The sequence below is a fragment of the Pleurodeles waltl genome, chromosome 2_1 (assembly GCF_031143425.1).
Source record: "Pleurodeles waltl isolate 20211129_DDA chromosome 2_1, aPleWal1.hap1.20221129, whole genome shotgun sequence".
NCBI lineage: Eukaryota > Metazoa > Chordata > Amphibia > Caudata > Salamandridae > Pleurodeles > Pleurodeles waltl.
Genome location: NC_090438.1, coordinates 515,691,324 through 515,835,502, shown reverse-complemented (window position 1 = coordinate 515,835,502; position 144,179 = coordinate 515,691,324). Strand labels below are relative to the sequence as shown.

Here is a 144,179-nt window from a genome sequence, read left to right as displayed (position 1 = left end):
AGATGGCGGTGCCCTGTTCAGCGGTGCTTGAGATGGCGGTGCCCTGTTCAGCTGTGCTTGAGATGGCAGTGCCCTGTTCAGCGGTGCTTCAGATGGCGGTGCCCTGTCCAGCGGTGCTTGAGATGGCGGTGCACTGTTCAGCGGTGCTTGAGATGGTGATGCCCTGTTCAGCGGTGCTTCAGATGGCGGTCTCCATTGCAGGGTCTCAGCTGCTGGCGGTCCTTCATGGCCCAACGGGCCTTTTGCTGGCGGTCCTTCATGGCCCAGCGGGCCTTTTGCTGGCGGTCCTTCATGGCCCAGCTGGGCTGGTGCTGGTGGTCGCCTCCTGGGCAGCTGGGCTGGTGCTGGCGGTGGCCTCCTGTGCAGCTGGGCTGGTTCTGGCGGTGGACTCCTGGGCAGCAGGGATGATGGCGGTCTTCTCCGCTGTGCAGCTCTTCCCAGACTTGCCAGGTTTCTTGTGGCCTATTCCCACCTTGGAAGGTGTCACTTCTTATGCTTCACGGGTGGGGGACTGTCTGTGCTGTGGCTCCGTGCCACACTGGCTGCCCTAGTGGCCGGTGCACTCCAGATTCCGGTGACTACAGGCACCACTGGTCCTGGAGATGTTGTGGCTGAGGTGCTAGTTCGGGACCTATGAGACGGATGGGGTGGGGGAGGTGTGGGAAAGAGGTCAAAGTTGGACAGGAAAAGTTTTTGGGACACACTGGGACGGGTAGCTGGAGGGGGTTTGGGCGTGGAGGAAGAGGTGGTGGTTCTAGGAGGTGTACGTTTGGTGACTTTGGGTGAAGGTGCATGCGCTGGAGGCTGTCGTGAGGTGGATGACTGTTGGGTGGGTGTGTGCCTGCGTTTGTGTATCTTGGGAGGGGACGTCACAGACACACTGGGAGAGGACACAGGGGACGTGTGAATGGTAGTGGGGGTGGTGACTGCACGTGAGCGGGGTGTGGTGGTGGGTGTGCTGGAGAGGGACGTAGTGGCTGTAGAGGTAGTGCATGCAGGTGTGAGTGAAGACGAGACTGGAAGGGAGGAAGGAGACGAGACTGGGAGGGAGGAGGGAGACGAGGAGGAGGGGGACACAGTGGAGGCAGTGGATGTTGGTGTGTCTGCATGTGTGTGATGCTTGCGTGAGTGCCTGTGGGATGTGTGGTGCTTATGTTTGCCTGACCTTCCCCTGGGTGTTGGCGTGTGTGCATGTTGGTCTGTAGGTGTGCTTGGGATAGGCTGAGGTACAGGGGATTGGTTCAGGGTTGAGGAAGTTGGGAGGGGGAGGCTAGAGACGGGGACAATGGCTGCCATCAGTGCTGAGGCCAGAGTCTGAAAAGCTCGGTGAAGGGCCGCCTGACCAGAATGAATGCCCTCCAGGAATGCATTGGTTTGTTGCAACTGCCTCTCCACACCCTGGATGGCATTCAAAATGGTAGACTGCCCAACAGTGAGGGACCTGAGGAGGTCAATGGCCTCCTCACTGAGGGCAGCAGGGGTGACTGGGGCAGGGGCTGAGGTGCCTGGAGCGAAGGTGATGCCCACCCTCCTGGGTGAGCGGGCACGGGGCAAAGGCTGAGGGGCTGCTGGGAGGGCGGTGCTGGTAGGGGGGGTGGCGGCTGTACCTGTAGATGCGGGGTGCACAGATGTTGCCGCCACCACAAGGGAGCTCCCATCAGAGGACGAGTCTGTGTCGCTGGTGTCAGCTCCTGTCCCCGCCGTGGAGCTCCCCTCGCCCTCCGTCCCACTGGTGAATTCAGACTCCGTAGTGTCGCCCTCAAGGGCCATGTGGGATGCAGCTCCCTCGTGCTCCGTTGCCACAGCTCCTCCGCCTGATGATGCTAATGCACACAAGAACAGGGAGACCACAAAAAGGGAGGGGAACGACAGAAGAAAGACATGTTGAGTGCATGCATTACCGCTACAGTTGGCGGACACGACAGACACAGAAGCCCCCTGCACTACGCCGCGCTCTTGGGCTCCACTGTTCAATTTATGGGAAATGGCCTACAAGGCTATGGTTGACATCTGCACACATAGATGACACAGGGGCATGACTAGCTGTACTTGGCACTCTACAGAGGTGGGCTGGGGTGCCACATGGCCTGACATACGAGGGGCCTTGCCTACGGAACTCGCCCTGGCCTAGGGAAACCCACAGCCCTCCTCCCCCATCAAGACACCTCCACTGCGCGCAAAGTCAGCAGAATGAGAGTGTACTCACCCCGTTGTGGCTGCTGTGATGCCCTCACGTGCCCATCCAACTCCGGGTAGGCCACCGCCAGGATCCTGAACATCAGGGGGGGTCATGGTGCGACGGGCACCCCTCCCACGTTGGGAGGCCATCCCCAGCTGAGCCTCCGCCGTCTTCTTACTCAAGCTGCGAATGTCCTCCCATCTTTTCTGGCAGTGGGTGCTCCGTCTGTGGTAGACCCCCAGGGTCCGGACGGCCTTGGCGATGGCACGCCAAATATCTTTCTTCTGGTGGGCGCTGACCTACATGAAATGTACAGAGGAAAAAGAGAAGTTATTACCAACTGCACCGTCGAAGTGATTGGCCCCCATCCCTACCCTTGCCATGTGGCACATGCATTCACATAAGGGATGCCGCTATTCTGCAGGATGTAGGCGTCATGCACTGAGCCAGGGAACATAGCATTTACCTGCGGGATGTACTGGTCTGCCAAACATACCATCTGTACATTCATCGAAAGATAACTCTTCCGGTTCCTGTACACCTGTTCACTCCTGTGGGGGGGGACCAGAGCTACATGGGTCCCATCAATGGCACCTATGATGTTAGGGATATGTCCCAGGGCATAGAAGTCACCTTTAACTGTAGCCAAATCCTCCACCTGAGGGAAAACGATGTAGCTCCTCATGTGTTTCAGCAGGGCAGGCAACACTCTGGATAACAAGTTGGAAAACATAGGCTGGGACATCCCTGATGCTATGGCCACTGTTGTTTGAAATGACCCACTTGCTAGGAAATAGAGCACTGATAGCACCTGCACTTGAGGGGGGATTCCTGTGGGATGGCGGATTGGTGACATAAGGTCTGGCTCCAACTGGGTACACAGTTCCTGGATTGTGGCACGGTCAAACCTGTAGGTGATGATTAAATGTCGCTCCTCCATTGTCAACAGGTCCACCAGCGGTCAGTACACCGGAGGATTCCGCCATCTCCTCACATGTCCCAGCTGACGGTGCCTAGGAAGGACAACAGCGACCACAGAGTCAAGCAATTCAGAGGTATGTACCCACAGCTACACAGAACACAAAACAAAATCCAAAAAGTTGTCTTTATGTGTGTTGAGTCCAGGCCTAGGTATGTGTGACGCGGTTGAAAATGAAGCCATGTGGGCCCCTGAAATGGCATATGCCTGACCTCTAAAGTGGGACAATGGGATGTGAGGTAACTGCGCTGGCGTTGTACACCGTCGCGGTAGGCGGTCGTAGACCGCGGCACAATGCTGCATTGGTTAACATTGGACCCTATGGGTCCCAGGAGCCAATGACGAAGTGCGCCGGTGGTGATGATACGCACCTCTGCGGACGTGACCGCCAATTTCTATCTGTTCAATCACTCGATACCTGATCTTCGACAGGAGAGGACCTACACTGCAAGTGCTGCTGTGACCTCGGTCTGGAAGAGACAATGGCACTTGCATCTGGGGAAAGGGCCCCTGCCTTCACTGCACAGGAGTTGGAGAAGCTCGTGGACGGGGTCCTCCCCCAGTACACGCTACTCTACGGTCCTCCAGACCAACAGCTGAGTACATAGGGTGCAAGTTGTATGGGCTATGCCTGGGTGGAGAGGGCTGGATGTAAGAAGGAAGGGGGCAGAGTTCTGCAAGCATGAAGGAGTGTGTATGCATGAGCCACATGGCAAGGGCAGGGATGTGGGCCACTCACTTCGACGGTGCAGTTGGTAATGACTTCTCTTCTTCCCCTGTACATGTGATGTAGGTCAGCGCCCACCAGAAGAAGGATATTTGGCGTGCCATCGCCAAGGACGTCCGGACCCTGGGGGTCCACCAGAGACGGAGCACCCACTGCCGTAAAAGATGGGAGGACATTCGCTGCTGGAGCAAGAAGACGGCGGAGGCTCAGCTGGGGATGGCCTCTCAACGTGGGAGGGGTGCCCGTCGCACCATGACCCCCCTGATGTTCAGGATCCTGGCGGTGGCCTACCCTGAGTTGGATGGGCGCATGAGGGCATCACAGCAGACACAAGGGGGTGAGTACACTCTCATTCTGCTGACTTTGCGTGCAGTGGAGGGGTCTGGGTGGGGGAGGAGGGCTGTGGGTTTCCCTAGGCCAGGGCAAGTTCCGTAGGCTAGGCCCCTCCGTAATGCAGGCCATGTGCCACTCCACCCCACCTCTGTAGAGTGCCAAGTACAGGTATACACGCCCCTGTGTCATCTTATGTGTGCAGATGTCCACCATAGCCATGTAGGCCATATCCCAGGAACTGCATCTGTAGAGCCCAAGAGCGCGGCGTAGTGCAGGGGGCTGCTGTCTGTATTGTCCGCCAACGGTAGCGGTAAGCCATGCACTCAACCTGTCTTTCTTCTGTTTCCCCACCCCTTTTTGTGCTCTCCCTGTTCTTTTGTGCATCAGCATCATCAGGCGGAGATACAGTGGCACCGGAGCACGAGGGGGCTGCATCCCACATGGCCATGGAGGGCCACACCACGGACTCAGAATACACCAGTGGGACGGAGGGCGAGGGGAGCTTCACGGCGGTCACCGGATCAGCAACCAGCGACACAGACTCGTCCTCCGATGGGAGCTCCCTTGTGGTGGCGGCACCATCTGTGCCCCCCACAGGTACAGCCGCCACCCCCCCTACCAGCACCACCCTCCCAGCAGCCACTCAGCCTTCGCCCCGTGCCAGCTCACCCAGGAGGGTGGGCATCACCTTCGCCCCAGGCACCTCAGCCCCTGCCCCTTTCACCCCTGCTGCCCTCAGTGAGGAGGCCATTGACCTCCTCAGGTCACTCACTGTTGGGCAGTCTACCATTGTGATGCCATCCAGGGTGTAGAAAGGGAGTTGCAACACACTAATGCATTCCTGGAGGGCATTCATTCTGGTCAGGCTGCCCATCATCGAACCCTGCAATCTCTGGCCTTAGCACTGATAGCAGCCATTGTCCCTGTGTCTAGCCTCCCCCCTCCAACTTCCTCCACCCAGACCCAATCCCCTGTACCTCAGCCTATCCCAAGCACACCATCAGACCAGCCTGCACACACCTCAACACACAAGGGCAGCTCAGGCAAACATAGGCACCACACATCCCACAGGCACTCACACAAGCATCACCCACATACAGACACAGCAACAGCCACTGCCTCCACTGTGTCCCCCTCCTCGTCGTCTCCCTCCTCCCTCCCAGTCTCGTCTACACTCTCACCTGCATGCACTACCACTACAGCCACTAGGACTTGCACCAGAACACCCAGCACCACACCCCGCTCACCTGCACTCACCACCCCCACTACCAATTACACGTCCCCTGTGTCCTCTCCCAGTGTGTCTGTGACGCCCCCTCCCAAAGTACACAAACGCGGGCACACACACACCCAACATCCATCCACTTCACGACAGCCTCCAGAACATGCACCTGCACCCAAATCATCAAAAGTTACACCTCCTACAACCACCTCCTCTTCCTCCACTCCCAGACCCCCTCCAGCTACCCGCCCCAGTGTTCATCAGAAACGTTTCCTGAGCAACGTTGACCTCGTTCCCACCACCCCACCTCCAATTCATAGGTCCCGTAGTAGCACATCAGCCAAAAAATGTCCGATACCAGTGGTGCCTGTTAGAGGTATGTGGAGTGCACCGGGCACCGGGGCAGCCAGTGTGACACGGAGCCAAAGCACAGCCAGTCCCCCCCCTGTGAAGCACCAGAAGTTGGACAGTGCCCGACGGGAGAGGGTGAAGACTCCTGCCGGCAAAGCTGCTCACAAGGATCCCGGGGGGAGTGTCGATTCAGCTGTGACTCCTCCCAAGGTGGGGAAGGGGCAGAAGAAAGCGCCAAAGTCTGGGAAGAGCAGCACGGCGGAGAAGGACGCCATCATCCCCGCTGCCCAGGACGCCACCACCAGCCCCATCGTCACTGGTCAGGAGACCACCGCCAGAGTCAGTGCCCAGGAGGGCAGCACAATCGTCACTGGTCAGGAGACCACCGCCAGAGTCAGTGCCCAGGAGGGCAGCACAATTGTCACTGGTCAGGAGACCACCACCAGAGTCAGTGCCCAGGAGGGCAGCCCAATTGTCACTGGTCAGGAGACCACCGCCAGAGTCAGTGCCCAGGAGGGCAGCCCAATCATCACTTGCCAGGAGACCACCGCCAGAGTCAGTGCCCAGGAGGGCCCCGGCAGCCACAGCCCCGCTGGGCAATGAGGGACCGCCATGGCACACACCGCTGCACAGGGCAAGCACCGCTGAACAGGGCAAAGACCGCCATGGCAAGCACCGCTGAACAGGGCAAGAACCGCCATGGCAAGCACCGCTGAACATGGCAAGCACCGCTGAACAGCGCAAGCACCACTGAACAGGTCAGAAACTGCGAAGTCAAGCATCGCTGTACAGGGCAAAGACCGCCATGGCAATCACCGCTGAACAGGGCAAGCACCGCTGAACAGGTCAGAAACTGCAAAGTCAAGCACCGCTGAACAGGGCAAAGACCGCCATGGCAAGTATCGCTGAACAGGGCAAGCACAGCTGAACAGGGCAAAGACCGCCATGGCAAGCACCGCTGAACAGGGCAAGCACCGCCAACTCAAGCATCGCTAGCCCATGTGCGGCAGGGGCAGTGATGGAACTGGGACCGTCACGGGGAGAGTGATGCACTCTGGGCACCAGTCCCCCTCCAGAACCAGTGGAGAACAGCATCCACTACCTCAGTCCTTAACAGGATGAAGCAATCTGGGCACCAGTCCCCCTCCAGAACCAGTGAAGAACAGCATCCACTACCTGAGTCCTTAACAGGATGAAGCACTCTGGGCACCAGTCCCCCTCCAGAACCAGTGGAGACTGTTATCCACTTGAGAGTCTGTGGCTTTGCACTCCCCAGGATGGTACAGTGGGCAAACCACCCACTGCAAAGACATGTGAGACTGTGGCTTTGCACTCCCCAGGATACATCAATGGGCATGGAGCCCTGTCGTGCATCTGGCGTGGTGCTGTCATCCGGCTGAGGTGCCCCCCCTTCCCTTCCCCCTGAGGTGCCTGTTGTATTTCTATCTGATGTCCCTGCAGTGTTCTCTCCGTTTCTGGACAGGTATCGTGTGTGGGCCTCGCCCATGCATTTTGGGCCCAGTGGTCCACGGACATTGAATGGTGCATACCTGCACTATTAATCGTGATGTATATTTTTGGAATGTGTATATATTTCTGTATATATTAGCTTACTGTATTTTGAAACATTACAATGGTTGTACTCATTTCCTTTTGTCTTTGCATTCTTCCGGGGGGGTTGGTGGTTGTTACTGTGATGTTTGGAAATGCATTGGTGTGTGTGTTGTAGTGTGCGAGGGTCGGGGTGTGGGTGGGGGTGTTTCGTGTGTGTGTCCCTGACTTTTGCCTCCCCCTCCCCTATGTCGTAGGTGCAGTACTCACCGTTGTTTTCGGCGCTGGCGTTGCTGATGTTTGTAGAGGAGCAGGAACACTATCGCAGGGAGTATTTGGAGTTCCTGCTCCATGGTGTCCTCCTTCCTCGTGGAGTGTGTTAAGGTGAGCGTTTTCCCATTGAAATGGCTGTATCTGCAGTGTTTTTATCCACGGTAAATCCGCCCCGGAAAAGGTGACGGATTGGCCTGTTGTAATACTGTAGGCGGTACTTTGTCTTCCGCCTGTCTGTTGGCGGTGACCGCCACGCTGCTTTTCTGTACCACCGTGGCAGTCGGAGTGTTAAAGTGGCTGTCTATGGTGGCGGTTTCCGCCACGGTCATAATTCCCTTTTTTTTTCGCCGGCCTGTTTGCGGTATTACCGCCGCTTTAACACCGTCCGCCAGGGTTGTAATGACCCCCTAAGTGTGTTTATTTAAGTGCTCAATATTGGAGGGGGTAGTGAAATGGTGAGGGGTGTTGGCGGAGGAATGTCCATGGCAGAGTCCAGTCTATTAGTCTCACAGGTGCATTGCCCATATGGGCATAGGAAGTGGACCTGGGGCAGTTTCAGTATGGACAGGGTAACAAAGTGGGACAGTAGGATGACAATCAGGGTGGTCTCATTTCTTGGCGGGGGTCTTGGCATCGTGCTCTGTCTTTGTCCTGGATCTCAGGGACCGTTTGCGGGGTGGTTCTCCATCTGCAGGGGGTGGGGTGCTGGTGTGGGGGTCCCGTGACGGGGCATCCTGTCCACTTGCGCCGGCGGAGGTGGTGGGCAGTTCATCGTCCATGCTAGTGTCAGGGGCCCCTTGAAGTGCCACAGTGTCCCTCCTGGTGTTCACAAGTTCCTTCAGCACCCCTACGATGGTGCCCAGGGTGGAACTGATGGTTCTGAGTTCCTTCCTGAAGCCCATATACTGTTCCTCCTGCAGGCGCTGGGTCTCCTGAAACTTGGCCAGTACCGTTGCCATCGTCTCCTGGGAGTGGTGGTGGGTTCCCATGATGGAGGACAGGGCCTCGTGGAGAGTGGGTTCCCTTGGCCTGTCCGCCTCCTGTCGCACAGCAGCCCTCCCAGTTCCCCAGTGTTCCTGGGCCTCCGTCCCCTGGACTGTGTGCCCACTACTACTGCCCCCAGGTCCCTGTTGTTGTTGGGGTGGTGGGTTATCCTGGGTTCCCTGTAGTGGTGGACACACAGCTGATTGACGTGTCCTGGGGACGGAGGTATGGGCCGCTGGGTGGGTGCTGTGCTGGTATTTCCAGAGGGTGGAAGGTCTGTAGTGGCCTGTGACTGGGTGATGGGAACAGACTTTCCCGAGGTCCCCGATGGGCCGGGCTGGTCATCTAGATCCAGATGGACAGAGGTGCTGTCATCACTGTGGGCCTCTTCTGTTGGTGGTGTGGACATGTGTGGACCCTCCTGTCCGGTGACGTTGGGTAGGGGTCCTGCAGGGGTATAAAAGGATGGTTATTACATCTCTGTGTGTCATGGTGTGCAATGGGTGGGTGACCGTGTACCCCAGTGCTTGCATTCCTGTGTGAGACCTTGTGTGAGGATGGTTTAGGGGGTTGTATGGGTATGTGCAGTGGCCATGCTTTAGTGATGGGTGTCCATGCTTTGTTGTTGCATGCAGGGCTTGGTGTTGGGATGGGTGGTTTGTGATATTGGGACATATGTGAGGAGTTGGGGTGCTAGGGGTGAGGGTGAGGGTGGGGGTATGTGATAGCATGCAGGTAGGGTGGGCGTTGTAATAGTTAAGATTTGACTTACCAGAGTCCATTCCTCCACCTACTCCTGCGAGGCCCTCAGGATGCAGAATCTCCAAGACCTGCTCCTCCCATGTTGTTAGTTGTGGGGGAGGAGGCGGGGTCCACCGCCAGTCCGCTGAACCGCCAGGTGGTGTCTTGAGACAACGGAATGCACCTTCCCCCGTAAGTCGTTCCACCTCTTCCTGATGTCCTTCCGATTTCTTGGGTCCTGTCCCACTGCGTTGACCCTGTCCACTATTCTTCGCCATAGCTCTATCTTCCTTGCAATGGAGGTGTGCTGCACCTGTGATCCGAATAGCTGTGGCTCTACCAGGACGATTTCCTCCACCATCACCCTGAGCTCCTCCTCCGAGAACCTGGGGTGTCTTTTCCGTGCCATGGGGTGGTGTAGGTGATGTGTGGGGTGGAGTGTGTGGTGATATGTGTGGTGATATGTAGTGGTGTGTTGTGTGAGGTGCGTGGACGTTCTGTGGGTGATGGTGTTGTGTGCCTGTGGTTGCTGTTGTTCTTGCTGGTGCTCTCTCTCTGGCCTTCTTTCGGAATTTTTTGTTGTGGGGGTTTGTGGGTGTTGTGGGTGTGTGTTTTATATTGTATTGGGTGTGTAGGAGTGGTGTGTGTATGTGTATCAGGTGTGTGTATTTGGAATTGTCCAATGTGGTAGTGTTTTCTAGGAGTGTGTGTATTTTGAGCGCGGCGGTGTGTACCGCTGCATGGAATACCGCGGTTGAAAGACCGCTGCATGGATTCATGTGTCGTGATAGTGTGGGCATATTTCTGTTGGCGTGACGGTGGAGGTTTTGTTTTCGCCAGTTTATCACTGACCTTTGGTGTGGCGGACTTGTGTGGGTGTCTGAATTTTGGCTGATTCCGAACTGTGGGTTACAATAGCTGTGGCGGAATTCCGCAGCCATGTGTTGGCGGTTTTCTGCACGGCGGTAAGCGGCTTTTACCGCCAACGTTGTAATGACCGCCATAGTCATGTTCTGACTACTTACGGTTCCCTTGGGACCCGGATACTGGGAGAGACAAGTAAGATAGGGGAGTAGCATTTTACCTTCAGTCTTGAGAATATGACCACACCTAACCACAGCACATCCAGGTCCACTAAGAGAATTACAGTACATCATAACCCTCACCTGGGGCGAGGGGTAGCAGGGGCGGGCAGCGGGAGGGATGTTAGGGGATTGGCGGCGATTTCAGGATTCCTTAGAATAGGGCACTAAAGGTCAGATTTTGGGTAGACATAGGATAATTAGATTGTTACATGTAATACTGTATGATGTTTTAACTACCTGCCAATTGACTGATTGAAAAATTGCAATAAAATATGTTTAAAAAAAAACAAAAGGGCTGTGGGATTAAGGGACCTGTCACGGTTCTGAGACACACATTGACAATGATGCCAAGTGCACATTTGTCATAGATCATTAACCCTCCCCTAAAAACATTTACATTCTTACCAGAAAAGAGCCTCACTAAGTTGCATATTGGCACAGAGCCAAGATATGGCATCATAACAGGATATGCTGGGATACAGGGAGTAGGCACAGTACCACAGTTGCATAGCAAAAATAATTCAACACCAGCCTAGGCTTGGACCCATACTGTGAGATACAACTGACAGGCCCTGGTCTCTGTAGACTGAGCAGACAGAACCTACATTAAGCTCCATTCCCATCACTTCCATGTATGACAGTCAAGTGAGGGATTTTGCAGAACATATCGGTCACATTCGCAACATATGCGGCCATCACCGCCGGCAGACACAGCCATTGGCATGTGCAACAACGTTTGCCTATGGCTGTGTCCACCGCGGTTGCAACCACCTACCGCCATCATGACTTCTGCCGGCAGTCGCAGGCAGTTCCTATTGTCCAGTGGAGTAGGTCTGGCAGCTGCCATTTAAGAGGCCAGAAATGCATTACATGGCTCTGAATGATATTTCACCCCCCCGAAAATGTCTGTATTTGCAGTAATAAGTGCTTGTCTTATTATACGGGGCGACCAAATACTGTTCAGGCACACAAAAAGTGGGCCTACAAAATTCCTTGAATACACTGGCTGATTATGTAAATTTCAACGAGCTGGCGATAAATCTTGCTAAATCCAAAACAATGCTGATTGGGTTTGGTCATCCATCTTTAACTAGAATGGTTCTAAGTAATACAACATTGAACACAGTCTCAAATTATAAATACCTAGGCACATACTTGGATATTCGGGGTCCGCTTCTGCAACAAAAGCAATATATAGAGAAAAAGGCCACAGCATTAAAAAAAGCCTTCACTGTTCTGGCTCATCAGGTGCAGGGTCCTTCATAAATCCTGCTCCAGAAAGTCATTGCGGCTAATCTGTTACCCTCTATTACATATGCCAGTGTGTGCATGGTTTAGATGTATCACTCCTGGATAAAATCCAGCTTAGCGTGTTCAGGCATGTTTTGTCTCTCCCTCAATTTATATCTCCAGCGCAGCTATGTCTGGAATTTGGCTCAATGCGGCAAGACTACAACAGGAAGGCTGCTGCAACAGAGACCTGGTATAAAATCTGCTGGGCTGAAGATGTCTTAAATAAAGCTCTTTGGTCAGCCCTTGAGGAAGATCATCAGTCTGTTTATAACAAATACAGGGCCATATTTATACTTTTTGATGCACAACTGCGCCGACGCAGTTTTGCATCAAAAATATTACCCCTGGCTAACGCCATTTCTGTGCGCCGTGTGAGCGTCAAATTTATACTTTGACGCACAGCGGCGCAAACCACAGGTGTAAGTCTTTTTTTTTAGCACACTGCATCGTCACGTCGTGAAGGAAAACGACGTTAACGCGACGGAAATGACTGTGAGCAATTTACGACATCGCAAACCGGATATGCAGCGTTTTTTGATGCAATAGCGTCAAAATTCCCCGCAAACACAGTCATTTCAGCAGAGTAGAGCCAAAATGGGTTCCAGATGCCTGTACAGACCCCAGGAAGATGAAAACAGACCAGGAACCAGCCAGGAGGACCCACACAAGAACCAGGACAGGGAGAAGAAGAAAATAAAGTGTCGCTTCAGTGCAGAGGAGCAGGAAATTCTGGTGAAAGAGGGGACGGAACACCAGCACCAACTGTTTGTCACCTAAAAGTTGCCAATCAGTAGGAGAGAGGCAATATGGCAACAAATTGTTGACAAGATTAACAGTGTGGCAGAAGTACGCAGAACAGTCATCGAGTGCAAGAAACGCTGGCATGACTGCAAGCGCAGGACAAAGGAAAAGATGGCCAGGAACAGGAAGGCAGCACTGAAGACTGGAGGTGGGAGTCCAGCACACCAGGAGCCCCTGGACCACATAGAGGAGATGGTCGCAGCCGTCATCCCTGAGGAGATCGTCACAGGGATTCAAGGACAGGACAGCGCAGACTACCAGGAGACAACGCACATGCAGGGTAAGTCACATGGGAAACTAAAACACCAGGAGGGAAGGGCACAACATCAAACTGACATCCAGTCACACGTCAGCCACTATACCCCCTACATTAACTAGGGCCCAATTAACAACCTCTAGCCATACCGACAACTGGAATGTAACACTGACAACAGTTGTCACTACCACCTCCGCTGTATTTGCTGGTCAAGTAGCCAATGGCAGTAACGTCCCCATGGATCATACACACCTAAATTAGAGGGTATAGCAAGACAACGTTGACAATCCCCTGAAACAAGACAAATGTTCCAGTCCTGTCAAATGTGCATGCCCATAGTTGCCGCAAACATCAGCCAATGTCATCAACATTAGGAGCTACACAGCACTAAGGTCACACTCATGCTGCATATGTCAAGGTCCATCCTGTGCCTAGGTCACAATGCAACATCCCAAATGTCATACTGCTCAGACAACATCATTGAGGGGGAGGACACATGTAACTGGTCACTGAAATACACCTGCACAGTCAGAAGGAGAAAATAGGACACTGCTACGACAATCAGGGCAATCCAATGTACCACACATTCCCCAACATCAGCTGCACACATTACCAATGCTGACATCCATATCGTGCCACAACAATGCAATGCATAGTATACGCTACATTTCAACTACATATAAGTGGATGTGAACGATCAGAGACTGGGGCAGGTCCAGATTGTTAAGTGTGCTGCTAGTGCCATCAGAGCACCCACAGCCAGTTAAAGGTCTCATCATGAGAATGGAAGTAGACGGAGGGTTGAGTAGGACAAGAAGGTGGCAATTCACTACTTGGCCAAAACCAAAACCTAGAGGTTGTGATGCTGACAAGTCTACTTAACTGACCACAATACATGTGACATGCAGGTGGGGCATAGGCCTGAGAGAATGCCCATCTGAAAGTCTGGATCAATGAACAGGAACCAATATCACAATGTGAAATCATCACAAGGCAGGCATGTCACATCACAAATGCCACAACACAGACACACTAATTGTACCCTATTTCATTTTTGCAGAGGACGATGAATCTCCTGCGGATATGCCTGTCTAGGACTACCCTGATGACATTGATGCCAAGCTGACAAACATCAGCCACCAGACCCTCCAAGATGTCCTTGTAACCCTCCAGACCCCACCTTCAGTCACAAGGAGGAGCACAGAACAAGCAGCCATCACAGAGGACCCACCCACAACCCCAATTGTACAACCTGCCAGCTCCAATACAGCTGAGGACTCAGACGACACAGGCACCAGCTTTGAGAGAACTGTAGTGGGAGTACAGCGGGAGCTGGCCAAGGAGGTGCGGGTGGGGATGCAAAATATGGCAGCCAGCCTTGAGGGGATGCGTTCGTGTATGATGTCATCTGCAGATCAGGCAGCAGCCATGCACGTGCTAACATCCATCCTGCAAGTACTACAACAAACTGTAAAGGAATTCACCACTGCAGTAAGGGAGTGCCACAACACCTCGCACCGCAAACCTTCCACTGCATGCATGAATGCAATCATGACCCCCTCAGGGCCGACCTGGCTGCCTACCATCGTAATGTGGCTTCTATTCTTAAGAACCAGCAGATCCTCCTTGCAGCAGTACTGCCCTTAAGACCCCCACAGGTAGCAGGTACCGGGATGTCTGACTCCACGTCTACACACACTGAGGTGTGTGTTGCTCCTTCACAACCACTACCACCAAGGGCAGAGGAGGCAACACACACATCAGAAGATGAAGACATGGGACAGATCACCTTCACACGTAAAAGTACCCGGAAGCACTAGTCCCTGCCACATGGCCACCTATTACCAACGTCCTGCGCTTTTGTAACATGCCAGTCTTGCAACAACTGTACTCAAGCACTGTTCTGCAAACCACTGTCTATCTTGTCAGCCTGCCTTGTGATTGTCTCTCACTAACGCATTGGCAAATCCTGTCCCTCTGCACTGTCTGACACTTCACCCCAGCATGTCCAATGAAATTTCCTTTTGCACTTGTGTAGGATCACAATGGAAGATGTCTCTATAATGGACTCACAATCATGGACAATGTGCATATAGCACTACAGCACTTTTCAATAAATAGCACTTACACAATCACTTTGTCTCTGTGTAATGTGACACATCAACCGTGCAGTAGATCACTGAATTTTGCCTCCTGTCAAATTACATAGCTTGTCAATTCAACTGTCCTGAAATAATATAGTCTGATAACTATGCACAGTGGCCTGGATTCTACCATACTCTGCCCTTCTTGAGGGTAATATCTGAGGAAAAGAGAAACTATACACCATAATGCTGTGTTGGACAGAATAATGCTTCCTCAAGGGGCATCTAAACCATACAATAGTGCCTTCAAAATGTTGCTTCAATGCAAAACTACCACATGTAACATTGCCCACAAATATAAGCGAACAGTCACCAAACTGCATGAATGGAGGTGTATGAGTTTACATCCAAATAAGTAATCTTGCTGAACAGTGTAACAAATGATCTATGTGAGTTATGTACACTATACAACCAGAGAGCTTACTACCACTCACCTTATAAGGGTTCCTTGGACATCAGACTGCAGTCAGACATAACACAGTGTCCCCAATCATAAATCTAGAAGCACTGTATGTGACATTGAAAACATACTTAATGAAAAAAACACGCTGGGATCCGTAGTAACTGTGATTGGTGGTTGCAATGAATGGTCTAATCTTTGCAAGGTAGCTTTGGGGTAGCTGCCAATGTAACAGCTCAGTTGGGATTTATTTGCAGCATAGGACACAAAATGTAATACTAAAGAAAAACTGTACACTCATGCCAAGGCACTGATCTACAAGCATGTCACAGATACTGTAAAGGGTTTACTACATATTTATTAAACAGTAAAAACGGAAGTGAAAGCCTTACCTACCCTAATCTACTCTAACTACTCATTACCCACAACTGTCCCTAACTAAACTAAGCTAAACTTACTTATCACATTTAACGAAACGTTCTAAACATAAACCAACCACCCCCCTTATGAGACGGGACACATGGAGGACAACAGACACTAACCTAAACACATGCTATCCTATACTAAAAAAAAATATATATATATACACATATATATATATATTAAACACACAAGAACCCCAACACCCCCCACCCACTAACACTAACTAAACTAACATCCTATACTAACCTAACACTAAGCCCCCTAAACCCACAAAGTATAAGAATCAGGAAAGAGAAGGAAGGGGAGAGAATCATGTCCGTCAACACTGCTACAGGTTGGCCCTCCGGAGGGTCCTCTAGATTGACCGCACCTGCCAGTTTACATGTCGCACCTCCTGCCGCAGTCGCTTCATCTTACACAGGACACGGTCCAATTTATGCTGCATCTGTACAAAAGCAGCAGGGTCAATGGTTGCAGCTGGGGTGGTCTGGGTGCCAGCCGAGGAAGTGTGGGCCATGTAGTGTCCATGGCTGTGGGCTGCCCTGCAGGTGGTGCTGTGCTTGGACCTGGAGCACTTGCTGAGGTGGTTGCCGCAATGGTCCCAGCTGCTGGTGGTACCACCTGGGTGGTAGTGGTGGTGGTGGCTGTGGTGAGCAAAGAAGGGCCGCCTTGTGGAAATGCCCTCCAGGCTCCGGAGGCCCGTTCGTGCTGGTATCTGCGGGCCATTTTTAGGTACCCAGACTCGACTTGAAGTATGTGCTGATACCTCATTGCCCGCCGTTGAAACTCCCTGACCTGGATGGGTGTTATATTTGCAGCTGTGAAGAGAAATAGAAAATCTAACATTAGGAACTGCATTGTGTGAAATGACACAAGAAATAAATCAGACAATACCTCAATTGTACTTGTAACAGCTCATATCATCATACAGATCATTGATTGTCCCTGAGGAAGTACATGGCAAGCCAGCCTACAAAGGTTCTACCACACATAGCACATCCAAACCCTACAAGATGGGTAACAACTGGCATGATTTTGACATCTATGTTCTGCCAGTTGTCAGCTAACAATCATGCAGCACATCCTCCACCAATGCCAGGGCTACAAATGTCATTGTACGGGATGGAAATCTAGGGCCACATGATCTGCAAGTTGTAAATGGACTTGCTAGTATAGTACTCATGTGGGAAACATGAGTGTGTATACTAGGTTCAGACAAAAGATTCACTGATTTACATGTCTGTGTACCAAACTTGTATCATCAATCCTAGGTACATTATTCACAAACCCATGCATGTGTTTGAGGGTGGGGGGGTGGACTAACAACTAACAATTTCAAACAACCAGTACACCCAGGAAGATTAGGAAAGCTGGACATGTGTTTGGCTCAACACACACACCACAGGTAAGGAGTATCGCCAAACAGGAGGCAGCAAACCCTTGACTAATCCCAGTGCTGCGCATGTCTGGAAATGCAGACCTTTGTCCACATAATTTACTACCAGTAAGCCATGACTTACAACAAACACAGAGATGCAAGAACACCCCTGGCCATGAGTTGCATGCACACCTAGGCCATTGCACTCAAGTGCCACATACTTGTAGCACTACATGTGGAGCTACATGCTGCTAGGAAGTTCAACCTACAGTTTAATCAGTACATTAGTGAATTGGGAAGCAGAAGTCTAAAGGTAAGCTTTTTGCAGCCCCATTCTGGGAGAATTTGGGTCTGACTGGCTGACTAAATCACAAATTAGGTCCAGTGTGATTCTTTCTGATACAAGTGTTATCCACATGACTCATCCCTGTTCACATTGCGGGGCCTACAGGACTAACCTAGAATCCCTAAATAAGACAATAGGATAAGGATTGGCCAACTCAAAGATGGTGATAAAATGAAATTCCACTCATGGAACAAAACAAAAGATTGCCCAGCGCATCACACCATGCTATGTGTTCAGCACACAGGAGTCCATCACATATCACCAGCAAACACAACACATAACAGACATTTCAACACTTACTGGAGTTGTCTGGGTCCTCGAATCTAGCCACCTCGCCAACAGTGTAGGGTGCCGGTCCACCTGTAAGGCATGGAAGGGAGAAATGTGCTCAATTTCTGTGCACTGTACAACAATTTCAAAGACAAATACTATGTCTAAGATTACATAAGTAAGTAAAGCCACTCAGACATGATGATACTGCATCCGATATAGCACGCATAACATGTACATACCATGGGTCTCCAGTGAATGTTACATACATATCTGCACACATGCAGTGGCCCTAACTATCATGTGGTGGCAAACATGCTCCTTCATTAGTGAGCAGACATAATAATGGAGAGTATTCGTCTCATCATGTGTATCCAAGAGAGACATCCAAAGCCACTTTCGGTGAGGACTGCATTACCAGTCAACCAGCCATTGTGACCATGACAAATATATGACACACAGGTACAATGTACAGAGGGACAGGGACAGTTGTTAGCCCTCATGTTGTTACAGTTTCTTCATTTGATGTGGCCCAGCTAGGATGAGTTGCACCAACCACAGAGATATGAACCCATGTGCATACCTTTGGCCAGCCATCCCAAACTCCAAATACCAGTCTAAGATGTTAGCCTGAGCGCAGCTAGAACTTGTTCCCTATGTGTCCAAATCTAGATCTGACATGTATCCGAAATGAAGGAGGGCCACAATAATCCCTAAGATTTTTGGAATTTCCGTGATCGGTTTCCTTACACACTCACCAGACACACATGAGACATAGTTTGGGCCACATTGCTATCATCAATTGACGTGAAGCCTGCACTCATTTTCAGCCTCATGTAGTGTTTCAAAAGTCAGTCTAGCTGTTGCGTAAGCAAATGTTGGTAATGAATTGGAAATTTCTATACCTCACAGGCAAACGTGACCTTTACCTATACATAATTGGCTCCTGATTTGTGTTGCTGTTTGACACAAAGGCAGCACTAACTTACAAAATGCAAAAGTATTCAGTAAGTTAGCAGAGCTCTTGCTTCCTAACAGCTGGCAATTGTGGTCCTTAACAAAGTAGATATATGACCCTGTATGTTTCAGAAGCATTCCACACACTCAACAACATTCCCAGGAGATAATGTACAACTCATCTGATGTCACTACAGAGCATTTAATCGTGCACATTTACATGCTTTGTACTCACCAACAGGGCCACCAATCACAATCCCCAGGTGGTCCAGCAGATCTTGCTCCCTGGAGATAAGGTCAGCCCAGCGGTACTTCAGCTGATGGTCATTCCTCGGTGTCCGATAAATGCGTTGCAGGTGATGCAAGACCTTTGCCCACCGGAGCCTCCATGCCTCAGTGTGATACCCCTGTATCACCCGCCCACCTGCCTCAATTATAAGGGGTAGGAAATGGCACACCGGCCATATAAAACCACCCAGCTCCTCCTCACCCATCTTGCCAAGACGAGGCCTATCCAACATCTTAGCAGCAAAAGATAAATAGGGGATAAAGGGGAACAAAGGAGAATAGGGGGAAAGTAGAATAGGAAAAACTTAAACTAAACAACTAACACAGCCCAACTAGCCCCAAACTAACACTACCCACAACAGACTCCCAACAAAACAAAGACAATACTATACAACACAATTGTACACACAAAAACACTCAGACAGGATACAACAACAATGTTTTATTCACAAAAAGACAACATATAGACCAAACGGGAGACAAAAGCAAACTTTGACCAGACAAAACTCTCAACACAGCCACACAGTCAGGAAGTATCACAGACTGCAAAGTGAAAGTGAAAGTACACCCACTGTACACAATCTGTAAACAGGATATTCTATTACATCACTTCCTGCCTAAAATGGCGGCCGTTTTTATCGTTATGCGTTAAAAAAAATTAACGCATACAGTCTGGGCGTCATTTTTTTCGATGCACAGGAGTAGAAATGAGCCCGCATCCATATATTTGGAAATAGTTTTACACTTAACCAATTTTCTGAGGTACAGTGTGGAAGAGGCAATGGTTTTTTCAGGGCATTATGCGTCGTTTTTCAGGCATAAGCGTCATTTTTTGACGCTTGTGGGTCATTTTCTGACGCGTATGCATCAAAATTTCAAGTCATTAACTGGGTTTGGGTCATTTTACCATTTTAATGTTATATTACATTTGTGACAAAACTGAGATAGGCTGATTGCTCTCACTTTGGTCATGATGGTGTATGGGCACGTGAGACATCATACTACTGCGGACCATGATCTGCTACTTAATTTACAGGATTTTCACTCTTGACTGACGCACTAGATGGCCAAACGTGTGGCCTACATATCTGTATTGCACAAATTGGGCATGTTTGGCGTCAGGAGAGGATAGCAAGGTGATGCACAAAAGTACAATACCTCAATGCCTATGGCTCAATGTGTGTGCATTGGCTACTAATGTAGTTGTTGACCCACTGTGTGTGACTCACAAGATGCATCATTGCAAATATGCTTGTATGAATGTGAAGTCAATGTGTCCAACCCTCAGATGCACGTCAGTGTGGAAATGAGAGAGGACATGTGTTAGTCATACATGAAGCAACATCTGTTGTGTGCACTTCCTAGTTTTTGGGTAACGTAAACACCACAAATGACAAAGCATGCACCGGATAGATGGCAGACGCTTGTTCATGTCAATGGTCCAAAACCTGCCTGGAAATTTGGATACTGCTTCCTAGGCATTTGTTGGTGAACCCACCATGAGTCAGGCACATGTACAGACTAAGTTGGTACCATGTTATTGACACGGAAAGCCAAAGGTGAACCACAAATGTAATATCAAGCCACAGTTGTGGTCATATGACTGAGCCACAACTCTCCTGTGGCAGTGGTGGATCAGCAGATGAAGCAGCACGTGGCTACATATTTCCAGTGATCAATTGCACAGAGGTGTCTGGTTCATGTGTGTGGTCCAATGTTGATCCTGTATATTTTTATGTATGTTGTCACAGTTACGTCCAGGTCTCATCATGAGTCAGTGGCAACTATTCCTGTATCTACTGAGTATCCTTCGGGGATCAATGGAAGTAAAGCTGATGAAGACATAAGAACCTACATGGGGATGGTCCCACCCTGTCACTGCAGACGTGCTATGAGACTGTCAACAGGGCAACCTTGGTGTGCTGAGTGAGATCATATCTCAGGAGTCATGTTCCGGCAGGTGTGGTTACAACATTTGTACACAGGTTGGCCTGTAAAGTTCCCACTGCATCTGGGGACATCATAGCCTCTGTGTTGATTAATCTTGCAGCTATTCAGCACACACAGCCCATCAATATGTTGTGAGCAATGTGATTCCACGTGTGAACTGTCAGGGTCCTAACATGTGTGGACCTTTCATGCACATTATCTGATGTTGCTGGTTCTGCTGGAGCCACCATACCCAATCTGCATACGGCCATGATACACTGTCACACTTTGTCGCTCATGGATACATGAGACCCAGACAAGGGATAGGTGATGATTTGGGTATTTGGAGACAAGTTCCCAATTATGGTACGATAAATAAGCAGAATTTGCTAAGTAACTTATTTGATTATGCATTGAAGAACCACCTGACAAAATACCCCCGGAGGAATGTGAGGGTTGGGAAAGCAAGTATGATACATATGTAGCCACAAGAAACTTTTAGGGTAACGCACAGACAGGTGCCAGTCAGGCTGACAGGATGCAGGGTCAATCAGGATCCAGCAATTTCACAAGGTACATACTCAGTGGTCTGACTAAGACCGGTTGGAGGAAGAACAAGACAGTTGACATGGAAAAATGTGTTTGTCCTGTGTTTTGGAAGGTGACACATAAACCCAAGGGCTGTGTTACACAGCTTATTTTTCTAGCAATTAATAACAGTGTAATCGACAAAATGGCAGCTTCTATGCTGTTCCAAGCATCTGCAAGGGCGGTGCATGTTCAAATGGCTGGTCTGCATGGAGGTGCTCACAGGTGTGTGCTGCATCAGTTTCTCACAAGTCCCTTAGGTGAGATTCTAGTTCAAATGGCCAACAGTACCTTTCACATGGGAAGCAAACTACAGGTGATAACAGGGCTTAGAGACTACAAGTCAGTGCATAATTTAACCTGACGTCCATGCAGACAGATGTACAATGACTATGGCATACCATACGAAAGGGTGAAGCACACTGGATTACTATTGTTAGTCTGTGTGTGTGTAGAGGAGGGAATTTCTGGGTACACATATTACCATTCCAGGTACCTTTTAAGACAGGTGGGGTGAGACCAGGAGCATGGGTGTGTCAGGACTTAGGACATGGGCTGACATGTACATGGAATGTCATGTGCGCAATGCTTGTCATAGGTGTGGCACTTGTGCTGTCTATGTTCTGCTTAGATGGAATTCTAGTCACAGATAGTCCTTGCAAAGATAGGTGCTGTACGACTTACTGCTGACAAGGGTCTGGTCATACATTCCTGTTACCAATGCAATAGCACATCCACTGCCTCATGTATGAGCCTTTTTTTTCCCTTATTGACTGATAGTGTCTTAGTTGTGTGCCATATGCTGCGATGAACCATGTTGCCAACATGTATGTGTGAAATAGGTGTGGTCCTCTGCTATTGCCCTTCAAAGATGAAATGTACAGGATATATGTCATTTACAGTGTGTGTGAATCTGACTGTTGTATAATACGCATCACAAATGCTTTGGACATTTCTGTATCCTGATCGGTATGTCAGCAATGCTCCATGAGGCTACACTCTTATTTTGATAGTTAGAGATAAAGGTGAGCAGAAATGATTACCCAGACCATGATATGGTGATTATTATCGGTGTTTATTTACATATGTTGATACCGTGGTGATGGTGAGTTGTTTCAAAAGAAATTGTTCACAATATGTTGACGCCTACACAATCCAGCAGCTGTGTTTTGTTGTTCCCCCTCATGTTGCAGGCCAGCATCCTCCTCGTCCTCCTCTTCAGGCATTTGTGGCTCTGGTTCTAATAGGGGAATGTTCCTTCGTACACAAATGTTTTGCAGGATGACACATGTTAAAATGATCTTGCAGACCATTTCTGGTGAGTATAGGAGGCTTCCACCAGTGATGTCAAGGCACCTGAATCTTGACTTGAGGATGCCAAAGGTCCTCTCGACTATAGTGCGTGTCCTCCTATGTGCCTCATTGTAGGCATGCTCTGCTGCAGTGCTTGGGTTGCCAAATGGTGTTATAATCCATGGCTGGATCCCATACCCCTGATCAGCTGAAAGAGAAAATGATTGGGATCATGTTGATGTAGCTTGCCCCATTAATATCACCTTGCATAGCAGTAGTTGTCTTGTGTTGTCTGTGACTCTTTTGTGTTATTGTGTTGATTCCTAGGTTTCTAGGATGTACCATCTGCATTGGGTCGTTTCCTTGGCTGAACAAGTGTTTGCCTTTGGGATTTGCAGTACAGTGTGCACTACCTAGCATTGTGACTTGTGATACAGGTGTTCCTATGTCTTCACTGGGGGTGAGATGATAGTTCCATACACAAAATCAATTTGACAGTGGTGGTAACACGTTGGCATCTATGTACCCTGGGCATCTCATACTTTTAGACATATGCAATAGATTAATTTAAACATCAGTGAGCAGCTTACATTTTGCAAGGTGACAATTAGCCAAACCTCTCCATACTTTGTGATCATTGATGTCTTGGCATTAGACTGTACACTAATTTCAGATGTGTGACAGGTTCACTGCAGACCTATCAAACATGCCTAGCGGTGTCACGACCTCAGTGTGTTCCTGTTCACATGTTGCTGTCGTGGTGTATGTGTTGTTTGTCCTAGAGGGCTGCTGTGCAGTGTGTATATAAGTAGGTTTCTGTACTTACCAACAAGAGGTCAATTTCCATATGGTCCATCCTGGAAGTGTTGATTGATGGTACAGTGACGGAAGATGAATGAGTCATGTACACTCTCAGGATATTTTGCCACGATATTGGTGATCAATCCTTGGTGATCCACAATGGCCTGCACATTGATGGAATGTGTGTGCTTCCTGTTGCGGTATAGGTGTTCAGTTGCTGCAGGTGGCACACGGCGTACATGTGTGCAGTCAATGGCACCAAGGACGTGTGGGAATCCATTAAATAGGTAAAACCCCTGTTTTGTCTCCTGCTGCTTCTGCTGTGTGTTTGGGAAGCAGATGTGGCTGGTGTGAGTCTGATGATGGCATCCAGTACCTTGGGCAGGAAGGCGGAGAATGATGGCTATGATATCCCAGCAACCAGGGCACCAGTGGTTTGAAAGGAGCCACTTGCCAACATGTGTAGTACAGCTAGCAGCTTGGTTTCTGTTGGGATGGTGTAGGGTCTCAGCAAGCTGGGTGCCAACTGTGGCTCAATGTTGCACAGCAGCTGCTGAATAGCTTGTCAGTTCAACCTGTACCTCTGGATAATGTCTTGTTCCCTGAGGCCATGAAGGGTTGTCCTGGTGCGGAATATCCTCTCCTGCCTTCTGCGTTGCCTTTGGGGTCCCTGCCGGTGTTGTGGTAGCTGCTATTGTTGTTGTTGCTGTGCTCTGCGTCTGCGTGCATGCTGGATGAGAAGCACCCCCATGTCTTCCTTTTGCTGCTCTGCTGTTGCTTCTGTAAGTTCTGATTAAATACAGGTGTGTTTGCCCCATTTTAACGCCTGCCCTGACCCAGGTGTTAATTTTTGACGCAAATCGGGCTGTGCGTCATTTTCTGACTCTGCCTCCCGGCCGTGCAGGATTTTTGCCCTAGTCATCCTTGCAAATGATTAATGCAAGGTGGTTTCCCGCACCCAGTAAATAACGCACACAGCGGGATTTTGACATCCGTGGGCTCGGGCATCAAAGTTTAAATATGGGGCAAGGTTTGCGCCAAATGTCCGTCAAAATTGTTGACGCATATTCGGCGCAGACAGTGTATAAATATGCCCCACAGTCTTCTATTCACCAACTATATCTCCATGATCTATGGAAGGCTGACCCCTCGTATGACTCATTTAAAAATGGTCCTAATAGAGCTGCTAAATTATTGTCCTTCATAGAAGACAAAACAAGGTTTAGCGCTCGCTCCCACTGTTGGATGACTATACAGTATTACTCTAAATTGGCCCCTTTTCAGCGCAAATAAAGCAAATGGTAATGTTGATATGCCTGGGCATTAACCATCATGGAGATCTAGTGCTACGGTCATATGCAGGCATTGTAACCAGCACAAGGATAATCTCATCCATATAGTCTGCATGTGCCCAGCTTTGCTTTGCCCAAGGTGCAAGTTCCTTAAAATATCTTTTAACAAGAGACTCATCCGATCCTGTACGGCAGCTATAATAGTGTGCTCAACCCGCATGATCCACAGCTAAACTGTAAATTTGTTGTATTCTTGCAGAAAGCATTTGTGTAACATTATTTTTCTCTGATAACAGCACTCATTTTTTCTAACTGACAATAATGTGTGGAACTCAGCGGTAAGAACATTTCTTTTAAGTGGCAACAATGTGTGGGTGAAATACAATCTGCGTGGGACTTTCTCAATTATGTTTGTTACTGAGCTTTCATCGGCCAGGTACAATCTGGATGGACCCTTTCTCAATTATGTCTATACCCTAGTCATCCTGACCCTATAGGCACTCCAGGTTACTGTATGTTGTTATAAGTATTTTAGGTTAGTTGTTGCATTATAATAACTTTTAGTAAATATGTGTTTATTTGCATATGTCTCACGCATTTTAGATAGCTTGCACTCAACTTTCCAGAGACTTAAGATTCTTGACCGTTAGGTATAATTTGCATGCGTCCATCTTAATTGAATCTATCCTCAGGCGTTCTTGAAGCAATGGGTATTGTATGCTTTAACAAGTGGTTTAGCGCAGATTTTATCTTATAGGTACTCTTAGTATATGTGTTTTTTAATTTGCAAATATCTCACGTATTTTAGATAGATTGCCCTCGATTTCACAAGAACTTTATTTAGATTATTGGATGTTGTAATAAGTACCCCAGGTCAGCCGTTACTCTACAGCAATTAATATATTTTGTTTAATTTGTAATTGTCTCATGCAATTTAGATGGGTAGGGTAAGTGTAATGTAATACTCTAATCATAATTATTGTATGAATTATTGGGGGGAAAGGATTTGTGAAAAGATGAGGGTTGTGTAATTGTTATGGCTTTAATTAACTGAGACAATAAACAATAAATGTGTCTACTGAATCACATATCATGGGTTCCTAGGAAACAGCACATAGTTTGCAGTTGTGAAATGTCAGAAATGCAATGAACCTGCACAGAAAATATGTGACCTGTATGAAGGTGACAACAGGGCTGTTGGATTAGGGACCTGTCACGGGTCTGAGACACACATTGACAATGATGCCAAGTGCACATTAGTCATAGATCAATAACTCTTCCCTAAAACCATTTACATTCTTACCAGGGAAAAGAGCCTCACTAAGGGCCAGATGTAGCAAAGGTTTTTACCCATTCTGTGTCTATGGGAAAAAGTGTTCGTACATATGGCCCTAAGTTGCATATTAGCACAGAGCCAAGATATGGCACCATAACAGGATATGCTGGGATACAGGGAGTAGGCACAGTACCACAGTTGCATAGCAAAAATAATTCAACACCAACCTAGACTTGGACCCATGCTGTGAGATACAATTGACAGGCCCTGGTCTCTGTAGGCTGAGCAGACAACCTACATGAAGCTCTATTCCCATCACTTCCATGTATGACAGTCAAGTGAGGGACTTTGCAGAACACGTCGGTCACGTTCGCCACATATGCAGCCGTCACCGCCGGCAGATACAGCCATTGGCATGCGCAACAACGTTTGCCTATGGCTGTGTCCACCACGGTTGCAACCACCTACGGCCATCATTACTTCTGCCGGCAGTCGCAGGCAGGTCCTATTGTCGAGTGAAGTAGGTCAGGCAGCTGCCATTTAAGAGGCCAGAAATGCGTTACATGGCTCTGAATGATATGTCACACCTCCGAAAATGTCGGTATTTGCATTAATAAGTGCTTGTCTTGTCCTACCATGTAGGTCCTACTACTCAAACACCATTGTTGTACATTGCTGGGCACATATGGCAATTTGCATTGGAGCACAGTACCCTCCCAGCCCCGCCATACAAAATGTTGAATACCAGATACATGATGTGTACACATGTTGCAAAGCAAGGGGGTAAAATGTGATTTCTGTGTGATTATCAGTTCTGATGTGTACTGAGTATCATGTTCACAACTTAATACATGCCTTTTCACCTATTATCATTGACATGCATCCTGTATGTTGCAAGGGACACATTGGATGCTGGCAATGCTAATTTCTTGTCATACATAGGATGGGGAGGATCAGACAATCTCCTGTCTTTCCTCTACTGCCAGACCTTCAGATCATGGAAGAACGCCACATCATCCAGATCTACTGTCTGAATAGGCAAACCATTGTGGACCTATGTTCGAGAGTTGGAGGCAGATCTGATGCCTGCCATTCATCATCCAACAAGCATACCATCCATGGCACAAGTCATGGCAGTTTTGCAGTTCCTGGCCACATGGAACTTCCAAAATACAGTGGCCCTATCTGCTGGGATGTCCCAGCCCATGTTCAGTCTGGTGTTGAAGGATGTACTCTCAGCAATGTTGAAACACCTGGACAGCTACATCCGGTTTCCTCAACGTGAGGATTTCGCCCATATGAAGGCTGACATCCATGGTTTGGCACACATCCCAAATGTGGTGAGAGCCATTGATGGTGCACATGTTGCCTTAGTCCCGCTGCATGGCAATGAACAAAATGGCACACATGTTTCCTTGGTCCCACTGCATGGCAATGAACAAGTGTACCACAACAGAAAGAGCTTGCATTCTATCAATATCCAAGTTATTTGGGGATCTCTACATTTCACAGATCTGTGCCAGTTTTCCGGGTTCAGTATGATGCCTTCATTATGCAACAACTCAGACCCCCCCAGCTGATGTCACAACTGTACCCAGAAAGGGCCTGACTGGTTGGTAAGTCACATCTGTCATGTTTGTGTGTGCAATGTCTGCTGCAACAAATCCGATGAGAGGGACTCATAGTTGCACATATGTCCCATTCCACCACAGGGATTCTGCATACCCAAACTGTCCATGGTTGTTGATGCCAGTGAGGAATCCAACTATGCCAGGGGAGGTCTGCTTCAAAGAGGCCCATGGAAGAACACAGCATGTCATGCAGCAGACATTTGGGCTCCTGAAGGCTAGATTTAGGTGCCTGGACAGGACAGGAGGAACCCTCCTCTAATCACCCAAAAAAGTTTGTAAGATCATTGTGACCTGCTTTGTGCTCCACAACATTGTCCTGCAGAAGAATATCTCATACATCACAGTTGGGGGGGGGAGCTAGCAGTGCCACTGGGTAGGAATCTTGAAATGGCAAGTGAGGATGACAGTGATGAGGTGAAAGGAGATAACGTGTGAGCAGATCTCATCAATCACTACTTTACCTGAGTGTAATATCTAATGTGTTGTGTTTTCTGTGACTGTATGAGGAAATGTAGTTGTCAGGGTGTATGGAATAGGGTGCTTTTCAATAGATAGGGGGTGTCATGCTTTGCAGTATACAGTCAAGGGTTACTTGCTAAATCAGACATGAACATTTCACTGCCTTGATGATCTGCTGGGTTTGTGCCAGTCCCATTGCAATGTAAGTGTATCAACTGCTATTTGATATGAGCTTTTGATCATAGGTATGAATTTCCATCCTGAACTCCTTGTATTTGTTTTATACAGGTACCTCCACCATGACATCCTCATGTGGGCATTTCCCAGTTGTGACATTAGCAGGTAACTGATGCTGTTCTGACATAGGAAGTGGACATGGATTGATCCAGGTAATGTTGGTCACAGATGTGAGGTGTATGAGTTCTGTGCCAAACCTGCTTGCACAGTGGGTGGATGGAAGTCTGAAGTATACAATAAACAGATTTGATGTGGTGTGTTTTGGGCCAAATGTCTTGTGTGTGTGATCATAAGGTGTTGATATGTTGTCATCAAGTGCAATCCATGCATTCTTCCTTCCCTTCACATTGTGTAGACAATGAACTTGTATGACCTGTGTGTAGCTGTAGATGTGTTTCATCACTGCAGGCCACAGTGCCTGTGCCACAACACTGACATAGGTTTGTGTCATTCCACCAGAAGCTTGGTAATTATAATGGGATGGACCTATGATCAGGAACTGTTGTACTGCCATTTTTCTGTACTATGGCTTATGTTATGTTGGCAGACCTGGTTATGGTATGTGATAAGGGTCAAGCTGGTGACAACATCCACAGTTCTGTTAGCCTATTCTATGGGACAGGATCTGACAAAGCCCTTTTTTCTATGGTCTGGGGGACTGTACCTTGGTATATCTAGCCTGACTCACTATGGTTCATCTATTCTTGGTTATGACAGTCCAAATATTTTGTCAGCCTATGTGCTGTACACTGCAAGAAAATGTTTGGTGTGACCAGACACTTGTATCAGTGTGTTGCTAGTAATCGTCAGCAATGTACTACCTGTGACATATTCCTCCTTCCATTACCATCTTGTGTCTTTCTTATGTGCATCACATGGACTTACATCTCAACATTTCAAAATGTGATACAGAAGGAAGCAGGTAATGATTTTCTGATAGGGGAGTTTATTGACATAGGTGTAGGAAAATCATAATGCAATGCAACACAAAAGGAATGTGAAGGGATCAGTCATGATGGATGTAATCATTTTATTTGATGCCACAAGATTTTAAGTCCAAAGCCCAGTGTCCTACTACCATGAAAATGGAAGGTAGTTGAAGAACAGTCAACAGAGTGAATATGTGGCACACAAAGGATTTCCTTAAGGAAGAGGACACTTGCTGGCAGTGGTTGGTGTCTTGCCATCTGATGCTCCTGGATTCTTTCTTGGCAGGACACCCCTGCTTATGGGGGGTTCTGCTGCTACAGAGGCAGCGGTGTCTGAGGCAGGTCTTTCCCCTGACAGCACCTCCCTTCCAGTGACTGCCACTGATGTTGAAGGAACTGGTGTTACTTGGCCAAAGGAAGGGGTGTGGTGTTGCTCACGGTCCCTGATCGAGGTACTGCTTATCTCCCTGAATGACCCTGATAGGGAGGCCAGGATGGAGTTGGTGACCTCCCACTTCTCCTGTGACTCACAATGGAAGTCCCTTCATCTCGCTTAGTTCGGTGAGTACCTTTTCCATCACGCCCTGGGATTCTTGATGGGCTCCCAAGACTTGGCTGATGGTATCCTGGCCAGGACCATCCCCAGTGGCCTCCTGCCACTGGCTCACAACATCCCTCCCATGCACTCTATCCTGACATGCCTGCACCCTTGCCACTGACTGCCCCCTACCACTAGTTCCAGGACCATCATTGTCAGAGGTATGTTGCTGTGACTCTGGATCCTGGACTGGGGGGTGCAAGATTGTTGTCACTGTCCTAGAGACATAGGTGGGTGGGTGGGGGAGGGGGGGCAAATGTCTGCCTGCGATGTTGTTGCAACCAGACTGGGAGGAGTTGATGTGGTCCCAGTGAGGCTCACTGTCATATGACCAGGTTGATCTGCTGGGCCAGAACCGTCCTCAACATCCAGACGTCAGGGAGTGTTGTCCTCACTGCGGGCTTCATCCACAGGGGTAGTGACAGTCTCTTTAGTGGTCTCAGTGTCCCCAGTGTCAGCTCAAGCTGTAGATGTGAGAGTTTATTGTTACAGGTTTTATTTTGACATCTACTTCTAATAGTTGACAATGACATTTAGCAAAGGCTGTGTGCACATTGGATTAGCAGGTTTCCCTTATGTGACAGGTACACATGGTATAAATTGTAGTGACCTAACATTTGTGAAACATACCACCCACTATATACAGATGTTATCTTCCCAGGTGAGTAGACTTCAAATGAGGGTTGTGACACATGGGTCTCTGTTGCAGGGGGCACTGGACTGGCTGAGTGGAGGAAAAATAACAGTGCCTGCTGAGAGTTGTAGTCATGTCAGTGCCTGTACTACACACACACTATTCAAATTTCATCCTCTCAGGTGAGTACACATCAATGGTGAGTTGACAAATTAATTTATAGAAAGATACACTGTTCTGGTTTTTGTAATTATAGAACAGGGTCTGTTGGGAATTGTAGTGCTGTCAATCCCTGTACTACACACACTATACACATATGTTGTTCCCCCCAGGTGAGTCTACTTCACATGTGAGATGCCAGACAGCGGGTCTATGGATAGGTAGACACTGGGCTGGTGAATGTGGTGACAGTGAAGGTGTCAAAAGGTGAGTAGGGAGCATGCATGGCAATACATTTTGGTGAGATATTTTTGTGTTGTGACTTACCAGACTCCACTCCCCCCGGTATTCCTGTCAAGCCCTCAGGATGCAGGATGGCCAAGACCTACTCCTCCCAGGATGTGAGCTGTAAGGGAAGGTGTAGGGGGGCGCACCACTAGTCTTCTGGACCTGCAGCTGGTGCCTGGATGCCATTGAATGGATCTTCCCCCTGAGGCCGTTCAACCTCTTTCTGATGTTATTTCTTGTGTGCAGGGAGGGGCCTAAAGAATTCACTCTGTAGACTATCCATTTTCCTGGTGATAGTCGTGTTTTGGACTTGGGCTCCAAATAAATATGCCTCTACTCTTATGATTTCATCTACCATGACTCAACTCATCTTCAGTAAAATGAGGATTTTTCTGATGTGACATGGTAGTGATAAAAAAATAAGGAGCAAGTTAACAGGTGACTGTGAGTTTATGAAGTTGGGAAGTGCAAATGGTTGTGATTGGGAATAGAGGTATGTTGAGGGTGTGGGATATGTGCTTACGGAACATTGGAGGGGTGCCTCTTCTGCTGTTTAGTATCTTTTGGATGTGCTCTGGCTTCTGTGTTTGGTGTGGGAAATACCAAGGATCGTTGCATGTGAAGGGGTGTGTTTTATATTGTGCTTTGCAGGTGTGTCGAGTGTGTCAGCTGTGTTACTTTCAAATCCATCCAAAGTGGTGTTGTGTATTACTCTGGTGGCTGTGAACCACCGTGGTTGGGACCACCATTGGTGGACAGGCATGGCTGATGGTCATTGCAACTTTTGACTCGTCAGTGGTTGGTACACGGGATGTAGGTGCTGGTGGTCAAACTGCCTATTTCCTGCCCTCAATGGTACTGGCAGCCTGGCATTTATGTCTGGATTCTGGTGGTCCTGCTGTTTAACTCATAATACAGCAAATATGACCTTCTTTAGGTGACCACCACTATGGCGGTCCAACCGCCAAACTCGTAATGAGTCTGAACACATAAATCACCACCATAGTTTCGACCCAAGGACATCTGACGATGACGTTCACACCACAGACAACACTTGTAGCCTTGTCACGCTGAACTTTACCTTTTCAGACACTCCTTCTCACAATTCCTTCCAAGTCTGAAGGTAACCGCTGGCTGGGCCCAATCCTTTCTTGTATTCAAGCCATGCTCTGTCACGGTCAGCCACTTTTTTCGACTTTGACCTGGTCTCGCATGACTAGATGTCTGCGGTTGGCGCTTTGATCTTTTAGGTGCTAGTTTTTACAAAAAACTTTGACAATTCTTAACTCCAGTTCCACTAATCGGATTTATGTCATTTGGGTGTCAAACATGTATTACAATTTACTCTATTTTTCTAAAATGGTTTAGGATTTTTCTTTTGTGGTATTTTCACTCTATTACAGTTTGTGTATTGCATAAATAATTAACACATTGCCTCTAAGTTAAGTCTGACTGTTTTTTGTGCAAAGCTATCCAGGGTTAAGCACTGGTTAATTTAGTGACTTTTTGCAGTTCACCCTGCATTGGCTTGTGGCTGTTGTTTGACCAGGGCTCAAACCTCAGTCAACCAACAACCCAATTTCTCATACCAGATGTATTTGTACCGCTCGGTGGCACATGCCTCTTCATCTAGGCTGGGGACATTATGGGCTGGGTGGAGACTGTGGAGTATCTCCCAATGACCACTTCTCCTATGACTTAACATCTCGAAACACACCTTCCCCTAACGATCATGGAAGCTGAGCCCGATGAATTGCTAGACTCTGCACCGAAATACACCAGGCTACCGGCACATATGTTGCTAAGAATAAGGACTCTGTGGTGACTTATGCCACCTTTTGGGAAGCATTTAAGGTTGTTATTCAAGAAGAATGTATTTCAAAAAGCCATGGCATCCCAACATCACTTAGTGGAGACTTTAATAAAATTGAAACTGAGATTGCTAGACTGGAGTGAGAGTACTCGCCAAATTGCAATCGGGCAGTGATGGGACAGCTCAACTTCAACAGCTTGAATTCTGTGAGGCAGTAGACCCAGAGATCAGGTTCCATGGAAAGTATACTTCAGCAAGGGGATATGGAGGGCGAGCATCTAAGGCATACATGGGTCGGAGAGATCCACCTGCCTTGGGCAGCTACGGATGTGATCCGAATTGAGACCCAAAAAGTTACCATGGTGCATGACCAATCACATATCGTCCATGCCTTTGTTGACTTTTATGCCAAACTGTACCTAACAAAATCCCCAATGACTAGTGCAGATGTAAATGGGTATCTAGATAGGCTACTCTGACGCAGCTAGAGTTAAACCAGCAGGAACAAATTTTTGTGCTCCCATTAGGGATCAAGTCCATGAGAAAAGGGGCAGCCCCTGTCTGGGACAGATTCCCAGCAGAGTCCTATAAAGAATATACAGAAGAACTGGCTCCCCTTTGCAGAAAGTATGTAATGAGTCTTTTAAGCAGGGAAACCTCCCTCCATCTATGGAAGAGACAAAAGTCATCACACTAGTTAGAACCCTTTAAGGCGCCATGGTACCGTGACTTCTAAAGACCCCTCTCTATATAAAATAACAATAATAATATATTAGCTGAAATCACAGCCAATATACTTTTCCCCATGCTGCCTGTGCTAGTCTGACTGGACCAATCAGACTTCATTCCTGGCAGATTAACGTTGGACAATCTTGGCACATTTTTTACCATTGCCCACCAAATAGGTCCTCAACTCGAAAGCCTTTAATTCTACTGAGTGGATGTTTCTGCTAACAGTGATTGACCATATGGTAATGGGTAGGGTGTTACTGAAATGGATAACCCATTTGTACACAGACCCTACTGCTAGAGTGAAAGTAAACAACCTACTCTTGGTCCTAATACCCATACCAAGTGGGACTAGGCAAGAATGCCCATTTTTCCCCATTCTCTTTCCCCCTCGCAGTCCAGCCACTGGCCTGTATACTATGGGAGTATCATCACCATAGAGATATTTGGTTTGGGATCCACAGAATAATTCTTTCATTGTATGCTGATGATGTCCTCTAGTTAGGAAAAAAAAATTCCTCATTTAACCTCTATCCAGTTATTGAGGAAATAATTACCTTTGGGAAATAGTCAGATCTCATTACCAACTGAACCAAATCTATCCTGCTGCCACTAACCAGAATTACTAAGTCAACAGTGGTGCAGCATCCTTTAGAGTGATAATTGGACCTGGTGCGTTACCTAGGTATTCATTACCACTGGGATATTGATATATGGGAAATGCATGTCCAACAATGCAGAGATGGATTAAACTACCCCTCACAGTTACGGGCAAGTGGAGCTGAGGAAGATGATCACCCTCCCCAGGATACTCTACCTCAATAAAACTGGACTCCATAATAGTATAACTTGCTTAGGCTGGTAGACAGCCTAGAACTGCCTGGTGTAAACTGCAGAAGGCTTATAATGTGGGGAGTTTTACAGCATCAAACTTTGAGATGTATGATTATTGGTATCACCCAGACAGATGTCCTACTCATTTAACTCTAGATATTGGTCTTGATTCCCAAACACCATTACACTCTGCACTGCTAGCCCAGATGTATCATCCTGCCATGGGAATTAATATGGTGAAGTGCACCAAATGGGCATCATCTAGACTGGCCACACTATCAAAAACCACAGCAATATACTCACCTCACATGCTGTTAGATTGTCATACGGGGCTTTCATGGACCTCGGAATGCTGGATGACCAAATATCTACATCTTAGAGACATGACAAACCTAGGCGACCTCTTCCTGGTGGGCCATTTTCTTTCGTACACTGAATTCCTGGGCAACAATCACAGCACACTAATGCCCAATCTCACATACTATTGTCTGAGAAATCCATGAGAGAATTATTTCCTATGATGCCAAAGGAGACACTCGATTGAGCACTATTAACCTTTATTATAACAAATACTAGTAAAGCCCATTTAGTCACAAGAACATATAACTGTGGTATGTCCATGACATGTCATGGTGCATAGAACATGAAGAGCAGATGGGAACAAGATTTGGGCCACACAATAATGTATGAACAGTGGACTTATTGCTGTACACACATTAGAGAAATTTGCCCTAGTGGCAAATTCCAACTGTTCCAAATAAAATTCATATGAAGAGCCTATTACACGCCCCTTGCCATGCTAAAATATACCCTAGAGAGTGATGCAAGTTGTTGGAGATGTCATACTCCAAATGCAGACCATCTACATATTGTGTGGCTCTGCCTCTTTCCCTCCACCCTCCCCCAATTCAAACTGATTGGCCGAAGATATGGAAAACTGTTTGGCCGAAGATATGGAAAACTGAAATACGAACATGGAACTACAGCTTTCCCACCTCCTCACCATCCTAGGGTATGTAAAGGATATCCTTAAACCATCCTGAAAAGTGACTGTCATCACAGTCCAATTGTGCAAGTGTAGAAAAACTATGAAATGGCAAAATAATTCCACACCCACCTGCACCAGCTGGTTTAAAATATGACTACTTGTAATGATCAGATGTGTACAACAAACTCTTACCACAAACATCATGTCCAACAGACATATCGTTGACTTCCTAAGAATACATTGTGGGCCTCACACTATAACTCACTGTTACCTTAAAATAATTATTGCATGTTGTTGCGTACCTGTATTAATTATCAAATAGGATGTATTATGAGAAATGCTAGGAAAATGCCAGCTATGAGTTATCTTTAGATTGCTCTCTCTGAATGGTTCACTGTTATATCATACTGAGATATTGTACTTTCACCCATGTCTACAGTTATCCCACTTTGTTAAAGGATGGAAATATGAAAATCCATTTAAAATAGTAGTGAATTGCTGCACGTTTTTTTCATTTGCTTTAGTGAATATGGCCTCTACTATAGTTACTATATCAATGATGCAGTAACACTTATGCCAACATGTGTAGACACTATACCCTGATGACCTGCCCTCATTAAACATAATTTATCTTGTTCATTAGAAATATATTTATCGCCGATTCCAGATATAAAAACTATGAGACCATTTTCTTAAGTGAAGGTGCAGGAGTTCTTGGAAGGAATGTTTCACCCTTTTAACAGTGATTTTATTGCCGCCAGAATGTTTAAGTTACAGCAGCTACCTTACAGGTGTGGACTGCTAATTGTGCAGCCAATTCTGCTGCACCATTCCCTGTAGCATAAATTTCTTCACTTCAGGAGGCTTATCCTGGAGGATAGCCAAATTTCGCTAAATTTGCTTATTTTGTATGGACTTCCCTTTTAAATCCCTAAATCTTTTTAAACAGCAATGCGGTAAATCTACATTGTATCCTTGCACACAAAATGGTGAATCCAACAAATGCTGAATCCAACACTGTTAGTGTGGGAATTAATGGATCAGTCATTTGTGGGCAAGTAAAAGGGCATGCCTTTCTGCTAGAGGTGAAGTGGTAGCATCTAAAACTTTAGGGGCATATTTACAAGACTGCATCTCTGTATTGCGGCACCAATGTGTCAAAATTAGTTATGAAGCACAGGAATCTGTTATGATACCATGGATGCGCCATATTTACAATACAGGGTACCATGGTGCAAAGACTCAAGGTGCGCCAGAAATTCTGACGCAGCTGTGTGAGCTTTGCCATACTGATTCAGCCCCAAAAGTGGCACATCGCTGAAGCTGGCCTCACAACTGACGCAACTTTCTGCAATGCGTCAAGATCTAGAGGTGCTGCATTAGTTTTAAATGACACAACTACCCTAAGGTTTTAGGACCAATGTAAAAGACTGTAAAATGGTGGAATATCTATTTCTACACTTTTACATTGGCTCTGGATGTAAGAGGGTATATATGCAGTATGTCTATGTGTCACATTACAGTCGGCGGAGTCTACTGATGTGTCTGTAGAGACCTGAGTCTGAGTGACATAGTGAGTGACAGTGTGATATAAGTGAATACAAGTATGTGTTGGAACGTGAAGTGGCAATACATGTATTACCTACTATATGTGTGTACTTAACTGTTGCCCTTTGCAGTATGCAGGCCTGGACATGGGGACCCCTTCCTCCATGGAGATGTGAGAATCCTGACCTGTCCCTTACAAAAAGTAAGCGCCATTTTGCCTTGCTGCAGTGGATGATGAAATCATAGGCATCATGGTTCTAGCTTGGTCAAGGAGTCCTACAACATGATTCTCACATGTGTAGACCCACTACTAGTACAGGGGAAGTGAAATACAGACATATTCCAGTTTGTAACGTGACTTCAGCTGGTCAGATTCCTATTGAAAAGCTAATGCATCATGTTTACGCCTGGGTTAAGGAGGCATAGAAATGTTGATATATTTTAGACTCGTCTTTTACCAATGAAGCGTCACTTTCCTAAAAACGTGTAAATATGGATTTGTCAGTTCTGAATAGGATTTTAAGAGGGAACGCTTACTTTGTATATGATTAATGTAATCTAACGCAGCCAGTTGTAACACAAATGAAATACGACACAGTAGAGAGAGAAAAGTGGCGCATTATGCCTAATGAGTCACTTTGTAAATATGGAGCACTGAATGCGTCGCCGTTGCCTCAAACATTAACGCAGCAGCGGAGCAAGCTCTTTCTAAATATGCCCCGAGTGTGTATACATAGCGGTTTGAAGTTGCCATCTTCAAAGATTCCCTGCAGCACAAGCCATGGAATATTGTTGTTAGGTGCCAGATACAGGCTGTGCAGAGCTGTCCTTGTAGAACATGCTCTTGTACTCATGTACGGGTAAAACATTAGGGGTTAGTGTAGTGGAACAGGTTGGGTATGTTGTAAAAGAAATCTTAAATCAGAGTGTAGGGGTACTATTCAAATTTGAGGTCAACAGTACCCAAAGCAGGTTTAAAGCACAAGCATTTGGAATACTTGCCTTTGTGGCTGCTCTAGTGTAGGTACATAAGAAACTATAATGATTTGTTTCCCCTGCACCAAAGGGCACTCTTTTCATATTGTCATCCGTACCACAATAAAAACAAATTCTGTCTGGGTAAATCTCCCCTCGGCAGAGTACAGATGTGAGCTATAGGCTGGAGGAGTTCTCTGTCTTCAATTATAAACTACATAAGTAGGCTGTCCTGTTTTAGATTTAAACCTATAATAACTGATGAAACCCCACCGAAATGTAAACACCCTGTATAACTGTACACATATAAACAGATAAAAACCTGCACAACTACAAATTGAAATGCCCTTTAAAGAAAAGAACATGAAAGTGAATGAGACATATTTATTTCTTCCTGAAAGGGCCAGCCCAATGTAAATTTGTTATGCAAGGTTGCAGCAAGAAAGGCTGGTCTAAGATTATTCAGCTTGAGCTTTGTGGTTTAGGTATATAAAACATTGTTAATTCTTCCTTTTGTTTTCACCAGTTTTGTGTGCCTGAATTAAAGGTGCAGAGCTTAGAAGCATGTTTTAGGTCTGATCAAATTATTTTATATAATGTAGTAAATCTGGGTATATTAAAATCATATTTGATCTTTTGGCAGTGTTTAATTCTTTCACTGATTGGTGAAATGGCTGGCCCATAAGAATCTTGGCCAGTGTGTACTACCAGATTTACCCACAGGCAGAATAGGTAGAAAACCTTTGATACATCAGTCCCCTTTTCTAACAAGACAATAGTGATAGCAGATCAACTGTCATGTACTCCAGGGCTTAAACATTCAATGCAAGATGCAATGACAGGTACAGGTGTTCTGTCACCATGCTCATGGGAACGTAATAAAAACATGACAAAAGACTTTCCACATACCAACAAAATTCATAGGTACAAGGTGTTCCATTGTTATATGTGATACCATCAGCTAACCCTGGCTTTTCACTTTACTGCTGGGGTCCATAGTTACAATGTTTACAACAAACTTTCAAGTCCTAGATCTCAATGTAATGTCTATTAAAAGTTCGGGCTGTCTTAAAGTGAGACATTTGCTAAGGGCACACTTGACAGATATGATTATCAAAAGAACAGTTGCCCCTCTTTACAGGGGCTTGATGGAGAACCCTGCAGCCTCAGGGGTGCTGGGGGAGGGGGTGGAGAGGAGGGTGCTGCTATGGATTGGTGGTCAACAGGGTTTATTGTTTTGGAGGGGGCTCCTAAGCCTTTAAGCCATACCATGGCATGCTCAGCAGAATGTGTGCAATAGTATGGTATAAAAAACAACTAAACACTCAGGAAAGTAACTCTGCTTCTACGAACAGAAAGAAACAGAATAGCAACACTGTTAATTAAATATCACTGGCACACAGAGGCCGAGCAGAAATGTCTCCGATTTCCATGGCAAGAGCGTAACACTTTAGGGGGCCCTCTAACATTTTAGGGTGTCCTTGTGCTAAAATGGGAGGCCAGCACATTAGAGGGACCTCCAATCTTTCAAGGGCCACCACTGAGACCAAGACTAATGAATATCTGTGCGATCTGCAATACTTCTGATTTCTCATCACATTTTCCAGAAGGCCCCATCATTTTGCATTCCACCACAGCCACCTTAATGTAGTCAGGCAAAAAGTGTGAAAGCATGCTTAAAGCATCAAGTTTCAGGTGTGTTAGAAAGCTTATAGGATGCAGTGCTACAAATGAATCTGGTGTCATTCAAAAATGTATGAAGTAAGTAGGGTTGAGTGTGAAAGGCAATGAGGTGTGAGAGATTAATGAGATGTGAGTGTGAGCAAGAGTGCAATACACAGATGTTCAATTCTTAAATAACAAGTTACTTACCTTGCGTAACACCTTATCTGGTAGAGACTCCATCCACAGATTCCTTATCTTAGAATATTCCCCAGGCGTCATACTGAATCAAGAAACTTTTGGTGACCTGTACCCTTGCGCGCTGGTAGGTAGTGTTGTTCGGTTCCATGCAGCATCACCAGCACCGTCTGAACTGAAAGTGACACATGCAGTGCCTATATAGGTACCACCCCAGAGCACTGGCGTCAGTTTCTTTCATGACTTTCCATGCCAGAACAGCAGAGCCACAAGAAACACTGACCACTGGTGTGTGAAGCTATGGCCCTTAAAGGAGTTAATCCTTAGCACTATAATCCGGTTGCAAAGCTGGGAAGATGAGAGGGTCAGTAAGGAATCTGTGGCTAGAATGATTTTCTACCAGATAAAGCGTTAGGGAAGATAAATAACTATTTAATCTGATATAGACTTCTAGCTGCAGATTTTTTTACCTTAAAACAGATACCCAAACAATACCTTCCCAGAGGTGGGGCTGCGATATAGATTATACTAGAAAACCCTATAGGACTGAACAGGCAAAATGACAATCATGCCAGACTTGACTGTCTAGGCAGTAGTTTTTGTAAATGCGTGCAAGGTAGCTCACTTTGCTGCCCGATGGATATCCAGGACAGGAAATCCACTGGCTAATGCAGTGGTCACAGTTTTGGCTCTGGTAGAGTGAGCGCGCAAGCCCTCGGGGGTTGCTTTTTGGCCACCGTGTTGCAGATCTTGAGGCAGAGAACTATCCTTTGTGAGATGGTCCACTTCTGCGCCGTCTTCCCTTTCTTGGCCGCGAGATAGCCCACAAAGAGTTGATCGTTCACCCGGAACCCACAAGTACATTCAAAGTAGAACACCAATGCTCTTTTTGGGTCCATCCTGTTGAATCTCTCCTCTTCTCTAGAAGAGTGAGGGGGAGCGTAAAAGGTAGACATAGTGATGGGCTGGCCTACATGATAAGGATTGTCCACCGTCGGTAAGAAGGATACTCTACTTAGAAGAACAAGCTTGTTTAGGTAGAAGATAATGTATGGAGGATATGCAGACAGCGCATGTAGCTCACAGACCCTCCGGGTAGATGCCATTGCCGCTTAGAAAGCCATTTTAATGGTCAAAAGTCGAAGTGGACAGTTGTGAAGCAACTCAAAGGAAGCGCACAAGAGAAAAGTGAGAACCAGGTATTATGCCCCACAGGGGCATAAATAAAAGGGTGCTGCTGGGGGCATGTGATGGAGACTTCTTAGAAACCTATGTACAGTAGGTACTTTGAAAAGAGATGGCTGATATGGCAGCTGCTGAAATGGCAGAAGGATAACCTTTCAACATGACCAAGCAAAGCCCTGCTGGGCTAAAGAAAGAATAAAGAAGAGAACTTGTGAAAGGGGTGCAAACAGAGGGTCAACAGGCTTATCTGTACACCAGGCCACAAGCTTTCTCCAACGCCAGGCATATTCAGTCTTGGTGGATGCCCATGCCCAATCTGGAGCCACAAAATGACTAAGGCCTGGTCATTCCTGATTTTCTTGAGAACTCTGGCCACGAGTGGTATTGGCAGAAAGGGGTACAGGAAGCAGGAGCTCCACTCAAGACAAAAAGTGTCACCAAGCAAGAGCTGTCTTGTAAACTCCAACGTACACAACTGCTGACATTGCACGTTCTTGGCTGAGACAAACAGACCTACTCCAATAATCTCATTACTCTTGGAAGAAAGCTTGTGCCACCTCTGCATGGAGATGCCATTAGTGACCCGCTAGGCATGAACAGCTGAGTTTGTATGCACTGTCATTCAGAGAGCTCGTCAGGTGTTGAACCACTAGGGATATGTCCGGGTGTTTCAGCCCTGTCCAGAGGCAGAAAGCCTCTTGATGAAGGGTTCACCACACCACTCCACCATGTTTGTTGCAATACCACAGGCATTTGTGTTGTCTGTGAACACCGGTTCCAGTCCTGATTGAAGGAAGAAAGGCTGTTAACATCAACTGGATTGCCTGAAGATGCAACAGATTGATGTGGGTCCCAGATTCCGCCAGAGACCAGAGTCCTTTGCTCTACACCTCCTCCAGATGGCCACCCCAGCCCAGCAGTGGCACATCTGTCACTACAGTTAGTTCTTGTTTTGGAAGGCTGAGGGGTCTGCCACTGACCTAATCACAGATCATCAGCTACCACAGAGATCAAGACTATGTCTGAGAGACTTTAGGTCCCACTGGAGACCTCTCCAATGTCACATGCAGGATGCAGGAGGCCATGAGACACAACAACCTTAGGGGCAACCTTACCAAAATCCAGGATAGAGGCTGAAACGTTGGTATCATAGCCTGAATATCCTGGGCACGCTACTCAGGAAGATAGGCCCAAAACTGCACTGTGTCTAGAACAGCTCAGATTAAAAGGAGTGTCTGAGACGTTGATACTGAATCCCAGCAGAAGACTCGCCGTAGTCTGGAGGTGAGAGACAACTTCCTGTAGCGAGCCCACTTCCACAGCAAATCGTCAAGGTGTGTGGGGGGGGGGGGACTAGAATCCCTTCTCTTTGGAGGTGTGATGTAACTACCGCAATCATCTTCATGAACACTCAAGGGCCACTGGTAAGGCAGAAGGGGAGCAGAGCAAACAAAGTTCTCTTGGCCTACCAGGAACCACAGTTAATGCCTTGGGCAAGCAGAACAGAGATGTGGAAATATGCATCCTGCAAGTCCAATGTTACCATCCAGTCTCCCAGGTCCAAGACAGACAGAACTTGCATGAACATCTTGAATTTCGCCTTTTGCAAGAAGAAGTTGAGAAAGTGGTACCAGAAAGTAGGAGGAATAGCAAAGACAACCTACCCTCTCTATAGCTCACTTGGCCAAGACAGCTAACACTTTCTGACAGAGTAGAGAAGTTGTCCTTTGTTATCTCCTCGTCTTAAGTGTCTGTGCATGAGTGGAGGGGTGGTCACAAAGGGGAGGGAGTAACCCATTTGGACAAACTTCAAAATCGGATGTTGTTTACCTTTAGTGGTGCAGGTGGTGGCGTATCCTGACCTCCTCCCCCCGCACGCCCATATTGATCAGAGGGGAAACTAAAGGGGATTGGAGGGTGCGGTTGCTAGGAGGTAGTGAACTGGCCTGATTTCTAGCTACCGGCCCCTCATTTTCTATGGGAACCATGTCCTTAGCTACAAAAAAATATTTTAAAACTTGCTGGTCGTGGTGGCTAGTTTGGAGCTGCGATTTAAACCCCCTACTGTAGCCACGAAAGGGTTGGGAGGCAGACTGGGGTTGGCGAGGGCCCATAGCAAGGCCCACGGACCTGGCCATAGCCGTGCTGTCCTTAAAGTGGTCCAGCACTGAGACCACCTGTTGTACGAACAAACAGGAGCCATCGAAGGGCATGTCCATGAGTGAAGCCTGGACATCCCTGAAAACACAGGGGTTCTCAACCTGGTGTGGTGTCTAACGGCCACCAACGATGGAATCACTCTGCCCAGCAGGACTATTGTGTCCAGCCCACATCTTATGGTGAACTTAGCTGCATACCACCCATCAGCAATGGTGTGAGAGAGTAAGACTGGGGCCGCCACCAAGACCATGAGCAGCACTTTCACAATCAAGTCCCAGATTGTATTACAAGCCCAAGAGGCAAGCGGTGTTCACCGGCTGGAGTGTCAGATTGGCAGAAGAGAGCATCCTCTTCCCAGAGATATCCAGCCTTTTGGATTCCCTATCCAGTGGATTAATAGGGGATGCACCAGGGTTAATTTTGGAAGTGAATGCCTGGACCATCAAGCTCTCCAGGGTGGGTTGCTGGGTGGGGAAACTGAGGCCCCCTGGGGTGGGGTTATGATGGCAAGCAATTGTCTTACACACAGGAGCCTCTCTGCAGGGGTTGGACCAAGCCCCAAGTAGGAGGTTGGTAAGGGCTTCTTTAAATTAGAACAATGGTTTGGTGGGGGTAAATCCAGTTGAAGCATCTCTGGCAAGATATTTGTATTGATTGCCACTGAGGGTAGCATAACGTCCAGGACCTCAGCCACCCTCCGCACCACCACTATTAATGAGACACCCTCCTCCATTACAATGGTAGGGGGAGAGGCCAGACTAGTGTCTGGGGAGATGTCCAGTCCACTGGAATCCCCCAGATCTCCGTACTAGTTGTCCTTAGGAGCTTTTAATTTCTGATATCCATAAGGGTCAACGGACCCCTTGCAATCATCACCCAAACCAGGCCTGTAATGTGAATAAGGCACTGGCTATGATATGGGTAGTCTGCCCCGTCGGCACAAGCGCCTGACAATTCCTGTCCCAGTCTGAATCTGAGTCAGGAATGATTGGGAGGCACCACTGCTGGGCGTTGGTGACACCAAGGGCATCAGCACTGAAGTGGGCACCAAGGAAGGTTGAAGTCGCTCAACCAGCATGGCTCCTGATCCCTCTATGGATCCCTAGGCCCAACTAGTGCCAAGGGTTAACCTGGCGACAGAAGTCCAGTAGGGACCTGCTGAGCCGAAGGGGGCTCCATAGAGGTCAGGCCATCCAAAGATGACATGGATGGCCTTATAAAATTCTTTAAGTTTGGCAGAGGTTGCTCCGGTTCCCGGGAATTAAGAGAGGCACGGAAATAATCCGAGCACCAAGTTCCACCAAAGAGCTAGGCCTCTAGTGCTGATAGCCCAGCAACTCGTCTGAAGACTTGAGTGGCGAAGTAGAAGACCTCTTTGATTTATTTTTCTTTCTGTGGGACTTACACGACTTCCCGGATGACTTGGAATGGGATGACGATCACCAGGTACAACTTTGCAAAAGATTTTGGGACCTTCCTCGTGACCGAGATCTGGTGCGTCATGGAGTTGGTCGATGTTGGGCAGCAAGGAGTTTGAGGGACTGCTCCCTCAGTACCTTAGGGTGCTTGGCGCTGCAATCCTGGAATGTCTTGGCATCATGATCTCACTCAAAATGGCAAAGACAAACCAAGCAAGGGTCAGGCGGCGTATGATTTGAAATCTGCCTTTTTGGTGGACACCCTGCACACCAGAAGACAAAGACTCAAAAATATTTGACAAAAGGTCAGTCATAAAGTGACTGGGGGTACTCCAGATCTGCGCTGACTGGTGCAGAAAGAAAAGAACTGACATCAATGCACTGGGGTGGCACTTATATAGAAACTGCACCCCTCACTTCTGGTGAGGATGATGCCAACAACTCCACATGGATTTGCAGGGCACCACCAACAGATGCACAGGTGTACTGCTTACCAGAAGATTCCAGATCCAGTCTGACACCTGGAGAATATTCCAAGGTAAGGAATCTACAGCAAGAAGTCTAAATCAGATACATTGCAACATAAGTCCATTGGAAACAATGCCACTGGGAAACACTAAGTGACCTGCATTATGTAACCTTTAAATGTGCTTTATAACAATCAATACAAGAAGCAACATGTTTTGTAAACACACAAAATACACAGTTTTGTCTATTTCAGAGGTAAGGCAGCTGAATAAACCATAAGCACTAATTTGAAAAGTGTTGGAAAACACTGAGAAAATACCACTGAAATCCACAAAAAATAGAAACACTGAAAACAGGACAGCCTGTATTGTATATCCTGAGGAAATGGGAACAACTCTAATTATTAGACTTGTTGCATTTTCTCTATTCTATAAATGTTCAGGGCTAAATATATGGTGATTTGGTGTAGGGCAGGGCAGCAAGTCACCTTACTGCGCTGCCCTATGCCAAAGTGAAAGGGCATGAATGCACCATATTTATTGCATTCCTGTCCTTTCCCCTTGCGCTGGCACCGTTTCGGCAGCCTAGCACCAATGAAGGCACTCTTGCACCATGGTGCTAGGGTACCTGTGTTGTTGGCAGGACTGTTTTTTTTTTAAAACAATCCATAGAGGTGTTTTCCTCTTTCCATGTGTGCTGCATTTTGCAGCACACATGGAAAGAGGAAAAAATAGGAGAAATAAAATTATTTCTCCTCATTACGCCTGCCCTGGGGAGGCATAAGATTTTAGCACATCCCCAGGTTAACAGGCTCTCCTAAATCTGGGGATGTGTCAAAATCCATGGGTGTTGCATAGGGAAACCCCATAGTACTCTACGCCATGTAGTGCCTCCCTCGCGTAGAGTAAGGCAACACAATGACTTGCACTGCCTTTCCTTACACCATATCTATGAGGGCATTCAAAGCCACGCAAAGTGATGCTCCGGTGACGCACAGGGCTCATAAATATGCCCTCTAGTCTCTAACATGTCTGCTTGCAGTCTATGTAAGATAGCTGTGTGCTCTTTTGTCCAGTGTTTTCCAGAAAATGAGGGAGTAATTAAATCATACAAGGGTTTTACTCGCTCAACATAATGTGGCAAGTAAACTCTCCCAAAGTGTAGAAATCATCTCATCAGGACATTACATTTTCTTAACGTACTTGGAGGTTGTAAAGAGGCATACTTCTGTAAGAAGGCAGGTGCTAAAGCAATCTCGTCTATGAATATTGAAATCCACTGAATGAGAATGTGGTTAGATGCTGGCTTTCAGGTGCTATATTTTGGCTGGAGACCCCAATGGATAGGTCAAAGGTTATGTAATGTCCGTTTGGACTACCTTCATCATCAGTCCTGTACTGTGAGCATTTGGTACAGCAGGAGTACATGTGTGTTTAAATTTCTATAATCTAAAACTATTCCATATGATCCATCAGGTTCTAATATTGGAAAAAGAGAAGTGTTCATAGTGGAACTACAAAGCAACAGTTGTAACATGCAATTGTAGTAAATCCAAAATGGACCTTATGTTGCATTTAATTTCTTTCTTTAGGGGATAGTGGGCCTGCACTCCTTAATGGAACGATGGGGAACCAATCCTGTGCATTACCCTGCTTGATTTCTGTAGTACACGTGAGCCAGTTGTAAAACCCATTTGCTTGCATATTTTTCTCTGAGCTCTTCAGGTAGCAAAGAGGAGAATGCTTACATTATTACTTCATCTCCTCAGATTACTTCCCTTACAAAAACCAGAGGCCTATCAACTTCTGCAAGAATGATATAAACCTATGATAAACAAGGTCAGAATATTGTGTTTATGCTATGTGTTGTATCCCCCTCAATCTTTATTTCTACATTATATACCCCATATGGAGGGTTTAAATGTCCATCTGGTGTTTAGTCACAGTCACCACAAAATGCTCTTTGAGTTTCGAAGCCTATTGTCACATCTGCTGCGCTGCCCAGAAGCGATATCACCTAAGTCCCATTTGCAGGGCATGTTTCTTGCTGATAACCATACAGCAACAAAAGGATCACCTTTGTAAACCAAAGGAGGTAACAATATTACAATGGACGTCTCTGCTAACTGTAATAGTTGGTCTTTTGAGTAAGGCATTCAAAACTAGTCAAATGTTTAGAAAATCCAGGCCATGCAAAAGGGTGCCAAAGGTTGCATTCTCTAGAATTTTCTTAATTTTTCATGCACCCCTGGAACTAAAGACTCAGTCAATGTGCTAACCCGAATCAGGAAACCAGTTGGACTGCAACCTATATACTACCTACTGAACAATGTTTGCATAAGATGTGTTCCTGGTAATGTTCAGTACCATGAGACATGACAGTTAGTGAAACACCAAATCCACGTTGATAAATTAATAATGCACACAAGGATCAAAAGAAAATGGAATAAACATTTCAAAATATTTATGTTAAAACTAAAACCCTAGTCTAATCACACAAGATGTTTTGTAACCACAAAAAAAAAAACATTAAGGCAGCAAGGAAATGTATGAGTAATTTGAACAGAAAGTAATCCAGCATCATTGCTATATATTTAACAGCACTAACACCCCCACTTACTAATCCTAAGTACTTTAAGAGTTCTACGACATGGGTAGCACATTAGTAAATAAAAAGCCTATTCTGAGTTTCAAAGATAGTTCACACCCACATACCTGATTAAAGACCAATTTGTTCTATTTTCAGCTTCCAAAGGCAGCTGTGTCTGTACGTGATAAGCACAGCCAACGCAGCTGGCCAAACAGCTACTGAAGGCCTACTGCCTCCCAGCGTCAGTTAAAGCAGGTGTGCACCTGTGTTGTCCCTTTTTGTTCCGGCTTGATGGTCCTCTGACTTTTTGCTCTCTATGCTCAGTTTTTATAAGATTTGGAAGTATGTTAACTTTTAGAAAAAACATTCAACAGTGAGGGGCATAATACGTTTCAGCCATTTTAATTATGTCAACAGCATTCTAATGAAAAAACAACAACAAAATGCAACACACTAGTATCAACCTTTTGGAACGTCCCATAGTAGTGATAAAACATGAAGTGATAAATTGTAATTATTAAATACTACACATATATTCATGTAAGATTGATTATCATAGTTGCAAGAACAGAAAAACATGAAATTAAGGTGCATTTGATTTAGTCATGCATATTCACTTTTCAATTAGTTAGTTACCACGTCATCAGCAGAAGTGGAATTCAGACTCTAAAGGGGAAAAGAAAACATGACATTTAGGACAGCAGTGGGGATGTGGTAAAAGTAGTAAATTAAAAGTCTCTGGTGAAAGACTGAGTACTGCACCCAAATTTCCTATGGCAGAAGGGTCATGACGAAGAAAGGAGAGTAAGGCATGAAATTCCACTCTCCACCAAGGGTCACACTGTGTTTCACAGCTATCCTGCCACAGCTAGATTCCTGGAAAGAGACCGTGAAGCATTATCATTCCCCGACCCCAATAAGACCTAAATGGAGTGGATGGTTATGTCGGATGCCGACTTTTTACCACAAGGTGAAGGGACAGGTTTGGGCAGTGGTCACAGGCGATCAGAGAAGTTCTCTGCTGGCAAAAAGAGCAGACTCGAATCTGAAGAACTGCAGACCCACTGGAGACCAGACCAGAAAATAGAAGGCTTGGAGAACACAATGCACTCAGAAAACATGGACTGAGACCTGAAGAGACAAGGTCTTCCCTAGTATTTCGGTGCCCTGGTGTAGGAAACAGATACAGTACAGTAGCGTGGCTAGATTAGGGCTAGAAGAGGGGAGCTCAGGGCAGTATAATTGGGATGGGGGGGCACAAGGGCGAGGTGAGCATCTGAGGCTTGTGGTGCACACCCACTACAGTAGTCCCAGCCAGAGTGGGCAGGGAGGTCCCCGGGTGGGCAATGACTGAGAATCACTCACACTGCAAGGAGCAGGGTTGGAACTCCCTTGGAGCTGAAGTCAAAGCAGACTGGTTGATAAGAGGCACCTGTTTACTTGGTATGACAACACTAACAAGTGGATGGGGAAATTCCACAGAAAGGACAGGGTAGATGGTCACTGGCTAGAGTTCTTCTTGCCCAGTAAAGGGAACACTTGAGGATTTGGAGGACACACAAACAAGTGGTGAAAGTCTGCAGTATACTCTGACCATGCTGGTGGTAAAACAACAGCTAGCCTGAAGTGCTGTGTCCAGATGTCAATGGCACTTGACCAATATAGCATTGCTTCCCTCAAGTGCCACCTTATCTAACTACCACAACAAATTCCCAATCATGGCCTCTCCTAATTTCAAACGTTAACAATCGATAAACGATCTCCTGAATAGACTGGCATCAGCCAGGGCAAGGGACAACAAACATGACAACTGTGAAGATCAGTGTAACAATATGACAGGGATTCCACCCCCAGTGCAGACAATCAATCAGTCACAAGTCTATTTCTATAGGATCTCTTCCAGAGGCAAATTTGCAGCTTTTTGAGATGATCTCAAATGGGACTTGTAGGATCGTACACAGAGATGTTAATGATTTTGGCCAGAGATTTGTTGGCCTGGAGCAATCCAATGATGAGAGGGAGAAATAGAGGGGACTCATCAGTGGAGAGTTAACCACTTTCTGAGATCAGAACATTTAGCTGCAGGAAAAACTTGAACACATAAGAAAACAATATTCTGTAGTAACAACATATACCTTAGGGGCATTCTAAACAGGCTTTGCAGAAAGGCTCCTTCACTCTTATGGGTGAAATTGATGACAAACCAATCGAACTAGACTGTACACACCAGACAGAAAACCCTTCAGTTCAAGCAAATATACCCCTGGTATCATCAAAGGAATATATCACTTCTAAGTAAAAGAGAAAATTATAGATACAGTAAGACAGCAAGATATTGCACCTTTGAAGGCTACCTGGTTCTCATCTTTCAGGATGTAGCAGGGGTACTAAAACAAAGGAATCCAAGCCAGTGACACACTTCTTGAAGCATTACAAGATACCTTATACAAGTGGATATCCCTTCAAAATATGCTTTGACTGGAAAGAACAACGATTCAATACAAAGTCTATCATAGAAGTGGAGGAATATTTGGCATTGTAGACAATCCCTGGAAAATGCTCATCTGATTGAGCTGAGAGAAACCCACCAAAGCAAAAGATGGAGTGATGGAAAGCTGTGACACAGAAGCAAAATATCAAACTAAATACATAAACCACCAGGGAAGAGAGTGAAACAATAATAGAATACATTTGATCAATGAAAGCTGCAGAAGCTATGAGGACAGAGTCTGACTGATTTACGAGCTGGACCAGAGGAGTTTGTGAGCACATTATGGACCTATAAGGTGGCAGGTTTACTAGCAGCCATGGGAGAGGGAACAAGCACATGTTTAACGTTATAACCCAGGTATTCTTACTGTTGGAGAGTGAGCCGAGATGTAATCCAAGTTGTTCCGAAAGGGGTAGGGCAGTTCCACAGTTACTAATAGGGGTTAAATGTGGGTCACCTATAAAACTGCACACCATATTGCATGGGTTCTTTCACCAGCTGGGGAAGTTCCAGTGGTGTTGAACGTAAATACGGGAATTAAACAGATGAAAGACAGCCAAACATCAGTCCCCTCAACCACAAGTAAGCCTATGAGAGGGTATAAATGATGGTTGTTAACAGAGAGCACAACTTTACAATTAAAGGGTCTTGGCTATGCGTGGACATCTAACATTAAGTTCATTTAACACCAGTAGACTAAATGTACTGGCAAAGAGAACTAGGGTATTTCAAGCGCTAAGAAAGATGTGTTTCGGAAATGCATATACTTAAAAAAAAAAAAAAATGTGGCAAAGATCCAGGGCCATCTCCCCACCAATAGTATGTCTCCCTCAAAACTAAAACTGATCCTTTGCCTTCCCCACAGCAACATTACTCCAACAACGCTACACAAAATTCCAACCATCTAGTGTTATCCGACCTGTCCTAATAAAACACTGCCTGACTTGCGTGGCAGGCCTAGTGCCCGTGACAGAGATGGATCAAAATAAAGTCAATGGTAGTTCCACAGTGGGTCTTCCATTGACAAATGGGGCAATGCTGGGCAGTAGGAATGTTGTGGATCATTGTGTATTCTGAAGAATAAATCACAGAAATGAAAGGAAAATGCATGATTTTAGGCAGAGTTTCAGGTATGCAGAGCACTGTAGGCTAAAAAACTCCATGGGATACACGCAAGGCATTTCACCCTGGGCTCCTCTCGGTGTCTAGTTTTCAAAAGCATCTGGGTCTGGTAGTTTTCTCCAGATGATGGCCCACCCAAGGCCAAAAAATGCAGTCACTCACCGTGGCAAGTGGGACAATATTGGGATTTGGCCACACTCTCCTGGCCCATATGTAAAAACAACACCCAAAAGAATCAAATATTATCTCACTTGTCATTGGGATGGGACGTTTTAGTCCGCCGAGGAAGAGAAAGACTGTTGAGGCTTTAGGGGTAAGTGTGGATCAGGAAGGGCCTTACCCACCCCATTATTTTGTAAAACAAACAGACAAAAATAGTCTTGTCATCCAGTGGGCTTTCCGCTCCCAAGGGACAAATTGGGGCCAAACTCCTTTTCTGTCCTCCACACAGGACAAAACACTGGTCTGTCCCCTTTGTGGTGGAAGTGTGGCACAATGTCAGAGTGCGATGCCCACGCCCCAATCTTTTGTCATTTTTAAATCTCAGGTGTCTACAGGGCTTTCTGCTCCCCATGGGCAAATTGGCGGCAAATCCTCAGACTGTCCCGGGTAGGCCACCCTATCATTTTGTTTGTTTTGACACCATTCTGAAATCTCTGGTATCTAGTGGGATTTTTGCTCCTCGGGGAGCGGGGGCGTGTGGAGGGAACAAATGGGAGGTAATCATCCCCATCTACCCCCAGGGCGGCAGAAAGACAGAGTGCCTGATTCAAATATTGGCGGGACTACCGCCGTCCTGCCGGGCCGAAGTACTCCATCAAACTGACAGAGTTCTGACCACCATAATTGGATTAATGGCGTTTGAACCTTTCTCAATGGCGTGTACTCCACTGCGGTGTATAGCACTCTATCCCCATTGGGGCAGTGGGATTGCGCCGACCATATTTAGATAACACTGTCATGCTGGCATTGTACCAGCAGCAGTCCCCTGATATCAGGAGTTCGTAGTGGGACCCGTTTCACATTGTACTATGGCTGGGACTACTGGATGAATGCTAGAAGCACACACCTGATGTATATTGGTCAATTGTGAACTCCTGCAAACCACAGGATAAAACACACTCCATGATCCTTTGCCATTCCACTACAGAATACAATTTTGCTGACAAATTTGCCACACAGAAGTCAGTTTTTTCTCCCTCTGTTAATTTTCCTTTCACATTTAAAAAAAAAAGATTTCACCAACTTTTGAGGCACTAGATATTTTTTTTTTTTGTTGCTCACTATGGCAGAGAGAAGGAATCCACGTTTTACAGAGAGAAAAATGTCAGTAATGGTGAATGAAATTATTAGATTAGAGTCACAACTGTTTGGAGTACAACCATATCTCAGAAAAAAGGTAAATGTGGATCAGAATAGCTGAAAGAGTGAATGCTGTAGCAAACAATCTGCACACGCAGTAGGAAATTAGAAAGAGGTGGAATGACCTGCAGGGGAGAATGCGCTCACTGGCCTACAAGCTTCACCTGGAGGCCCAGAGGACTGGTGGTGGTGGCTCTCCAAGTACAACTCTTACACTGGGAGGAGGAGATCCTACATCCTGAAGGCTTGACAGGAATCCCAGGTGGAGTGGAGACTTCTAAGTTGAACTTAACAATGTCTCACTTATCACAAATGTAGTTTTAGCCCTTACGTTAGCTGTTCAGAATGTTTCAAGACCTTTACTAAAACATGTATCTAAACTTGATTCACCAAAATATCTTGTTTTATCCAAATTACTAGCATCATGGTTGTATCCCTCTTTTTAACAATGCTCCATGTTATATCAAAATGTGTTGTTTTCCAATGGAAATCCTTTGCATGTGTCTAGTTCCTTGCTTTATTTCATTATACTTTCCAACCTACACCTATTTGCAGATGAAGGAATAGTGCTTGTAGGTGTTTTTTTCACCTATTTACATCATTCACATACGTGTGTACATATTATAAATGTGTGTTCATTTCACTGTAGCTATTGAAATAGGTATGTTTAACTCCCATTTTAAGAAATATTTTCAATAGTGTTTACAAAGGCCTATAGCTACCAAGATGCTTTGTTTTTGTCTGTGGAAAACAATAGTGCAATGTGATGTTACTCAACCTCCTTTTTTCCCCCATATATGCACATAGGTCAAAGTGTTAATGCTCTGTCATTTACCATTTCAAGCTATGTATGAAACTTACATTTGTTGTGTCGATCTAGTATGCGGTCACCTTCTTTTTACTCCATTGAATTGATGTAACTGCTTCCATAATTTATAGTCTGTTAATTCAAAAATTTCCAATCGTGTTCTGTGGTATGCTGAACAGAAGTAGTTTTGATATGCAATTTACTTTGTAGTGTTCTTATGATGACCAGTGCCATTAAAAATAATGCTCTACTATAGTCTTGTTTTAGCCTGCTAGGCCTTGAAATGGGTTCGTTCTCAGTTCTCCTCTCGACTGTGTTGGGTTGAATGTCTAGTACATGTAATGTACACTTCCTAAATAAAAAATTTCATTTCAGGACAGCTCATCAACATTTTACTGAAGTTTTCATCTGTATTTATTAATTAATAAATTAATAAAAAAAACACACAAAAGCCTAGTCATTTTATTAAATATAATTTTCTCTTATCGTGTGGCTTCATTTGTAACTGAACACACATTTGAGGTACAACTGAGACTTTTAATTTCATATTGTTTGTACATCATTTTAGGTCCAACACCCGGGGCCGGTGGAACATCATCTGCAACTGAAGCCACCTCCACTCCAAGCCAAGATCAAGGCTTCAGTGAGGACACCACACCTACAAGTCCAGACAATGTGGAGCAGCCTGGTCCATCTGGTCTGTCTAGGCAGACCGCTCCAGTGAGTCTTACTCAGCCCACGCCTAAATCTCCCACCCCAGCTGCAACAACACCTCAGCAAATGTATACCACCACTTTCTATGTCCAAAGGAACATCACCCCAATCTTGTGTCATCCACCCTCACATTGGCACATTGGGGTGATCACTCCTATCTGTCTGCCTTTTTTTGGGTAGCGGCAGGGTCATGCCCTTTGTGGGCAGCCCCCATCTCCATTATTTAAAATAAAAAAATAATTCCCTGATGTCTAGTGGCCTTTCTGTCACAATAGGGCAGATTGGGGGTAATCACCCGATCTATCCCTCAGGGAGCAGAACTGAAAAGTTTTAGCGGCTCAGGGTAGCACAAGTCCTTGCCCAAGGGGCCGCTCCTTCATTTCCTTGGTGCCTAGTGGGTGAATACCTGCTTGGGAAAATCACACTCCTGTGGCAATCCCCAAGCAGGGATCCACTGGGCAGAGATGCCAAGCCTATCGGCTTGTTTTACTTTCACTGCACTGTAATGATGCCACAACACCCTGCATGTTGGTTTTCATTACAGAGAGGAAAAAAAAAAAAAAAAAAGACTCCGGCTGCTCTGGAAGCTTTTCCTGTACAGCCAGAGGTAAAAGTAAAATAAAGGCCTACCTCTGGTACAAAGCACCAGAGGGGCCTTTATAACCCCACTTCCGTCCCTAGTATCAGCCAACGGCCCACAGACGCACTGAGGAGGGGTGTCTTCCACCAGGTTAAAAACTGGCATGGGCTCAAAATATGTGTGAGAGTATAGAGAAGATCAATGTGTCAGAGTATGATGCATTTTACAACCAGTGTTTATAAGAATATTGAGGAGAAAGAAGCTTTCATCTCGTCAATCAAAGAAGCAAGAGTATATGTCCGCTTAAAGGGGAGAGAAGGATCCTGAAAATTGAGGTTCACACAGGCTGGTTCCTTCACTGATGTGGACTTTAAAACTAAACGAAAACAATAGCTAGTAGGTTACAACACCTATTGCATGATCTGATACGTGCTGTTCAAGCAAGGTTTATTCCTAGCAGAAATGAGGGAGACCATACAAATGTTTTGCAACCAATAGACACAGCCCATAAATGCAATAAGAAAATGCCAGTCATGACCCTCGACGCTGAAAGCCTTCGACGTAGTCGACTGGACAAGAAAGGTGTGAAGGACAGGGTAGAGTGAGAAATTTGTCAGAATGGCACTGGCTGATTATGTGAACACAACTATTGGAATCAATTTGAAAGTCCAAAACTCAAAGGCAGTGAAGACAGAAAATGGGACTGTTGTCGCCACATGCTATATATCCAGAACCATCAGCACAAAATATATGCAATAATTAGCTCATCTAGGAGTTGACAATGGGTAAATGTAAATGCCCTGCTTGGATGATGGTATTCTAGTGTCCTTTAAGAACCTGTATGATTTGCTTGGTCACTGGATGGATAAATGGCAGGCATTCTGCACTGTTTCAGGATTTAAAATCAAGATGTCAAAATCCAAAACAATTAAGATCAACCTGACCATAGGGGGCAGACAATGGCTCCAGGAAAAGTCCCTCTTTCTACATAATATCAGTACCATTCATCATTTGGACAGAAATCTGGACCCCACACTAAGAGCCATTCATGCTAAGTTTGCTTTATTATTGAAGGAAGTAGAGTGAGACTTGTAAAGTCGGCATAGGACATTCGTGTCATGGAATAGACTGCTTTTAGAGAGATTAATATCTTGCTGAAGGTGCTATTCATTTTCCAAGCTATTCAACTACAAATTAAAACTATTGTTCTAAAGAAACTACAAGTGTGGAAGTACTTTGTAAATCGGTAAGCAATCTAGAATAGTAGTGAAACAAGCTTATGAAAAAGGGGACTTTGGGATTCCTGTCTTTACTGCCCATCACCGGATAATACTTCTGAGCTTCCGAAGTGATCCAAACCAGCAGGCAACACTCGTGCTTCATTAATCCTTTGGCAGAAAACAAAGTAAAGAGTGGTCAACCTTACACATGCCCCTTCCACTAGAACAACTCTATACGTGTGCAACAACTACAGGGAACACTTAGGACTTATGCAATACCTGGATCAATTTACACCTTTATTTGGCAAACACAGATGTTACTCCAGGACTGGACAGAGAAAGAATAAGAAAGGGGAGGGAGGCACGGCGCATTAAAATTTCTGACTTTTTTTTTTTCTTTCTGCCGAAGATTACTTCCTTTGAACACATAAGGGTAGATTTTGGCCTGCGGAACTTGAAAGTTATAGCTGTACTCAAATTAGACAGTGAGGGCCATATGTATCAGTATTAGTAACTGCAATTTCCAAATTTTTACCGAACTACAATTTGGAAATCCCAACTTCTAATGTATTCAAATGTTAATTCAGTGATTCCTAAAGGCTTGTAAACAGACTGATGTCATAAATATTAATGAGGTAGGTTGCCATTTGTGATCCACTAGCAATCGGAGCTATCACAGGGATGGTGGCTTGCTTGGGTCAGCAGACCACCATGTCTATGATTACTTTTAAATAAAGCAATATTTTTTTAATACAGCCCATTTCCCTCATAGGAAACAGGTCTGGATTTTAAAAGAAGTTGTTTTTTTAGTTTTTTGTTGAAGATGATGCACAAAGGTAAGCGGTCCCTGAGGAACCTACTTCCATTTGTTAATGGGTTACCGCTACATGTTTATAATTTATTAATGTTTTGCTACCAGAATTCGACCGCAAATTATTAATACATGCCGTTCCAATACAGTATTTGATCGCAAACCTACATTGTGATTTGAGAAAGTATTAAGGATTGCCATTTGGGTTTCAAACATGCCACAATGCTTGTTTGATGTCACAAACGGGCCGATTCTGCGGATCAGCCTGTTTCGGAATGCAAAAAAGTCTTGTCTCAGGGTAGACTACTAATTCATTTACTATTAATTACAAAATCATCTATTCTCGCAAAATGGTTCAAGTAGTTCGTTTCTTAACTACAAGACTGGTATAATAAACTGTGACACATACTAGGCAAGAAGAATGTCCTATGCAATTATATGGATGAAAAATGATTTGTGATAATTTCAAACCCTATGCTGAACTTCTTTGCTAAAGACTACAGAGCATCTCTATTAGAACCCTCCAAATTGTATCAGTTTTTCAGAAGATGGAGGCTACCCCCACTGACAAAGAACTTTCATGGGCTGAGAATGTACTTTCGGAACAAAGGCTGGTAACTGTCTAAGGGGAGAAATCAATGGGCGTTATTATTCGGTAACTATATGAAAATGCACGAAAAAATATTGAATCTTGATCTTCTGGCATATTTCTGTAGAGGTTTCAACTACTTTTTCTGGTCAGCTTTGTTATATTTGCTGTAACTTAAGAGTATGCAGGAGTAGGTGTTGGCTTGAGAGACTGACCTCTACTACAAAAGATCATTTCTACTGCAAAGCAGGCAGTTATTTCCCAATGTCTGTCTTTTTTTCATTTGCACCAAGTCTTTATCAAGCTTTTTACTCTTTTCTCAAGGAGGGCCATCACCAAATCTCTGCACAAACGCGCTTTCAAGTTCAGCGCACCACTAGTGAATCAGGAGACACAGGGCCCCAGGTACAGGCAGGGTCTTATGGCTCATGTGTGAAATTGCTCTTCTCCCATGGAGTTATCAAACTAGTCTAGAAAGATGGTCTCTTGTGAAATGAATAAGGTCACTCTCTGAATGACTGCTTGGTACAACCAAGTTTCATCTGGAAATGTGGGAGATGCTTAACAGGGAAGGAGTCCAATCAAGTCTGCAGAATCAACACAATACCTATTCCATTCACCTGTTCTGTTGCAAGTGAGTCTTGATATGTGCACTCAGGCTCCTTATCCCACTCATTTTGGAACCACGTCACCAGTCCCTGGATCACCATGTATCAAAATGGTTACTTACGTGTTGGAATAGTTCTGTAGTTTGAAGAATTTTCTGGATTCACTTGCAGTGCATCCTTCCATCATCTGCTGGCTGGGTCCAGAATTCTCTCCTGTAGCCCTTTCTGAGCCTGTGCCTACCAAACAGAGCAAGCTGTCTAGTATAAAAGCCCTATTTTGAACATACAATAGGCTTCCAGCTTGCACATTGCTTACCATTGGTTGGCTTTATTGTCACTCTCATTTGCTTGCTTCTTATCCAATTACATGCCTTCCTTCTCTTAGGTTTGTCACTTTCAGTTCAGGGATCACCTTTTTTTTTTTTTTCATAAGCACGCCACAAGAGTTCATGTGTTTGGGTCCAAACTGAGGGTGCACGGTGTGCAAACTAAGATGGACTGAGATGCAGCCTGAGTAACTACTAGTGGCTGAGATTAATTAAAGTATTGTTTCCATCATATTGTGTTGTGCAATACTTCAGTTTGTCACTCTAAGTGGGACGGCTATGCCCAGAGGATTTCCCATGCACACTGTGTCACTGGAACTAATATTACCTAGCTGATGAGCCCAAACTAGGGCAAAACCAGTCCTGGATTACTTTTATTCCGGCTCAGGGAGGACCAGGTCTGGCAGTTCAGAATGGACTGTTCCCATTGGCGCAAAGTCAAGACTGATTTTGATTTGCATATTGCTGGGTCTAAACTGAGGTGGCATAGTGAGCAAAATAACAAAGGACTGGGATGTGGCCCCAAGTAATTACCAGTTGCTAAGATTAATTTAAGCATTTCATCCATCACTTTTTTTTATATTTTAGTGTTCCAGCTGTCTCTCTCATGTTTTTCTCCCTGTTTTGCTCTCTCATCCTCCTGCTTTTCTCCTCATAATGCTGCTCTTTAGTTTTTGCTTCACCACTCAACAAGTGCACATTTTCAAGCTCGTTTCTATTTTGCGTATCTTGTGCCTCCTGCTCAGTCCTACTCTTGCGTCCATGGACCCCTTGGCCACCAGTCCCCTCCAAAGACTGCTCTCACTCACCCATGTGCTTTTCACAGCCCCCACCCAGCATTACCCTCTCTCACCAGTGTGCTGCTGTGGTTTTCTTTTACTCTTGAGATGCTCGACCCTGCCCTCCATGTGCAGCTTTTGTCCTTCCCCCTCCACATTAATCTTCCCCCAACCTGTAGACTTTTACCATTATTAATTTGAGCTTTAGTGCTATTATTACATATATATTTTAATTTACCAATCCAAGTGGTGTTTTCCATTTTGGATTAAAACCTTAAAGCAAATGACACCCATGTCATTCCTCTGGCACATGCTTTCATGAGACCAAATGTGTTTACCAGTGCAACAACACAACCGCTATTGCACCTTTTGTTTTAGTTTTATTTTGATCTTGATGTATCACCCAAAGCAACTGGCAAAGCCAACAGGTCCAAAGAAGAGACCCACATGTTTTGCTATTGCTTTATTCCGCTGTTCGGTTACATGAACCATTTTGTGTACTGTTCATCCCTTTGTAACACCAGATGAGTGCTCCAGAAGCATATCTGCATGGTCACCATTGTCACTTCACCCTTGGTGACTCCTTTTCTTGGAGCTTCCTTCTATATCTTCTTTACACGTCTAGTCTTCAAAACCTTTCTCATTTCCAGGGAGGTTGGAGGGTTGTATGTGATTTGTTTTTTAAGCTGCAAAACTACTTTTACAGCCTTCTTGTGAGCTTGGATTTCCAGGTGTGTATAAAAGAACATGTGGCTGCCATACAGATGCCATTTATTAAATCACTTGCTATGAATGCAAGTGCTGCTCCCTTTTTCATTGGAAAGTGCGCTTTTGTTTTTGTCCCAGCACTATCCTCTGTGTGTTATTTTTGGACTATCCACCTTGCAACAGTCAACTTGGTGGCTGGGGAAAAGGAAGAACTGTTTTCCCTTCCTTATTTGACCCGTTTCCTCCAAGAAATGAGTGTATCCTCTTCTAACATATAACATGTGAAAGGCTTTCTACTTGTGGTTTTGTTTTCAGGAAACCGAAGTGGTAACTGTACTGCTTGATTGAGATGAAAATGACCAATGGCAGACATTGTAGGTTTGTCCACATTACCACTTTCTCCTTATGTAACTTCAAGTAAAGTTCTTGAGTTTTGAGTGCTTAGAGTATACTAACCCTTCACAAGCATGTGATGGCAAACAGAAAGGGCTGGATTGTGGGGTGAAGCATGCAAATGGGGTGATTGGCGTCCGAAAGAGGATCTCAGCCTTTTTTTCTTGATGCCGACCCTCAAAACATGCTCTAAAACTGCAAGGCAGACATCACCTTTGCTGGTTCAATGTCTTATCTTATCTTTTGCAGTGAATCCTCAATTGCTGGCCCAAGAAATTCTAACCTGTGGAGGGCATGTTCACTCCTGCCACCTTCACCTTACCTCAACTCTTTTAGGCAAGTCTTGATGACGGTCCTACCCTCCTGGATGTGCGTCTTGACACTCTTCCTGTAATGCTCGGGGAGCTGCTGCATTATCTCTTCGATTTCCTTCCATTTTGGTGTCCCCGACTGTTGAGCAGCGCACTAGAGTTGGCAAAGCACCATTTGGTGGCAGCTAACCTCTCCAATTTTCATCCCACCATCACCATCTTCTGACAACCGTAGTCTTGCAGAGGTCCTATGGAACAGATTACTTTGGCCCTTTTGCATACTGTGGATAATGGAATCTGCTGCTACAGTGAACTTGATGTAGGCCAGATCCTGGGAAGAAAGCCTATACTTCACCTTGGGCTTTACAGCTTTGGCTGAAGCTCTCTCCCTAAAGGCCTCTCACTTCTGGTCTAAGATGCTCGAAGAATTGGGAGGAACTAGTCTCCTCTGCAATGGCAACAGGGCTTTTAGGAGGGTATATGGTCCATCTATTCCTCTGCTAGGTGGACTCCATAGGTGTCTGCTGCCCTTTTAAGCAAGCCATTACACACCACTTAATTGGGGTGTTTCAGTATGTCAGGTATCCACCCACCCCTTATCAGGAGAGTCAGTCTCAAACTGACCTTTGGGATTCCCTTGTCCAGAGGGGATTGCCTTTTTCTCCTCTTCTTGGGGTTCCGGTGTAATTAGATGCTCCAGCTTCATGCATTCATGCTCCTGGTCCTTTGTACCTCTGAGGCTTCAGTACAGTGTGAAGTCCCTTGAGGGATCAAATTCCTTGCTCCTCCTGAGGGCCTCCATCTCGGCTTAAGCTTACTTTTCTTTTTCCCCTCTATACTTCTACAGCTCTTTGTTTGGAATTAAGGCTTCCTTCTCTGTGTTCTTTCTCACTCAAAATCTCCTTACAGACCTAAGGTTGGTTCAGTGGCTTTACCGCCAATTGTGTCTGAAGACCTTAACCCATGGGGTCATTTCATGCTTAATTTGCCCCTGATCACCAGTGGTTTCAAGTCAGCCTTGGACTCCAAATTTTTTAGCTTAGCACCACAGTACCAGTAGTGTTACCTGGAGCGTCTTCACATCACTGTCCTTTGAGATCTACTTTAATGCTTTTGTGCTTCTCCATTTTGGCAACCTCCTCAGCATCAGAGCCTGCTCCTTGTACCACCTACATTTCATCAGGGTCCTTGCTGCTCAAAAGTCCTCGAAGTAATGCTTTCTGCAGTAACTATTATATGGCAGGGCACAGTGAGCCCACTGGTTTAATCATGGTCTTCAGTCCTGGGCAGGAACTCTGCCCACACGTCTCAGCCCTCCATGGTGTGGTCCTTCAGCAAGAAAAGATTGCAAATTTTTTAGCTGTTCTTCACGGCAATCTTGAGGTGGCATTTTGGGCAGAATCTAAATGGGGTATGCTACATGAACGAAACTCATTCTCCAACCCACATGGTCTATGTCCTTACCAAGAAAAGCTATTAAAAAAAAAAACTAAGTTTGTTTCCTTGGTGCTTACTCAATATCACCAACATCAGTCTTAACCTTCAGTTCCCTTCATGTTTTTGTTTTTTTTCAGTTTTGACAGCGACTTGATGAAATTCATCTTTCCTCCAATGATTTCTGAGCCCTCGCATGTGCTCCAAAATCCAACAGCAAAAAAAAAAAGTACTGAACATGACGACCTAACAGAGGAGCTTCACAGGGAATGCGCATTATGTCACAAGGGGATAAATGGGAAATCAACTAGTTAACACTGAAACGGGGAGAGTGGCGTGGATAGGCATCAGTCAATTATTCTTTATTCCATTAATTAAAATCATAAAAGACAGAAATATAATGACCAAATACAAATTCCAAAAATATTGAAGTAGGTGCAATCAAACCAAAAGGCTAAAAATCACATTCAATGGGATATATATATACATACACACACAGAGTTAAAAACCAAGCTGTTGTTGAGTAAAAACAAGTTTTAAAAAAAAAGACAAGAAGTCATCCTGGCCCAGACATTATCAATATAACTACGAGCTCACTTTTTGCACTGATAATCTCTTTTTAGCTCTCACTTCACCAATAATAATAAAAAATAAATATTAAAACAGACTGTACCATTAGACAGACCTGGAGATATAAAACAGCAGGCCAAGCTTGTGAGAAACCCAACCCTTTCAGCAGAGGCAAAATAAAAGGTATTGATAAGTGATAATGTCACAAAACAAGATAAAATGCAAGGTGTCTTGAGTTAAGGTTACATAGGCCCAAGTTAGCAACTGTGTCCCATCCTGGTGGATCATCCAGTAGCCAGTGCAAAAGGTAAACCTAAATCTGTTAAAATACCTGTGTTAAGGGTTGGGGACCACTTGTAGGTAGGGCTCAGTTTTAGGGCAAGTTTTTAATAAAAAAATAAAAAACATATGCGAACGAGGGCTTACATAACTCGCATGATTCTCCCTCAGTCTGGACCATCAACAGAAAATGTTTCTTTAGCCAGACCAGCTAATTCTTTGTAATCTTTTCCAGGGAAGCATTCAGTTCAGGTTACCTCAGCTTGGGCAGACAATCTGACATACTTAAACCATTGAATGTTCCCTTTCTCCAAGGATAGGCTGTCTTTAATGACTAATTGATTAAATTTCAGTTCCAGAACCATCCAAATTCTGAGCCACCTTAATAGAGTGCCTAGGGCCAAGAGGCCTGAAATGTATGACACCTAGTTCCTCATGCACTATAAAGGGTGCCGTTGATTGCGGTACAGCTATCAGCCTTTTCAGAAACTTGTTCTCCACTATCCGCTTATCTGACTGGATCTTATGCCCTCACAGATCACAACCATAGATGTCAAGGCAAATGCATTTAGAATGATATGCTTTCAAAAGAGCCTGCACAGGGTTAGCACCTACACTCCAAGTAAAATCATAGATTACAGCTATAACCATGGTGTTCTTTTTTAACCCTCCGTACAGGGGTCCAAGACCCCTTTTCATCAAAGAGGACCACTAGGTAACAAAAAGAGTTGACCCTGGTAATTTGTACTCCATCCCTAAAACATCTCTTCACATTGTTGTTTTTACCTTTGCTGTATATTATGTTTATATGGGACTTAGTATAATTAGTACTTAAGTCTATGGTATTCATGAAACCTTAGAAATTATCAACCAGGTGCTGTAACCCCACCCATGTTCTGGCTAAGAGCACAGTGTCATCAATGTAAAGGAGTGCTGGAATAGATGTGAACCATTCTGGGGAATATCACTGGTAGCGGAGGATAATGACAATCCATGATTATTAATATAAAGGTGTAAAAAAATGTGAGTCTATGGTAGGCAGTGGTTTGCACCCTGTCCAATTAGGGATTCTTCTTCCTAGACAGGATTAGGGAGTCACACACTTAAGATATCCCCTGTTCACCCAATTGGTAGCTTGGCACAAGCAGTCAGGCTTATTTCAGAGGCAATGTGTAAAGCATTTGAACTTAATACATAGTAATACAGTGAAAACACTACAAAATGACACCACACACGTTTTAGAAAAATACCCATTTTTATTTGTGTAAAACAAGACCAAAACGAAAAAAATCCAACATACAGTAATAAAGATATAAATTTTGCAATAATTATTTAGAAATACAGTTCCTTGAAGTCGATAGTCCTGGATGGAGCTATTACGGTGTTGTGAACAACAAATCTAACAGTTCAGGCCAACTGCAAGGTCACAGGCTAGCTACGGTGTTGGGAAGACCGGCAACCAGTACAGGCATCGAGATCCTTGCAATGAGATCCAACATGCGGCGTCCGTAGACGTTGGTTCTGGAGATCGGTGCAGGGGTCACTGGGTCCTGGAAGTCACACATGTTGCAGCTCAAACTCAGTGCTGATGATGAAGTCAGGAGCGCTGGCGTCAATGGCATCAGGGCTGTGGTGCAAGGAGATGCGACATGTGGGGGCTCATAGGTCATGGTGCAAGCAGGGGCTTGGTAACTGAGTCAGGTGTGTGTGTGAGACCAGCGTTGCAGAGCAAAGCTAGGCACAGCGCCGTCAGGTCAAGGTGCAGGCAGTGGCGTCATTGACTGTGGTGTGGTGGTTTCTCTTCTGTTGCAGCACAAAACGCACCGTCCCCAGTGGTGTAGGCAGATGAATTTGAAGTCTTTGATATCCCTGCGACTTCCAAAGGGAGGCAAGCCCTTGGAGAAACTTTACAATATACAGCTAAGTCCAGTCTTTGTCCTCTCCACAGCAGAAACAGCAACTGCAGGCCAACCCAGCAAAGCACACACAGCAGATGAGCAGTTCTCCTCCTCACAGCTCTTCAGCTCTTCTCATTGGCAGAGGTTCCTCTTGACCCAGAAATGTTCTGACAGTTTGGGGTTTTGGGTCCACTACTTATACTCATTTCTGCCTTTGAAGTAAGCAAACTTTAAAGGAAAGTCTCTGTTGTTGCCTGGCTCCAGGCTCACTCGATGGTGCATTATGTGAGGACAGACACAGCCCTTTCAGGTGCAAGTGTCAGCTCCTCCGTCCCACCTGAGCCCAGGAAGGAACATCAGGATATGCAGGACACACCTCAGCTTTTTACCAGTGCACCTTGCTTTAGCACTGATCTGCAGTGGTAAAATGTGCAGAGGCAAACTAGCAAAAACAGAAGGAAGAAGGCAAAAAGTTTGGGTATAACCCAGCAAAAAGGGCCATTTCCAACAATATGGTTAATAGAAACGGGGCTAGTATACAGCCTTGTCTAACACCTATGTTCAGGACAATAGGTAAAGACAGACATCTGTTCGCATTATATCGCACCCTGGCCAAGAGACTGAGAAATAAATCATGCAAACAACTTACAATGTCTTGTTCTGTACCTATATTGAGGAGTAGAGGCCAGAGTTTCACCCTGTTAACTGTTTAATGCAGATGTCAGGACATAAAGGCAGGGTCTAACATGCCTCCCTTGACAACCGTATATATTTCAATGATTATGTTGGAAAATGGGTTATTGGTAAGGGCAGGTAAGTACCTACACTTAGCAATAGGCCACTAACCACCACTTAGGTCCAGTTAGGTCCAGTTAGGTCTCAGTAAATTAAACCCAGCTCAACCCTTGGTAGCTTGGCAACAAGCGACAAGGCTTAACTTAGGAGACAGAGTGTAAAGCATTCAAATATCACAAAACAGTAATTAAATAAAACACAAGAAACAGTTAAAAAATCCACAACCAATTTATAGAAAATAGATTATATTTTTATCTTTAAAATGACACAAAACGAATAAAATCAGATAAGGGGAACCGGAGTTATGAATTTTTAAAGAATTATTGTTTTTTAAGCACCTAGAAACAAAAAGCGCCCATCGGGTCATCTGGTTGCACCTCGACCGGGGCAAAGTCAAAGTTTAAGGCAGACCGCGATGGAGCCCTGCTCGGCTACAGGCCACGGGAGGCCTCGGTTAAAAGTTTACCTTCACACTTAGTCTCTTTTCTGAAGATTTTCTTCAGAGGGACGAACCTGCCAGTCCAATCCGACCTCCTGAAGCCCTTCTCCGGATACGCGTCGCGGGAATCCTCGTGGAGATTTTTACCTTCGGACTTAGTCGTTTTTTTCGAGGTGAAAATCCTTCGACCAGGGTAAACCTGGATCTTGATCCGACGTCCATGGAGCCCTCCTCGGATAAGCTGGCTGAGAGGTCCCAGTCAACTTTTTACCTTCAGACTTAGTCTCTTTTTTGGAGATTTTCTTTACCGGGACGAACCTGCAAATCTGGCCAGGTCGCGGTTGAGGCAAGCAGGCTAGAGTTGCCGCGGCGGGTCGGTCCCTCTATGGAGCTTTCAAAAGTTCTCCAAACTTCTGGGGCTTCTCCCTGATGTTCTTTTAGGGTCCACAGCTCACCCCAAGGGTCCAGAAGCTCTTAGATGATCCTTGGGGGTGTGGACTACAACTCCCATAATGCACCTGGCACAAACTCCTTTTTGGACACTGGGCAGTGGCCAGCTGGTTGATTTCTTCAGGAGTTGGTGCAGGGGACTCTGGTTAGCAGTTTTTCACCGGTAGCAAACAGGGAGTCCCTCCTTGAACCATTTGAAACCAGGCAAAGTCCTTCTTGTGGTGAAGCCAAAGTGTGCAGTTGGTGCAGTCCTTCTGAGTGCAGGTTCCAGGTGCAGGCCAGGGGTCCAGCAGGGCAGTTCTTCTTCTCCTTTGGTTCTTCCTTGTTGGAATCTGATGGGGAACTGAGGTATGGGTGCAGGTCTGCCAGTTTTATCCTTGCTCCTGGGTGAAAAACAGGGGGGGCCTGATTCTCCAATCAGGTGCAGGGTCCTTCCCCCTGGGATGACCACTTCCTGGTAGGTGTGGCAAAAATCAATCCCAGGAGGCAACATTCTTCAAAAATCCATCATGGCTGAATCTGATTTTTGGGGGTTACATCTGGCTGAGCCCAACCACTGGTGTGGCTAAAAATCATAAACACACCTCTCTCCTAATCTAATCAAGGGGGCACCTAGTTGTCTGGGGTTGCAGGATGTGGGGGTGTTGCTGGGTTGTTCCAAATGTCCTTCTCTGTCTTTGAAGACCAGTTTGGCAGCCCTCCCCCTTCCTGCCTCACCATCTGTGCCTGTGGGAATTACCTCCCACAGGCACATCTCTGTGTGAAGCCAGGCCACTTCACACCTCATCAAGGCAGCCTGGCCAGGCTGCCCAATCAGAGCACAGCAGCAAAAACAATGCAGGGCTGAAGTTGGCAACTTTTCAGGTAAAGATTAAAACTCTTTACCTGAACAAGTTATATTAAATCCAACAACTGGAAGTTGTGGGATTTATTTTAACAATTAATTTGATACCAAACTCTTGGTATCCATCATTTAAGGGGACTTTAAAAATTAAAATAAAGTCTCCCCATTGTAGCCTATGAAGGCCATTTACTACAATGAGGGGAAAACGAGTTTGGCTTTTTTTTACCTCACCAGGGCTTATAAAACTATTTTATAAGGTCCCTGCTTATAGTTACATGGCACCCAGCCCTAGGGGCACATAGGACACACCTTAGGGGTGACTTATATGTAGAAATAAGGTAGTTTAAGACTTTGGAATTACTTTTAATTCCAAAGTCGATTTGCATATAACTTTAATTTAAAGGCAGGCCTGCAGTTAAGATGACACTGGACACCTCAGCAGTGCACCACCTATGCTGTGGTCCCTAAACCTACATGCCCTACCATATACTAGGGACTTATAGGTAGGTTAACTTTGCCAATTATAATTAGCCTAATTTGCATATCCACTTTACACACAGCACTGGCCCTGGGACTGGTAAGCAGTACCCAGGGCACAGCCAAGAGTCAGTAACCACTAGTACCTGTCCAAAAAGTGTGGGGGTGACCAGGGCAAAAAGGAGGACTTCCTACAGATCAAATGTAAATTTAGACACGGATCAAGGGTACCCTTACCGGCCCTAAAGCCATACTGTAGCTTTGAGATGACATTACTCTGATAACCTTCATCAATCCTTTGGCCACAGAACCTATTAGGGAAACGGGCCTACAACATTTTAGGTCTGCTCTTCTTCCCTTCTTAAAAGGCAGGAATAATTACAGATGTAGATCATGAACCTGGCAAGCCAGATGTTTGAAACAAGCGTTCGAATTTTAGCCCATTTAGTAGGGTTTGTCTTAAAAATGTCAGCTGGAACCCCATCAGGACCTGGAGCTTTGTTCTTTGACATGGTTAGTATTGCTTCAATAAATTCCGCCTCCAAAAACACCAGATCGTACACTCCGTTGGGGCTTGGTCTGCCCAATGACCAAGGGCACATCAGTCTCGCTCTCAAAAATTCCACTAAAATGGGTCACCCAAGACTCTGGGGATATGACTAAGTCCACCACATTGTTGACAATATCATTTAAAAAAAAAAAAAAAATGGGTGATTATGTCCCAAAAAACTGGAGCATTTCTTTATTACCTCTATCTGGAACACTTGGGACCATTCTCCCAACCTATTATTTCTTTCTAACTAGAATAGCACATTTAGAACTTTCTGCATGAGACGCCTTCATCCCTATCCCTTGGAATGTTTTTTTTGTGGTTTCGGGGCTAGGAGTGTGTTACGGTTAGCCCTTGAGTAATTTTGGTCAAACAATCTCTCCCCCGCCCAATTAATGTTAGTTTGTTAGGAAGGAGTTAATAGGGACCTTATACCATTCAATTCTGAGTGCTAGATCCTGGTGACCAATATTACTGTTTCTCGGTCCTAAATCAGGGAACTCATAAATTCCATCTCCATTGCAAACACAAGGAATTGTGGTCACTTATCTGATTACACAAGACCTCATACTGCACCACATATTGATCAAGGGAGGCTAAAAGAAAACATAGTAAAATGTTGTGTCGAATTCATGTCTGGTAAAAGTAGGAATACACAAGTCAAGTTAAAATCTGCTAGGATGTCACCCAGCATACCTCCCTGAATCGTATTCCTAAACGGACCTTGATTAAAATCTCTAGGGAATAATTATGAGATGTATGATGGGCCGCACAGAAATAATGGATGTTAAAATCACCAGCCAACAAGACCCCATACAGCCTATTAAGTTTATCAGCATAATAATCTAAAAAAGCTATAAGGCCTGCAAGTGTTCAAAAGGACTGGATGAATAAAAATTCATAACTAGCACGGTCAGTAGTTTTTTTTTTGTGTTTTTTATTTTTAATTCTAACTGAACTGTCAACAACAAACAACAAAAAAAAGAAGATCTAGTTTCCACCTACATGGCCTAACACTCAATTTTTTATGAGACCAGTCTCACTAAGTCCCCCCTTAACCCTGCCCGCTTGCAATGGTAAAGCAGAGAGAAAACAAATTAGGCAAATCCATCTACAAAAAAGGACCACAATAAGCTGTACTGATAATAGACTGATCCAGCTTTTATTGTCCCTTTTGTTGGATAGCCCCGCTATGTTCCGTGACAAACTTTAAGTGGATGCCTTGCTTATCAACTACGTCTTCTGGGCAGTTGGCTCAATCAGATCTACTTCGGACACCCCCGGGTAAGAAGCCTAAAAGAGGCGGCACAAGACCCCTCATTGCCCGTACATAGTTTTGCCAAGACATTAATGGAATTGGGCTTCGTTGTGGGAAGACCGGCACATTCTTCTTCTCCCCCAGCACTTGCTTCTGTGAAGGTATAGGAAGCAGTATTGGGGCAAATGGGAGAGAGTTGCTGGTTTCCCATATTGCTAGCTACAGTCTCAGAGAACGCCTCATGGAGGACCAGGGCCCTAACCCTGTTCCCATCCCTTGGCAATAAGAGGGTCAACTTGGCTATAACAGATTCTAGTGCTCTCAATGTCATGTGAAAACCATCGGCCAAACTTCAACAGCTTCACAATATTGTCCCAAAGCTTGTTCATCAGAGGCTCCAAATCTAATTTATTCTTGAACAATAGACACTGAGCATATGGGCTCCTCACAGACCAAATCAACTAAAGAATTACCAGGAGCTGGAGCTTCATTTACACCTTTAACACAGATGGACTTCTTTTTACCAGCCTTGGATTTAAAGACTTGGTCTATTGTTAGCTTAAGTAAAGAGGTACGGTCAAGGGGACGAGTATGCCACAATGCCGGAGTCTTAGCTGAAGTAAAACCTTTTGGTGTCGACTTAGGACCTTCCTCCTCAGGAGGGAGGGATGTATTGAAAGAGACCTTAGGACTTTCCCTAGATAAAGAGCTAGGCACACGTATCCGTTCTGATGCCCAACTGTTACTCAGCACTTAAGATTATCAATCAGGGCTCACACTGTTGAGGTGAGAAACGCAATAATGGACTCACATTTACATGGGACCTTTGGATGGAGATGGCCATGGTCGTTGTTGGATTTCCATTTGCCCATTTGGTGCCAAAAATGCAGACTTTGGTGTGGGGGGGTGGGGGTAAAGGGGTGAAAGACCAACCTCCTCTGGGCTCTGACTGGCGCAGAGCGGCCCAGGCTTTGCCCGCGGTAGGACCATGCGCATCCCGCACAGCAAAACTGCTGAGGGTACTATATTGCACATTGAGAGGCCCCCGCCCCTTCCTTGCAGTCTCTGCAGCTGAGTTTCTTGGTACTGTGGCTGGTGGACTGTGGAGTCCTCTGTGGTCGCTGGAGTCTGGGGGGGGGCCACAAATCCCCTTCAGGGCAAGAATAGTGGAGGGGAGTCGAGTGAGAGAGTTGAGTAAAGGGCCGTAGAGTGAGTTGACAGGAGTTGCAGACAGTGGCAATGTGTGGAGTGATTCATGGTATAGGTGCCAGCTCGAAGCTGGTGTCTGTGTGAATCAAAAAACCCAAAATCTTTGTGTTCGCACACGTGTGTCCGTCCAAAACTGTCTAGAGTGAGACCCACCAACAAAAAGAAACCGGCCCAGCAGTCATCGACCAATGAAGCCAAAAAAAAAGTGAGTGATGAAGAAGCCAACTGAAGGTAAGTGACTGCCAGCTCGAAGTCTCTTTTTGTGTTTAAAATACAACAGATCTCAAAGAGACAGGGCATGTTTGCTGCCTCAGACGAGACATAAAAACAAAGATGGCATGGTTAGCTCTTTCTTTTTAAAGAAAGTGAAAACACTTCTTCCAGAAAGAATTCAGAATTGCTGTTCAAGCCCTCGTGCTCTTGCATCTAGATGGTGTTAACACCCTGCTCCATGGCCTACCAGACTCCACAGTGGCACCTCTTAAGGGAATCCTATGCACTACAACATGTCTCAATGTCCGGAAGAATTTTTATCACATCACCTTCGTCCTGATGAAACCCCACTGGCTCCCCTTGCAGACTATCACCATCTTTGAAACCAGCTGCATCACAATCAAGACAAGCATACCCCACTTATTTTGCAGGCAAGCTCGCAAACTCTGGTTATTATCAGCACAACTGCAGCTGGTGCACCATCAGACTGCAGACTAAGAAGAAAACACAAGGATGCACGCCAACCTATGCATTCAGTATAGGGAACAGCATTCCTGTATCCATCAGAACCAACCCAAAGCTGCTCCAAATTTAGGAGAGTTGAAGACTCACCTCCTCAAAGAACACTACATCACAATGCTTTAACCGTTCACAACCCTGCTACCACTCATTGGCTTTATGCTCGTCTTTGGCCCTGTACGGCATTCTGCTGCCTTAAGGCTAGGTTCACACTATAGAAATGCTATATACATATAAATAGACAGGAAAATCATTAGGTTTTGGGAGAGTGCAGCACGTTCTGCTCTCTCCAGGTGGGAAGACCAACATTTTTCTCAATATTTACTATGCATTTGTGTAAATCAGGTGGGCGAGTGGGTGAGTGAAGCGAGTTGCCATCACTACATGTGAACTACAACAAAAAGGGACAAAATGGTAATGGGCTTGGGGCCGACTCACGGTAGTCAGACCATCTCTTCAGAAGTCCTGGAGTGATTATCCTACAGAAAAAAAAACACTAAAACTGACAAATACAAGTTCCTGCTGTCTGTGAACATGATTACTATTTAGGCCCACAAAGAAAGATGAAGGTTTTACTATGAGAAAGATGATGGTTTTACTATGGTTCTTTGCTGCATTAGCATCACAAGGTTCATAGCATCCATGCTATGTGAAATGTCAGAGGCCATCTGGAAAAATATGACATGGTTTAAGCAATGCACTAAAGAAGCCCATCATGTTTTAAGAACCAAGTACAACAAGCCATTAAAATCAGTTTATTTTGAATCAGATACAAAGGAAATATCAACTGTACAACAGTTGCACAAAATAGCACTTTAAATTTAAAAATGTCCAAATAATCAGTTTTGGCTAACTGAATAACAGCTGGACAAAGCGTTCGAGAACAGCAGACAGTAGAGAAGAAAACCGAGAAAATTACTCCCATGTACACATACCACCCGCCTAATATGAAATACACAGTATTCCATCATACATTATTCAATTTTCTTCAGCAAGAATTGGCCAAAATTACCATCGTGGTAAACAGTCCTTTTTCATTCAGCTATACCATCTTTCTTCCATGATGTGGGATGCTAGAAACCAACTTTTAAAGATCAACAATACTTTCGAAGACAACACTTTAACTTTACAATAATCTTTGTGGTACAAAAAAATAGGAAACTCTGAAGCAAAGCTTTGATGTGCAATGTGAACTCATGTACATTTTATCAAGCCTATAAAGTTATGAGATTAACACAGAATTTATTTAGGTGATGAAAGGAAGTAAATACAAAACAAACCTACTTCAAAACCACGAGAGAACATGAAAAATAATTCCATGAACACTGGATTTCCGTGGTTAGCTACAACTTGCAAGGATAAATAACCCCTTGGTCGGCAGTTTAATCTTTACTTGCTTTACAATGCAAATGGCTATCAAAAAGAGCTACAGTGCTAGGAAATGCACATGTAAACAGTCCAGCTTTTACTCCCAAGCAGAAAGGATCAGCTCTGTAGAGGGAAGAGCTACACACCAATAAACAATATCAAGAAGTGTGTTTCATCTCGTCTCCCAGTGGAGTGATCGCCAATAAAATCAAGGGAAGTGCATTAAAATGTTAGCACAAATACATGGCCATATTTGCATAATACAGCTGCAACAAAATAATTTATGTAGATCTGCAAAGGGTTGAGAAGACATGGGTAAAGGAGACAGTACAATTTCTACCTCCTTGAAGGTTATGCTGGTCAGAAGAGATGGGATACTAAATAAAATACAAAAATGTTGGACAGACTGAACGGCAGACTGGCCTTACAATCTTCATTGTTAAATGCATATAAAAATATATGGCAACAGATAAGACGGCAAAAAGATTTCTACTTTAGCACTGATTAAAATGAATCCTCTACTGGGTTGGTTTTTATCCTGTGCATTTTAGGTCAAACTGCAAACCATTAATTAGAAGGGTGCAATAGTTTATTTTGCTAGCCCTTACTTGGTACTGGAAAAGTTAAAAATAATAATTATGTTCTTCATTGGCTTGCGACGCCTTTTCCCCCCACACAGATTAGTGCTCTACTTTACTTTGGACACAAACACAGGGCAAAATGATGTTGAGCAAGAACCAGTTTCCCTAGTTAGTGAGAAGGATAGCAATCTAAAGTATGAGGAACAATAAATTATTTTGACTAATACAGGCCTTTCAAGTGAGATAAAATGCCACAAAATGAACACAAAACAGTCTACATGAGGACGTTTTTGCATACAGAGGGGGAAAAGGGGGAAAAGGTGAAAGAAAAAACCCTAGGCAATAATCATAATCATCCTGCTTACTATTAAATGCAAATTTACAAGTGTTTGTAACAGCAGCAAAGCTTTATGGCAGGGGTTGCCTGACCCACTGCTGCTAGAAAGCTGTGAGAATTTCAGGTGCTGGATATTCAATTACGTAAAAATGTGACTCGGGTGGGGGCGTGGTAGACAACTGGTCTAAGCATGACAGATTTCTTTAAAATATTCAAATGAGAAACTTAGATAAAACTTTGAACGGAAATCATTTACACAGGAAATATGCTGAAATTCTATGTAAGGATCGGAGATGACGAATATGCAGTAACTTGATTTACTACTACAGTACTGTGTCGATGTACAAAAACATTTCAAAGATATGTCACAGTAGTACCAAATAAAACAAACAAATCAAAAGCCCCAGGACCAACTGCCCAGACAATCCACCAGAGAAGTCCCTTCAGTATTACAGCATCTACTTTCCCAAAGAGTTTTTCTTTTCTTCCACCTCCGGCATAAAGGAAAGTACTTCTTGTAGGAAGGGTTATCAGATATTTGGCGTGTCCACATTGGTTTTCATTACTGGTTGGTGGTTTTTGCTTTCTAGGGACCTTCTCTCCTCAGTGCTGATTACTCTCCCATCAGGAAGCAGTCAGTTGTGCAGTCCTCCCACCAGCAGGTGGTGGAGGATAGGAAGCCTGAGTTTGCGCTTGCATGATAAAAGGCATTATGTTGCTTAGATGGCAGCAGTTAGCCTGAGCTATCCTTGAGCCAAGAATACTTACATTAATAAGTTGTACACGTAGCTGTTTGGCCTCAAGTGGCCTACTTTGGCAGAAATTGCACAAGCCTGTTCAGCAATTTGCTGCTGTTCAGATTTAGAGACGAGACATCTGGATGAAACCCTGCGAGGGGCTCTTTACCCCTCTGGGAAAAAGGCTGCCCGAGATGTGCTGCAATACCTGAAAAGACAGTAGCTGCGCCAAACAACTGTGCACCTAGAAACCCTCAGTTGCAAAGACCTACCTTCAGCCCAAGGAGGCCTAGAACCCTACGAATGTGTCATGGCTTAGGCCAAGCAAGCGTAGGACAACAACGATGCCTTTGTGATGCTTTTCTAAAACAGGCCCGAATTGCAGGTAACGTTCCCTCTGTTGTGGAAGCTGTTGGGGACATAGTCTCTGTACTTGAGGATTGGATTTGGGGTTCCCGTGAAGAGTCAGGCCCCAGCCGCCCAGGACAGCATTCTCCAACCTAAGAGTAACAAACTGTACCTGGCTCTAGGACCCACTGCGGATTCAGATATGTTGGAGCCAGAAGAACTTTACTTACCACCCCAGATTCTCAGAATGCAGCTCCAAGAAAGTCACCAATTATGAATTAGACGGCAATGCGGCAGAGACATCAGAGGTAGATGGCAGGATGGCCACCTTCTTATCTCAATTTGTTAAATACCCTAAGGGGGGGCTAGACCAATCCTGGACGTTATGGAAGACTACGCTAATTGGCATAACCGGCCCAATAACAGAAATTCTGGACCTGGCAGAGGCGGGCAAGGCCTCGGAGAAGTTATTTGGAGATTTTGTCTAGATAGGTCTAGTGTGTGATAAGAATCCTAGGCAATGACAATTGTGCACTCTCCAATAAGAGCTGGAAGTCGCTGCTTATACACATTGATCCTAGGCTAAAGGGCTAAGTAATCACTGAGGACGGCCCGATAGACGCTGGCCTTTTTGGCGAGGGAACTCTGTAAATTCACCATCTCTTTCACCTCCCTCAACAGTACAGGTACAGGAGCCCAAGAAACATGTGCTTTCCACTAAAACTTTTGCTGGAGTTAATAGAGGTAGAGGGTGCTCAGCCGGCCACGTTTTCCCAAAGTCCATGGAGGGATATCCTGCAAGGCAGTCCATGTGTAACCAATTCAGATTTAAGAACAACTTCTCAAGAGATGGCTGCAGTGCATTCAGAGGGGCAAGCAACGCACCAGGCACAGCATCTGGTAGGGCTTATTCCATCTTTCCTGTTAAGGTTCTGGGAATGATACAACAGCTCCTTTTAGCTTGGAGATATATCAAGCAGGATGCATGTTTCCAGCAAACAGAAGTGGAGTTTAGGGTAGAATTCCATGGTGCCCACATCAGACAGGCTTGGCAGTGGATGCCTTCCTGCAGGACTGGATAGGGACACAATTACATTCGCCCAGCATGGGTGGAACTCTGAATTTCCAAAAGGAAGTCTTTCAGCTCAATCTCTTCAGGCAACTGTGAGGCAGGCTTATTGGGTCAGGTCTCAAACAGGTATTTTCACTTTTTTGGCACACACGCAGCCATGGCTTCTAAGCCCTTTATCCTTAGGGTTAGAGAAAATGATATTACAAATGCGGCTGACTGGTCTACTAATTTTACCTTCAAGCAATTATTTTTTAAGCCATTGAGGATTTTGCTCTGTCGAGTGGCAGTACATTATCCTCATCTCAGATTCTTGACATAGAATGAAAGGTTTCATTGTCATTGCGTCAAAACGTTTAAATTCAATTAAAGATACTGCGGCAAGGAATATTACATCCAGCTTTTCTAAGCCTGCCCTTTTGGAGACTTCCACGTATGGTACATGTATAAAAATGTTGCTGTAATAATGCTGTTACACTAGTTAATGTTTTGAGTGATGACAGACTTTGCATGAGTAGTGTAGATCATGACTTCTTCTGTTTTTTTTTTTTTATTATTTTTTTAGGATCGGAAGCTTAGGCAGACTAAGGCATGCAAGTGTTCAGTGGAAGATATATATATATATATATATATATATATATATTTGTTTTTATTATCTTCACTAACAAAACCAAAGATTGCAGGGAACCATAGAAATTCAGCATTTATGTTAAGAAAATAAAACGTGGCCTAAAGTTACTTAACAGCACGAGTTTTAGATTCTTCAGATACGTATATTTTTAATGGTAGAATTTCTATGGTTTTGTATGTGTAAAACATCAACCTATTTATAACGTCCTTGTAACCTTTGGTTTTCTCAGTGCACTTCTATAGTTTTAATGTAAAGTACTATATAATTACCATACGTTAATACAACCACCACTGTTCGGGCTGCAGCCAACCTAACCCCACACTGTCCACGGCCGGGGGTTTTGATATGTGAATAGTTTTTTCTTTTCTTTTTTTTAAGTCTGCTTTGGATCTGTGGATCCATTGCAGATTTACACTGGGGGTTGCACTTAACTCCACGGTGGATCAGCCAACAAGAGAGAAAGAGGAGGGAGGGGAGGGGGAGGGGGAGGGGGGGGGGGAGTTTTTTTACCGCTCCGGGACACCTCCATGGGTCCTATGGGGGCAGGACACATTTATGTGTTTTCCCCTCTTTCCTGCCCCCACCCCCTCATCCTCCGGTCTAAATCCCTGGTGGGAAATTTCATGGGAAAGCATCTTTTGGGACACCCCCCTCCTTTTTCTCATCCTCTGCTTGACAAATCACCCCAAAACCTTCCAGTTAGCAGCTGAAGTGTGGTGTACAATACTTTTCCAAATTTCATGAAGATTTGCCCAACAGAACCAAAGTTATTGGCAAAATAAACGCTTAAACTATGGAAATTAGGTCGCAACTATAACTACCTAGTGGCAGGAGGAGATATATATATATATATATATACATATATACATACATACATACATACACACATACACACATACATACACAAAGGTTACAGGGGCGTTATAGTTTGGTTCTGAACTTACTCGTACAAAGCCACAGAAATTCAGCAGTTAGAACTTGCGCCCTAAGGTAACTATAACTCGCGCATTTGCCATACACAGTTTTCATGTCAATAATATTATTGCAAACATTGCAGTGATATCAAAGTTGGCATACAAGATCTCATCAATGACATAATATGTGGAGCAATTAGCTGTGCATGGCAAAGGCGCAAGTTATAGTTCCTTAAGGCGCGTGATATAGTTACTTGAAAGGACTAACTGCTGAATTTCTATGGTTTTGTACGAGTAAATTCAGTACCTAAGTAGAACGTCTTAGTAACCTTATTTTTTTTCTGTGAATTTCTACATTTTAACATAATTTAATTACTATAAGTTATTCAAACCCCCACCCCACCCCCCCCAACCTCGCCAGGCCCTTATAACCGATCAACCCCGCATCACGCATGGCCTTTGGCCACGCGCAGCGCAGGTTGGCCACAGGGGCAGTCTCTGTCGGTGGGTGGATGCGCAAGTGGGTGGGTGGGTGAGTAGGTAGGTGTGTGTGAGTGGGCGCCTGAGCCTCCGAGTTCATGTATGAGTGAATGAATTAGTATATGAATGAATTTGTGTTTTTTCTTTCAAATGTTTCCATATTCATCAAACGGTGCCAAAGATAGACAAGGCAAAAAAAAAAACTTTCTATGGAAACTTGGTCCTAACTAGAACTACCTACTGACGACTGCCAGTAGGATATGGATATATATATATATATATATATATATATATATATATATATATATATATATATATATATATATATATATATATATATATATATGCATCTCCAAACAATTATCGCACAGCACTCCATGAACTCCTATACTTTCTTTTATTTAAAATCAAATTGCAACTGCACCAATGCATTTCAATCGGACTCTCTTTCTCACGGCTGGCTGTCAGGTCAAAACGTGTTGGTGTAGATGCGATTTGATTTTAAATAAAAGGAATTAAGAGAGTTCATGGATTGCTCTGTGATAATTGTTTGGATTGTGAATTGAGGGGCGTGGTCTCCCTCCTGGCATCAGAGGAGGAGTGCGCCAGAGAGTGAGTGAGAGTGACCTAAACAAAATGATATTACTATAGTATTCAGGATATCAAATTCCCAAAAAACATTTTAAAATACATTAACTCTAGCACAGTAACCTCTGCATCAAATTGCATTTTGCCCATAGATTCATGGTTTTGCAGCTGAAATATGGTCTGGAAGGGAGCAAGATTATCTAATGTGTTTGGACACTGAAGATATAATTTGGAGGAGGAACTGAAGGACAGTGGTTAGTGTAGGTCCCAAGTAGGCTCAGAAGTGGATTAAATTCAATCCAGGGAGGCCAGTAAATGTGTGAAGAGGGAGGGTCAAAAATTGGCTCGAGAATGATAAGAAAAAGTAGGAGTTGAATGGGCCATGAATGTGATGCTCCCGTTTATCTTTAAATTATGGTATGGTAGAAGATCTAGGTTTTTCATTTCTATTTTCATGATTCTTAATGGTTTCTATACAAGTTTCATTTCTCTGCCCTTTTGAAGTTGAGAACTTGATCCAAACCTGAAAACCCCAGTCCCATATAAAAGGTAGCAGCAATTAAAAAAAACACTGCTTCTCAAACGTAGCAAATACATTTTGAGGGAGCCTTCACTATGCAATCATGTTACCACGTAATGCACTTTGGACAAGTTTAGACCATTCAGCTTAATGGCACAAAAGCTCTGCTTCCACAAGTTCAGTAGTCATCTTAGATCAAATTACAAGTGGGCTATAAGCAATTATCACAATAAAGTAGTGCAAGCTTTGTCACCCACCTACGTTTCTGTCCACTACTCTGTTGTAAATCAAGCCAGAATCAAACAAATATAGCAATCAAGAGAAAACTTTAGTCCATACAATACACACACTAACTGTGAGCTTCACCTTCGACTTGCCTGAAAAAAATTGCATCCTTTAAGTTTGCAAAGCAGAACTGCAAATAGATTGTGAAATTATTTGTCTCAGTAAAACTAAATCTAGGCAATTATCCTCAACACAGATTAACATGTGAACAGATCGTGGCAAAGTGCACCTGAACGGTGGAACAACTCAAAAAGCCAAACTGCTAAACATCACAGTACTTAATTAGATGGACTGAAGAGAACAAGCACGCTGACCAAATGCAGTCCAGTCAATATAGATTGCTTTTGGGCTGATTTACAATGCATTCAGCAGCGTGCTTCTTTTGTGTTAGTCACCGACTTAGGTAACCCATTAAATTCATTCTCATACGAAAACGTTCTACTGGTGTAAATATCGAGGACTAGCAAGCACTGAAAGCAACAAACAACATACAGGCTACCACAAGTCTAACAATAAAAATGTACAGGAATAAAAACTTCTTGCCTACAGTTTAATGTATACATGTGACAAAGTACACCAGTCCTTCACTTAGTTGCATTTATCTGTTCAACGCTTTGGAGACAACTCTTCAATTCACCACTAATATTCCAAATTAAATCCAATACAGGGAGTATGTAAAGGGGGTTTTGGAGACCAAGAGACTCGAAAGTTGTACTGTCCTGCCCATAATTTTTTTTAGGGATTCATAAAGTATTACTGTACAGCTGCTATTCTTTTAGCAAATGAAGACCCTGTGAATGGCAATACAACGAGCTGCAGTTGCTTAGAGTTACGTTTGGAATAATACCAAGTGTTCAGATACATCCTTTATGAAACTAAACCTTAAGCAAAACTGGAAACGTTTAAACAGTGGCTATAGAAACAGGATGCACCAACTTTCTATGATCATCATGTAACCTGCCACAAAAAAGTACCTAAATACTTCATAACTGGTTTGCGTAATTGTTATAGAAGGTTCGCCACAATTTGACTTAAAGAAAAAAGAAAATACCTAAGGAACCCAAGTGTATATATCTATTGCTTCACTAGGCTAGAAAACACAAAATAAAAAATGCAATAAAATATATGAACTTTGACTCAAACATCAGATTAATCTGTAAATCGCCACAACGTTTAGAACCACAACCTCGTAGGACTCCAAAACTTACAATTAATAATATACCTTTTCTACAGAATCTTTTTTCCATTACATAGATTCAAAATATTTTTCCAAGAAAGAAAACCATCCCAACAAAGAGCAGCATGTGAGTGAATTTAGTGACGCGGAAAGTGTGCCAAATAGGTCAGCTTACAAAATGAAAAGTGAGAAGTGAAAATAACACAAGTGGTCATGATGTGTTCAGACCCTACGTCGTACATCTTACAGATACCAAGAGGAAGCATGGGCCAGAAGTGCGGCAGCTTTAACAAACCTGATCACAAACATGCTCCATCAGGGTAAAGTTTTGGTCTCAAGCACTTAGACAAGACAGTAGCTCATGCAACGCAGTCTTTGAAACAATCACAAAGCATTATTCAAAACAGCTTATGCTACACGTTGCATGTACAATTAGGAAAATGATGCATGCATGGATCTAGACATCTGGACAGGATTTTGCAGAAGGCTGCAGCATGTTAGAAGGCCTAAAATGCTACATACCAATATCAAAAACATTCAACCCAAGTCCAGAGTATCAAAACACAAACGCTCCCTTTCTTAAAATGTATAAGACAACTAGTCACACCAAGATCCAATACTATTGAAGCTGTCTTTCAACTGGCTAGCACTTAATCACACCAACAACATAAATAACACTGACACTTGGGTGTGTGGTGACCATGTTACCACATTGTCCAGCTTAAAAACACATATTGGGTATTTAGCAAAATCTTCATACATGCCCAGAAACCAACTGCAGTCAAGAAATAATTAATTCTGTTTATCTTTTAGGATGCTCCAAGCTTTGAACCTAGCATTTTTTTAAAGAGATGAACTGCCCATCCGCTATTCTGTAATCTTATGCAGAGAATGCCGCATTGACCTCCAACAATTACCGTTTACTTGTTGTGACTTCTATGTAGCAAACAAATGACATTACTGCCGAAAAACACATGGTATCTTGAAGGTGCAGTCCTGCCAGCAGGTCTGTTCAAACAAGATCTTACATATGAATGAGTAAGGTATAGCATAGTGCTATCGAGCATACTATTTATGCGCCATTGTTGGAGAGGTCATTCCAATCTTTGAGAACTGATCGCAAATCCCAGAGGCATCCTTCCTGATACAATGCTTCAAAGATGTCTAAAATATTAGGTAAAAAAAAAAAAAACATTAAAAAAAAAAAAATGGTTGATTTGCCGTTAGCTGAATAACGTTTACAATAGGGAAATCCTCCTTAATGATGAATTCCCTAATCTGAAACACGTGGTGCTACCAGCCGCCATTACTGAATAGGATTCGACCCCTTTATAGGCTTCTATGCCATGGTAGGAATAATCTTTCCCATTTAATTATAACTGTAAATACAGTTTTGGCAAGGTACTCTGAAAATAAGGAAACTGGACACAAAAATTGGTTTAAGTACCTTGGATGAATCTGTTCACCCCTGGTCTGCCAAACAGCCAGACATTAACATGCTGACCTTGCTGCAAGACAGGAATTGGTTACTTGGGAAAACTTACATTAGGCAAAACCACGAAATACTGACACCTCCAAACCGGCAGAGCCCACATGTATTTTTTCCAATATCTCTAACACTATTACGCTACAACTAATGACACTTGTTGTCTCTGTGAAAAAAAAAAAATCAGTGTAAAGCAAAATCAGGGCACTGCATACAATCGTATAGAAAATAATCTACAATACCGCAGTTATGCTGTACAAATTCTGTTACAGGATGTGATAAAGGGGCACACATGGTGTGACCTAAAATTTCCAGAATATCCTGGACCAGTCATTAAACGTTACTGCCAGAGTATCAAGTGACCCAAAGTGCTTTGACATTATGTAAAATGTTTTACCATATTCTAAGAACTAGAACTGCATGCCGTATAAACTATTTAAAGCAAGCCAAAGTATCTATGGACTAAGGCAACCTGGGCAAGGTAAAAAAACGATTTCAACTGCGCAAGGGAAGAAGCACAACTGCACAAAAGTAGAACTGTGCATCTGGTAGTATTACCTTTGTATAGCACTGGTTTTGACCAGCTGAAGTCGTTTCTGGTTCCACCACTGTCCCAGCAGGTCCCCATTTCTGGAACACAATTGAGGCTCATTCAGAGGCACTAGGAAACGATCCACAGATGTCTGCAAATTGGCCAAGGTCATACAGAATGAAAGAAGCTTTAAGTGAGATAACAGAACTGATGAGCTTTAAAACACGTAACCCTGAGGAACCAAAGGTACAATGAATAGCCATTTCAGATCCACTCAAAACCTGTCCGCTTATTGGTGTAAAGTTGACAGGCATTTTCCATTGTTTCTGTCTTAGCAAGAGTTGAATTTTTCACAGCAGCACGAAACCAATATGAATTCAAACAGCTTAAAATTCATGTTAGTAATGTGAATAGGATAGCCAGCAGACAGAAGTAAAAAATAAAATAAAAAACTCAATAAGTATATTTGTACAATGCATTTGAAATCAATTTGTCGTCTATTCTGCATCACAGTGGTTATATCCGAAATGATCTTCAAGTTCTATGTACAAACATCAATAATTAGGAAAATGGCAATAGTAAACCATTTTATTTAACCCAATTCCAATGACCGGGGTGTTCGCCATTCAGTTATCACACTGCAAACCTGTGTCACAATAGGCATTTTGCACTACACCCATTACTAATGTTTCTGAATCGCGTGCTAGACATGCCTTGCCTCAATGACGTTTCATATCATGCACTGAATGGTTAAAAACAAAAAATTGGGATGTGGAGGGAGCACCACGCAAGCTGGACGTCAACTCCACAATTGCCAAGTCATTCAGCACATAGAAATTGTAACGTTGATTCCCAGGTTTCCATTATCAGCAAAAAGGTGTGCAATGGAGGTGTCAAAGACCAAGCAATCACTGTTCATGATGGCTGTTGCCACACCATCATGTATTGACCTAGGTGTAGCTTCCCACGTAAGCCGTCTGCGGTTTCCATTGAGTTCCAACCTGTAGGCAAAGTTCTCTGCTTGCTTCCGAGTGCCTATTAACAGCACAATAGCAAAGAACTGTTGATGGCCTTCAAATTTTTCTTGTTTTTCAAGTACAAGCATAAAGTGGTGTCCAAAGCAAGACTGCATCATAACCCAGTCAACAGCACCAGGTAGGTTAATATCAGTGGCTAGAAAAACTATGTCCTCTCCCTGTAAAGTGGTGATACTTTTGTGTGCATGCATTAGGTGTGGCATCACAGCCTCCAGCGATCCCTGCCACTTGCAAGAAGCTCCAGGACAAGGACACGTGTATGGACGGAACTCACAAACTTCTTCATGTTCTGGCTTTTCCGTATGATGCAGGGACAAAAGGCATCCAGCTGTGGCATACTGAAAAACAGAAGGCATGGTTAATATGGTACAGGTTTGGTCTAAATATACATTTTTAAAAATACACCAAAAACATTCCACGAAATATTCTGCTGGAAAGCCAACTTGCAAGCACGTCCTTGAAATCAGCTTGAAAAATTCCAATGGCCTATGACAACTACTTAGTTGTATTTAAACCTGGCGTTTTGCTCACATACAGGTAGTGGTCATTAAATAGTTACTTCTGCTTCTAAAAGGCCACAAGGTAGTTGTCATTGCCACAGGTACCAATGACAGTTAAAATGAGTATTGGATGTGCTTTAGAGATTTGAAATCGTAAAACAGTTACTAGGTATAGTTACATTATTATTATGTTGGAGCAAATGTTTAATAAACCTTCCTGCGGTCCTCCCTGAACTGAGCCAGCGAGGGGGACTGCCTGAGGTGGTGCGGCATCGCGTTACAGATCTGCACAGTGAGAAAGGAGAAGGGTCTTCCTTCAGCCGTGTTCTTCTGGATCCTGGGGATGGTGGGGAGGGCCAGCTGAGCAGAGCTGAGTTGCCTGGAAGGTATGTAGAAGAGGAGGCAGTGGTGGTTGAAGTAGGAAGGTCTGATGTTGTGAAAGGCCTTGTACACCTGAGTCAAGAGCTTGAAAGTGATGCGTTTTGACAGGGAGCCAATGTAGGTCTCTCAGGTGGGCGGAGATGTGGATGTCCAGGATCAGCCTGTCCCCAGGATTCTGTATTCTCCGGAGTCTAGTTTGGAGTTTGTTGATTCTGGCACAGAGTGCGCTGCCGTAGTCAAGTTTACTGTTGATGAGTGCCTGGGTGGCTGTCCTCCTTGGGTCACTGGGTATACACTTGAAGATCTTCCGGAGCAGGCGGAGTGTGTGGAAGCACAAGAATAAGGCAGCACTGACTTGATGGGTCATGGACAATGACGAGTAGAGAATGATGCTGAGGTTGCGTGCGTGGTCGGTGGGAAACAGGGTAGTTCCAAGGGCACTGGGCTACCAGGTATTGTCCTAGGAAGTAGTGGTGGTGCCAGGATGAAGATCTCAGTCTTGACGAGTTGACCTTGAGGCAGCTGTTTCATCGACATAGTGAGTGCCTTCATTCTGTTGTGGAAGTTTTTTAGCAGTTGATGGATCATCGGTGAGGGAGAGAATGAGCCGAGCGTCATCAGCATATGAGATGAAGTTGAGCCCGTGGTGTCTGATTATCTTGGCAAGCGGGGTCATGTAGACATTGAAGAGAGTGGGGCTCAGGGAGGCTTCATATGGTTTCCGTTGGTTTCGAGGTGAAAGCTGGACTCTATGGGTTCAGCCGGTGAGGAAGGAGAGGATCCACTCCAGGGCTTTGCCACAGATGCCGCTGTTGTGTACTCTGGTTCATAAGGTGGTGTGGGAGACTGTGTTGAGGGTGGCAGAGAGGTCGAGGAGGATGAGGGATTCTGTTTTGCCACAGTCTAGTAGAGTGCTGACGTCATCCGTGGCTGCTAAGAGTGCAGTTTCAGTGCTGTGGTTGCTCCTGAATCCAGATTGGGTGGGATCTAGGATGTGGTTTGTCTAAGTCGGTGAGCTGTACGTTGATTGCTTTTTCAATTGCCTTGGCTGGAAAAGGGAGCAGTCAGGTCGGTCTGTGTTTTTTCAGTTTCATTGGGTATGCAGAGGGCTTCTTTAGTAGGGGGTTTATCTCTGCATGCTTTCTAGGTGTCCAGGAAGGTGGCCGTCTCTATGGAGCAGTTGATGGTGTGGTGCCGTTCAACTGTCTTGGTGAATAAGTGCATGCAGTGGTGATGTGTCCAGTGGAGTTCGGAGGTGTATGAGAAGGATATGTGATTTCCAGCAGAGAAGATAGGGTTGAGGGTGTGTCCTGCTGAGTGCGTGGTGAGGTTGACCAATTGCTTGAGTCCAAGAGTGGCTAGGTTGTCCAGGACGGTTGAGGTGTTCAGGTCGCTGTGGTTGTCGAGGTGGAAGTCAGGGTTCACCAAGGAGTTGTAGTCTGTTGAGGTGAGGGCATGAGTAGTGATGAAGTCAGCCAGGGCTTCGCTGAACGGTGGGCAGGATCCAGGGGGTCTGTAGATGAGGGTGCCGCAGAGGGTTGTGTTTGAATTTGTGTGGATCTGAAAGTGCAGGTGGTTCTGCGTTCGGTGTCGGGACACAGACGCTGGCCATGAGGCAGAGTGAGTTTTTGTGAACAAATGGCGACGCCTCCTCCTGGTAAGCTGATGCAGTCTGGATGTATGATTTTGTAGCCAGAGAAGGCAGTGACGATGTCCGGTGCCGAGGAGGTGGTGATCCAGGTGTCCGTGAAGAAGCGGACATCAGAGGTGATGGAGTCAAGGAGAACCCAAACTTCTATTGTGTGTTTGATGAGGGAGCGAGTGTTGAGTAGCATACATCTGAGGTGTCCATGTGGTACAGCAATGGGGAGCAGGGGGTTTGGTGTGCGTTGACAGGCAAATGTTCAGTTGCGGGAGGAGAATGGGCTGGGAGTGCCCTTGGGCGAGGTGCAGTGGAACCTCCAGTGTTGAGGGCAGGCGTCGTACTGGTGGATGGTGCAGGGACCATGGTCCGTGACGCTGGGTGCGGTCCAGGCGTAGACAGGCTCATCTTTGGGACACCTTCAGCATGCCAGCAGTGAGGTCGCCATTAAGAAAAGGTGGGAGAGGTCAGTCAGCAGAGCGGCAGGAGGGTGGGAAAGTGCATCCTAAGGAGGGTACAGGACCGCAGAGGCAGCAGCGGCGGAAGTAATGAGCTGTCTGCGTGTTGAGAAAAGGACGTTTAGTATCAGGAGGTCCTTTGGAGTTAAATTTTTCTTACATTTTCTTCCCTGTCTCCTGATGAATCGTTTGTAAGCAGGGTCTTTACAATACTGGGGGTGCTGTAGCAGTAGCAGGACAAGCCATCACCGTCCATTAACATGACAAACTTCACAATACAATCTTCCAATCCTTAGACAATGCAAGCCTACCACCAAACACCTTCTTAACAAGAAACACAAAGTTACCACAGCACACCACTAAACAGTATAATCAAAATAAACAGGGTATATAACCCTGGTAGAACATGAAATCCAAAGTAGAATGCATAAATGTCCCAAGTGCGTTGGAGAAGGTGTCTTTATTTGAAGGCACAGTCCGCCCCAAAACAGATAGTGAGTTCTTCAAATACAGCCAACACGTGTTTCGTCACTCACGTGACTTCATCAAGGCTGCAAAACAATGATGTGGACAAACATTGTACATAGCGATACCATCATTAGAAAAAAGTATAGTTTGTGCCACAAGGGTGGCACATAAGATGTGCAAAAGAACGGGGAGAGAAAGTGGCGAATAATCTACAACCCAAGTGAACAAGGAGAAAGAAAGGTTAGGCATGGAGCGGTAAAAAGTTAAAGAAAGGCCCAATTTGTGCAATTAGAGAGAAAGTCCAAGATAGTCATGAAAGCATAAGGAAAATAACTGTGGTCCTACTAGATTAGTGAAGAACGTGAGGGTGTGCTCCAAAGTTGGCAGGCTGAGTCCGTGTACAGGCTAGAGCATGCTAGAGAGATAATAAGATGACCCCCTAAAAGATAATGGTAAATATACCTAGACCATCTGGTCAGTTAAGAAGAGTCGAACAACCAAAGATAAGGCAAGTAAGTGATATTCTGTAAAGAAAAAAATATAATATAAACCGAAAAACTACTCATAATTTAAGAAAAAGCTACAGTAGGCCACTGTAAAAGTCTAAGAAAGCAGAAACATACATTTTTCCAGTATATCATGGTACTACAAATACCTTCAGAAATCTGTTAATAGTAATGTCTCCTGTATTTATGGTGCAAAGAGTCTCTAAAGGTGACCATGGAGAAAATGGACGGCCCTGATAAGCCGAAAGTCAAAGTCTGCATGGGGAAAAGAAAATATATATATATATTGGACAAGAGAAAAGACTTAAGTCATAAAATAGGAGAGCAGAAACGAAAAAAGGATAGCCTAATAATGAGACTAAAACAATCTAATGTAATATAATTGCATTAACGGACTGTCCAAGCCCGAAGCCGATAAATAGTAAAGTCTCTCTCTCTCGGGGGCGTGGCTTGAGCGTCAAGATGGCGGCCGCACCTTAAAGGTGCTCCGGACCCCTCCGTCATTCGCTCAAGAAATGCGCATTGACGGCCCTCCCCAGAGGAGAAGGGAGACAGCGGAAGGCTATGGGCAGCTCCTGGGACGTCTGATCTGCGTCCCGGAGCTCACAGCTCCAAGAGGAGCAGTAACGAACGGAGCGTCTCGCATCCAAAATGGCAGGCGCTCCGAATGCATAGAAGGCGGCCGGCGGACTGGCGGTGACTGAAGGCTGCAGGCGGCCCTTCCTGAAGGGAAGGGGAACCGCAGAGATAGCGCGTGGGACCGTAGACGCCTGGTCCGCGCTGCAATCCCGGCAAAACTAAGGAGGGGGAAAGAGGAGATTCTCCACATGGGGCGCCCGCGCACAAAATGGCGGGCGCACCGATGACAAGAAGTGACCGACCCTAGCGGTTGTGGCTGGGTGAAGCCCGTGCTCCCGCAGACAGGAGGGGAGAGAGGGCGACACCGGTCCGGAAAGGGGCGCGGGCGGCACTGAGGCTGGGGCGAATCCAGCGGGCCGACAGGCACCAGGGAGTGCCCCGGAGGGCGAAAACAGGAAAACAGGTTGCAGTGACCTCCCTACTCCCCCCTACCCCACCCAGACCCGGGGGGTGCTGGTGAGTGACTGCTGCCCCCGGCCCCATCGATCCAGGATGCGCCCCCGAGGCCCCCTCCTGGAAGACACAACGGAGACGATGTTGGGGCCCTGGGAGATGGATGGAGCGATTTCCCCTCCCCCCCCATGATTCATAGCCTCCGGACGCCGGGAGCCCCAAGATCTGGGGGTGTGTGGTGGACGAGGAGTGGAGCAGGCCAAACTGGGGACTCTGGCATGACACGAGACGGAGGTCCCGGTGGTCAAAAGGTGAGGAGTGCTCCCTCCCCCCCCCATAATCTGTGCTACGAGAGGGGAGTTCCAACCAAGGGCACACCGGCAGAAGTGGGCACCGCCCCCCTCACCTCCTCAGACAATAGTGGACCCAAAAGTTGATGAGAGGCATGGCATCGGGGTAACCTACAAGCAGACTCCAGAAGGCAGTTGAAATGGGCAAAGATAGACCAACCCGCCCCGCCGCGGCACAGACGCGCATCAACCAATTTGCCACGGGCCCCGGTGGAGCTCCGAAAGATGATCGAAGGGCAGAGAGTGGCGAAGGGAAGCAGGCTGGGAACAGCAACCTGGCGGCTATCCTTCAAGTGATACAGTCATCCCAAGAAACGGTGGAAGCCAAAATTGGAGAAGTGAGGGTGGATGTGGCCCTAGTACGCCAGGACCTTCGCAATGCTACAGCAAGGATTGCAGAAACGGAGTCCAGAATCTCCACGGTGGAGAACGATCTGGCTGCCCTCAAAACACAGGTATCAACGCTAACAACCCAAACAGCAGAACTATACCGAAGGGCTGAAGATGCCGAAAATAGATCCCGCCGCAACAACCTCAGAATTGTGGGACTACCGGAAAACACTGCCGCCTCCTCCCTGGCCATATTCCTGGAGGATTGGTTCCGGTCCGGGATGCCCCAGGATCTTCTGACACCCTGGTTTGCGATTGAACGCGCTCATCTGCCCTTGCAGGCTAAACCGCTCCCCGGGCTCTCCGCCGAGGCCGGTGATCCGTAGACTTTTCAACTTCAGAGACAGGGATGCGATACTTCAAGCGGCAAGATCAAAAGGAGACCTGCACTGTGATGGAACTAAAGTCATGGTGTTCCCAGACTATACAAAAGACGTTCAAATGCAACGCCGCTCGTTCACAGAAGTTAAACAAAAGCGGAGGGCGATGGAGGTGCCGTACCGCCTTCTCTTCCCGGCTAAACTAAGGGTGGTCCACAACAACAAGACCTACTTCTTTGAATCCCCCAATCAGGCATGGACATGGTTAACTGAAGAGGTCCCGGTGGGCCCTGGTGGGGAGAAGCGGTGGCTGGCACTCACTGGTCAGCAGAGGAACAGCCAGTCGCGACGACCGGGGGGTTTGGGAGTCCCGCCGGAGAACTCGTTCCAGAAGGTGCAAGGAGAGGGGGAGATTCGACCTCAGGCTCCCCCCGGGGATCCGCAGGGAAGACAACCCAGGGGCCTGCGGCGGATGAGGTACCGAGAGACACGAAAGGGGACCGGAGATTTTGGGGAACTGCTCCCAGTAACGGCAGAAGACACTGACCTCTCACGAAGCCCAGTGTTGTGAATTCCCCTCCGGAGAGGGGAGGGCTGGGCTAAGAGGGCCAGAGACCAAGAAGAGGTCACGGCGCTTATGTTCAAACATAGACCCATAATATCCAGCATCAATTCACCCACGGAAAAACTTTGAGTTTATTGATCTTTTTTTACAACCATTTGTATGTAATCTACCGTCATACATTAAAGACACCACACATCTCCTCAGTCTCATTGCAGATTACGAATGGACGGAAGGTCACATTCTAGCCACATTGGATGTCACTTGACTATACACTTGTATACCAAAAAGGCAGGCTTGGCCAGTATCCAACATTTTTTGGACAAAAGAGAAGCAACATTTCTGGCACATTCTGATATGCTGATGGACTTGATTAATTTAGTCATGGATAACAATGTCTTCCTGCACGAGGGTACTTGGTATAGACAGAAACAGGGGGTGGCAATGGGGGCCAAATTTTCACCCTCTTTTGCCAACCTATATATGGGTTACTACGAACATCATCACTTGTGGATCAATGGCCCCCCAGAGCTCACACAACACATCCTGTATTGGGGCAGGTACATCGATGATGTACTCATTTTTCGGTCAAGTGATCTAACCACATTAGAGATTTTCATCAAATACCTTAATGTCAACCTATACAATATACATTTCACTAGCTGTGCTAGCTAAGTGAGCGTCGACTTCTTAGACCTGACATTGTACACTGAAGGCAATCACATTTGCTCTAAGTTATTCAGGAAAGCAACAGCCTCAAACTCTATCTTACATGCTAGCTCTGCACATCCACGTTCCCAAATTCAAGCTATCCCCTACGGGGAATCTGTGCGAATTAGACGGAATTGCCAAGATGATTTGGAATTCAACAAACAGCTGGATGCACTAGAACACCGTTTCCTTAATAGAGGTTACTCTAAGAAACTGTTGAGTAACACACGGGAAAGGATCCTTAAGATCAACAGAACATCTCTTTTTCACAAGAAACCACGAAAGCAGAGTGATAAAAAGAGGGCTCCAGCATTTATTACTACTTACACTTGTGCCAGTGCTGATATTTTTAAGATTCTTAACAGTAACTGGCACATCCTACTATCTGACGAAACCCTGCAGAAAGATCTTAAAAAAAGACCAGACATGATCCATCGCAGAGGTCGTACGCTGAGGGATAAATTGTGCCATAGTTATCTACCTATGGTTAACAATGATAGTTGGTTACCCGCGCCACCATTGGGTTTCTACAAATGCGGTCATTGTAATGTGTGTGAGTATGCCCTGGATAAGACAAAGGAATTTTGTTATAACACCAAAACAACACATATGATCAAGCAATTCATGAATTGTAATACTAAGTTTACTGTTTATTGTATCATTTGCATCGACAAAAAAATCTATGTTGGCAGCACAATTAGGCCGTTCAAAGAAAGACTGCAACAACATATCCGTGCGATTAGAAACAACAACAGTGACTACCCGTTTGCAGTTCATTATAACCTTGCACACCCTCTACACGAGAAATTAGATATACAGACACATGGCATTGCCACCCTGGGAAAGTGTCGCAGAGGAGGTAACAGAACTCTGTTTTTGAGACAACTCGAGAGCAGATGGATTGTCAAATTACGTGCAGTGGAAGCAGGCCTTAATTCTGACAAAGACCTTCATGTATTCCTATAAAGAAATTAACTTGTTAAAGTATACCATGTTTTAGAACTTCTCACTGTACATTGTCTTTTCACCGGTATCATTGTGATGTTTTTATCCACTTGCTGATCTATACATTTGATGTTATCATACTAGGGAGATTGTTTTTTTTTTTTCTTTTTCTTCTCTCTCAATGTTGCCTTACTCTGATGTTACCCTATTGTAATCTTTGTATACCTTAAAATGACCTTTTTTGTTCTCTAATAAGACTCAGTGAATTAGATGTCTTTACATATTCAGATTTATTTTTTCTTTTCCGCTGTGGTTTTTGTTCAGATTTATCCTTGGTCCTTTCTATGTCTCCTGATTACACATTTGCATGCCACGGACTTCTCACTTGGCTCTATCCACTTCGTTTACATTTATGGTTTGGGTTTTCTTTTCTTTTCTCTGTTCGAAATTTCCTTTCCAAGATGGCGGTTTCTGTGTCCTCTGGTCACGTAGTCCATTTATTATCTTTATTTTTCAATTTCCGGCTTCCAACCTACATTTAAGCTCAAACCTCGGTCGAGCGTACGCCTTTGATGTGACGCCATTCATGAACACGCTAGCCGGGAGGCAGGTAATAGGTAACTGTGCTTCTTGCCCATTGTCTATTCAACATATTCTTTATGGTAACACCCTGGTTTTTGGAACAGCGGTTGGCGGCAGCTTGATTTTGCTCTTTTCTTCCATGGAAATGACCTTAGCGTTGGTGTAGGAATTGTTTTTCCCTTATTTCTCATATCTATGTTAGACGCGATAGTCGCGCTGATTTCTCCCTGTGTTTTTGGCATTTCATTGTGTCAAAACAGACTGCCACTATCAATTATCACTTTGTGATTTTACTAACAGAATGATTCATTAGTTTCCATTTGTGCAGTGGTAGGCTCATAAATACATAGAGTCGCATTGTCCATGATTGGTTAACCCGAATTTGTATCTTGCTAGGGACAATGTTGCACACAGAATTTTTATAGAATAATGATAGAAATGGACATGATTATTCCCAATTAAGCGCTCTCTCTCTCTTTTCTTTTAACTTATTAAGGAGCTGCCTTTTTTTCACATTACCATGTTTGTGTTTTTTGGCTTTTTAACAATGGGCTCTTTGTTTTTTCCTATTTCTGCAGACTTACTATGGTCTCTGGTTTTCCGTATGACCCATGCCTTAAACCTTTTTTTATTGGTTACACATCTTCGAAAATATTTGGAGATTTTCAATACAAACCTTACTTCTAGATTGTTTAAGGTATGTTTAACCTCTTCTTCCCCTTGATGTTGCTTTTTTCGTCTTTCTGCCTGCTGTTCAGATATATACGAAGGTCTTTCTTCACACAATGTGACTCTTATTCACTCTCTGGTTCTCACATGGTGTTCCATCTCTTGGATCTCCTTGGTCGCACTTCACATGGATATTCTTCGTTCCTTTTGGTGATACTTAAGATTTGTTGTGTATTTGTCTCTTATACACATACGGTTTATGGAAGGAGGTTCTCTCCTTTTATGTCAGTTTTTCAATTATACCATGTATTTATGACACATGGCCTCTCATTTAATTTTCACTAATACGTTTCGGCATGACTTACTAGTCATCTATCAGTGATTTGCGAGATTTACACATCCCATTTGTATATGTTTACAGCCTTGAAAAAGTCAAGGGTGACGAAACACGTGTCGGCTGTTTTCTCTCAACTATGGAATTTGTATTGGCTTTCAAATCAGTTGCAGAGTGTATTCTATTGGATCAGGGCACTTACTTCCCTGACACCGAACTAAGGAATAAAGGACTTTCATCATAAACCTGAGATGTGCCGTGGTTTTCTTCTTCCTTATGTTCAAACATAACATAACACTTCTTAATCCGTAAGAATGGAGGGGTCCACCATAACTCAGACACTAAAAGTCATCAGCTCATTATGTTTGGGAATGAGCTGTTGGTATTGGGCGACAGATGCTTCTGGGGGGAAGTATGGGGTGGGCAGGGAGTTGGGGGATATGTTTGGTTCTACCCAGCCAGCAGGCTGTTGTTACTGTTCTTTACAGTTAATGTAGGTCTATGGTCTCTACTACCGGCTGGAAATAATAGAAGTAGGTCACTCCGGCAAGGAATGCACACAGGCTGAGCTGAATTCTGTCAGCCCAGGATCGCACGGAAGGAACAGAGGGAAAGATCAATGAGGTCAGTTCATGGACAGACAGAGGGGGAGGAATGGGGACGACTCACATAATATCATGGAACGCTAACGGGCTCCTTGATAAGATAAAAAGGTCAGCGGTGCTTGCTTACATTCACAGACATAAACCCAATATACTCCTGATGCAGGCGACACATCTCATGGGGAATCAATGCCCCTTCTTAGCCCGTAAGGGATTCGACAGGGTATTTCACGCAGGGTTCATGAGAGGCTCAAGGGGGGTTGCAGTATTGCTGCATCACTCACTACCACTGGTGGCGAGACAAGAATGGAGAGACCCGCAAGGGAGATATGTGGCGGTCTCAGGTACGGTAGAGGGCCGGACAATGAACATCTTGAGTGCATATGCTCCCCCGAACATGGTGCGTAAGACTCTAGGAGACCTGGCAAGACTATTAGCAGAACTGCCCCCTGGGAACACGGTAATAGGGGGCGACTTCAACGCAGTCCCAAACCCAGGGCTGGGTACGAGTGGGGGGTCCTCAGCCCACAGACAGGCCTTGGCCACTAGTTTGGAAGGATGGATGTCACCAACAGGGCTTTGTGACGCCTGGAGGGCGTGGCACCCTAGACGCAAACAATTCACGCATATTTCGGCAGCTCACAGCACACAATCCACGATAGACCTGGTGTTTGTCTCGGCCAGGGACTGTGGTCACCTTTCCCACATCGAGATTCTACTGCGTGGGATCTCGGACCTTGCGCTGGTCCGGCTCAAGATGGGCCTCGCAGACCCGCTGATCCGCCCCATATGGAGGCTAAACGCATGGTATTTACAGGACGAAGAAGTCGTTGATAGCTTGAGGGAGTCGTTACGCGATTACTTTAATATTAATGGGGGATCGGTGAGGTCACCCGGAACCCTATGGGCGGCAAGCAAGGTGGTGCTGAGAGGGACAGCTAAGGGCCTAATCCGTGCACAGGAACGCGCCCGGGACTCCCGAATTGCCCAGCTGGAGGCCCGTGCCATTCTTCTCAAAACAGAGCAAGAAACACACTCGGACGGATAACCAGACACCTCTTGCTGATTCAGGAGGAGATTCGTAGTTTATCTCCAGAGGCGGCCAAACACATGTGGCGCGCCTCCACGGCTCGAGTATACGGTTGGGGCAACAAGACAGGGAAACTACTATATTGGCTGATTTCCCAACAACAGGCTCCCCGAATCATCCCTGAGGTAAGCAATGAGCAAGGGGAACGGTTGGTTGAACTCCAAGAGGTGGCTGAAACGTTCGCTGAATTCTATAAGGTTTTATACCGAGCGACAAGTCCAGAGAAGACTGGCTCCCCAGACCGGTTCCTAGCAGATTCTTCACTCCCGGTTCTGCCCACGGTGGACGTCTGGGCATTGGAGGAACCGTTCACGGAGACGGAAATCGGTGAGGCCATAGCGGCGATGGGAGTGGGGAAAACTCCCAGGCCTGATGGGTTTCCTCCAGAATACTACAAGAGATTTAAGGAGGAACTGGTCCCGCACCTAATGAATCTCTATGCAGAGGTAGATCAGAAAGGCTTCTTTCCGGACGGGCTAGATGCTGCCACCATTGTCATACTGCCTAAGACCCAACCCCTCTCCCTTTCCTGCGCAGATTATAGACCCATATCTCTGATTAACAGTGAAGTAAAGATCTACGCCGCAATGCTGGCCTCCCACCTCAAGAGGGTGGTGCCCCTGCTGGTACACCCGGATCAGTGTGGATTCATGACCGGACGTAGCACGCGTCACTGTATACGAAGGCTCCAGGTGGCCATCGCAAGGCGACATCGATTGCCCCAACACTTGGCTCTCCTATTCATCGACTTCGAAAAGGCGTTCGACTCCGTTAACTGGGAATTCCTTTTTGCGGTGCTCCGGCGCGCTGGTTTCAGGCCAAGATTCCGCAGACTGGTCCAGGCCCTGTATACAAAGCCCACGGCGCGGGTGCAGGTCAATGGAGTCTTGTCCTCTGCCTTCCCGATTCATCGGGGAACCCAACAGGGTTGCCCCCTCTCTCCTCTCCTTTTTGCCCTGGCCATTGAGCCATTGGTGAGAAGGATGAGAGAAGACCCGATTTACCAGGGTTGGAAGTGGGGCCCCTCTTGCGAAGACCGAGTTGCCTTATATGCGGACGATGTCCTGTTATACATGGCAAACCCGGAAGTGACCGGACCCCGAAGTTTCAATCTACTGCGGCGTTTCGAGAAGGCCTCGGGGCTCAAAATGAACCCGTCCAAATCAGTACTGGTCCCTCTGACGGGCAGAAGGTGGTCCCTCTGCGCCGGCTAAGTTTTAAATAACTAGGGATATGGGTTGCGCTGGTCCCTGAATTATCCTGGTCCCTGAACCTCAATCCACTGGCGTCTCGCATACGGGAAGACCTTAAGCGGTGGCACTCGCTGCCACTGAATATTTTGGGCCGTGTAGCTCTGTACAAGATGATGGTCCTACCGCATCTCTTGTATGTGGTCCAGAACTTGCCATTCACGATCCCGCGCTCATGGTTTAGAAAACTGGATGGAATTACCACCTCCTTTATGTGGGGAGGAGCGAGACAGAGTAGCGTCCCGGAGCTGCCGGAGAGAGGTATATGATGGGGGACTGGGCATGGCTGATCCTTACCTGCACTACCTGGCGACAACTCCTGGTGGTGCACGATTGTTTCAACGCGGGTTGGTCAGACCCAGCATATCAGGTAGAACTAGACGCTTTGGGGTATTCCCGTATCCTGGATGTGCTATACAGGGCCCCAATCCCCAGAGAATTGGAGCCCATCACCAAGGCGGTCTTTTTTAGCATGGCGAGCGGCTCTAAGACACACTGGCTGGAACAAAGTGGTTACCCAGCAAACCCCGCTGTGGCACAGTAGCTGGCTGAGAAAGACAGCCAAACTGGAGGGATTCGGGAAATGGGACACACTGGGCATATCCTTGGTGGGAGATGTGTGGAAAGGAAGTTTGATGAAGTCCTTTCAAGAAATGCAGCAAGAGTTCCAACTATCCCCGAAGCAATTCTTTAGCTCCAGCTCCGGCACGCCCTTGATATGCACCTGAAAGAAACGTCCACCGAGGCCAAAACACTCATGGGAAGCCTGGGGAAGAAAGGTGTCTCCCAGATCTACAAAATGCTGGTCACAAATGCACCCGGGGACCTAGGCCACCTTAGGAAGGGATGGGAGAAGTGGGTGGGACCACTTGAGGAGGAAGATTGGATGGAGGCACTGATGGCTCCCCGGACGCTGGTGGTGTCGACGAGGCGGAGGGCGACACAATTCTATTTTCTACATAAAGCATATGTCTCCAGATAGACTGTACAAGATGGGTGCCCTCGGCTCTGCTCAATGCCCACGATGCAGGGAGGACGAGGCAGATTTCGTCCATATGATATGGTCCTGCCCTGTGATTCGAAAGTTCTGGGAGGGAGTAAATCACAAGCTGAACAATGTCTTGGGATCATCACGGGTATTGACCCCCAAAATGGTACTACTGGGAGTGGTGAATGACATGGAGGGATCTAGAGCAGACAAGATGTTGGTCGGAACAGTGACTATGGTGGTCAAGAGAGACATAGCGGCCGCTTGGAAAACCGCCAGGGGTCCCTCCCTTCAGAAATGGAGAAGGGGGGGTGGACTGGTGTGCAGCCCAAGAAAAAGTGGTGTATGACTCAAGGGGATGTCCCCATAAATATGAGAAAATATGGGGGAAATGGACGGGACTGCTAAGCTAAAGGGGCTCAGACAAATGTGTACATATGCTCCTTTTTCCCTTCTCCCTGTACTACCAAATTATGATCCTTTTTGGAACTTCCTAGGTATCCCGAACACAGAAATGTTAGACCAGATTTAACTGTCCAGTCGGTGTCAAATAGACCAAGGTTTGTAAGTTGCTTGTATACTTTACCTGTTCCTTCTTTAAAAACAATAAAATTTGGTTATTAAACAAAAAAAAAAAAGAAATTGTAAAGTCTCAATGTACACCCAAAAAATGCTGGTTTAAACGGGTTATGAACCCGTGGTACCCATTAGATAAAGTCCCAAACTCAAAAAACGCAAGTAATAACCAGGACAGACATACTTTAGAAAGTTATAGCCAAATAAAGACACCTTCTCCAACGGACTTGGGACATTTATGCATTCTACTTTCGATTTCATGTTCTACCAGGGTTATATACCCTGTTTATTTTGATTATACTGTTTAGTGGTGTGCTGTGGTAACTTTGTGTTTATTGTTATTGTGTATATCGGTACACACTTTTGTGCCTACTGGGTAGTAAGGCACCTGACCACTTGGCACCTACTTTGGACTTTATTTGCATTCTTAACGGATTAGTGTACTTACTCCCTGGATGTGCAGCAACTCTCACCCTTACTACCCCTCAGTACTGTCCTAGGCCTAGCTCTGTCTGGTTGCGGTGAGCTGCACTCCGGGTTACAACACTGTATATGAACCGTTTCTGTATTCACTTATTTATTTATATATACTAATTGTTTAGGCATGGCCTCATTTGATGACAATCGGGACACTTTAGCTGCGGAACTGTTTTCCATGAAACCTTTGTCTACACATATAGCAAATAATGCACCCACAAGGGAAGGACTTAGACATAAATTTATCAAATTAGAGAGACTTAAAAAACAGGAATTCGCACGTTGGTGGGATGTCATAACCCTCCAACGATATTTGGAACTGAAACAGGTACCTAGGGGATTAGGAGTAATTATCTTTCCCTCTTTTGAAGATCTCGACCCTGATCTTTTAGGGGAATGGGAACCCCTTAATCTCTTCCACCTCGTTTGGCATAATTGACATACTCAACAAACACGCTGACAGGAGGAGGAACAAATTATTAATTGACATTGCCTCCCTTGAGGATGAAATCAAGAATCTTAATCTCACTGAGGCAACCAACAAAAATTATACCATCTTGAAGGAGATACTGAATGGGAACCAACTGTACATCAAACATAAGAAAATTAGGAAACTAATCAGGGATGAGAACGACTAGAACAATGGTCTAATATACACGTTTGCACGCAGATTTGATCAGGTCAATAAAGACATTAGAAGTAAAACAACAAAAAGTACCACCCCAGCGGGGTCAACCGCTAGTAGCTTATCAGATGTTTCCAACCTATCCAGCAATGGTTTGGACTCATCCATGGAGGGGCCCTCGAGTAATCCACCCCCATAGAGTGCCCCCCAACAATCATCTTTTTTAGAGGAACTGGGCCGATACAGACTGGGTGTACGCCAAAACTTCAACAGACCAAACACAAACATAAACCCACCCGCGGGGGGTGAGAAAGTTCAACAAACAGGGAGGGTGTAACGACTCTCCACCTCAAAAACCCAAAGAACATGAACAGCTATACCAATCCTGCTCCCCTTATTCCAAAAGGGGATTCTGTACAGGTTATCAATCTGTCTCTCTTGAGTTATCCACATACGAAATAAATGTTTTGAAAATGGGTCTGGGCTTCTGTCCTACTTCCAAACCAGATTTTGCCACTATACATATTGATCTTTTTTAATTTGTACGTCATCTAAAACTCAAAAAAAGTTTTTTCCTCAATAAACCTGTGATTAACCAAATCCCACACATTCCCTTACAAGCTAGCAATCAATCCATTAAGGATTTGCAAGACATTCATATGATCCTTTCACTAGACACTACCACTCTACCAACCCCCTCTTTCGATGAACAACTATCACACTTGGACATTCCATCAAATCTGGATCTTGACAGCAGGTTTAAACCCAGATCCACATTTGTACCAGTTTTACCACCGGACAACTGTAATGATGTCTTTTACAAAGCAGTGAGTACAGAATTGTTTGACCTTGAGGACAAACTCAGAACTTGTACACCCAGAACAAATAACAACCTCAACCGTGGGGAATTCATGGCCTTGCAGAGACTCTTCACATGTACCGATATAGTCATCAGGGAGGCTGATAAAGGAGGGAATGTTGTGGTAATGAACAGGTCTGATTATGCGTCTGAAATCAACGTCAACTCAGTGACATACAGACATATACACAGTTGCATGACAACCCCCTACCTGGGATCACCAACTTGATTGAGAACAAGTTGACACATTGGAGGAACCTATGCCTTCTGTCTGACTTGGAATACAAGTACTTATTTAATGACACACCTCGTGCACCCTGCATATAGATCTTACCTTAGGTTCACAAACCAGGTAACTTTCTACCAGGCAGACCTATTATTTCTGGCTTGGTTCACCGACAGAACACATCTTGGAATACATTGACTCCTTCCTTCAGCCACTAGTTCACAATCTACCCTCATATATTCAAGACACCAGGAACTTGCTTTGTCAACTGGAAGATATCGAATGGTCAGATGAGTGTATGTTTGTTATTTTTGATGTTATCTCTCTCTACACTTTTATTCCCCTTGAGATGGGTTTAGAGATGCTCTCGGCTACCATTGCTGGTCGCGATTCTACACTGTATTAACATACCATTATGCTTCTGGACTTAACACGTCTGGTACTTGAAAACAATGTATTCCTGCATGAAGGAAACTGGTACCATCAGCGCCAGGGAGTAGCTATGGGAGCCAAATTCTCTCCCTCATATGCAAATCTCTATATGGGGCAATTTGAGAAGCTACATCTTTGGGCTAGATGCCCCACTCATATCACCCAACGTATTTTGTATTGGGGGAGATACATTGACGATATATTGCCCATCTGGACTGGCAGCAGAGAGGTCCTTACTGCACTCATAGACCACCTAAATTCCAATTATTTCAACTTAGTTTTCACCTACAATGTTGATTATGCCCAAATTGAGTTTCTGGACCTACATCTGTACATTACGGGAAACAAGAGTTCTTCCAGACTGTACAGGAAACCGGCGGCTTGTAACTCCATTCTCCACGCACGCAGCGCACACCCCCCAACACAAATCAAAGCCATCCCCTACGGGGAAATGGTTAGAGTACGCCGCAATTGCAGTGACACTGGGGTTTTTGAACATGAGCTTGAAAACTTGGCACAACGTTTCCGGGATAGGGGTTACACAGAAGATCTCATCTCAGTGGCAAGTAGACGCATTTCCTCCCAAGATCAGCACTCACTATTGATTAGAGGCGTACCCTTAGGAATATTTTGTGTCCAAGTTTTCTTGCTCCCCCTCACAGGTACAACCAACGACTTGGATTCCAGGCAAACCAAAGGGTTTTTTTAAGTGTGGCTGTTGTATATCTTCTCAACTAGCCCTGAATAAAACTCTATCCTTCTCTAACAACACGAAGAACATCTATCATATCAAAGAGTTCATGAATTGGAACACCAGGTATATGGTTTATTGTGTCATTTTTGTTTGTGGTCTGATTTATGGGGTAGTACAATACGCCCACTGAAGGAACGCATCCAGAAGCACGTCAGAGCTATTACGAATCATAATACAATGTATCCCCTGTCTGTTCACTTCAACTCAACATGGGGAGAAGGATCTTTTGAACTTAAGATTTCACGGCATAACTCATGTGTCCAACTCACCCAGATGGGGTGAGAGAACAAAAGATCTCTGCAAATGTGAAGCGAAATGGATCCTGAAACTTCGAGCAGTTGAACAGGGGCTCAACACTGACCGTGAATTGCATGTTTTCCTTACATAATGCTTCCCTATTGTGTTGTTGTTCATGTGTCATCATTGCCTAAAAAAAATGTTTCTACTTCCTTGTTATGACCTTTGTATTATCTAACTGACCAGCATGCTACCCGATTGATATGTCTGTTTTTATTGTTATTAACTATGGCCCACAGTTGCTGGAAATGCTAATTATGTTTCTGTATTACTTAGCACTACGTGGAGCCCCTATTGGTGGGTACTCTGCCCATGTTACATAGATTGCTCATCGCTCGGCTAACTACACCTGCCACATGGTAAAATTTCTTCCCATGTATTTTCGCTGATTAGTGGACTCATAATGGTCCACACTACTGCTATCATTCAATTGTTATTGGTGTCTCTCTTTGTTTACTTCTGTTTCTATAGATCTTTGTTGATCCTTCCCTCCCTCTCTTTTGTAAGCACATGCATGTCTTTAAGTATGGTCTATTTTCCCAGCTACATTATACTGGTTGTTTGCATCCAGTCCCTATTCTATTTGTGTCACAATGTGAGGATATTGGCTCTGTTCTTTTCACTAACTTGGGTCTGTTGATTTTTAGCCAACTGAGACCACAGTTTGGGTCTTTATACTCACTGGCTCAAGTGTTTTTAGCTTCACCCTTCTCTAGCGAAATACCGGATTCAATCGTATCACCTATAAATAACCACCGTTTTGCTGATCTTCATACATTTCTGACTACTAGCTAGAGAGTCCAGCTCATTAAGATTATCCTTTGGGATGTCTTATCTAATGCACAACTTTTTATAACCACCCCTGTATGTATACATTGCTACCGAGTACCCTATTACTTCCAAGATGGCTGCTGTTTTTGCTTTCTCAGTCTACGTGTGTTCACGGACGTGTCTGTCCAATTCTTAGTCCTTTTTCTGTTTTCGTTACCTCCGACACCAGTTGAATAACCATTGCCACGCTCTCAGACTTGCTTACTCGGATTGGGAACGACCGGACGACTTTTCCGGCTCTACTCCTTTGATACGGTAGGATGCCCTACTTTTACAACATATCCCTGGTGACGCTGGCTAGAACTTTCTAAAGTATGTCCGTCCTGGTTATTACTTGCGTTCTCTGTGTTTGGGACTTTTATCTAATGGGTACCACGGGTCCATAACCAGTTTAAACCAGCATTTTTGGGGTGTACATTGAGACTTTACTATTTATCGGCCTCGGGCTTCGGCAGTCCGTTAATGCAATTATATTACATTAGATTGTTTTAGTGTCATTATTAGGCTATCCTTTTTTCGTTACTGCTCTCCTATTTTATGACTTAAGTCTTTTCTCGTGTCCAAAACATTTTATTATTATTATTTTTTTCTTTTCCCATGCAGACTTTATGACTTTCGGCTTATCAGAGCGTCCATTTTCTCCATGGTCACCTTTGGAGACTCTTTGCACTATAAATACAGGAGACATTACTATTAACAGATTTCTGAAGGTATTTGTAGTACCATGATATATTGGAAAAATGTATTTTTCTGCTTTTAGATTTTTACAGTGGCCTACTGTAGCTTTTTCTTAAATTATGAGTAGTTTTTCAGTTTATATTATATATATTTTTTCTTTACAGAATATCACTTACTTGCCTTATCGTTGGTTGTTGACTCTTCTTAAGTGACCAGATGGTCTAGGTATATTTACCATTATCTTTTAGGGGATCATCTTTTTATCTCTCTATCATGCTCTAGCCTGTACACGGACTCAGCCTGCCAACTTTGGAGCACACCCTCACGTTCTTCACTAATCTAGTAGGACCACAGTTATTTTCCTTATGCTTTCAGGACTATCTTGGACTTTCTCTCTAATTGCACAAATTGGGCCTTTCTTTAACTTTTTACTGCACCATGCCTAACCTTTCTTTCTCCTTGTTCACCTGGGTTGTAGATTATTCGTCACTTTCTCTCCCCGTTCTTTCGCACATCTTATGGGCCACCCTTGTGGCACAAACTATACTTTTTTCTAATGATGGGTATCGCTATAAACAATGTTTGTACATATCATTGTTTTGCAGCCTTGATCAAGTCACGCGAGTGACGAAACACGTGTTGGCTGTATTTGAAGAACTCACTATCTGTTTTGGCTGTATTTGAAGAACTCACTATCAGTTTTGGCTGTATTTCAAAGAACTCGCTATCTGTTTTGGGGCGGACTGTGCCTTCAAATAAAGACACCTTCTCCAATGGACTTGGGACATTTATGCATTCTACATTCGATTTCATGTTCTACAAGGGTTATATACCCTGTTTATTTTGATTATACGGTTTAGTGGTGTGCTGTGGTAACTCTGTGTTTATTGTTATTGTGTACATCAGTACACACTTTTGTGCCTACTGGGTAGTAAGGCACCTGACCACTTTGGACTTTATTTGCATTCTTAACGGATTAGTGTACTTACTCCCTGGATGTGCGGCAACTCTCACCCTTACTACCCCTCAGTACCTTCTTAACAAGTTTAAGCTCTAGTATTGACAATGAAAATACCATCCTCAATAAAACATGAAAATGCTGTCTTCAAATCTTTCATTCAGTGGTTGGGTCTCTAAAACATTATCTCTTCGTAATTTTTGCCTGTTTGAGCTGGCACTTAACTGTAAGATTTTTTTATTTTTATTTTTAAGCTTAGATGTACAAGTTGGAGCTATTACAAACTGTAGGACCCATGAAGGTAAACCACATGGTAGTAGCTACCGTACAAGTACCTGGATAACAAGGTCCACTATAGTTAACAGAAAAAACTAAGGAGTGGAAGAAATAATGTAAGCAAACAATAATATGTGGGCTGGTTGAGGAGACGTAAAACACTTAGATGCATGCACAGATAAGACTGACTGTAGCATACGAGTACAGGGTATTAGTGTTTGACTAGTGTTACAACAGATACATTGTTCTAACGTGCGTAAAGTGTATGTTTGGTGGTGTGTATGGGGCCTGTCTGGGGGTGGAATTGCTCTATGGTGAGATTATATATCTATATTTTTTTATTATAATTATTTTGTTGTAATTTGTTTTTAAAGGTATCTCCCACCTCAAATAATGTTCAGAGTCAGTGTTAGGAAACAAGGATTCTAAATAAACTTGGAAAGAGATGCACAGAGACATGAGATAGGCATCTGAAAAGTAATCTTGAACTTTCCTTGGACTCCTCTTCCAGTGTAGGTGGTAGACCTATTTTTCCTCCGTTTTCAACTATTTTGCTAGAAGTTTATCCAAATGGGTCTCAGCCATGGAGATGAGAGCATTAGGCGGGCTGTGGTTGTAAATAACACACTGGAGTGTGGAATGATGCAATTTTGAACACCAGGGTATCTTGCAACTCTTTCAAAAGTGTTCTGAAAAAGGAGGCCAGATATAGTAATTTCATGCTGGATTTCGGTGATCTAAGCAGCAAAAATTTATTTAGCTTTGTAAGGGGCCATTAGTCGGAGCCTGGAATTCAACTGTGTTATAAGCATACGAGAAGAAAGTCTATCAAGACTGATTTCTTGCAAATTAAGTTGGGTTTGTTTAGTTCTAGCAAGGTCAGACAGTTTAAAGACTATTGTACATTATGAGAATTACTCCCCGCGTATCTCAAAATTTAACAATCTTATTTTCTCTGTCTCTGGGACTGAGCACTGAACAGAGAGCATTTTTAAAGCCATGCTTTCACAAGCAAAAAACCCACTGATAAATGTGTTAATTGCAAAGCGGGACAGCTCCTGGCAGGATTTCTCAAGTTCATGAAAGTCGCAGAAAACAAGATAGTTTCCATGGTGCAAAAAAACTTTAATCATCTCTTTGCAAAATACAAGGTGGGATGTTTAACTAATTGAATTAGAAGTAGGAAGTTCAAATAATTTGATTAGTTTGGCCAACAGGATTGCTAAAAATCGTTATATTGATTCATATCGACTAAGAAGAGTAAATGCTCCTTTCCTGTGTGTGATTATAGTCCGCTCATAACAATGACTAATCTGTGTTTTAGCTTCTGTTTTGAGGCCTGGTTGGGTCAGAGGGTTCTTGTATCATCTGATACAGTGACATTTTATTACACATCTTTTAATTACTGTTATAAGACATTTGTAATGAAATTGAAGCATGATCTTTTGTGTATGAACCACTGCATTTATGATTTTATTTAATTATACAATAAAGATTGAGAAATGAGAACGGGGGCTCAAACCAAACAGCGCATAGCTTTGCACCTAGAGCCACTGAAAAAAAATAGGACAGATTATTATTTTATTTTTCTGGGATGCAATAGACTATTGAATTTTTTGACATCTAACACACTGACTGGCCGTTTGGAGGCAGGAATAGTACACTTAAAATTCCCAAAGCTTACCGAGGACACCAAACCCCCTTTGAAAAAGCATGGACACAGGTGCTTATATTCATTATATTATAATGTATTCCAGCAGAAGAAACAGATGGAATGCATGTTGTCAGCAGATGTTAATGCTGTGGAGCAAGCGGTGATTGCGGACACAAACGTGCAATTACTCAGTCAGCATCACAATGCAGCACCAGACAAGATTAAGATAGGAAACAGAAAAAGGAGAAGGTACAAAATTTCAAATATGCCGATTAGGTTTCATTTGTTTTGAAAGCTGTAATATTTCCAAGCAGTAGCTCAAAAACTTAGTTCAGAAAATAGAGGTGAGAAAAGCTGAAAAGTACTGTGGTTTTCCTGCTTGTACTTAAATTTTAGTGAAGCCGTGTGCAGCTAAAAAGTGAACAAATACCTACAGGGGTTTGGAATTTAATAAAATATCTACTTTTCGATGGAACAGGTTGCTTCATAAATCTACTTGTCCTGCAAAACTTGTCCCTCCGGGGCCATGAACTGCGGTGACAAATTATGCCAGCAAACTCATTATGGGAGAGCTCTGAGAGTAGCCTTGTTGATTACCCCAGGGCTAATACCATAGTACGGCATGCATACTAGCAATTTCCTTATTTCGCCCCCTTTCTGCAGATTCACATGCTGGAGGTAGCGGTAAGCAATAGTTCCAAGGTTGGTACTCCCTTTTATGTCTGTACAAACCTATTCATTTGTATGTTTTAAGAGCTTTCACCATATTAAGAAAGGTTGGAAATGTACTCCTGTCAAGGAACACAAGTAAAACTTCTTCTAGGGTTGGGAAAAAGTGGTTAGCGGAAAAGTGAACTTGTACACGTTGAACAGATTTTCACATGATCAGATCTACACATGCATATTTGCACATGATAAAATACAGTTCACAAATACTTCCTAGGAATACATTTTCAGTAAATTATTGTGAGTTCATTAAATATGTGAATCTGCGCTGATGCAAAAACATACCATGGGTGCACTTTTGTGACTTTCTTTAGGAACTGTGCCAGTAAGTCAGGCGTTAACCAAGACCTTTTATTTGGATTAAAATTCTCTCTCTCTCTAGCCATCTACAGCTTGTTTCACTGTGAATTAATGTAATCTGCTCTTTCACAAGAGCAATACAAAGTAGGTTTGTTCAGTGCCAAGAACAACTATGACAATGTGGGCTTTTTAAGACCAATAAATATTTTTGCCAATGTTTGTTAGAATACGGAGTGCCCAGCAGCTCCCACAGCAATAATGTTTTACAAAAGCCACATGAAAACAAGACACGCACTGACAAAACCAAAAGACTGACCACTGAGGTCAGACCTGTTGGCTTTGTAAATGCTTGTTTATTTTCTTTTTTCCAGAGTCTTGCTGAAACTGGTTACATCGACTTTCCATTATATTTTTTGGACCTAATGGCATACATCAACACATCCCACTAAAAGATGCTTCAAAGAAATGGTACCTAAACTTTTACAGCAGTTTAGCAAAACGTTTTTTCGTAGTTGTGTATTTTATGAACATTCTATTTTGAAAGCAAAGAATCAGCAATCTTGCTTTCAAGCTCCCGCAGATATCTGCTTCTAATCAGCAAGAATTCTAGGAGCATCATAAAAAGCCTCAAATTGTTAAACTTTGCAAATATGTGTAAATTTTTTTTTTTTTACTAGGACAACTGTCAGTAGTGCAGTCTGAGCTTACCAAATACATTTAGAACACTAACCCTAATAATAAAGACTTGGCAATAATGAACCATAAATTCAAGTTTGAACAGCATTGACATATGGACACATTACCTCAACTGCAGACAACCTCTTTCCCTGCTCCATAATTTGATGCTGTAAAATAGCAGCCAAAGGGTGTGTGCTGCAGGGGGTTTGCCCTATTTATCCCAAGACAATATAAACCTGAGAACTTGTTGTCCTTGAACCCAAACAATATGTCCTGGCCATAGGGCTATAGGAATTCCACACCTCTGTACCCCCCCCTCACTTGAATGTGGCCACATTATGCTTACAATAAAAAAAAAAAAAAGTCAAAACATTAACCTATGCTGCTGTTTCACCAGTGAGGTATTAAACATCAAGCCTTTAAGGAACTACACAAGGCATTTTATAGTTATTTCTGTAGTAGACCAGACCAAATTACAACACAACCAAGCACTGAAATTGCAGGCACCTTCAATGTATCTTAAAAAAACATTATAACAAACTTTATGAAGGAGTGCAGGCAACATAAATTATTGCCATTTAAGTTTAACAAGAGAAATAAAATAAACAAGCATTGGCAAAGCCAATAGGTCTTGCCTATGCAAGAGTTGTTGGATTTGGCATGGTGTTTTAGCTATCTTGTACACCAGCATGGCTAAAAGGGACCAGAGTAGCACATGGTAGATTGGCAGAATAGAAGGGCGTTTTGAGGAGGGACGCATTGAGGAGGGGTGTACAGTTAAGTGGTGTAGGTTGGAGTAAAGGGGAATGGAGTAAAGGGCCATAGAGTTGAGTAGAGTGGAGTTAAGTGTCCCAATGGATTAAAGTTTCCAAGTGGGCTAGTGTGAGATAAGTGGGCTGATTGCAGAAGCCCCCTAACATTCTGCCCCCATTTTTCACTTTGTGGTAGTGTTTTCCTGACTCTGGTGGTGCCCTGGGTACTGCTAACCAATCCCAGGACCTGTGTTCTGTGTAAAACGAGTATGCAAATTAGGCTAATTATAATTGGCTATGTCAACCTACCTATAAGTCCCTAGTCTATGGTAGGGCATGTAGGTTTAGGGACCCCAACATTGGTGGTGCACCCATAGGTGCACTGCTGAGGTGCCCATGGTCATTTTAAAGGCAGGCCTGCTTTCCTGGCTGCTTTTAAATTTAAGTTACATTGAATTTCGAGCTTGGAATTAGAAGTACTTCCAAAGTCTTAACCAACCTTATTTTTACATATAAGTCACCCCCTAAAGTGTGCCCTAGGTGTCCCCAGAATTGGGTGCTGTGTAACTATAAGCAGGGACCTTATAAAATATGTTTTAAAAGCCCTGGTGAGGAAAAATAGCCACATTTGTGTTTTCCTCATTTTAGTAAATAGACCCCATAGGCTAAAATGGGGAGACTTTATTTTAATTAATAAAGTCTCCAAAGGAGGTAGATATAGCAAGTTAGGTCTCAAATGGATTGTTATAATAAATGCAACAACTTGCCATTGTTGGATTTAGTATAACTAGTTCAGGGAAATAGATTTAGAACTCTTCCTAAAAGCCAATAGTCTCAGCTCTCTAGTGCCCTTCTCTGATTGGCCAGCCTGTGGCCAGGCTGCCAAGATAAGGTGTGAAGTGGCCTGGGCTGAACACAAAGGAAGTGCCTGGGGGAGGAGATCTCCCTCAGCAGATAGTGAAACAGGATGAGGAAGAGCAGCCAAACTGGCCTTCAAAGGAAGGAAGGAAATTTGGAGCAGCTCAGGACCTCCCCTATTTCCTGCAAACCCAGACAACCAGGTGCCCACTTGATTAGATTAGGAGAGGGGTGTGAAGGATTTTTAGCCACACCAGTGGGTGGGGACAGATAAACCTAACCTTCAAAATTCAGTTTCTGCCATTTTGGATTTTTAAGCAATGTTGCTCCATGGGATTGATTTTTACCAAATCTCCAAGGACGTGGTCACCCAAGAGGGTAGTGGCATGCCTCCTTTTGACAGTTGTCCCCCCCTTGCTTTTCACCCCAGGGGCAATGATAAATCTGTCAGAGTTGCACCCACACCTCAGATCCCTAGAAGCAACAACATCAGAAGGATTGCCCTGCTGGATCCCTAACCTGGACACTGCACTCTGAAGGACTGAACCAGCTGCACACCTGGGCTTCACCATTAAAAGGACTTTGCCTGTCTTCATCTGGTTCAAGAAGGGATCCCCTGCTTGCTACAGGTGAAAATAGCTAACCAGAGTCCCCTGCATCAAAACTTGAAGGAACTGACCAGCGGCAAGTGGTCATTTTTGGATTTGAACCAGCTACATTCTGGGAGTTGGAGTCCAAACCCTCAAGGAGCAACTCAGAGCTTCTGAAACCTTGGGATGAATTGTGGACTCCTAAAGGGCCTTCAAAGACCTTCTGGAAGAAGGTCCAGAAGTTTGGAAAACTTTTAGAAAAAGGCTCCATAAAAGGCCCCGACCCACCATGGTGAGTCAAGCTGCCTTACCTCAAATGCAACCCGGCCTGACTTGCAGGTTCATCCTGTTGGAATGCTGCGAGGCCAGGACTTTCAGAATTTCTCCTGGAAAAGTGATCCAACAACCTTGCATTGAAATTGGCTTGCCCTGGAGGGTCAACCCCTGTTGGAAGGAAAAAGCTCCAAAAGAGAAAGTCTGAATGTAGAAAGTTGACTGGGGCTTCCCACACAGTGTATTCGAGGAGGGCTCCAGGGACGTCTGATCAAGATTCAGCTTTGGCCTGAGTCAAGACTTCCCATCCTGAAAAATCGTCCAAAACAGAGGTCTTCTGCAACGTGTATCAGAAGAGGGCTCCAGGGAGGTCGGGAGAGATTGGTGATTTCATCCCAATGAAGAAAATCTTCAAGAAAAAGACTAAGCCCGAAAGTAAACTTTTGACCAAGGCTTCCCGCTTGCTGTACCTGAGCAGGGCTTCATCACAGTCGGCCTCAAACTTTGACTTTGCCCCTGTCTAGCACGACCAGATTGACGCTTTTAGTTTCTATGCACTAAAAAACATTCATTATTTAAAAATTCGTAACTCTGGTTCCCTTTATCCAATGTTAATTGTTTTGGGGTCATTTTAAATATAATCTATTTTTATAAATTGGTGGTGGATTTTAATTGGGTTTTACCTATTTACTGTTTTGTGATTTTTAAATGTTTAACACACCTGCCTCCTAAGTTAAGCCTTGACGCTTATTGCCAAGCTACCAAGGGTTGAGCGGGGATTAATTTATTGAGGCCTGACTGGACCTAGTGGGAGTTAGTGGCCTATTGTTGAGTGCAAGTACTTACCTTCCTTTAACAATAATCCACTTTCCAACAGGTAGAGTGAAGACGAGTGGCCTATTGTGAAGTGGAATAGAGTGGATTGGGGGTGGGGTGGAGTAGAGTATTGGGCATGGAGTGGTGTAGATTGGGGTATGCATGCTGGGGCAGCGCAGACAACACATTTACAATTTAAATGACAATTATATATGCACATACAGCTTTACTGATAGAACTATACAAAGCAAAAATGATAATGTGTGGAAATGGCATCACCTAGTGTACTTATTTGTTTTGATCATATTAAAATATCTGTTGTCACCACACTTCCAAATTACAAAAAATAAAATGCTTCATTTGTGCTTTTGTAATTCTGAAGTATTTACACAGCTCATCTACAGACATTTATTTAAATGTTGTACGCTTAAAAAATAAATAAAATAAAAATAAAAATACAACAAGATTGGCACATAAATCCTCCCACTTTGAAGTCTGAAAAAGAAAAGAAAAGCAAACACCAAGCTTCCTTGGAAGATAGAGCCTAACATTTGACCTTCATCTCTGAATGCACAGCAAATGTGACAAGATAAGAACATTTAAAGGCCTGTTTACGCAAAGTGATGATTCGTGGGAGAATACAAGAAGCTATGGTGAACAAGATGTGCTGGACAAACTAAAACAAATAAAGCCAGCAGATACAAAGTTAGAAAATGTCAGTCAGAAACCGCAAAGCCAATGGTAAACAATGGACGGATTGGATTCCCAGGGAAGCTTTCAGAATGCCCATAAGATTTATTTTCGCAATCAGATAGATGTGCGGTCTGGTAGACTGACCAAAAGCGTACATCTGATTCAACTTTGCAACGGAAAAGAAAAGTTATTTTTATGTAGATGTGATCAATCTGCACAGGCTTTTTGCGGTCATTCAAAATGAAGCAAGCCAATGGGTAAAGAGTTGAAGCCACTGCATGCTGTGTTGGGAATAAGCAAAATGTGAATGACAGATTAGATCAATGTATGAAGCTCACTATCGTAAAAGCCCCTCTATGTATGTATAATTTTGTTTTTGAAAAAAAAACACATCTGGCAAGACAGCCAAATGATGTCTCAAAGGCCAAATCTAAAATGAGAATCTGCTGTTGACAACATTCATCTGCAGATTTAATGCATGCATCTTCTAATAAAGCATAGCCTTCTCTCATCGAACTACACTGAAAATCAAGTTGAAAGATCTTGATTATTAACCAGTATGAGCTTTGGGCTAGCATACTATGTTCTTCTTGCTGCTGAAAGCCCTGGCTCTGGACTCTGGATTAAGCAAAATAAGGCATAAGAGTATACTGTTGAGCTCCTTGCTGCTAAGCTCTAGCTACACGTCTTTTAAAAAAAAACACTTAGTATGGCATTTTGGAAAGGTTAAAAAAACTGTATTTTAAAAAGTAAGTTAACTCATGATTGTCAGTACCCATTATGGCAGTATTTAAACTTTAGAGGCAACCTTTTCTAATGAAGTGTTCAGACCACTGGCACGGTCTGCACATTTCACTGTTAAGCCCAATCTCTCTAAATAATGGGACCACTTCAAAAGTTTGAATTTTCCCACTTAATGTGGCTCACATACTTTGACGTTCTGAATTCTTGCAACTGTGAAATGAGTCCCAAACCAATATGATCACAGTTTCTTCATCTATAAGATTAGAGCGAATGCCATACTCTCATGGATTCTATGCAGGACACTGGGTGGCAAACGTGGACTAACAAGGCGGAAATTAAGCATATTCACACAAGCACGTTTAGGCAATGATTGAGAGACTTCTCATGCTAAACAATCAAAACTTCCAACATAACATGGCTATGCAGTCACGTTCTATATATGTGCCTGTGGAATATGGAACAGCTGTGATTTCAAATTAGAATGGTTTGGTGTGGGACTGCAAAAATATACAAACTATTAACTGACTCCAGAAACGGGTACACTGTGGTGAAGTCCCACATATGAAAACATCAAAAATAGCAAAGAATCAAAAAGAAATGCACTTATACTATCAACTAGCTTCCATTCTTAAACTACGAAACATGGCTTCCATTTATCCAATGATTATGAACAAAAAGAATAGTTTTGCCTAACAAAACCTTTAAGATGCAAGGGATGAAAAAATGAGTGAGAAACTTGGGGGAAGTTAATACTGTTTAACGATTCTTGAGCAAACAGCACAGTTAGTATAATTAGCCAAGATGAAATATTAATAACTAAAGTGAGTTTGAAAACTCGAATTGTGTTTAGCATATATTTCCGTAAAGCAAACAGATCAAAATGAAGCACAACAATAATGAAGAACTGCAACATCTTGAGTAATGGCACCAAACACCACATTTATGTGTGTTGTTTGGTGCCATTGCTTAAGATGTTACAGTTTTTCCATTATTGTTGTGATTGAGATTGATTGATATATATATATATATATATATATATTTTGATATAGATATATATATATATATATATATATATCAATCAAAAACTTTCCTCCTGCAGCATGGAAGGACGGCACTCCACGAGTATAAAGAAGTCAGGTTGACGAAGGCAGTAACGCCGAAACGCGTTCCTGTTTGTAAATAAAGCAAAACTTATTTATAATCGTGGAGTGCTGCCCCCTTCCATGCTGCAGGAGGAAAGTGTTTGATAGTAGACGCGGTGGCACGCGTCAGAAGACAGGCACCTCCGATGTTAAGGTGCGGGAAGGATACACTTCAAAGCGGTGTATATATATATATATATATATGTCCAAAAAGTAATTTACCGCACTCCAAAGTTCCTTTAGGCAGATTTACTGATAAGTATGCCAACCATTCTTAGTGGCTGCTATTCTTATCAATAAATCTGCCTAAAGGAACTTTGGAGTGCAGTAAATTACTTTTTGGACTTATATATACAGGGAGTGCAGAATTATTAGGCAAATGAGTATTTTGACCACATCATCCTCTTTATGCATGTTGTCTTACTCCAAGCTGTATAGGCTCGAAAGCCTACTACCAATTAAGCATATTAGGTGATGTGCATCTCTGTAATGAGAAGGGGTGTGGTCTAATGACATCAACACCCTATATCAGGTGTGCATAATTATTAGGCAACTTCCTTTCCTTTGGCAAAATGGGTCAAAAGAAGGACTTGACAGGCTCAGAAAAGTCACAAATAGTGAGATATCTTGCAGAGGGATGCAGCACTCTTAAAATTGCAAAGCTTCTGAAGCGTGATCATCGAACAATCAAGCATTTCATTCAAAATAGTCAACAGGGTCGCAAGAAGCGTGTGGAAAAACCAAGGCGCAAAATAACTGCCCATGAACTGAGAAAAGTCAAGCGTGCAGCTGCCACGATGCCACTTGCCACCAGTTTGGCCATATTTCAGAGCTGCAACATCACTGGAGTGCCCAAAAGCACAAGGTGTGCAATACTCAGAGACATGGCCAAGGTAAGAAAGGCTGAAAGACGACCACCACTGAACAAGACACACAGGCTGAAACGTCAAGACTGGGCCAATAAATATCTCAAGACTGATTTTTCTAAGGTTTTATGGACTGATGAAATGAGAGTGAGTCTTGATGGGCCAGATGGATGGGCCCGTGGCTGGATTGGTAAAGGGCAGAGAGCTCCAGTCCGACTCAGACGCCAGCAAGGTGGAGGTGGAGTACTGGTTTGGGCTGGTATCATCAAAGATGAGCTTGTGGGGCCTTTTCGGGTTGAGGATGGAGTCAAGCTCAACTCCCAGTCCTACTGCCAGTTCCTGGAAGACACCTTCAAGCAGTGGTACAGGAAGAAGTCTGCATCCTTCAAGAAAAACATGATTTTCATGCAGGACAATGCTCCATCACACGCGTCCAAGTACTCCACAGCGTGGCTGGCAAGAAAGGGTATAAAAGAAGGAAATCTAATGACATGGCCTCCTTGTTCACCTGATCTGAACCCCATTGAGAACCTGTGGTCCATCATCAAATGTGAGATTTACAAGGAGGGAAAACAGTACACCTCTCTGAACAGTGTCTGGGAGGCTGTGGTTGCTGCTGCACGCAATGTTGATGGTGAACAGATCAAAACACTGACAGAATCCATGGATGGCAGGCTTTTGAGTGTCCTTGCAAAGAAAGGTGGCTATATTGGTCACTGATTTGTTTTTGTTTTGTTTTTGAATGTCAGAAATGTATATTTGTGAATGTTGAGATGTTATATTGGTTTCACTGGTAATAATAAATAATTGAAATGGGTATATATTTTTTTTTTGTTAAGTTGCCTAATAATTATGCACAGTAATAGTCACCTGCACACACAGATATCCCCCTAACATAGCTAAAACTAAAAACAAACTAAAAACTACTTCCAAAAATATTCAGCTTTGATATTAATGAGTTTTTTGGGTTCATTGAGAACATGGTTGTTGTTCAATAATAAAATTAATCCTCAAAAATACAACTTGCCTAATAATTCTGCACTCCCTGTATATACATACACACACATACATACATATACACATACATACATATACACACTTCAAAGCGGTGTATCCTTCCCGCACCTTAACATCGGAGGTGCATGTCTTCTGAGAGAAAAGGAGAAAAAAAATATTCATATATGGGTTGTTTTCCACCGCATATTTATTAATTATCAATTGAGAAAATATATTTATGTATTTATAAGTGATTATATCATAAATGTGATGTTGTATTACAACATAAAGGAAATACATAACGTTCTATTTAGGAGTCCATATCCCATCCAAGCACAGGGTCACTATTTTCCACCTTTGAAATCTAAAACTGTTAAGTTACAAAATGGCCGCTTTGTTTGCACTTTCTTTTTAGCTATGTAGTTAATAACGAAGAAGGACTATAGGGTTTAAATAGTTGGGTGTAAAAATGTCTGCCAATGTCCAGTGGAAGGCTATTGCCGAAACGCGTCGACATTTGGATGGGACAAGCGTGTGTGTGTGTTCTTGGTGGGCACATTAGAGACCTTTTTTATTGTGCCTTTTGTTTATTACACTCTATCATGCGGTGTGAAATTAACCTGCATTTGAACTTTTTCCAATAAATTGGAGCCGAAGAGATTATATATGAGTGGTCTTTGACTCTACATTTTACAAACTTGTTCGGATATTGTGCAGCCCTTTGGTGTGTAATTGCATTGCACCGTTTCTTTGAACAATTTTGTTCCGCGTCTAGTCTGGTTCGCAGTGGGGCTAGCACGCTGCTTGGAGTGCGCGTGATACAAACTTACCACACTTCCTTTAAAGAAGAATCTTTACGCTGCACTGCGCCGTTTTGGATACATTGTTTCTCTCCCGTTTGACTGTCGCTGTTGCCGAAGAGAGTTGGTTCTCTCTCAGAGGTAAGGAGGATTGTCGACGGGGGTGGCTGTGAGATATCCATTGGAAGTGTAACGTCGCTCGGCTCAAATAGACCACTAGAGTCAAATATTTGAAATATCCATTTTCATCTTTCATTATTTCATTGTGTACGCTATGCTCGTGTGACTAACTTTTGTAGAGTGGAATTCACGGATCTCTGTCGGCCCGCTTTGGATTTTGATTTTTTTCTACACACGCTGTCCCAGTGTTTCCGGTCCGGTGCTCAAGACTTTACATTTACAGGATTCCGATTTTTTGGAACTTGACTTTCTTCTTCTTTTTGAATTTTTACATCTTTGATTTGGATAATTTGTGTTTCACTATGGGATTGACTTTAAATAGATGACTGTCATTCTACAAGTTTGTAGATTGGTGATTTGATTCTATAATTGTGCTACTTGGCGTACCCCTAACATCGTGTATCTAATTTATTGATTTTTGAACTACTCAACACAATATGGCTAAATCGGAAAGCTCTGTGGGAACAGGCTGCTACCACTTTATTTGATAGTGCTCCTGGAACATCAGCTACTTCGGATTTATCAACACGTACTGCAGCCAATATCATTTTTGAATTGGAAAAGGCAAGAATCTTGGAGTTGAAAAAATGGTGGGAAATGACCTCATTGACCAAAAATATAGAAAATGGTCGTGTACCACAAGGTCTAAGAATTTTAATATTACCCACCCTTGGAGATATAGATCCTGATCTTTTGGAACAATGGAGAATACATACATCTGAGTGTTCAGTTAAATTGATGGACACCCTGATTACTCAATCTAAACGACGTATGGAAGATCAAACCCACAAGATTGAACTTTTAACCAAAGAATTAGAAAAAATGGGAAACTCTACAGAGATACAACAATTATTGATGAAGACTGAAGAACGCATTGCCAAAAAAGAGGATGAAATCAAACTCCGTAAGGCCTCCAAATTCAACAGAGATAAAAAAAGACTATGAAGTATGCAGAATCTACACATTTGCTCGTAAATACAATACATTTAGAGCACAAGATAAAATTGTAACAGACAGTTCTAATGTGACAGCCAATTCGGTGGAAGATAGTTCTGATTTAAGCTCATCAGCTGATGAAGCCTCTGCAAATAAATTGGATTTTCACGGGGAAATGAGACTACTACAATCAGTTACGCCACAATCAAACAGGAGCAGAGGAGGAAGTCGAGGAGGTACAAAACGCAGAGGGGGGGAGAGGCAGAAATTACAAATATCAAGACTAGAGGGGACTTTTCGATCTGACAATTCCAACATCATTGTAAATATTTCTACTGTACAACTAACTTTGAATCAAGAACGCATTCTGAATTTAGGGTTAAGTTTTTGTCCAGATAATCATTGGAATTATGTTGACACCAGAATAGAATTGCACAATTATACACGCAAGTTGCGGCTGTTGAAACACTTTTCCAAAAAAACACGGGCCACTACATCAGGGCCCAATATTAATGTAGATATGTTATCTGGGTTTCATATCAATGATGTTCCTGACCTAGTAGAAATTGGGAATTTGAGTTGTGTAGATGATACAAGCAACGATACAGGTAGATAACAACATTTTGACAGACCTGGGATTTGTTCCGAATCAGACCATTTCTAGTGCATTAAAACCGTCCAGTAGATTTAACCCTCAATTACCTACGGGTAATATGATTGATATGTTCTATGAATTGGTGGTCGATGATATTGATCATTTCCGTAATAATTGGAAAAGTATAAAAATGAAAAAATCCCAGAGAACCAATTTTTCAGCCTCAGATTGGAAAGATCTTAATGAGCTCAAATTGAATAGTACCATTGTCATCAAACCCTCCGATAAAGGAGGGAATAACGTCATCATGGATATTGATAGTTATGTGAAGGAGGCTAATCATCAACTTTCCAATAAACAGCATTATCAAAAACTAACCACCAATCCCACTAGTGAATATCAAATCATCTACTGGGATATGCTTGATGTTTGGCACACTAATGATCTTATAGATCGAAATGAATATCTTTATCTAAAAGTTACGTCTCCCAGAAACCCCTGTATCTATTTTTTACCAAAAATTCATAAAAATAAAAAACATCCCCCTGGTCGACCTATTATCAGTATGAATTCGTCCCTCTTAGAAAATACCTCTCGCTATTTGGACATCTTTTTATGTCCCTATGTAACCGAATTGCCCTCATACCTACGAGATACTAATGATTTTTTAGCCAAGATTCATAATGTTCAATGGCAATCCAATTATCTATTGGTAACCATGGACGTGACTGCACTTTACACTTCCATCATGCATGATTATGGTATCCAAGCGTGTAGTCATTTCTTAGGCACTCGTAAAATTGAATTCCTTCAACACACCAACATGCTTGTAAGCATGTTAAGATTCTGTCTCACCCACAATGCCTTTTTATTTGACAACCAGTATTACTTGCAAAAACAAGGGACTGCGATGGGAGCTTCATTTGCTCCCACTTACGCGAACCTTTACATGGGCTGGTGGGAGAAGGAGATAGCTTGGTCTGACTCCAATAGTAAATATATGGAACAAGTGGTACTATGGGTCAGATACATTGATGATCTGTTTCTCATTTGGGATGGTGATGAAGGTTCTCTTGTACAATATGTTAACATCTTGAACAATAATGAGTTTAATATCCATCTAGATTTAAAATATAGTGCCCAAGCTATTGAATTTCTTGATGTTCAGATTTCTGTACAAAAGGACAGCTTACAGACAACTATTTTTCGCAAACCTACAGCTTGTAACTCAATTCTGCATGGTAATAGTGGTCACCCAAAAGCTTTGAAATGGAGCATCCCATATAGTCAATTTCTACGAGCTCGTAGAATTTGTTCCAATGATGAGTGTTTTAATACTGAAATTGTTACTATGACACAGAAATTTCTGGAGAGAGGTTATCCTTTCAAGATTCTTAAAGATGCACATTCGAGGGTGCTTAACATGTCTAGAGAAAAACTTCTTTTCAAATCTGGTAGTACCAATAATCAAAGTGATGGATCTTCACCCAGACTTTTTTCGAATTTAATTCCCAACACTCCCAACTAAATAACATTATACAAAAAAATTGGCATGTTCTGAGACATGATTCTGCTATAAAGGACAGTATAGGTCCCCATCCACATATAACATATCGTAAAACTCAATCATTGGGTGACCATCTTACCAGAAGTCTATTTAGTTCCAGAGCTAAATCATCTTGGCTAGCTAAGAAAAGCCTCGGTTTTTGGAAATGTGGGCACTGCAAATCCTGTTTATATGCACAAAACACCCACACATATACTACATTTGAAGGGAAAATCTGTGATATTACAGATCGCATTACCTGTGAAACTGAATATGTCGTATATGTTATTGAATGTGGCTGCCATAAAAAATATGTAGGCAGCACCATTCATAAATTGAAAGTTAGGTTTTTACAACACCTTAGAGCCATCAAAAATCATGATCCATCTTATCCTTTGGCAAAACATTTTTGGGATGTACATGAAGGTAATTGCAGTTCTTTAACATTTTATGGCATTAAAACCATCGCTGCCCACCCCCGGGGGGGTAATAGAACTGTTATGTTACAAAATGGCCGCTTTGTTTGCACTTTCTTTTTAGTTATGTAGTTAATAACGAAGAAGGACTATAGGGTTTAAATAGTTGGGTGTAAAAATGTCTGCCAAGCGTGTGTTTGTTCTTGGTGGGCACATTAGAGACCTTTTTTATTGTGCCTTTTGTTTATTACACTCTATCATGCAGTGTGAAATTAACCTGCATTTGAACTTTTTCCAATAAATTGGAGCCGAAGAGATTATATATGAGTGGTCTTTGACTCTACATTTTACGAGCTTGTTCGGATATTGTGCAGCCCTTCGGTGTGTAATTGCATTGCACCGTTTCTTTGAACAATATATATATATTAGTCCAAAAAGTAATTTACCGCACAACAAAGATCCTTTAGGCAGATTTATTGATAAGAATAGCAACCATTCTTAGTGGCTGCTATTCTTTTATTCTTATCAATAAATCTGCCTAAAGGAACTTTGGAGTGCAGTAAATTACTTTTTGGACACAAAATATCTTTCGAGGGTGGTCTCCTTTGTTACCGGCAGCTGAGTGAGACTTTAAGAAAATGACTCTGACCATTTGGAGAATATAAGTTCGCTGAAATTAGACGAATAGATGTTAGCATATATACAGAGAAAAATAGAGCCCAAGAATGATACACTTGCCTGCTTGGAGATGCAGTAGCTGTGCTACTGTGATTAAAGAATGGAGAGAATCTACATCCTCTAGATGTCTAGAACATAAGAGTAAGATTCTTTGGGACATGCAACTCTCAAACTGCGTTTCCTGTGAAGTGCTGCTTCTATTCATTCTACTAACCCCTCTACCCACCCTGTCTCTCATCTAAAAAGTTTGCTGCTGGGTAGCATATTTGTAAAAATAAAAATGTGCTTTGCCCCAATGAACAAGTTACTTACCTTCGGTAAAGCCTTTTCTGGTGGATACACTAGCTACCTGTGGATTCCTCACCTAATGAAGTCTCCTAATGTTCCAGCATTTGGCAGAAATTTTCTTCCCAGCACTGCAAGTCGACGAGGACGTCACTATTGTCCGACTCCCACACGACTCTGTCTGACATCATCGTGGCAATAAGAGGACCTCGCCGGCGTGCTGACGTCAGTTTTCACCATTTTTTACGTGTCTTTGAGGCGAACAGGACATCACATACTTGACATGATGACATCAAATATAATACGTAATATTTAATCAAATAAAAACAGCAAAATATACAAATATAAACATCTATATATACCACACATATATATATATGTATTATACATACATACATACACACACAATCAAATATACATTCACCCTAGGAAATCTTGGTATGACCAACCAGGCAACGGGGAGGCGGGTGGGACCTTGAGGAATCCACAGGTAGCTAGTGTATCCACCAGAAAAGGCGTTACTGAAGGTAAGTAACTTGTTCTTCTGATGGATACAACTACCTGTGGATTCCACACCTAATGAATAGAGTCCCAAAGCAGTACCGCACTCGGTGGCAGGTGCCTGAATGGTCACACCAAGAAATCCTGCAGCACGGACCGTGCAAAATGGCCATCCCTCCTAACCTCCAAGTCCAAGCAATAATGCTTTGCAAAAGTATGGAGGGAAGCCCAAGTTTCGGCCTTACAAATTTCATCCAGAGGAACACCTCTAGCCAAGGCCGAAAAGGCAGACTTAGCCCTGGTGGAATGGGCTCTAATTCCAACAGGAGAAACCTTCTTTGCTAAGGAATAACATACTCTTATGCAAAGAATGACCCACCTGGACAGTGTTCTTTTGTGGACCGCCTTGCCTTTCCCTCTTCCCCACATAGCCAATGAAGAGCTGATCGTCCACCCGGAACACTCTTGTTGTCTCAATGTAGAAACTTAAAGCTATCCTCTGGTCAAGCCGATGCAGTCTCTCCTCCTCTTTTGATGGATAGGGAGGAAGGTAGAAAGAAGAGAGCGTTATAGATTGTCCCAAATGGAAGGGTGTAACAACCTTTGGTAGGCAAGCCGCCCTGGTCCTCAGCACCACCTTGTCCGCATGAAAAGAAGTAAAAGGGGGTTTACCGCTAAGTGCTTGAAGTTCACTCACTCGCCTAGCCGACGTGATAGTTATGAGAAAAACAGTTTTTAATACCAACAACCTTAACGGACATGAATGTAAAGGTTCAAACGGCAAACCCATCAGGAATGTAAGAAATAAATTCAAATCCCACTGAGGCATAATAAACGGAGTGGGAGGAAACCTATTAGTAAGACCCTTTAAGAACCTTATAACTATAGGGGACTTAAATAAAGAGGGTTGATCTTGAAGGCACAGAAAGGCCGACAGATAGCCCTTAACAGTCGCAACTGCACAACCCCTCTGCGCCAAGGACAACGCAAATAATAAAATGTCCAACAAATGGGCCCGTAAAAGGATCTATTTGCTTGTCTCCACACCAAGGAACAAAATTTTGCCCATCTGCCGGCATAGATAGATAGATTTAGTGGAGTGTCACCTGGCCGATAAAATAACATCCACTACTTCTGGTGGGAGAGAAAAGGAACTCAGATTGCCCCGTTCATTCTCCAGGCATGAAGGTGCAGGCTCTGGAGGTGGGGGTGTAGAACCTGCCCCTGCGAGAGGAGATCTGCCCTGTGAGGGAGACTGAGCGGAGGGCACAGTGAGAGTTGGAGAAGGTCTGAGTACCACACCCTTCTTGGCCAATCCAGAGCTATTAAAATGACTTGGGCCTGGTCTTGGCAAATCTTCCTCAGAATCAAGGGTATGGGGGGTGGGGGGGGGATAGAAATCCCCACATCTGGAAGATGCGAAGGACCAGGTCTGGATGGAGACGCCACTCGTGATCGACCATGAAGTGTCGACTGAGACTGTCCGCACGTACGTTCAGAACTCCGGCCAGATGGTTTGCTACTACGCAAATCTGATGGTCCTGAGCCCAGGACCAGAGCCGCAGAGCCTCTCTGCAAAAAAGGTACGACCCTACTCCTCCCTGCTTGTTGATGTACCACATCGCGGTAGTGTTGTCCGTCAGGACCTGAACCGACTGACCACAAAGGGAAGGGAGGAAGGCCTTGAGAGCCAAACATATCGCCTGCAATTCTAACAGATTGCTATGAAACATCTGTTCCACTGGAGACCAATGACCTTTGACCTCCAGGTCCCCCAGATGAGCTCCCCACCCCAGAATGGAGGCATCCATTATAACCATGGCCACTGGTGGTGGTGGTCAAAATGGCCTCCCTTGGGAAAGGTTGCCGTCCACAGCCCACCACCCGTAGATCTGCTGCAGTGTCTCTGGCGATCTTTATCGACTAAGAGATCCCCTCTGTGCTGAAACCACTGCCTGCGGAGGCACCACTGAAGAGCCCTCATGTGCCAGCGTGCATGAGTGACCAACATAATGCAAGAAGTGAACAGACGAAGGACCTTGAGTACTGGAACAACTGCTCCACCTTGAAACACTGGAATCAACGCCTGAATGTCCTGATTGCTGAGGCGGAGGATAGGCCAGATTCAATGTTGTGTCCAGTACTGCTGCTATGAACAGGAGGCACTGAGATGGCTCCAGGTGAGATTTGGGCACGTTTACAGAAAACCCCACATCGAACAACAACTGGGTTGTCATTTGCAGGTGATGCAGCATGAGCTCCGGAGATCTCGCTTTGATCAACTAATCTTCCTCCTGAGATTTGCTGCAACCACCGCCATGACCTTCGTGAAGACTAGAGGTGCTGAAGTAAGACCAAAAGGAAGAACCGCAAACTTGTAGAGTCGCGATACTACCACAAACCGGAGATACTTCCTGTGCAACTTCAGAATAGGGATATAAAAGTAAGCATCCTGTAAGTCAAAAGACACAATCCAATCTTCTTTGTTCAATGCCAGAAGCACCTGCGCTAGAGTCAGCATTTTGAATTTCTCCTGTTTGAGGAACCAATTCAAACCCTCAGGTCCAGGACCAGCCTCAAACGACCATCCTTCTTGGGGATCAGGAAATATCTTGAAAACTAACCCTGACCCCTTTCCTGCTCTGGAACCAACTCTACTGCACGTTTCAATTAAAGGACTAGAACTTCCTGCTGCAACAACAGGAGATGGTCTTCTGTGCAAAAGGATGGACGGGGAGGGATGGGAGAGGGAAACTCCCGAAAAGGAAGGGCATAACCTTTCCCCACAATATTGAGGACCCAGGAGTCCAATGTGATCAACTCCCACATGTGGAGAAAATGAAACAACCTTCCCCCTACAGGAGAAGCATGGGATGCATTGGATGGGGACTAAGGCTGCTTTCCCTATTGCACCCCCCCCCACCCCCCCTGGAGGAAGAGGAAGAGGCAGGGTGCTGCTGGGTGGCTCTTCTCATTCTAACCTTACCCCGCCCTCTATAGGACCTATAGGGAAGGCTAGACGGTTGTGGGCCTGCCGGTAGGGGTCTCCCCCGAAAGGAAGTTCCTCTTCCAAACCCCCTGAATCTTCTGAAAGACCTGATGGTGGTCGTAGAAGCCTGCAGACATAGGGACTTGGCAGTAGCCCTGCTCTCCTTAAAGCACTCTAAGGCAGAGTCAGCTTTGGAACCAAACAACTTGTCCCCACCAAACGGCAAGCCCAACAGGGTCATCTGGACATCTGTTGAAAATCCAGAAGTCCTCAACCATGCTCGTTTCCTGGTGACCACAGATGAGCCCATTGACCTGGCCACAGAGTCCGACGTATCCAGCCCCGACTGAATAACCTGAGTCACTGCCGCTTGCGCATCAGACATGAGACCCCCGCATATCCTGAGGCAAATCAGGTAGCACAGCCTTGGGCGCGTCCATCAGGACATGAATATACCTGCCCAAAACACAAGTGGCATTTGCAGATTTAAGGGCCATACTGCATGAAGAAAAAATCTTCTTGGCAGATTGCTCCATCCTTTTCGACTTCCTGTCCGATAGAGCCCCAGGGAAGGAACCAGGAGCCCAACGTGAGGAGCACGAGGCCTGAACCACCAGACTCTCCGGAGTCAGATGCAAAGAGAGGAATCCTGGGTCCCCAGGAGCCACTCTTCTCGCCACAGATCTGCTTACAGCAGTCGAAGATACAGGCTTCCTCCATACTTCCAGGATTGGTTTTGTAAGAGCCTCATTAAACGGAAGGAGTGGTTCCGCAGCAGGATGCAAGACTTCCGTTAGAATGTTAGTCTTTACCTCAGCTGCCGGTAGCGGAAGGTTCAGAAAGTCTGCCTTTCTTATCACAGTATGGAACGAGGCAGCCTCCTCAGTAAATTCCCCAGGAGAGGCTAGATCCCACTCAGGGGAGGTATTGAGACCACTCTCGGAGTCCAAACCTTGAAAGTCTCCCAGGGACTCAGCGATCTCTCCTTCCTCCAGGAGCTGTCTTCTATACTCTTGCTCCTCCAAATGCCTCAGAGCCCTTCTCCTTGAACGCAGCCTAGCCTCTATCATCGGCGTCGACATAGAATTGGCTGGCGCCGACGACCTCGGCTGACGCGGCACAGGAGACACCCCAGTCTCCGGATTCGTCAGACGCCGGATTCATCGGCGTCATGGATAAACAGGCTCTCTTCCTCGGCTGGATTTGTGACAGTCATCGGCGCCACTGGATCCACAGAAGCCACCGGTGTCGAAGGTCTCCTCGGCAATGCCAACGGCAACGGACCAGCACCCTCTGCTGGACAGAAGGGCATGAATGGCGTCGACTTGTATGAAGCCGGAAAGCCCAATCCAAAAGCCAAGGGACCTGAGGGACCAGCCAGTGCACCGCCAGGGGCTATGGAGTTAAAGATATTAAACATAGCATTCAAGAATGCCGCCAGATCCTCTCCTGGAGCCGGGAATGCTGGATACTCCTGCGGCGTCGGATCAGGCACCTCCGACTGCGCTGCAGATGAGAAGCCAGGACTCTGGGAAGGCTCGACTAACTCAAACACTGACGGCACCTAAGAAGCCTGAGGGTTCTCAGGCTGAGGAGTCACTGTCGGACTGACATCCCACGTCGGACGACGCCAAATAGATGGTGACCTCGACCGGGATAGGTCCCTCTCTGAACGGCGCCGGGAATCATGTTGACGCTGTCTCCTATGAGATCTCGAGGTCTTCCCTCAAGATGGCCTCCGATGTCCATGCTTCTCTTTCTTTTTAGCCTTGGCCAAAAACAGCTTGGCCTCTCGCTCCTTCTGGTTCATTTTTTGACATGAACCACACTCCTCCACATCGTGCTCGGAGCTCAAACACCATAAGAAGTCATAATCCGGGTACGTCACAGACATACAGCCCCCGCACTCTCTACAAGGCTTGAACCCTGATTTACAAAGTGGAGACATTTTAACAAAGTAACACCTTCGAGAAACAGTAGCTTCCCAAGAGCCAAGAGAAAAACTGTTATGCTTCGAAGGCACGGAAAAAAAGGAACAGACGTCAGCACGCCGGCGAGGTCCTCTTATTGCCACGATGACGTCAGACGGAGTCGAGTAGGAGTCGGGCAATAGTGACGTAATCGTCGACATGCAGAGCTGGGAAGAAAATTTCTGTTGAATGCTGGCGCATTGGGAGAATTCATTAGGTGAGGAATCCACAGGTAGTTGTATCCATCAGAAGTCTGTTTTTATTCACTGTTCCTAAACACGTTTTTGTCGTCTTGGAACAGTAAATAAAAATAAAAAACAAGATCCAGTGCATGTCCGAATGTATGCATGCTCCTTTACGAAGACACTAGAGTCACCGATGATGACACATATGTGCGCATGCAATCATTTTAAAAAAATAAAAAAATTTAAAAAAAAGGATTTGCCATTGCTGTTTAGCATCTGCAATAACTTTTTACCGATGTTTAACAGCACTGGCAAACAAACATTAGCAAAGCCAAAAGGTCTGTAAAGGCGACAACTGCTAGCTTTGCCAATGTTTGTTATTTTTTACCTGTCTGCCTGTACACATAGGAACTTAACACTCAAAATGTTACAATGGGACTCTTCGATTCTGATGAGGGCCCTCTGCTTTCACAGCCAGCCCTGCAGCAATTCTTAAACCCTGCTCAACTGATTTTACATTGCAAGTCCCTCCACATCGTGATTGATCCTATGACCCTTCCAGATAATTAAGATGAACCCAAAAGGTATACACTGCCTTTTTAACATGAATAGCGACAGAGGAAAGGACTGAAAGAATGGCTGTCTATTGGCCCTTCCGTGGCCCCTCTATCTCCTATTCCAGAGTTTAAAGGGGGATGTAAAAACGGAGATGAGACAGAAGACGATGTGTCACAATTACTCATAGGTCAATCATTCTGAGAACAAGTGGCAATGTATAGCACACATTAAAGGCTTACAATGTCTAGATAGGGTACTGAAAATGCAAGTACCCTATGGCACTGAATAATAGGGATGCAAGTTTTTGGTGGTACAGTGCCTGGATAACTGAAGACATGGCATTCTGCGGCGCTAAGACAAACAAGGCAGGTATTCTGTGGCATACTAAGAAAAGGAAGACATTGTGACACTTATTTATAGGTTGCCCATGCGTTACTGTGCCAAAGGTGGTTGGTCTAAGTACAGTACAGAAACGTATACATGCTTTTCACGGTAACTCCGAAACATTTATGCGCTGGTGTTCTCGAGCACTGTTATTCGTGACTGGCTGTGGCACGGCAACGTCAGGGAATTTTATACAGACTGATGGCTGGCATTTTGAGAGAGAAGCATTCTGTGAAAATGATGAACCAGCATTACAACAAACAAGAATTTCCACAGTACCCCTAATTTACATATTTAAATATTTTACACTCATTTAACCAGTGAACGTTGTCACTGCACTTTTCTCTGGGCCCTAGAACTCTACAGAGCATGTCACAACACAGAATGACGGACCTGCAAAATATCAGAACAAAAGTAACGGATGTGCTCTTTGTGCACAATTAAATCTTGTTGCACAGTTGTAGTGCAAAAATACCCATTACTACTTTCAGTGGCTTACTGAGGCTGCTGAGCATATTGTCTTGCTATAGGCCTGCTGAAGGACAATCACAGGTATACTAAATGGAATGGTTTTAAATCGGGATGTATGATGTGCATTTCTAGTAGAACCACCACCAATAGTCAATATCTGTTGTGGGATTCTTTTATTTTTATTTTTTTTAAACAGGTCTGACTTCATCAGTTCCACAATAAAGTTATTCTATAAACCTGAACAGTTATGTGGGTTTTAACAAGTACATAATAGATTGCATTTGATTAAAACATGTGTATGCACTGCCATAAAGCCATCATGAGTTGGTCTACTTGAGGGCTCAATCAACCCCAGTTACACAATTTAACATACTCCGTCCTTGGTACTGGGTTTTAGCCAACAGCCTATATATTTCGCTTTTGACATGTATTTTGTACCATGTCAGAGTAGCCTAAACTACACTTGTTTACTGTGAATATTTAAAAAGTACAGTTATCAGTTTTGTCTAGGAGGCTTGAGGGAAGCACCATCTACTACCACAATATTTTAGCCTGCTCACAAAACCTCAAGTAGGTATGGATTTGGCAGAATTATTATTTTCTGGGGAAATGGAAATTCACCTCATCTCTCGTTGGAAAATGTGAACAGGAGGAAGGTGAGGCATAAAATGTGGGTTGGGGGAGGGACTAAAGTTGCCAAGTAAAGGGGCTAAAGTGTGCGTGCCATGTCACAACAGACGAACATTGAGATTGTGGAGCATCATACAGTTTCTACGATTATTGTTTTTACAAGTCACATTTGACAGTTGAAGTGTTTAGGTTTTGCAGGGAAGATGTTTATACGGGGGATGGCAAAAAGCTTAAATTCCAACCATATGACAAGGGTCATAGTTTTGACAAACGCACGCTATGGAGTGTTAAGGTAGAGTTGACTGCATTAACCAAACAGACGTAAATTAATAGTGAAAACTCATTTGTAAAAAAAGACCTGGGGCCTCTGCCAAAAGCTGTTTGATGGAGGATACACTGTGGGGTTTAATTACTCTATACTAGTTTCCATAACTGAGCAGTCAGCAGATGAGCATGCAAGTACACGCCAATACTGTGGCGTTGCAAGGCATTCGTTATTAATATTTTGTCTCAGCCACACCCCAGTGCCAAACAGTGACATGACAGTCTACACGGGTTTTGTGCTGAAAGGACAGAGGCATGTCAGTCCTACAGAGCATACGGAGTGGTGCTATATTTGGCCAGTGCAGAACAAAAGGTAATAATGTAATTTTTAAGTAGAAAAAAAATAATACATTGGACAGTGTGCAAAATAGGTGGATTTACTTACAGCCACAAATCACATGTTCTCTACTTTGGTTTCCACTGCTACATCTTTCTGCTTCTTCAGTAAGGTTCTTATTTTATACCACTCCCACACTGCAAGTGAAGTTCAGCGTGTGTCTCAAAACACATTAAGCATTCCAACACTTCTTTCATTTATAGAGTTATCATGTTGGAGCCTCATAATGACAATTCATTGCCGTGTTAAATAGCACTGCACACATTAGAGGCGACTTTATCTTGTGTAATGCAGTTGATTTGTCATCAGAAAGTGTGACTGCATAACACCCAATGAGAGTTCCATTGCATTAACCTGTCAGACCATCTTCTCAGGACCTGTAATGCATACAGAGAAGTTGACTATTTCGTGAAATTTAAGAATGTGAAGACCCCCCCCAACCCAAACTCTCGTTACCTTGGAATGAGGCCTCTAGGTCAGACTCCGTGGGGACACGAAGGCTGGGTCTGCATCATGGCGACGTGTAACAGATAGCGTTGGTGGCATCTGGTACAAATACCTCTGATAACCTTGTCTACGTGAGATGTATTTATACAGCTCTTGTAGGACCCATGATGCAGGTATATTCCCAAACAACAGATAAGAAGGCATGCTTGAGGTGGCAAATATATAAACAATTCCCTCCAAAAGTACACTAAGTTCCTGTCACACGTAAGTGGGAAAAGGACATGTGAATACCTATGTATCTCACTTAACTTTGACGCCCATTGCGACACCTTTAAGGAGTGGCACTGACAACAATATATTACTAAAGCATGATGTGGTAGGACACTGACATTTACAGATAGTACATTTCTTAGAATTGTTCACAAAACTTGCGAACTTGCAGCTTTACTGCTAAAACTATGCAGTGTATTAATAATCTCTGAAAACTGGGTTCCAGGAAACATATTTATCATTTACACATCACCAAGTAAAGGGTTCTTATTCGTTTTCATCCTATTTTTTTTTCCCCAATCACACTGAAGAACAAAAAATGGTATTTGACAGCTAGTGACGTATTTTGAAATGTTTGTGCAGTTGACTTAGAAAAACCCAAACCGCCTTTCACTTCACACTTGTTATAGCAAGTCAGATAGCTCACTTTACAAAATCCTAGAACTGTGCAATCAGAATGAAAAATGACAAACTGACTTTTGACCTCCGTCCCTGAATAGAGAGCAAATGTAACAAGATTAAAAAGGCGTCTTTTTCAATTTCACTTAACATAACACCTGTTCTTTGTGAACTCGCCAGAAAGAGCAGTGGGTCCTAAAAATAGCTCGACCTGATAAAAAAATGACTCACCACAGCAAGTGGTCGTGTAGACTTTAAGGTCTACTAATCTGCAGCCAATGCTCCAATCCGGCTTCTCACGTCGCAGACATTTTGTAGAAACTATTCAGCCATGGAATTGGTTGTTATGGGACATGTAAGTGCTAATGTTACAGAGAAATTGTATGCATTAAAATATCAACAGACAACGAGCACTGCACTTAATTTGCTGACTGTGTGAGTAACGTGATCACTTTTTTCTTCCTATGTACCCCTCTTTCCCCTTAAACCCTTGGCTATGCCACACCAACTGATAAGATCACCTTTGTAACGCAGCACACAGACATTCTCCCTTCCGTATGCTACATGCTATCAAGGGACGAAGTCCTCTACCTCTTATTTAATGAGATTGTAAGAGTTACGTATAAAAGCCTGTGAGATCAGTGCTGTACAGTGGAATACAGTAGATAAATGGATGTGCAACTGACAGAAGCAACAGAGTTGGGGCGGATGGGAGGAGACTGAGTGAGTGAACATACAAGCACTCGTAGCTCCCAAAACAGGAGCAGTGGGTGTACACAAGTACTTGGTCATACTCTAGGGAGGGACAAACACAGGAAGAGGCATGACGCACACTATGGTAAAAACGGGAACTAAGGATACCGGAGTGACATTGAAGCAAACAAATTGTAAGCCTTTGGGAGGGCTGTCGCCTACTAATTGGTAACAACATGTCTCAAAGAAACAGTTTATGTGCTTTCTAGCCAACAACTAAAAGATGCAGTTACTGACACCTGCCAGGATAGCACATATGAACACAGTCACGCTCAAAATACCCACACCACGCTGCCCGACTGACACTCGACAAGCCTGAGAGCTTTTGTGCCCCAAGACCACCACCACAGCTTCTCTCAAGGGCCAGAATTATCATTTTTACCAATAGCGATTACCAAATTGAGATTTTTTGCCAATCACTACTGGAATGTATGAATAACTTTAGGAGTTACATATAGCGATTCGCAAGGGCTCGCAAATGGACCTACCTCATTAACATTCATGAGGTAGGTCGCAATTTGCAACCGTTTGCGAATGGCTACAATCACAGGAACGGTGGCCTGCTGAGCTCAGCAGACCACCGTCTGTGACTGCTTTTAAATAAAGCACTTTTTTTTAAAATAATTGCAGCCCATTTTCCTTAAAGCAACACCTTAGCAACAAGCACCTTTCACATCTACAACTTTTTCCACAATTGTGAGAACTAGTGCCACTGTGCCATATCTGCACTGTGTCATGGATCAAAGAAACCTTGCTGGGCTACTGACACCTCACCAAGTCATGTGACCCTCCCTCATTCGCCCCCACACAATCGGGTTAACATGAGACCTATCCCACTACCTTCATCACATCTCTACCCAAGGGAAGGATGGGGTGTTTGTTAAGGGCTTCTTCAAGTGGCTACTTCCCTGCTTAGAGCAGTAGGGCCTAAGGCAGAACCCCTGCCCAGTTTCACCCCCCAAACCCTTCTTTAAATCTCACCTTCTTCTCCTCTTGTCCAGTAACCTACATGCAAGCTTTCTAAAGAATCACTGACACCCACTACTTTTGGGTTCTAATCTTCCAATATGCACCAGTGGGTTACGCCTGCACTACTCCTAAGTATACTAACAAGACAATGATCTAACACTGCACATACATCAGCTTAGTACTGTCCAATTTCTTCGCATCTAACCATCTTAGCTCCTGGAAAGCTCACAGTCCAATAGGTGCATGCTGTGATGATTATTTGGGTTGCTCCTAGGTTAATTTCAAACCAAATTGTGAGGCTGGCTATAGGTGGTTGCACTCTAAAAATGTTGGACTAGCTCCGAGAAACACACACCATGACTGGTTGTACAATATCCACTTCTATGGGGTGCTTTCTGCCAATTCTGGGCAGAGTCCTCAGAGCAAATGCCATGACTGGGTGAAATAAGCGGATACTCCTGAGTTGATTCACACTGGACTCATGCCTATGGAATGCTCTGCCATTCTTCTGTGACGCCTACCACAATTAATGCCTGACTGAGCTCTAAAGGTAGCGCCATTCACCTCTCCACACTTTACTATGCCACATGTTGAATGTGGTACAAGAAGCGTAAAAAAAGTGAGCCAAAAGCTGGCACATATCTACATATGTACTGTCCATGCTTACAATTTTATGCTACACAGGTGTAAACGCAGCAGCAGGCTTACTATGACACGGTTGGCAGTATCAGTCATACACTTATGACACCAAAGATCTAGCACAAAGGCCACACTACAGTCACTTTCTCCCTATTAATACCCTAGCACAGTGGTCCCCAACCTGTGGTCCTGGGGCCCCTAGGGGTCCGCAACGCCTTCTCAGGGGATTTGCGACTGCTTAGAAAATTAAAAAATATTAACAGATGAGGTCCCCAGCTTTCAATAATGACTCAGCTGGGGGTCCCCTGATTCCAATAATGATTCAGTGGGGGTCCCCAGGTTTCCGTAATGATAAAGTGGGGGGTCCACAGAAGTCAAAAGGCTGGGAGCCACTGCCCTAGCATTTAACATGCCATCTCAGTCCATTTATTTTCAAATTCACACGTAGGTGCAACAAAATACAATAACAGAGCAGATCTGATACTAATAAGCTTCAAAACATCACCTAACAACTCCATGCCCAGCACTCGGAGTAGCGTTCTTACAATCCCCCCCCAAAAAAAAAAAATCAAGCTGGCGTCTCATTGAGGGTTTGATGCACTACAGAAGCATACAGGGAGTGCAGAATTATTAGGCAAGTTGTATTTTTGAGGATTAATTTTATTATTGAACAACAACCATGTTCTCAATGAACCCAAAAAACTCATTAATATCAAAGCTGAATATTTTTGGAAGTAGTTTTTAGTTTGTTTTTAGTTTTAGCTATGTTAGGGGGATATCTGTGTGTGCAGGTGACTATCACTGTGCATAATTATTAGGCAACTTAACAAAAAAATATATATACCCATTTCAATTATTTATTATTACCAGTGAAACCAATATAACATCTCAACATTCACAAATATACATTTCTGACATTCAAAAACAAAACAAAAACAAATCAGTGACCAATATAGCCACCTTTCTTTGCAAGGACACTCAAAAGCATGCCATCCATGGATTCTGTCAGTGTTTTGATCTGTTCACCATCAACATTGCGTGCAGCAGCAACCACAGCCTCCCAGACACTGTTCAGAGAGGTGTACTGTTTTCCCTCCTTGTAAATCTCACATTTGATGATGGACCACAGGTTCTCAATGGGGTTCAGATCAGGTGAACAAGGAGGCCATGTCATTAGATTTCCTTCTTTTATACCCTTTCTTGCCAGCCACGCTGTGGAGTACTTGGACGCGTGTGATGGAGCATTGTCCTGCATGAAAATCATGTTTTTCTTGAAGGATGCAGACTTCTTCCTGTACCACTGCTTGAAGAAGGTGTCTTCCAGGAACTGGCAGTAGGACTGGGAGTTGAGCTTGACTCCATCCTCAACCCGAAAAGGCCCCACAAGCTCATCTTTGATGATACCAGCCCAAACCAGTACTCCACCTCCACCTTGCTGGCGTCTGAGTCGGACTGGAGCTCTCTGCCCTTTACCAATCCAGCCACGGGCCCATCCATCTGGCCCATCAAGACTCACTCTCATTTCATCAGTCCATAAAACCTTAGAAAAATCAGTCTTGAGATATTTCTTGGCCCAGTCTTGACGTTTCAGCTTGTGTGTCTTGTTCAGTGGTGGTCGTCTTTCAGCCTTTCTTACCTTGGCCATGTCTCTGAGTATTGCACACCTTGTGCTTTTGGGCACTCCAGTGATGTTGCAGCTCTGAAATATGGCCAAACTGGTGGCAAGTGGCATCGTGGCAGCTGCACGCTTGACTTTTCTCAGTTCATGGGCAGTTATTTTGCGCCTTGGTTTTTCCACACGCTTCTTGCGACCCTGTTGACTATTTTGAATGAAACGCTTGATTGTTCGATGATCACGCTTCAGAAGCTTTGAAATTTTAAGAGTGCTGCATCCCTCTGCAAGATATCTCACTATTTTTGACTTTTCTGAGCCTGTCAAGTCCTTCTTTTGACCCATTTTGCCAAAGGAAAGGAAGTTGCCTAATAATTATGCACACCTGATATAGGGTGTTGATGTCATTAGACCACACCCCTTCTCATTACAGAGATGCACATCACCTAATATGCTTAATTGGTAGTAGGCTTTCGAGCCTATACAGCTTGGAGTAAGACAACATGCATAAAGAGGATGATGTGGTCAAAATACTAATTTGCCTAATAATTCTGCACTCCCTGTAAATGTTCCTGCACCACTGGAAATGCCAACCATGACTTACATACAATAGGTGCAATAAGAAAAGGCAGAGCTTTGAAAAAGCATCACTCGCACAGTCCAGAGTTTAATATTTTAAGCTTTTTGCTATCCACACACAGCTAAGCACAGGACAACATTAGTGAAGCAATTTCCCTAAAAATCAGTTATATAATAGGACCCTGGGAATTATCAAATCATACCTCTAATAAGTTATGGTAATTACGCTAAAACTTAACTGTGAAAATTAAATTGCCTAACAATAAGACTCTTCCCCTAAAATGCTCTTGTTGAAAGGCTTAAAGCAGTACTAAATTGTGGTGCCCTTTGTGTCATCATGCAAGAGTCCAACACTGTTGAGAAAGTGGACAGAACAAAATAATTCCTAAAAATGTTAAGGATTGTGTGTTATTAGGAGATGCTGACAAATAAGGAGTATAGATCTGTATTATTCGTTATCATGTTATTCTATTTGTAATGCTCTTATATGCATGTCGTAACAAGTTAAAATGTGTAAAGGGGGTGTTATATTGTATTGGCTATTGTAGTGAGGAAGTTGGCAGCACTGTATGCAGTAGCCAAATAAACTACTTTAATATATTTACTGGAATGCACGTGCGTCTTTTTTATTACCTCTAATATTAAGCAATCAATCTGTTACTTTGCCATCATCTCATTAGCAGCAAAAAGCGTACAAGTTTAACTATTAAAACTGAAGGAGTATATTGTTGTAAATGGCCTAACAGTCAATCGTGGGACCATTTAATAATTTTATATTTTTAAATATCTTTCGTATTATTGTAACGTACCTGCTTCTATACAATTAAAACCTCAATGAAAAAAATAAACCTGTTGTGTCATAATTTTAAACTTAATTCCATTCTAGCAATGTTTCAGCGTTCTGGCATTTTGTACGCACAAGTCTCAGAGGCCTGTGTCTAGACAGTTTGACACATGACTCCTCTCGCGAACTGCTATGCAAATAGCGCCTGCTCTGTTCCTGTTTGGTCTCCACTAAGCCGGTTTTAGACACGAGCCTTCTGGGTGAGCTGTTCAGAGGTGACGCTGCCGTGCAACTTATTACCCCAAGCAATACACTGATACCTTGCTATGCAGATATCGTTCCTTCTATAAGTTCGGCGCGGTTGGTGTTGACGAACATCGGGTCTCGTGTATCATCTGTACTTTAGTCCTGATGTCGCGTTGCACTTTGTTTTGTGTTCTTGCAAGGATCGCCTTAGGAACTGGGTGGGGATAGGATTGTTTGTTAAAATTCATCTGTGCTGACGTAGTCCTAAATTACTAGATCAGTTCTTTGACAGACCACCCAGGTAAGCTACCTAAGCGTGTAACACTTTTTGTAAAGACGCTTTCAAACACATAAAATGCTTTCCGAAGTTTGATTTCAATCTCCTCAGGAAAATTAAGATAGCTACTTAACGACCTACGTCTTAAATGTGGATTAGAACTACTACGGGTAGTACCTTCTGCAATATCTCCCCCCTCAGGGTACTCACCTTGCAGGGAAAAGGCAGAGTAGAAGCCACTTTCTCCATGGCCAGGTTGCGGATGCTGGGGGTGAGCGGGCCTCTGCAGGTGGGACAGCAGCTCAACTTCTGGCGACACTGATTACACACCAAGTGTCCGGCCTGACACTGCAGAATAGGCGGCAGCACATAATCGAAGCACACGGGGCACTCGAAGAGAGCCGTCAACTCAGCGGCCTGAGCAGGTAGGGCTGCGGGCCCTGCCGAGGAGGATCCGGCGGCGGCGGCCGAGGCGCCCTGTACCGGGGAGGGCAAAATCCCTGCTACAGAGGGGGCCGCTCCGGCCACCGCCGCCGCACCGCCAGCAGCAGCAGCGCCGCCGTGCTTCCCGCCGCCGCCCGCCTTCCCCGAGCCCAGGCCACCCCCGGCCGAGGAGGGGCGGCTCATGGCGGGCAGCAGACAGCACTCGGCTCTCAGCTTCGGACAGGGGAGTCGCCGCGTTCAGTCCGTGCCGCCTGCCCTATGGAGCGGCATAGCGAACGAACCCCTCAGCACCCACAGCGCTTGAGCCTGTACAAACATGGCGGTAGCAATACACGCACACAGATGATGAGGGGCTTGGGGATGGCAGAGCTCTCCCATTGGACGAGAAAGTGACGGATGGTCGCTCTGAATCGGAACCTACGAAACGTAGACGACGCGGCCCTTGATTGGAGAAAATAGACGTGGACTTCCGAAATAGATTCGGGCGTTGTGCGGCTGTTTATTGGATGGTACGACTTTACCTGACAGTAGGAAAACTCAGCTACGTCCTCAGTGATTGGATAAATCATCTGCACGTATTAGGCAAGGTAATAGAAGTATAAACATTCCTAGCTCTTTTTTTTCTTTAACCCTTTAGCTGCGGGGGCCTTCCCCGCCAGTCCCCCCCAAGCCTGAGCCCTTTTTGGGGCAATTTGGAGTAGCTCGCACTTAGGCCTTCATAACTCTTTGTCCACATAAGCTATGCACGCCAAATTTGCGTCCTTTTCCCCCCAACATCCTAGACATTCTAAAGGTACCTAGAGTTTGTGGGGTTCCTAGGAAGAGGCCATGAAATTAGCCACCATATAGCTAAAATTTCAGTTTTTTTTTCACAAAAATGGGAAAAAAGGGCCGCTGAAGAAAGCATGTTTTTTTTCTCCCTGAAAATCGCTTCACCAAAGGGTTTGCAGTGCTAACATCACCATCTTCACAGCTTTCAGGATCAGCAGACTTGAATCAGAAAACCAAAATTTTCAACACAATTTTGGCATTACTGGGACATACCCCATTTTTCCTATTTTTGTGCTTTCAGGCTCCTTCCAGTTAGTGACAGAAATGGGTGTGAAACCGATGCTGGATCCCGGACAGCTAAACATTTCTGAAAAGTAGACAAAATTCTGAATTTAGCAAGGGGTCATTTGTGTAGATCCTTCAAGGTTTTACTACAGAAAGTAACAGCTAAAATAAAAATATATTGAAATTGAGGTGAAAAAACAGAGCCATTTCCAGCAATGTTTTCTTTTATAACTTTTTCCAGCTATGGCATATTTTTTAAAGCAATATACTGTTATATCTGCTGGACTCTTCTAGTTGCGGGAACATATAGGGCTTGTAGGTTCATCAAGAATAGCAATATACTGTTACGTCTGCTGGACTCTTCTAGTTGCGGGGATATATAGGGCTTGTAGGTTCATCAAGAACCCTAGATACCCAGAGCCAATAAATGAGCTGCACCTTTCAATGGGTTTTCATTCTATACTGGGTATATAGCAATTCATTTGGTGAAATATAAAGACTGAAAAATAGGTATCAAGGAAACCTTTGTATTTCCAAAATGAGCACAAAATAAGGTGTTGAGAAGCAGTGGTTATTTGCACATCTCTGAATTCTGGGGTCCCCATACTAGCATATGAATTACAGGGCATTTCTCAAATAGACTTCTATTTTACACACTGTCTTACATTTGGAAGGAAAAAATGTAGAGGAAGACAAGGGGCAATAACATTTGTTCTGCTATTCTGTGTTCCCCCAAGCCGCCCGATAAAAATGGTACCTCACTTGTGTGGGTAGGCCTACTGCCGCAACATGGACACATCACATTTTTACATTAAAATCTGGTGTGTTTTTTGGAAAATGCCTAGCTGAGGTCTTTGGCCTCTAGCTCAGCCGGCACCTAGGGAAACCTACCAAACCTGTGCATTTTTTAAAACTAGATGCCTAGGGGAATCCAGAATGGGGTGACTTGTGGGTCTCTCACCAGGTACTGTTACCCAGAATCCTTTGCAAACTTCAACATTTGGCACAAAAAAAACCCTTTTCCTCAGATTTCGGAGCTGCAAAGTTCTGGAATCTGAGAGGAGCCACAAACTTCCTTCCACCCAGCATTCCTTCAAGTCTCCCAATAAAAATGGTACCTCACTTGTGTGGGTAGGCCTAGTGCTCACGACAGGAAATGCCCCAAAACACAACGTGGACACGTCACATTTTCCCAAAGAAAACAAATCTGTTTTTTGCAAAGTGCCTACCTGGGGTCTTTAACCTCTAACTCAGCCGGCACCTAGGGAAACCTAGCAAACCTATACATTTTTTTAAACTAGACATTTAGGGGAATTCAGAATGGGGTAACTTGTGGCACTGTCACCAGGTTCTGTCACCCAGAATATTTTGCAAACCTCAATATTTGGCAAAAATCTAGCATTCCCCCAATTCTTCCAATAAAAATGGTACTTCACTTGTGTGGGTAGGCCTAGTGCCCATGTCAGGAATAAATCACACAACAGTCAATGTTGGTCCTTACATGAGGACAGGTGGGGAAACACTGGGTGGTAGGAATTTTGTGGATCCCAACATATTCCTGTAGTTTTTGTGACAGAAATGCAAGAAAAAATAGAGTTTTTATTCAACATTTCAGCTTTGCAGGGTATCCTGGGCAAGAACACTTTAGGGAATCCACACAAGTCACACCTCTGTGGACTCCCCCGGATGTCTAGTTTCCAGAAATGTCTGGGTTTGGTAGATTTCCCTATAAGGCAGCCGAGCCCTGGACCAAAAACGCAGGTGCCTGCCTTACAAAACCAGGTTGTTTTGTGATAGATAATTTCTCCACAATACGATTTGGGTGGTGGAATTTGGGGCTGAACTAAATTGGGGAGCTCCCAAGAGAGCACTCTCTCTGTGCTTGCCACCACATTCACCTGCTCTCTGGGTTGGGCAAACCTACTATTGTCCCGCTGCACAGACTGTGCTTGCGAAGGGACAGCAGGACTGTCTTCATCACCTCCCTCATACTTACTGGAAGAGGAGTTATTAAATGGGACTCCTCCGACTGAAAAATCACTCCCAGAGTCTGCGCCATTGTCCTATTCCTCAGATGCTGTCTCAGTATCTGCTGTCTCAGTCTCTGAACCTATGTCAGAGCTGTCCTCTATAACCCAAGTTAGGGCTTGAGCAGCAGTCATCCAACAAGATGCCATCTCTGCTATTTGCTAAACTGTCGCTCTAAAACACTAGCCTACGTAGACAGTCACAAAATTGCTGGTGGATGTGTGTTTGATACCTGCAACAGTAGAGGTCACCTTACCTCCGCTTCTTCCCTTAATCAGCATGTTCTTTCAAGACACTCAAAAAACAAAAAAGACACACTATTACTTCACGTTGTCACATACCAATCGTCAGAGTCTTTAGCACCTCTAGCACCCAGTTCAACAATCATTATTGGTTCTCCCACTCCCATTATCTCCTCCTCCAATTATCGCACTACCACCAAGCAAAAGTGCATTTCATCTCTCCATGAAGAGCAATTTTGTGACTGTCTACGTAGGCTAGTGTTTTAGAGCGACAGTTTAGCCAATAGCAGAGATGGCATCTCGTTGGATGACTGCTGCTCAAGCCCTAATCACATGGTGGTAAGGTGGATTAGATAAAGTACAGTGTGATAGATGGGATAGTTAAAGATATTAGAGGAGGAGATAAAGAGAAGAAACTGAGGACCTTGGAATCAAGATATATAATAATGTTTGATACTAAAGAACCAAATGGATTGAATAGTAGTGAGGAGCTGTATATACATTTGTAATGAAAGAATTTCAAGTGAGGTGAGAAGTAGGTAAGTGAATTAATAAGTTCAGAAATTGATATGGCAGTCACCTATTTCACATTTTATATTTTATGTTTCTGGAAATCTTGGTAAACAACTAGTCAGTAGGTTACATGATTAAATTAATATCTATTACATTTGTAGAAAGGCCACATGATATTTAATGAAATGGTAAATTCATAATTTGTATTAGATGTGTTGACTGTTAAGAAAATATATTCGTTTGTGGAGTGCCGTACTTCTCGAAGTTAAGAAGAAAGTGAGGTCAGGTGCGGGAATGCTACACTGAAGCAAGTGATTGTGTGTTTATATATTTATATATATATATATATATATATATATATATATATATATAGATATATCTATATAGATAGATATCTCTCTCTATATACATATAGATAGATATATCTATATATCAGCCTTATGGTCTCCTTGGGGGTCATAGTGGCCCCAGGCAAACCATACAGCTGTTAAAAAAATTATTGCCCCCATAGGGGGTTGCCCTGCTCACCGTCGACCCCCTGTCAATGTTATCATTTTTTTTTTTAAATGTTTTTTTTTTGCTTATTTTTTACACCCCTGGGGGGGGCGCGATCAGTCCCGATCGTGCCCCCATGGGGTAAACCTACCTTTAAAAAATAAAATTGCCCGGGGGGGAGGGTGGCCCGTTTTCTGAGGGGGCCTACCCCCCCAAGTGAATTCCCTGGTGTCTAGTGGGGGTTTCCTGGCCCTCCCGATTGAGGGCCAGAGACCCGTTAAGGAGGGCCTCGTTTGAAAGGTAAGAATGTTTTGGCCTGTTTTCCCCACTGGAGCAGGAAGCGGCCACTTTTTGGTGGGGAAAACAGATAGTGACGTCAGCGCGTCTTGTGGCATGCTGACATCACAAAGGGGCGGTGGGCGGGCGGGGGGAGACACAGAAGATCTTCTGTGTCTCCCGGGTTTTTTTAATTAAAAAAGAATCCTTAACGCCCTCCCTGGTGTCGGCCACTGGTCATGACCCGCACCAGGGAGGTAGGGCAGGCGTCAGCCAGTGGCCACCGCCCGCACTGAAGCGGTTAAAACTGAATCATTGTCGCAAATGTTTCAAAATGTGTTTTAAAGCTTGCCGAAGGGGACTTTAAACATTAAACTGAGTAGTTCTAAACAAGGTACTACTTTGATATCTAAAAGTTGTACTCAACGTCTATGACTCCATGTGTTCGGAGATGATATTTTGAAAGTAGGAGAGAGAACAAAACATTTTTTAGCTATTGCATCAAGAATTTTCAATTCTATTAAGGACACGGAGGTGAGGATTATGCTTCTCTTTCCATGCTTTATTTTCTCTGCAGCCAATCAAAAAAGAGATTAAAACAATCAACATAGTCACTTGACCAACCATAGAGCATCTCCTATATATACCCGAGGACATCATAACTCTTCCTCTTTCTTTGCGGCTAAACACAATAAGCATGATTTAATAAACGTGAATCCATCAACAAAGCCAAACCCTCTTACGGAAACATCTGTGAAAAATCCCCAACTTGTAACTGGAACCAAGGGCCATGAAAAAACCTCTTGTTTGTGGTCAGACCGACAACTGCATGATCATGACCAGAACCTCGGTATCCCAGAAGAGGCGATCCATCTCCATTCGTCGCTGAAGATGAACGACACCCAGTGATAAACATACTCCAACAAAGGCCACCTCATTAAGTCTGTTTCTGCTCAGTACCTGAGAATACAAAGTAGAGCCATAAAAACTATTCCCTAACCCATAGACAAAAATTAACGGGTGGGCATAACAATAACTTTGCAGTCAAAATAGTCATATAAAATACCATACTTATACCTTACGTGGGTTGTCATATATCTGCAGGGTGGGATAATCCTCACCTCCGTGTCCTTAATAGAACTGAAAAATGTTAACGCAATAGCTAGAAAATCTTTTATTCTGTGTCAGGACCGGAGGCTCCAATTATGCTTGTTCAAAGCTGAGTCACCACTACCAATGCTATATCCCCAATAGGTTAATAATAGAATGATTTAAAGGTGGCTTCAGATGACCAATCCGCCGCTTTCATGATATCCTCTAGTCATGACCCTAAAACAGATGACTTGGATGCCACTGCACCCCTAATAGAGTCAGCTCTGAAAACGGAAATGTTAACCCCTGCTTCCGAAAGAAGCCAACACATCCATCTAGCCAACGTGGCAGAGGAAACTGGTTTAAAGGGTTTTTGTAATGCAATGAGTAATTGCCCGTCTGGGTCCGCACGGAATTCACTAGTAGCGGCCTCATAAGCCCTGAGACCTTGTACCATACATAATTTGTATTCATTAGGAAAAGCCAGATAAGAGACCGATCTAATGTTAGTCTTGGTCCTTCTAGAGATTATAAAGCTCACACCCTCTGGAGAAATTTGCCGAACCTTGAGATCCAGGGCTCGAGCTTCTGAAAGTCTATTGCAAGAAATCAGACACAACATCATAGTTAATTTTGCCCATAACTGCTTGTGTGACAAGTATTTGTTATCCGGGCAGGATTCAAAAACCGAAGAACCACATTCACATCCCATAAGGATGAATATTTAGCCTGAGGAGGGTTAGAGAAATGAATGACTCTCCATAACTTAGATACTAGAAGGTCCTCCCCAACAGGTTTACCATTGACTGGAACTCATCCCGCCCAAATGGCAGATCTGTAATTGTTCACAGATCTATAAGCCATTCCTAATTCAGCCATAGACTACAGGAAATTAATTCTGGAGCACACATCCGACTGAGAGGGATCCAAACACCTCTTGCTACACCAGCAAACCCATCTCCTTCATGCCGAAGCACATCGCTTATGGGTATTACTGGACCAGGCTCGGTCAATATAGGCAGAAGCCTGAGTTGAACTGCCTGGCAATTTCCATTTGTTCCTGAAACCCTCCAGGCTACCAGCCTAAGTTGATCCAAGGAGATCAGAGGATGTGGAAGGTCTGCTGGGTCTTGCAGTAGATTCAGAAGATGAGGAATCAGAAGAGGAGTGTCACATGACATTTCCAGAACCAAGGGAAAACTGAGGCTGTGCCCTCCAGAACAGTGTTACTTGAGACAAGGTCGGCTTTCTGGTGACTCACTAGGGATAGAACTCTGGAAATCATACTGAAAGGAGGCAATGTGTAACCTTTGTGGAGAAACCAATCCTGCAAGAATGCATCCATCACCAGAGCCTCCGGATCCGGGCACCGACTGAAGAAGGCCGGAATCTGACGACTGGTCCATGAGGCAAATAGGTCCACTGAGCAAGGGCCCCAAATGCGATTGAGTTGTATGAATATTTCCGGATGCAACCTCCAATCATTGTAGTCTTGGAGATGCCGGGAGTATCAGTCCGCCATAGAATTCTTCATGCCTGGAAGGTACTCTGCAATGACTGAAATGCAGCGTTGCAGACAATAATGCCAAAATTACTTGGCAATCTCTGCTAGCATTCGAGACTTCATGTCCCCCAGTCTGTTGACATAGCGGACTGCTGAGACGTTGGCCATCCTCATCAGAATGCAACAATCTGACCTGATTGGGTTAAATGCTCCTGATCGCGAAGGAGCCCGCTAACAACTCCAGGCAATTTATGTGAAGTTGAACTCGTTCTCTGTCCATCAACGTCCGGTGGGGAGGGACCCACACCTGGCACCCCACCCATTGGCATCCAATTCCAGAATGACATCTGGAGTCCTGCAATTCCAGGCTTCCATGTGGTTCAACCACCAGTTAATTTCCAGC

General features: G+C 44.4%; 1 protein-coding gene across 1 annotated transcript; it reads right to left on the bottom strand.

Moving 5' to 3' along the window:
• Positions 1-72,158: 72,158 nt before the first annotated feature.
• Positions 72,159-137,015, bottom strand: LOC138265911 (E3 ubiquitin-protein ligase Siah2). The gene is made up of 2 exons (XM_069214098.1): positions 136,337-137,015; positions 72,159-83,847 (listed from the first exon to the last, which is right to left on the bottom strand). Exons 1-2 carry the CDS (start codon positions 136,751-136,753, stop codon positions 83,296-83,298), a joined length of 969 nt encoding a protein of 322 aa, XP_069070199.1. The 5' UTR covers positions 136,754-137,015; the 3' UTR covers positions 72,159-83,295.
• Between the last annotated feature and the right edge of the window lie 7,164 nt (positions 137,016-144,179).

Coding starts and splice junctions, on each gene's coding strand:
- LOC138265911 (XM_069214098.1), bottom strand. CDS start 136,753: ATGAGCCGCCCCTCCTCGGCCGGGGGTGGCCTGGGCTCGGGGAAGGCG. Junction 83,848..136,336: donor CTCTGCCTTTTCCCTGCAAG/GTGAGTACCCTG, acceptor TCTGTTTTTCAG/TATGCCACAGCTGGATGCCT.